Source organism: Elaeis guineensis, chromosome 15 (assembly GCF_000442705.2).
Source record: "Elaeis guineensis isolate ETL-2024a chromosome 15, EG11, whole genome shotgun sequence".
Lineage (NCBI taxonomy): Eukaryota > Viridiplantae > Streptophyta > Magnoliopsida > Arecales > Arecaceae > Elaeis > Elaeis guineensis.
In genome coordinates, this window is record NC_026007.2 from 74,988,713 (window position 1) to 75,132,891 (window position 144,179).

The 144,179-nt window shown below is 42.2% G+C and overlaps 4 protein-coding genes across 8 annotated transcripts; 2 read left to right on the plus strand and 2 right to left on the minus strand.

Moving 5' to 3' along the window:
• The first annotated feature begins 57,436 nt into the window (after positions 1-57,436).
• On the plus strand, positions 57,437-61,969 carry LOC105058854 (protein YABBY 7-like). Its single transcript, XM_073249135.1, is given in 10 exon segments — positions 57,437-57,517; positions 57,643-57,777; positions 57,948-58,065; positions 58,165-58,213; positions 58,644-58,681; positions 58,684-58,718; positions 58,824-58,901; positions 60,418-60,436; positions 60,669-60,719; positions 61,854-61,969. Coding segments are annotated over 10 exon segments (720 nt in total).
• Positions 61,970-77,245: 15,276 nt separating this feature from the next.
• Positions 77,246-78,061, minus strand: LOC140854009 (uncharacterized). Its single transcript, XM_073249136.1, has one exon. The coding sequence runs from the start codon at positions 78,059-78,061 to the stop codon at positions 77,246-77,248; it is 816 nt and encodes a 271-aa protein (XP_073105237.1).
• Positions 78,062-82,014: 3,953 nt separating this feature from the next.
• On the plus strand, positions 82,015-106,389 carry LOC105058817 (BOI-related E3 ubiquitin-protein ligase 1). 5 transcript variants are annotated; one of them, XM_029268554.2, is made up of 5 exons: positions 82,015-82,345; positions 83,064-83,183; positions 103,845-104,200; positions 105,487-105,975; positions 106,102-106,389. In XM_029268554.2, the coding sequence occupies exons 2-5, from the start codon at positions 83,072-83,074 to the stop codon at positions 106,147-106,149; spliced, it is 1,005 nt and encodes a 334-aa protein (XP_029124387.1). In that variant the 5' UTR covers positions 82,015-82,345; positions 83,064-83,071; the 3' UTR covers positions 106,150-106,389. The 5 variants fall into 5 exon arrangements, with proteins under 5 accessions (XP_029124387.1, XP_019710578.1, XP_029124386.1 ...); XM_019855019.3 differs by having other exon boundaries at positions 106,166-106,389; XM_029268553.2 differs by having other exon boundaries at positions 82,016-82,345; positions 105,487-106,076; positions 106,166-106,389.
• Positions 106,390-127,044: 20,655 nt separating this feature from the next.
• LOC105036507 (uncharacterized) lies at positions 127,045-129,871 on the minus strand. The gene is made up of 5 exons (XM_073249137.1): positions 129,670-129,871; positions 129,411-129,586; positions 129,219-129,310; positions 128,813-128,939; positions 127,045-127,746 (listed from the first exon to the last, which is right to left on the minus strand). Exons 1-5 carry the CDS (start codon positions 129,869-129,871, stop codon positions 127,045-127,047), a joined length of 1,299 nt encoding a protein of 432 aa, XP_073105238.1.
• Positions 129,872-144,179: the final 14,308 nt, after the last annotated feature.

Here is a 144,179-nt window from a genome sequence, read left to right on the forward strand (position 1 = left end):
GCGCACGCAGAGAGAGAACTACATATTGATAACACATTGATAACCAAGTCTGCGATGGCCGGTCCGGTCCGAGTGGACCGGCTTGCTCGAACCGTCCAGCTGGAAGATGGGGGAGTTCCCAGGCTCCGCCCGAAAGTGGAAACAGAACGCGGAGCGGATTCCTCGGCCGGAAAGGATGGGAGCAGGCGAACGCCTGCCAGAAGGGGCATGGGTGCGCATTTGGCGCCAGAGACCTTTGGTCGGGCATGCTGGCGTGGGCGGAGGGTGTGCGCAAAACAACCGTCGCGCCCCTGTTTTATGACCTTCTCAACTCCTCCCTGACTTCTCACAACCGAGGGGATCATCGATCGCCTTCCACCTTCTTCATCTCGTCCAACCTGCCTTGATTTGCCCCCTTCACAGAGATTTCAGTCTCCCCTGCTTCCATGAATCCCTCCCTTCCTTCGGCCTTCATCTCTCTCCTTGCTGTTGCTCGACCCGTCAGTGTGCACGACGGTGGTCGATCCCGATCCAGCCTAGTGGAACCTCTTTCGGAACAAGGCATCCCTTGTTGCCGTGAGACTGAACCACAGATCTCCCCTATTTCATCTAGTTTTTTTCCTCCTTCTCCTGCCTCCAGCATCCTCTCCAGCGTCGCCATCCGATAGACGGCTGATCTGAGTCCGTTTCCTCGCTCGATCGATGGCCAACTGAGCTTTAAACCAACGAAGCTCCCTGTTCCGTGCTTCTTCCTTTCGCCGCACTCCGTGGCCTTCGGTTCCCATCTCCGCTGCCGGTTGGACGGCAGTCGGGCCTCAGTTCCCCATTTCCCAGCCCGGCACCGCAACCACCGCCTCTATTTCTCTCTCCTCTGACCCGTTGGATATTAGCTATAGACCTCTCTCGTATTTGCCTTGCTCCCTCCCTCCTTCGATCGCGGCTATGCCGGCGGTTGTTCGACGGGCGCCGGATCACCATCATCTTGCCATCCAGCGCTCGAGCTGGGCCTCGATCCGAACCAAACGCTCCCGGTCCCTTTTCCCCGCAAGCTTTTGCAAATAGTATTTTTTAAAAATAGGGGTTTTGAAAATATACTTTTTTACGTTGTTTTTTTTTTTTTTTTCTTTCGGTAAGAATATTTTTTTTTGCGTTGTTTGGTAACTATATCCGTGAAATGTTTTGGAGCTTTAATATATACCAGCTTAGAACCTATACTATGCACGGAATATGAATATTTTTAAAATAATATTTATATAAATTAAAAATTTAATATAATATAAAAAATATCGTAGATAATATCACATGTCTTAAATGAAAACATTAAGTCAGGTTATTTAAATAATATAATAGTAAAAAGCAACATAATTATTTTTATTTTTTATCGATTAAAAAAATATTTTTTGAATCAATATTTTCAGCATCAGTTGTTTTAGAATCTTTATTATTAAGTAAAATACGATCACTTATTTGCATCCCACATACATCTCTTTTCTTCATAATCGTATCAATAGCAGAAATTTCATCCTCATCTACTTCAATCTACAAAAAGAGATTTAGTTATCGATTGTTAGAATAAAATATATAAATATAATCATCCATTCATATGTAAAAAAATAACAATACATCACTCACAATAAATTTTTCTTGTCTTCTGTTTCGTCGCATATATCATTCGAAACTATTTTAAGAACAGTATAGTTTAGTCCTCTTTTTTTGAGCTTGTATTCATCAACTTTAATTTAGAATATATAATTTTTTTTATAACTTTTTTAATTTTTAGAAAAATAATAGAATCATCATCTTTCTATATGAAGAGAAATATATAACTCAATATTATCAAGTAATTTATTAGATGAATAAAATATAAAATATATATTATATATATATTATCCATGCATAATTCTTTAGTTGATTTGCCTATTAACTATTGAACAACTTTATTGAAAAAAATAAACGATGCAAATCTGACATGATCCTCCATATGAAATTATAATCGATATTTAAAGAGTAGAAAAGAATAAAATCAAATTAAAATTTATTTTAACTAACAAAAAAAAATATAATGGACATGAGCAAAAGATGTGATATTAAAATATTTAATATAATTTTTTTCATAATCTAAAGTATATATTTATTTTGTATTAGTAAATTTTAAGTACCAAATATGAAATAAATCTTGACATTGGATATTTAGGCTCTATATTGCATCGATCACACCAGAATACAATATTATGTGCATCTCATTTTTTTGTGACAAACTTGGCAAGCTGTATAGCACCATCCATATATATCTTATTTCGATATTATTAATTAAAGTCTCATACTTAAAGATAGTCTCTTATAAATCAAATAGTTTAATATTTAATTATAATTATATATCTTCAAATATAAATATCAAATTTAAAAAAATTACATAATATATGAATGAAGTTTTAGTATTACACAATTTCAATCACCTGTCTATGGCAATCTTACTACATAGATTTTATCTCTAGAATTATCATGCTTCTAATAGACAATAGATCAATAGAAAAAATTTGTGATTGACTTTGAAATATAATTTTTTGAATATCATTTATACTTGATAAATCTTTACTGAAAAAATTATTAAATTTAGTTAGTAGTTTATTATCTTATATGAAGTAATTTAATAGTAAGATAATAAATAAGTAAATAATACCTATGATTAAATTTTTTTACTTCAAATATATGCAAGTTGATATGAATTTTTATTATACTCATAGAAAAAAATAATGCTCACTTATAATATAAATATCTCATTAAGAATAAAAATTATAATATAAAAAAATTAAAATATTTTTTGAATACCTCAAAATATTTTAACCATTATTGATGTTATAATTAGAATTGGATGAGTAGAACTCTGTAAAATTTCAGCTTTATTTATGTAATCAGTAGCATTATCCTAAAGAGTTATCTTTATCCTCAGTCTACTATAATAATATTAGATTAAATTAGAAAGATAAATAATATATTTTTAAATAAATTATATATTATATATTATGCAAAATATATATTCAAGCATCAACGGCTCCAAATTTTTTCTTTTAATATTTGAGTTTTGAGCATGAATATTCTTTAAAGGTCCAATGGTAATTAATTTTTTATAATATCTGTAAAATATAGACATCAAAAGTATTTATGAGTTAAATAAAATAATTAGAAGATTAAATACAATACAGATATAGTTTTTGTTCTTACCACTAAGATAGATATCATTATTCACTCGATTCACTATTTCATTATAATTTATGAAATAGAATTTGTGCAAAGATGGATATATATCATCTTTCAATATTTTTTTCAATTTTGTGATCCGTAGAAAAAAAAATTTCTTATCATTTTTTATTGGACGATATATTTCATCAGTGTGTACAACTTTCACATTAATAATTAGATATACATGTCCTTCTTTAATAAGCATATGAAATTTTTATGCCATATTTTTTCTGATTATAGCATGCACATGATTATCCTAACAAACTAACAAATCAAAAAATAAAGTATTAATAATTATTATAAAAAAATATTAACAAATATAAGAAAGAAAAATATTTGAAAATAGGAAGAAACATATCTCTTCGCCGATAATGAGCATGTCTAAACTTATAAAATCATTATTATTTTTTATATTAACTAAATCTCATATTCTGTCAATTCTATTTTTATCTTTCAGTTATCTCTCTCATTTATTAACTCACTCAATAAATTATACTACATCTTGTAGTTAATCAAAAATTTATAATATATATATATATTAATATATACAGAATAATTAAAATAAATATGAAATCTAGATAAAAATATTATCATGTAATTACAAACCTTGCATATTAAGAGTAGCAAGTAGATTTAAAAAAATCTCTTGATAGACAATATTCTCCATCGAATAATAATCATTAGAATGCTCACTATTATTTATCAATACCTTTAAACCATCTTTGTTAGCTACTCTAGATAGTGTCATATATAGTTATCCGTGAGTAAATATAAGCTTTGGCAAATATATTTTAACTTATTTTAATGATTGTCCTTGACTTTTATTAATAGTCATAGTGAAACATATAAAAAGAAGAAACTGTCTTCGCTTCAATACGAAAGGTCATTTAGATTCGGTTGGAGATAAAACCATTCTTAGAATAAACACATGATCATCAATATTGCTTCCATGAATAATTTCAGCTTCTATAATTTTAAAAAATAATCTTGTAATTATCAATCTAGTATCATTATAAAAGCCAGCACCTTGATTCAAATTTCTTAGTAATATCACTGGTATTCCTATCTTTAATTTTAACTCATGATTTAGAAATTTAAAAAAATTTAAAAAATTAAGAAACTCGATAGGATATAAGAGATCTTTTTCTGCATAATTAGATAATATCTTGTAAATTGAATCTGTACTCAAATAAATAATTTTTTTGTACATATTAAAAAAAAATTCTATTATTTATTACATCAATAATTTTATTTATAGGTGCAAGAATAGCTCTCTCATTTATATACTTTCTATCAAGTAATTTTGAACTCAAATCAGAATAAATACTTTGGATTATATCATTATGTGCTTCATTCTGCGGTATGATGACAAAATCTAATAAAAATTCAATCAAATAATCTCCATGCCCATCATTAATATCATCATTATCAATTTTCAGTATCCAATTACTGAACTGAAAAATATCTTCAATATTCATGATAGAATTTTTACCGTAATCGATCTCATATTAGTTTGTAGTTTGAATACATGACAATGATTCCATAAATATAATCTATTAATAGAAGCTTGAACAATAGCTTCTCTTCGACCTTTAGAAAAAATAGATAGAATCTGTCTAATCTCTACTAAGAAGTACTACCTTCTCTCCAAAAGATTTGTATGTATTCTTAGGATCTCTGCACCATAAATTATCTTTTAAACTTCTATCTACAGCTTCTAAACAATACCTGTAAGCCATTGGAGCTTTATTTCAGATAGTAATTCTTGTACTTATGATTAATTCTATAATAGACTATTAGAATTAATCTCACAAACTGAATTCTTGTTGATAACTATCGGAATATAAAATTTTGAATGTACAGTTCTCCCACCAGATAGAAGTAAAGCAGCAATGCCAGAAGATGCAACAGCAATATAGTTCTTTCTTGGGCTCTAATTGCAGTTAGAATAGTCTTATAAACATAAATTTTTTTAATACCACCATATCCATAAACAAAAAATAAATCATCACTTTTAGCCAAGATTGCTTCCATAATAGTTTCGTAGACAACCAATTGTTCAGTATTAAGACTAGCAAATAATTTTTGATGTTCTTTCATAACTTCTTTAATATTATAAGATAATTTTTCTTGAATGAAGTGATTTTATCTCTAATCAAGAAGATTTGCATCTGACAAAGATAATTAATAAAAATTTTCAAAGACCTACTACCTTTAATTAATAGCTGTTCAATTTCATAAAAAGCATAATTATTTATTTGTAATTCTGATAATTATAATCGATCAAATTGGAGAACTTATCTCTGCTTATATATAATATCTTTATAAACTAATTTCAAATTATTCTCTCAAAGTTGGAGTGAATCCGATACCTGATAATATAAAGCATTGTAATAAACACAACTCTCATTTGTAGACCTGTTGTCCAACAACTAGCTTCTGTCAAACATTCATTCTATTTCTTATCAGAATCTAACAAATCAAGAGCATGATGCGCATCCTTAAATTTTAAATGTGTGATACTACTTATAGTATGAATATCTTCATAATATATATACCCTTTTACAATATTTAATAATATTCATAGACAAAATCTCTCACCATTTGTAGAATGTGCATAATATATTCTTTCAATATATCTTCTAGATAATTTTTATTTCTATTTCTTCACATTACTATGCCATACCCGATAAATTAAAATTTGATATAAGTTAATGGCCGTGCATCCTCATATTTTTGATTCATTTTTATCTGCTCTGTGGACATGGTATTTTCAATTTGAGACTGATTTATTATGTTAAGAAAGTTAGCAAAATCATAAAAAATAATAGACCATTGTTCAGGAAGATAAAAATTAAGTTTCTCAAAACCAGGCTCATGATAATTAATATCAAAATTAAATATTCTCCAACATATTTTTGAAGCTAAAATATAGCGACAATCTAAAAATTACTTAATCTCATCCACAACTGGTCTATGATCCTTATTTTTCATATTAGAATCATCCTCAATTTTTTCTAAGATTATAGTTTCTTAATCTGAGCCTTTATTGACATACTTGAATAGATATTTAACTGATCGAGAATAATTACAACACTCAACATTAATATGAGCTTGATACTTTATTAATAATTCAATATTATAAGGAACCATAGAATGATTATCAAGTAATAGTCTATTTTTTTCAACTGCTCTACCATCATTTCTTCACCGATATACTAAAAAACCATCACTATCCATCATAGTTATTTTATTAAACTTCTTTGAAAAGTATTTTATGCATTTATTATCGATCATGCAAAGAAAAAAAAGATTGGCAATCCCACAAGGATCATGAATCATAAACTACTGAACTGCTTCAAAAGCAATTGGATTATTTTTATATCCAAATTTTTGTATTGATGATATAATTTATATCCATAGCAGAAGTGTATTTATTATTATCATGAAGAAACAGAAGAATATGAGTATGTAGAAGCTCCTCTTTTGAAACTCAATAGAACATACAACTACATAAAAGAACATAAATAAAGTTATACTTATAGAATTAGAAAATTAATAATTTAATAATAAAAATATAATAAAAAATTGGTAGAAAATAAAAAATAACACAAATTTGCTACAACTCTCTCAAATATTTTCTCATGCTTCATATCATGCTTCAATACAATATGTTTACCAACCGATGAAACTTTAGTATCATCTCTAAGAATAACATCTTGCAATCCACAGTATAATTCTGATCGTAGTTGAGGTTGATTCTTTCTAACCCAATAAAGACAGTTCTCTTCAACATAAGTATAGCAATCAATAATATATTGCTGAAATAGTCTGCTTTTCTGTAATAATATATGATCTTCAATGCTTGATATTGCAATCGATAAGCATAAAATTTTCTTATACTCATATTTTGACATTTTTGTTGTCATTTTCCAGCAATACTTCTTCTTATAATTTTAGTATGGAAACTATTCTCACCATATGGAAAAAATAACAGATACTACATTGTCATAAAACTGGGATGTAGTTCACTGATATAATATAAATCATTAATTTAGTGTTCAACAATAATATCATGATCAGAAAATGTATATCAAAATCATCAACAATTAATGCAGCAACCTCAGAATATAAAGGCTATTATATTATCTTGTATTCATATTTGTATCACTCAAAAGTTGAAGTCTAATGTTAGTAATATCAGATTCTTGGAATCTATCACATGCCATTCAAAAAGTTCGGATCAAAAGATTGCAGTTGTCTAACATTTGCATCAAATCTCTGACAATATCAAGATCCAGAGAATTTGACCCACTATTTATGCTTAAACAACTGACTCTGTTAGAGATCTTATTATCAGTATCATAAATATATAATTTAACAAATTTAGACTTGTTGCCCTCAATAAGTAATAATGATCCAATTTTATGATAATTTTTATCATTTAGATAGAAAATATAAAGACCTGAACCATAATTAATAGAGCTATCAATGTTTTCTTCTATTGAAGTAAAGGAAAAAAATAAAATTATACATTCTTATATTTTTTTGAAATCTTGCTGACTTTCGTCCACCATCATAAGTAAGTAGTTCATCGAGCATCTGAGATATATTTTTGAAAAGTGATAGCTTCACTTTACCATCTAAGCAGTATAGAGAGAATTTAGGATATAATTTTTTTTAATTTTATTATTCTCTCTTCATACGACATAATAGCACTACATTATTCACGTACATAGTTAGATCGATCAAAATTTCAAGATTGAGTAAATCTCCCTAAAAAATAATGTATGTAAGATTTAACTTAGAAAAACTAAATAAATCATTGAAATATAATAATAAAAAATATAAAAAAATAATACTAACATCTAACCAAAGGATCAAGTGCAAGTATTGATTTTAGGTCAGAAGTTTCATCTAAATCTTCAAGACTACAAAATTTCTACCTCATATTTCTTTGGATGAAATTTATAGCTGAAAAAAATAACATTCATTATAATATTATAATTTATATATCTCAGATATGTTAGAAAATATATCTCGATAAAGTATTATCTATATCAGAAAATTTTTTGATTGTATTCTAATAATATTAAGATCTCTATTTTTTTTTTTACAATATTAACTGTCTTCTAAGTCTTAATATCGAGATAAATCCATAACTACTGTAGAAATAGTAGAAATATTTGTCATCTTTAAATAATTGAACTTATAATTTCTAACCTCACAGTTAGAAAATTTATCCACCATCAAACATAAAGTTGGATATTTTTGATAGTGTCCAAAAAAATTAATACTAATATTATTTTTATTAGCCTGCATTAAATATGTTTTAAATCTTGCATGCTAAGAGGTTTATGATTAAGTATCAATAATATTGAATAAATAATAAAATAAGTACAATAGATTTACATAATAAAAAAAATTATAAAAAATAATTTAAAAAATTATAATTAATAATCATATCTATACAAACCATTACAACAATAAGATAATGAAGTTATTCACTATACTATAAAATATGAAAAGATAATTACAATAACAATCAATATAAAATAAGATAACATTATTGTTGGGTATAAAATATCCTCAGCCGAAGTTCTCACGGGATTGACCCTTGCAGGTCCCCTCCGACTTTCGACTACAGGTGGACTCCGCTCGGATTCCTACAGGAGTCGGGCTCCGTCCTCGACACTAACAGCTGCAGACAGACTTCGTCCGGACTCCTACGGGAGCCGGACTCCGCCCACGACTTCAACTGCAAGTGGACTCCGCCGGACTCCTACGGGAGCCGGGCTCCGTCCCCAACTTCAACTGCTGGTAAGCTCCGTCCGGACTCCTACGGGAGCCGGACTTCACCCCTGATTTTAATTGCAGGAAGACTCCGTCCGGATTCCTACGGGAGTCAGGCTCCATCCTCGACTCCAACGACTGCAGACAGACTTCGCCCGGACTCTGCCCACGACTTAAACTGCAAGTGGACTCCGCCCGGACTCCTACAGGAGTCGGGCTCCATCCCCAACTTCAACTGCTGGAAAGCTTCGTCCGGACTCCTACGGGAGCCAGACTTCGCCCCTGATTTTAATTGCAGGAAGACTCCGCCCGGATTCCTACGGGAGCCGGACTCCGTCCTTGACTCCAACGGCTGCAGTCAGACTTCGCCCAGACTCCTACGGGAGCCGGACTCCGCCCACGACTTCAACTGCAAGTGGACTCCGCCCGGACTCCTACGGGAGCCGGGCTCCGTCCCCAACTTCAACTGCTGGTAAGCTTCGTCCGGACTCCTACGGGAGCCGGACTTCGCCCCTGATTTTAATTGTAGGAAGACTCCGCCCGGATTCCTACGGGAGCCAGACTCCGTCCTCGACTCCAATGGCTGCAGACAGACTTCGCCCGGACTCCTACGGGAGCCAGACTCTGCCCACGACTTCAACTGCAAGTAGACTCCGCCCGGACTCCTACGGGAGCCGGGCTCCGTCCCCAACTTCAACTGCTGGTAAGCTTCGTCCAGACTCCTACGGGAGCCGGACTTCGTCCCTGATTTTAATTGCAGGAAGACTCCGCCCGGATTCCTACGGGAGCTGGGCTCCGTCCTCGACTCCAATGGCTGCAGACAGACTTCGCCCGGACTCCTACGGGAGCTGGACTCCGCCCACGACTTCAACTGCAAGTGGACTCCGCCCGGACTGCTACGGGAGCCGGGCTCCGTCCCCAACTTCAACTGCTGGTAAGCTTCGTCTGGACTCCTACGGGAGCCGGACTTCGCCCCTGATTTTAATTGCAGGAAGATTCCGTCCGGATTCCTATGGGAGCCGGGCTCCGTCCTCGACTCCAACGGCTGCAGACAGACTTCACCCGGACTCCTACGGGAGCCGGAATCCGCCCATGACTTCAACTGCAAGTGGACTCCGCCCGAACTCCTACGGGAGCCGGGCTCCGTCCCCAACTTCAACTGCTGGTAAGCTTCGTCCGGACTCCTACGGGAGCCGGACTTTGCCCCTGATTTTAATTGCAGGAAGACTCCGCCCGGATTCCTACAGAGCTGGGCTCCATCCTCGACTCCAACGGCTGCAGACAGACTTCGCCTGGACTCCTACGAGAGCCGGACTCCGCCCACGACTTCAACTGCAAGTGGACTCGCCCGAACTCCTACGGGAGCCGGGCTTCGTCCCAACTTCAACTGCTGGTAAGCTTCGTCTGGACTCCTACGGGAGTCAGACTTCGCCCCTGATTTTAATTACAGGAAGACTCCGCCCGGATTCCTACGGGAGCCGGGCTCCATCCTCGACTCCAACGGCTGCAGATAGACTTCGCCCGGACTCCTGCGGGAGTCGGACTCCGCCCACGACTTCAACTGCAAGTGGACTCCGCCCGGACTCCTACGGGAGCCGGGCTTGTCCCCAACTTCAACTGCTGGTAAGCTTCGTCCGGACTCCTACGGGAGCCAGACTTCGCCCCTGACTTCAACCGCAGGAAGACTCCGCCCGGACCCCTACGGGAGCCGGGCCTCGTTCTCAACTCCAACTACTGGTAATCTGCGTCCGGACTCCTAAGGGAGCCGGACTCCGCCCGCAACTCCGACTGCAAGTAGGCTCCGCCCAGACTCCTACGGGAGCCGGGCCTCGTCCTCGATTTCAACTGCCGGTGAGCTGCGTCCGGACTCCTAAGGGAGCCGGACTCCGCCCACGACTCCAACAGCAAGGAAACTCCACCCAGACCCCAACGGTAGTCGGACTCCACCCCCGGCTGTGACTGAAGGAAGACTCCATCCGGACTCCTGCGAAAGCCGGATTCCGAGCTCCTCTCGGACAGATGGCTAACTACCTCTCTCCGCCAGACACTCCAGTCGGACTTCGGCCGGCAGACCTTCACCCCCTGGTGCACCGCAGTAACAGCCACGATTCTGCTCCATTTCCTGCGGCAGATTCCACGCGGCTCCATCACTCCACGACCCTGCTCCACCTCCTGCGATGGATTCCACGCGGCTCCATCACTCCCTGGCAGGCCGTAATAATGGCCATGGTCCTGCTCCACTTCCTGCGACGGATACCGCGCGATTCTCCTATCCTCTGGCAAGTCGCGACAACGGACGCCGCTTCGCTCCTCGTGGCAGACTCCACGTGGCATGCCCCGGTAATAGCCACGGGTCCACCCCACTACTCTCCGCAACAAACTTCTCCTGACTATGGGCGGCCCACTGCCAGACAGTTACAGGCATCACTATCAGTTTGTTGCCCCCTCCACCTATAAAAGGGAGAACCCCAGATACGTTATTCTATAAGCTCTCATTTTTACCTAGAAACTCTGCTAAAATTTTCGTTCGAGCACTCCATTCTTGTTGAGACAGAGAACTGACTTGAGCGTCGAGGGTCTTGCCGGAGCAACCCCACCTCTGGTTTAGACTTCTTTTGCAGGTCCCGGCGGTGACCGCGACTCCAGCTTCTCCGGCGTAAGCAAATTTTTGCACTAACAGGATTGGCGCTAGAGGAAGGGCCTGTGTCTTGCAGTACCCTTGTTCTTAAAGGGGTGCTCAACGGGACCGCCCCCGGGCATCTTTTCCGGCATCCTCTCCTCCCTCCTCTACTTGGTCTTTGCCCGATGCCTCCCCGCAAGACATCCACACGACGATCCACGGCCTCCGCGGCCAGATCTCAGGCTCCGCCTCACCTCCAATTTTCCAGCCTCCTCCTCCTCCTCCGGCGACGGCGGTCGGCGTGGAGCAATTTGATCTGCTGGCGCAGCAGATCAGAGGCCTCGCTGAGGCCGTACAGGCCATGCAGCAGCAACAGCAACCGCAAGCATCAGTGCGCCTGGAAAGGGTGTCACCGGAACGCCAGAATCCGCAGTGGGGTGGGCCACTTGGGCCAGCCGCCCCGTCTTTCCCGGAAAGACGAACCCGGGGTGGAGAGCCCTCAATCGGATCATGACTCTACCCCTGGAAGATCCCTGCCCCCATTCTGTCAGAGGACCCTCGAGACCCAGAGTCGAGAGGATTTTCTGGACCGGAGGCTCCAGGAAATGAACCGGCGAATCAAAGAACTCCGCCACGCTCCCCCTGCTTATGGTGAGGATATTTGCACTGACCCCCCCTTTTCTCAAATGATCATGCAGGAACCGATCCCGCCAAACTTCAAACTCCCCAGTTCGAAAGCTACGACGGGACTTCGAACCCGGTCGATCATCTGGAAGCCTTCCGGATGATGATGCTGCTTCATGGCGCACCCGACGCCATCTTGTGTCGGGCCTTCCCATCCACCTTGAAGGGAGCGGCGAGAAACTGGTACTCGACGCTGAAGTCGGGTACATCTTTTCCTTCGATCAGATGAGACCAATTCGTGGCCCATTTTGTCAGCAGCGGTGAAGGGCTCGAAATCCCTCATGAATATCAGGCAGAGGGAGGGGAGTCATTCGGCTACATCAACCGCTTCAATGTCGCAGCGCTGGAGGTCCGAAATTTGGACCAATCGGTAGTAATGGCCGCTCTGAAGGGCGGCCTTCAGAAGAATGACCTTTTGTTCTCCCTGGAGAAGAAGTACCCCAGAATTTTGCTGATTTGTTGGCTCGGGCTGAAGGGTACGCCCGAGCGGAAGAAGCCTTCAAAATGAAGGATGAGGAGACCGCGAGAGAGCGGCAGGCGGGAGACTCGAGTAAGCCCGCAGTCGAAAAAAGGTCGAGAGAAGCTCGACTGCGTTCTCGATCCCCTCCTGGGCACAAGCGCGTCCATACTCCACCCGGGTACGTAGGCAGAGAAGTCCGGATCGTGGGGTTCGGTGGGGTTCTCCATCGGGAAGATTTGCAACTACGCCCCCCTCAATGCCTCGAAGACCCAGGTACTGATGGAGGTCAGGGAGCAGCTCCCTAGGCCAGAGAGGATGCGCACACATCTCGGGAAGCGCAACCCCAACAAGTTCTGTCTCTACCACCGCGACCACGGCCACGACACGGAGGAATGCATCCAGCTCCGAGACGAGATCGAGGAGCTCATCCGGTGAGGTCGACTCGACAGGTTCATCCGACGCCGGCCTGAGGGTAGAGAAGATCGGCCAAGGGTCCTGCCGCAACCTGAACCGCCAAGGAGGGAGGAGCAGCCCGGGGATCGGCCTCCAATCGAGACCATCGACTCCATCACCGGAGGGCCTCAAGGAGGAGCAGACCTTCCACGACTATGGAAATTGGAAAATCTGTAAACGTATCGCTTACGACTTTGCCCTGAATCTAAATTCCTTTCGACTTTGCATGTTCTTCCCATTTGGCATGGATTCGTTACGACTGGGGATAACCCCTTCAAACAGTAAAAATAAGGTCATGTTAGGAACAGGAGGAGAACCTCATCCTAACATAAATAAAATGAAAGTCCGATTATCTTGAGATCGGATTGGGGGAGAGGTCCATATAACGGCCCTTAGGCGCCCCCATGGCCGTTTAAGAACAGGAGGAGAACCTCGTCCTAACATGAGCAAAGTCAAAGGCCCGGTTCTTTTAGACGGATGGGGGGAGAGGCCTTACAATGTCCGAATGCGCCCCCACAGCCATGTCAGGAACAGGAGGAGAACCTGTCCTAGCATGAGCAAAGTCAAAGGCCGATTCTTTTAGACCGGATGGGGGGAGAGGCCTTACAACGCCCGAATGCGCCCCCACAGCCATGTCAGGAACAGGAGGAGAACCTCGTCCTGCATGAGCAAAGTCAAAGGTCCGATTCTTTTAGACCGGATGGGGGAGAGGCCTTACAACGCCCTAATGCGCCCCCACAGCATGTCAGAAACAGGAGGAGAACCTCGTCCTGAAATGAGCAACGTCGAAGGTCCGATTCTTTTAGACCGGATGGGGGAGAGGCCTTACAACGCCTAATGCGCCCCCACAGCCATGTCAGGAACAGGAGGAGAACCTCATCCTGACATGAGCAAAGTCGAAGGCCCGGTTCTTTTAGACCGGATGGGGGGAGAGGCCCTTGTGATGGCCCTAATGTGCCCCGCGGCCCCGTTGGAACAGGAGGAAAACTCATCCTAACCTGAGCTGAGATCGACTACGTCAGGAACGAAGGAGAACCTCGTCCTGACGGTGACGAAATCGACCGCCCAACAAGATCGGATGAAGGAGAAAGGCCCCTCAGCGGCACCTCCACACTTCTACGCAACCCCGCGAAAGGCAAGGGGAGGACCCTCACTCCGAAAGGAGGGGAGAAATTAAAAAGGAAAGCGACGAACTATATCGAAAATGATGAAGGACAAATTACACCAAAGACGTACGGAACCTCATCTTAACAAAGAGGGAAGTTCCTACCAGGCGCCCCCGACCTCTAAAAGGGCTCTCGACACAGGTCAAGAAAATAGCGACACCTTCGGGGTAATGCGGGATCGGACCACCAAGCTCGAGCCTACGGCCATGGACGACGAGGAAAGTAAATCAGCGTGTCAACGACTGGGCACCTCCAAATGACGTCAACATTGGACAAGTCAAAAGACAAAAGAAGTTCGACGGGCGACAATTTAATACAATACGCGGACGGGTAACACAAAACCCCATTTTCATTCCATTTGCGAAATATACACCACGAAGCCCTGAGGGCCAAAGGAAGAAAAGCAAAATGACAAAAGCGAGACAAAACAACAAAAGAGAAAATGTATACATGAAAAGACGGAAGGCCAAAAAGAGCCCTAGGGAAGCTCTGCTCCTTCGACCTAGAATTATCTGCTCCACCCCTCATCCAGGACTGCCTCAGATTTTCAACTTCTTCTTCTAGCTCTCTCTTTTTCAGCAGCGCATCCTGGAGCGCTCGATGAAGTCGCTGATTTTCGTTCTCCGCCTCTCGACGTCTCTTTCTCAGGACCTCGGATTCTGCCTCTGCGTCCGTGACGGTCTGCTGCTTGTACGCCAGCTGGATCTTCAATTGCTGCAGCTCAGCCATCCTCTCTCCGAGGGCACAGAAAGCCCTTCGGCAGTTCCCTTAGGGACTGGAGTTCGTTGGAATCCCGAGAAGAAGCGAGCTGAGCCCTATCTGCCAGCTGCCTTTGAAGACGGACGACTTCGTCAGTCGCCACCCTGAGTCTCCCTTTATATTCATCCACCTGCCTGCGCCAACCGGCCCGATGCACGTCATGGCTCACCTCGCATCCTGAAGCTGCTGCTGAAGGTCAGAGACCTTCTTCGACCACTCCCGGTCGCCGTCGGCCCGGGCCAAGAGCCGGGACGAACTTCCCTCCAGCTGGCCAATCCTCTCCTGCGTAGCTGATAGTTCCACCCTGAGAGAACTAATCTTGGCAGCTTGAGCCCAAATTCAATCGCTGGCACTCTTCTTGTGTTCCTCAAGCTCCTTAGCAAAGTCCGCTTCCTCCGGTTGTACTCCATGATTCCCTTCACATGGAGATTCTGAAAGCGGGTGGCCTCTGAGGTGGCTTCAGAGTAACCCTCCCTTAACCTGCGAAGCTCACCTTCCATCTTCTTCGCCCTTTTTGTCACATGAAGAACCTCTTTCTTTAGCCGCTGGATCGTGAACTTCAGCGGGATCTCCTGGGGCAAGGGAAGTGCCTCGACAGGATACTGCCATCGAGAGACAGGAGCGTCAAGGCGTGTCTCATTGCAGAAAGAAAAACAAAAAAGAAGGAGAAAAAGGGAGAAGAGAAGCCATCCACGATGAGAAATTCTATTTTATTGATTGAATGATTCTTGAAGATAAAAAGGAAAGGAAAAATTGCAGTAAAAAAAAGCTACAAGGTCGGAGGTCTCAGACCTCAGAGGCAGGAGTTGGGGAGCTCGGTGTCCCTGGAAGGGGGGCTGCGGCAGCAGTAGCGGCAGGAGAAGGCCCGGCCTCATCTTCAGACTCCTCCTCCAAGAAGCTGAGGTCGAGCTCGAAAAATTTTCTGGCCACTTTCTCCTGGCAGAGCTCGAACCCCTTGATGAATGCTTCCTGGCCAAATCGGACATTCAGGTCTCTCATCTCCGCGGAGGCCTTGAACTCCTCTACTGCAAGACCCCTAGCCTCCGAGACCAAGACTGGAATCTGCTCCGTCAAATTGGCGACCCCAACTTCCGCCGTTCTCACCGTCTCCTCCAAGGTCTGTTTCTCCTCCTCCCGGGCCTGCTTCTCTTTCTCTAGAGCCTCTTGGAGGGCAACTACTTCAGCGGCCTTTTCCTTGAGGCGGCGACTTCGGCCCGACGATGCTCCTCCGCCTGGATGGCGTCCCTCCTCGCCCGATTCGTCGCCTCGATGTTGGCGAGGAGTTGGTGCCAAATCTGTAAGGGCGGCTAGGGGATCAGAACAGAGGTCAAAAAATCAATTAAACGAAGATTTGTTTACCTCGAGAAAGGACCCTAGGGAGTCCCAAACCCGCTGCTCGGGATCGGTGCGATCGATTCTCTCGACGACCTCAGGCAGAATGCAGCCATCGATCAACCGCTTGATTAGGTCCCTGTCATTGAAGGGGTTCTCCGGCTCTTCTTCGGAGCCGAGGGACTCGTCAGCGGTGGCCCGGCGGCCACTCACCCTACGGGCCACCGACTTCCTTCTCCTCCCCCTCTCGACTACGGGTGCCTCCGTGGAGTGGACCCCCGGAACGGGGGCCCCAGTCGGCGGACTCCTTGAAGAGGCTCGGGGGGCCGTTGGTTCGGCGTCTGAAGGAACGTCGATCGCTGGAGCCGCCTGGACAGGCGCCGCCAAGCTCGTCTCCTCCGCCCTGGCCCTCTTTGCTGATCCGAGGCCGCGGCACCCTTTCTTTTGTGGACCTTGAGGCCCCTGGCAAGCATCCGTGTTGCTTCGGCATCCATTCTTAAAAAAAAAAAAATCATCAAAAATAGAAATTAATAATGGGATGTAAAAGAAGGAGTGACACACGGAAAAAAAAAAAAGGAGAGACAAGAAGAAAAAGAAAGAAAAAGAAGAAGGACGGAAGAAAAGAAGAGAAAGGAAAAGATGGAGTACTCGCAGGATCCTGGGGCTCAGGCCGATATTGAACAAAAATTGCTCCCTCAAAAGGTTGGGAAGGGAAGGAGCGAAATAATCAAGAAGCTTTCGGACAGCTTGGAGGTCGTCCTCCCCCAGGCTGGGAGCCCGGCGGACAGAGTCCCTCAGAGAGCCTCAAGGGGGCAGGCCCAGCCTCCGGATCGGGCAGTAGACGAAGAGGTATTTCCTCTTCCAGTTGTAGATTGAAGAGGGGGCACCTTTCTGCAACCCCTTCTTGCCAAACTGAGGGGAGAAATACCACCAGTCCTTCGCTGAAGGGTGACGCTTGAAGGTATAGAAATACCTAAATAGAGAGAGGGACGGCTGGACCTCGACTATGTGGCAAAGGGAAAGAAACCTATCAAAAACCTAAAGAAATTCAGAGCAACTGAGGCCAAAGAGATATCTAAGAAGCGGAAGAGGGCGACAACAAAGGCGAAAGCGGAAGCCGGAGTCCGGCACGAAACGCCTCCTGATATAGGCAAAAATGACCGGGTGGGGGAGTGCTAGCCCGGTCAGAGGGGCCAAGCAGCTCCAGGTCGTACTCCGGAGGAACTCCATACTGAACCCTTATCAGAAGGAGTTCATCCGAGTCAGGGAGCATGGAATGGCACCCGACGCAAAAATCGGGTGAAGCCCAGCCCCGAACGCGGGTTCATCTACAGAACGGAGGACCTGGGGGGTTAAGGCGGAAGAACTCCCGGAACCGCTGGAAGCGGAGGTGCCGGAAGATATTTTGGATAACTTCAAATGAAGACCCTAAAGATCCCAAAGAAAATGGATGGGACAAAGGACGAGAGGTCACAGGGGGCTGACTCAGAGGAAGGCGACAGAAGAAAATGACGAAGAAAAGGCCCCTAAGCGGCAGAGAGAAGAGCGAAGGTTCTGGGACTAACCTAGATCGCTCTGAAGGACGCGGAGGGCGAGGACAGGGACGACTCGAAGGATGCCTATGGCCCAAGAAGACGCCAAGAGAATTGGGACTCTCGAAGCAAGGACGGATATCGATAGAACTCTCGAGCGGAATAGGGCCCCTAAAGGCGGAGGGACGGGTTTAAATAGACCTGAAATCCGGTGCCATAATGATCGTGAATCCCCCCAGACCGACCCACGCTCGACACGTGTCCCACTCGCCATGGCAGGCGGCTAAAAGCGGCTGACGGCTGACAGAGCCATTACTGCATCGTATCTGGGCCAGCGTACCAGCAGAATTTGAAGGGTCCCTTCGTATCGCCCCGATTCGAAAAGACTCCAGCATACACGCATTTAATGCCAAAATATCTGGGGCAGTCGTGCACAGGATTCGAGGGGACAACTTCGGCTGTGCCAACCTCTCTGTACTTCCTTCATTCGAAATTCAAACTCGAAAGTAGGGGACTGGTGTTGGGTATAAAATACCCTCAGCCGAAGTTCTCAGCGGGATTGACCCTTGCAGGTCCCCTCCGACTTTCGACTACTGGTGGACTCCGCCCAGATTCTACGGGAGCCGGGCTCCATCCTCGACACTAACAGCTGCAGACAGACTTCGCCCGGACTCCTACGGGAGCCGGACTCCCCCACGACTTCCACTGCAAGTGGACTCCGCCCGGACTCCTACGGGAGCCGGGCTCCGTCCCCAACTTTAACTGCTGGTAAGCTCCGTCCGGACTCCTACGGGAGTCGGACTTCGCCCCTGATTTTAATTGCAGGAAGACTCCGTCCGATTCCTACGGGAGCCGGGCTCCGTCCTCGACTCCAACGGCTGCAGACAGACTTCGCCCGGACTCCTACGGGAGCCGGACTCCTCCCACGACTTCAACTGCAAGTGGACTCCGCTGGACTCCTACGGGAGCCGGGCTCCGTCCCCAACTTCAACTGCTGGTAAGCTTCGTCCGACTCCTACGGGAGCCGACTTCGCCCCTGATTTTAATTGCAGGAAGACTCCGCCTGGATTCCTACGGGAGCCGGGCTCCGTCCTCGACTCCAACGGCTGCAGACAGACTTCGCCCGGACTCCTACGGGAGCCGGACTCCGCCCACGACTTCAACTGCAAGTGGACTCCGCCCGGACTCCTACGGGAGTCGGGCTCCGTCCCCAACTTCAACTGCTGGTAAGCTTCGTCCGGACTCCTACGGGAGCCGGACTTCGCCCCTGATTTTAATTCAGGAAGACTCCGCCCAGATTCCTACGGGAGCCGGGCTCCGTCCTCGACTCCAACGGCTGCAGACAGACTTTGCCCGGACTCCTACGGGAGCGGACTCCGCCCACGACTTCAACTGCAAGTGGACTCCGCCCGGACTCCTACGGGAGCCAGGCTCCGTCCCCAACTTCAACTGCTGGTAAGCTTCGTCCGGACTCCTACGGGAGCCAGACTTCGTCCCTGATTTTAATTGCAGGAAGACTCCGCCCGGATTCCTACGGGAGCCGGGCTCCGTCCTCGACTCCAACGGCTGCAGATAGACTTTCCCGGACTCCTACGGGAGCCGGACTCCGCCCATGACTTCAACTGCAAGTGGACTCCGCCGGACTCTACGGGAGCCGGGCTCCGTCCCAACTTCAACTGCTGGTAAGCTTCATCCGGACTCCTACGGGAGCCGGACTTCGCCCTTGATTTTAATTGTAGGAAGACTCCGCCCGGATTCCTACAGGAGCCGGGCTCCGTCCTCGACTCCAACGGCTGCAGACAGACTTGCCCGGACTCCTACGGGAGCCGGACTCCGCCACGACTTCAACTGCAAGTGGACTCCGCCCGGACTCCTACGGGAGCCGGACTTCGTCCCCAACTTCAACTGCTGGTAAGCTTCGTCCGGACTCCTACGGGAGCCGGACTTCATCCCTGATTTTAATTGCAGGAAGACTCCGCCCGGATTCTACGGGAGCCGGGCTCCGTCCTCGACTCCAACGGCTGCAGATAGTCTTCGTCCAGACTCCTACGGGAGCTGGACTCCGCCCACGACTTCAACTGCAAGTGGACTCCGCCCGGACTCCTACGGGAGCCGGGATCCGTCCCCAACTTCAACTGCTGGTAAGCTTCGTCCGGACTCCTACGGGAGCCGGACTTCGTCCCTGATTTTAATTGCAGGAAGACTCCGCCGGATTCCTATGGGAGCCGGACTCCGTCCTCGACTCCAACGACTGCAGACAGACTTCGTCCGGACTCCTACGGGAGCCGGACTCCGCCCACGACTTCAACTGCAAGTGGACTCTACCCGAACTCCTACGGGAGCCGGGCTCCGTCCCCAACTTCAACTGCTGGTAAGCTTCGTCCGGACTCCTACGGGAGCCGGACTTCACCCCTGATTTTAATTGCAGGAAGACTCCGCTCGGATTCCTACGGGAGCTGGGCTCCGTCCTCGACTCCAACGGCTGCAGACAGACTTCGCCCGGACTCCTGCGGGAGCCGGACTCCGCCCATGACTTCAACTGCAAGTGGACTCCGCCTGGACTCCTAGGGAGCCGGGCTCCGTCCCCAACTTCAACTGCTGGTAAGCTTCGTCCGGACTCCTACGGGAGCCGGACTTCGCCCCTGACTTCAACCACAGGAAGACTCCGCCCGGACCCCTACGGGAGCCGGGCCTCGTCCTCAACTCCAACTGCTGGTAATCTGCGTCCGGACTCCAAGGGAGCGGACTCCGCCCGCGACTCTGACTGCAAGTAGGCTCCGCCCGGACTCCTACGGGAGCCGGGCCTCATCCTCGATTTCAACTGTCGGTGAGCTGCGTCCGGACTCCTAAGGGAGCGGACTCCGCCCACGACTCCAACAGCAAGAAACTCCGCCCAAACCCCTACGGTAGCCGGACTCTACCCCGGCTGTGACTGAAGGAAGACTCTATCAGGACTCCTGCGAAAGCCAAATTCCGAGCTCCTCTCGGACAGATGGCTAACTACCTTTCTCCGCCAGACACTCCAGCCGGACTTCGGCCGGCAGACCTTCACCCCCTGGCGCGCCGCAGTAACAGCCGCGATTCTGCTCCATTCCCTACGGCAGATTCCACGCGGCTCCATCACTCCACGACCCTACTCCACCTCCTGCGACGGATTCCACGCGGCTCCATCACTCCTGGCAGGCCGTAATAATGGCCACGGTCCTGCTCCACTTCCTGCAACGGATACCGCACGATTCTCCTATCCTTGGCAAGTCGCGACAACGGACGCCGCTCCGCTCCTCGTGGCAGACTCCACATGGCACGCCCCGGTAATAGCCACGGGTCCACCCCACTACTCTCCGCAACAAACTTCTCCTGACTATGGGCGGCCCACTGCCAGACGGTTACAGGCATCACCATCAGTTTGTTACCCCCTCCGCCTATAAAAGGGGGAACCCCAGATACGTTATTCTATAAGCTCTCGTTTTTACCTAGAAACTCTGCTAAAATTTTCGTTCGAGCACTCCATTCTTGTTGAGGCAGAGAACTGACTTGAGCGTCGGAGGGTCTTGCCGGAGCAACCCCACCTCCGGTTTAGACTTCTTTTGCAGGTCCCGACGACGACCGCGACTCCAGCTTCTCCGGTGTAAGCGGATTTTTGCACCAATAACTATAAATTAAAAAATTATCCTAAAAAATTATCAATAAAAAAATAATAAAATTATTTATCATATCATAAAATAAAAAAAGATAATATTATAAGTTAAGATTAGCAAATATCCTAAAAAAAAAATAAAAATAAAAAATAACAAAAAATCTATGAATATAAATCTAATTAATTAATCATACATAAAGTTCGATGATGCTTAGTGGTGGAAGATCGGAGATTGGGGAGAGGAGAAAAACTCAGGATTTATACATATAGTTCTAAAATCGGAATTTAGAAATTCTATTTCTCTAAGATCCTTTTCATTCATAAAATTCCTAAAGAGTTAAAAACTATAACTATTTTTTGGTTCTTGATTGCATTTGAAATTTTTTCAAATAGCAATGCTCTTTGTAATTCTTTGTATATTTGGGAAGTGACAGGCAGAGTATGTGATGGGGACTCTACTTAAATGGTATCTTGGCACGCCTCAACAGCATGGTATAGTCTCTGATTCTTTTGAAAGCAATGGCACAAATCAAGATGATAATGTAAAAAATGACAACAGTGATGGATTAACTCTCTAGTCTGACACAAATATATCTGCTGATGATCTTCTAGCTAATGCAAGTGCTAAAGAGATCTTGATATTGCCGGAAGAGAGAGCTGATGAAAAGTTGGAAACCTTGGTGGCTCTTTGGCAGAATTTTGATGGAAATACCGACCATGAAGAAAGTTGCATAGATCATGGCAAAGACAATGGTCATGGTCATTGGCAAATAAGGGCTCAAATAATGATGCCGATTACTTGTCAGGAACTGTGAAGAATTGCATGGTAGGATGCGAAGAGACAACTCATGAAAATCTAGAGTGCATTGAAATGATTCAAAATAACTGCATCTCTGAATCAAAAAAAGGGTAAGCTGAGGCTTCTATGCATTAGAGTAAACTCCATATAATCAAGTGCTTGATGCTTGGTTTCTTGGTATTATAAAATTTATAAAGCCTCTCAACTTTTTGTGCTATATCCTTGTATAAGACAAACCTTCTGACTATGACATCAAACAGTATCATCCGTGCCATGTATCATAAATGAGCGAAAAAGGTTTAGATTTAAGCCGGCAGCAAACTTTCTTTGCACCTAACACATGTAATGCATGTTGCACGTCTTGCACAGTGAAAGACTGTAGATGATATTATCCTATGGCACTTGTGATTTTACATCCAAATGCTAGTTCAGATATCTCATTGACAATGTTATCTTATCTCGTATGCTCCAAGCAAAAATTATTATACTTGTGTCATTGGTGTCATATTTAATAGAAATTATATCCACCTGTACATCTATCTACAAAACGTATGGAGAAATAGAGCTTCCAAACAACCGACAATATAACTAACGTAAGAATACTTATGTAATAAAAAGAACTCTGTTCTTCGTCTAGGACACCCCCACCCCTCGGAAGAATAGAGAAAAAAAAAAAAAATAAAAGCCAGAGGAAGCCATTTTCCACCCAAAATTCAGTGCATCACCGGCAAACTAGAGGTCATAGATATTCTTAAGACCGGAGAGGAAAAAAAGAAGGGAAGCAAGAGTCTATTACCTCAATCCGATGAGGAATCAATGACGAATCGTGCAGAAGAGCTCAACAAAAAATCCAAAACAATCAAAGGAATGTCAGTGGTGATGGATGGTGTTTCGGAGCAGGGTGGTGAGGAGGGTTAACGGACCTTTTATAGATCCGGATGTTAGAGTTTGGCTGTCTTAGGATCTCTTTTTCTAGTCGAAAATGAAGAAGAGAAAGACTCCCAATAAGATCCGAATCTTAGAGTTTGGCTGTCCTAAGATCTCTTTTCCTAGCCAGAAATGAAGAAGAAGACTCCCGTTAAGAGTCTTCCTCACATGCACATGCATGAGATTATATATATATATATATATATATATATATATATATATATATATATATATATATATATATATATATATATATATATATATTCTTATGTTTTACAATCCATGCGATCTTGTCAGCTTCCTCTGTGGCACCCTCCTCATCCCAACCAACTCCACCTTCTCATCGGAAGCTTTGCCTGGGATAGACAAGGAGGAGGGGTACCGCGGGACCCAAAACCAACAGGGGAAGGGGTGGGTTGGCGATGGCAGCAGAGGAGCGGTAGCGACAAAGGCAGTGGTGGTCATTCTCGATCTCCAGTTGGGCACGACGGTGGTGGAGGGGCTCCGACGGCTCCAGATCCGCTCATTCTCTATTCGGGAGTGGGGAGGGGGCTGGGTTGGTGGCGGCAATGGAGGAGGAGCAATAGTGACAGAGGTGGCGGTGGTCATCCTCGATCTCCAGCTGGGCACAGTGGTGGCCGAGAAGGGGCTCTGGTGGCTCCAGATCCACTCATTCTCCATTTGGAAGTGCGGTGGAGGAGGGGTTCCGATGGCTCTAGATATGCTTATTCTCCATTCGAGAGTGGGGAGGGGGCCTGGGTTGGCGGCCGGAGGAGCGGTAGTGACAAAGGTGGCGGTGGTCGTCCTCGATTTCCAGTTGGGCATGATGGCGGCAGTGGAGGGGCTCCGACGGCTCTAGATCCGCTCATTCTCCATTCGGGAGTACTTGGAGAGTAGAAGGGGACTTTGCCTGAGATAGATGGGGAGGATGGGGTACCGCAGGACCCAAAATCGGTGGAGGAGAGTGGATCGACGACGGTAGAGGAGGAGGGGTTGGTGGTAGCTACATCTATAACAATCTTGAGGGTAGATCGGTAGCGATGGAGGCGACGGTGGTCATCCTCGATCTCCTACTGGGCGCGATGGTGGCAGATGAGGGGCTTCTGCATTGCAAAGATCAGCTTGCGATCTGCTCCTTTGCTCAGGAGTACAAAGGGGGAGGAGGGGCTTTGCCTAGGATTGATGGGAAAGAAGGGTACCATGCGAAGACTGACCGCTCGACTCCTTCTGCTTTTCCAAAACACCACGCGGCTCCTCTAGCCTTTTCCAATAGACCACGTATCAAACAGAAACGCACCAATACATTATTTTATTTTAATATATATATATATAATATAATATAATAGATTTAATAATTAAAATAAAAAAATATTTTTAATATAATAAAATAATAAAAAAAAAATTATATAATATTATATGATGGTGAATAATATAGTATTATTTATTATTATATATCTAAATATTATTATATTAATAATATTATTATCATATAATAATAATATAATATAATATAATATAATATAATGTAATGTATAAATTATAATATAATATAATATATTATAGTTATAATGTAATATAATATAATGCATCATAATCTAGTCTAATAATAGATTATAATATAACATATTATATTATATTTATAGTATAATAATATAATATAATATGATATAAGATGTAACTATGAGATTTGTTGGTGGGTATTTTGATAATTTAAAATTTTTCATATAAATCAAAATAATTTTCTAAAATTGGCCAAAAAATATTTTTGAGAAGAAAATTTAAAATAGAGCTTTTCCTAAATAGATTTTTTCAACTTTTTGACAAAGTCAAAATAGTTTCTTTAAACATCATGTACCATTTAAAAATATTTTTGGAGGATCAAAAATATTTTCTGACACTCTAAAAGCTTAGCCAAATAGAATCTAAACCAATTTTTCTTTCTTTGCTTCGATCTCCTTACTTGTGTGCCTCGTCATATTTTGCTACAAACTAATCTTCGAAACTTGATTGGATTCCACCTTGACAGTTTTATCATGCTACCCATGCCTAGATTGAGGGTGTAGCTGTCTACGGTGAAGGTGGTCTAGCTTGGATTCTACATTGGAAACTTTGGCTCCTGGTTATAGATCTTGTTGCGATCAATCTCCTGTTGCGCCCATCACCGGTGAAGAGCATCTGCAAGACGAAGTCCTTACGGATCAGAATCATGTCCGACGGAGATCCTTCGATACTTAAGTCAGAGAGGGGGTGGTGAATAGCAGATAAAGAGAATTTGAAATAACAGAGTCTTCGCCCAGAATTGCTTTACCCGTGCTGCTCATTTACCTTCCTTTTATAGATGATTCTGATGTAACTGTCGAGCATGTGGTCCCGCTTTTTATGGTGTTAAATTATCGGATCATAATCATAGAGTTAATGGATTGTTTATGCCCACTAATGACCGTGACATGTAGTCGATAACCGTTTATAACGATTAGATGTGTTGTGAAGATAGGCCGACTATATGTCAGTAATAGTGATAAATTGATAGTAGATCCGAATGAGCATTGGTCGGTAACTTTGATTTTGATATGCCGATAGTCTTCGATCAGAGATTAACTGAGTTCTGTTGTTGGTTGATAATAGTCGACTGTCGATTGGTCAGTCGATTGTGAGTCGGCATAATATATTCATGCGGCCGACGTAGAGTTAGAGTCGGAGGTCGATTGATTTGTCCCAACAGTTGCTTCCACACCCAAATCCAAGATAGTCCGACATGTATATTATCACGTGATCTATCTTGTTGGATGAAGGGAGTCATCACGTGTAGCCTCGAGCCTCGATTTGACTGTTGGTCTTTATGATTTTTGGAGTATGAAAGATCTTCAATTGTTTTGCTGTTTTGATAGCTGTAAAATCATTATTGGATTGTCATTTCGACAGGACAATTCAGCACCGGACGTCATTTCAGGAAGATAATTCGGTGTCGGACGATACGATTCTGACTAGTAGATCTTGGCCACATATCCGAATATCATTGGGTCAGAGCTGTTCACGCGGATAACGGTGAGGTGGCACGATCAGGAGCAGATGCGTCATGCCATCCGATCAATAGTCGGTCCGGATATTGCCATGTATCATCATCTGAAGAGATTTTGATTTGATCGATTTTATCGGGACCATTGATGGATCCTATATATATATGGTCGCTTTCAGTCAAACTTTTATTTTGCATTTTGTCACCATCCTCTGCTGCGGAAGCTCTGCTGGAAGATCGCCCTAGTACCAGAGAGCTCCAGGGTCTCTTCTCCACCCTTCTTTTTTGGTTTTCAGGTTAAGTTTTCTCGTCCTTCTCCTTGGGTCCATCTCCCTTTCAAGTTTTCATTTTAGGGTTCTCTAGTTTTCCTTCTTTATGGCTATGGCTTCTTCTTCTTGGGATAGTCAGTTGGAAAACTCGACTGACGAATCTCCATCGGATCTGAAAGTGGAAGCTTCTTCCTTATTCAGACCTAATGTTAAACAGCTCTGAGAGCAATATCGTATCCCGAAGTAGTATTAGCTCTCTGCTTCTGGCTCCGATGGTGGGGCAAACTCTCCTCCTCTGGGCCAGATTACCTTCTATGTCGAAGATCTTCGGATCGGTATTCAATTTTCGATTCCGAAGTTTTTATGAAATCTTCTTGATTATTATGGCCTTTGTCCTGCTCTCTGGCGTCGAACTCTGTTCTGCTGATAATTAGTTTTGCTTTGTTGTGTCGGCTCATATCGACTGAGCCTTGTCATTCTCTTTTTTGAATTTTTTTTGTTCTTCGATCTCATCCTAAGATCAAAGGTTGGTGGTTTTTCAATCTGAGAAAAAATCTTTTTTTTTTTATCATCGATCTTCCATCGTCCATTCATGGATGGAAGAATCAATTCTTTTTTGTTTCTTCTTCTCTTCCCTGGGGCTTTTTTTCATGCTGGGGTGATCCAAGGACCGGCCTTAACGAGAATAGTCGGGTGGAGGTTGATGATCGGGAGAATTTTTACCGACTGAAGTATATGATAGTTCCATCGCATAGAGAGCTGATAACCGAACAAGCTCTCTACGATGCCGGACTTAGTTCAGTCACTTCCTTAGGTATAGCATAGTTGACCACTTTCATTTTTACTTTGTTTATTTTTGAATTATATTGACTTTTTTTGTTCTGATTGCAGCTATGCAGCCGAGGATAGGAGTATCGACTGCAGATATTCATCAGCATACTGCCAAAAAGAAGGCAGCATCTGAAGCTGGACCCTCTCGACCGCCAAAGAGGGGTCGGGCAACTGCTTCATCTGCACCGGTGAGGAAATTCGACGAACCGTTGGCATCGGTTCTTGAGCCGATTTTGGCATTGTTGGCCCTGACAATGCTTCCTAAAATGCAGTCCGCTGGAGATGCGGTAGCAGGAGAAGATGAAGCTGCTGCAGTTCCATCGACGGCGGCTCCATCAAAAGAGGTTCGGGCCGAGGCAAAAATCACGGTCGAACCAGAACAGTCCATGGCTACGCCAACCATTCCGACAGCAGAACCTTCTCGGGCATAGTCAAGCATCGACTTTTCTGCATTCTCAAGCACGGGGCTGCCGACCAGGGATCGGGGGAAGGCTCTAGCAACTTCGATCGATGATGGGTCGACTGAAGGCCTTCCAACACTCGTCGACATCCGGATATCTGAGGGTGAGTCGGCTTTGGCCAATCCAGAATTGATCAGGAAGCTCATCGAAGCTGTCCTTCCCACAACTGATCGGGAGAATAGGAAGAACCAGACCGTCATCGACATATTTTTCTCCTATCGATGATACTCGAGGTAAATTCTTCAATATATATATCTATTTTTGATCTGACTTGATTCATCTTCTGCTTTCAGTGGGCACATGACATGCATGACCTGGAGGTCGGCTATCGAAAAATTACTGACTTCTATCAGTCATGGATGGACAAGGTGGTGGCCGTCAATGCTGAGAAGATGGCTACCCTTGAACAACTCCAAACAGTAACTGAGTGGGAGGCAAGGCTTCAGGAAGAAGTCTCCCGCTTGACCACTGTTCTACAATCTTTGGAGCTGAACTTGAGTTGACTCATCAAATATTTCATCTCTTGAGTTGCGAATCAAGAATAAGAAGCATTCTATCCATTGACTTGGACGAGAAAGAAATGGCTGCATTGAAGAACTGAAGCGAATGTGGAAAACATCGGACCACCTTGAAAAGGTTGGCACTAGCTGATGATGAGTTGGCTTCCGCAAGAGCTGACGTAGAGCTGGCGAGAGCAAAATAGAGTCGGCAAGGAAAGCTTTGAACCAAGCCATCGATAACTTCAAGAACTCCGAAGAGTTTAAAGAAGAAATCTTCAAAGGCGGGTTTGCTTCTTATAAAGGTGGGTACGAAGACGATCGAGATATGATCGAAAAGTTGTACCCAGATCTGGATTTGAGCAGAATCATCCCTCCTATCTCGAAAGATGGAGCTGTTGAAGAAAAAATTGTGCTGACTGAATATGTTGCATCGAATGCAATAGAAGATGTTCCAGTCGCCGATGCTGCACCAGAGCAAGGAGACGAAGATGACGACTGGTGATTGGTGTAGTGTTTTCATTTTCTTTTTGTAATCAGAAACTTTTGTAATTAGACTTCGATTCAATTTTGTAATCTTTTTTTAATGAATAATTTTTTTTTCTAAGTATAGATTCTCTTTCCTTGTATCTCTGCAATCATAAAATTATTATTTGACTATCGAATATCGATCGGCAAGCTGAACGTTCAGTAATACTTGTAGAATTCATCCGTTAGTCGAATATTAATAGACATAATTTATCTTTTAGGTATCAGGATAAATGATAATAAGTCGAATATCCTTCGATCGACCGTAGTCGGATTAGTATGTCTAGTTATTCGATGATCGATGGTAAGCTGAATATTCTTCGACCGACCATAGTCAAGTCAGTATAATTCCAATCCGATCTGGATCATATTGGCAAAGCATTCTGCTTAGTTAAAACTAAGTCGACATAATAGTCGCTCAACTAGAGTCGACTTTTACAGTGGAAAGCCGAGACATAGTTCTGAGATAAAGTCGGTATATCAGTTTTTACAGTGAAAGTTGAGATATAGTTGATGTGTTGGTTTTTACAGTGAAAAACTAAAATATAGTCGATTGAAACTGACCATCCTCAGTCTAAAATCACTTTATAGTTGGTTGAAACTTGTGATTCTGAAATTTAATATTTTATTTTGAATACTGTACATATGAGCAATTTTATTGATAGTACATCTTTAAGTTGTCGGCATTCCACATTCGAGGAATAGCTGCTCTTTCAAGAATTTCTAGCCGATATGCCTCCGATCTAAGTATTTCAATTATTCTGTAGGGTCCTTCCAATTCGAAGATAATTTTTTCTGATCCAGCGATTTTGAGACTTCTGCTTTCTTTAGGATCAGGTCTCCTAGATGGAAGACCTTCGGCTTAACTTTTGTATTATAATATCGGCTACTCTTTGTCGATATACTGCCATCCGAACTTGAGCTTGTTGTCAACTTCTGAAAGCAGATCTAGATTGACTCTCTGACATTCTGAATTACTCGACTCACTGTATTGTTTTACTCTTGTTGATGGTAGTCCGGTCTCAAGTGGGATCATCGCTTCTATTCCATAAATCAAATTGAATGGTGATTCTTTCGTTGGTATGCGAGGAGTCGTTTAGTATGTCCATAAGATCGGATATAGCTCTTCCATCCAAAGACCTTTAGCTTTATTCAGTCTGATTTTAAGCCGTGCAAGATTGTTCTATTTGTTACCTCCACCTCACCGTTAGATTGTGGATGTCCGACTGATGTGAGTTTGTGCGTAATATGTAATTTGCACAAAACTCTTTGAAGTTTTGATTGTTGAATTATCGACCATTGTCAGTGATGATGGTGTGTGGTAGATCGAATCTGCATATGATTAATTTCGAATGAAGTCTTCCATCTTACTCTCAGTGATTTGTGTCAAAGGTTCAGCTTTTACCTATTTGGTGAAGTAATCGATGGCGACCACTATAAACTTTTCTGATTAGATGCCAGAAGAAAAGAACCAAGTATGTTGATTCCTATTATGCGAAGGACCATGGTGCAACAATTGATGTCAACTGACTGACCGGTTGGTGTTGTATATTTGTATATTTCTGACATGATTTACACCTTCGAATGAGTTCACTGCATCTTTCTTCATGGTGGACTAATAATATTCATATCGTAAGATTTTGTAAGCTAGAGATTTACCCCCTAAGTAATTTTCACAAATCCCTTCGTGAACTTCTCTAAGTGCATAGTCGGCATCTATCGATCCCAAATACTTCAATAAGGGAAGAGTGAATGATCTCTTATATAATTGGCCATTCATCAAAATATATTATGAGACCATCCATCTGAGTTGTTTGGCTTCTGAGGGATCTATTGGGATGCATAGTCAAATACTGGACAATTGAATCCATCCAGCTTTGTTCATTAGTGATTTGTAGCACTTTGTCTTTTTCAATACTCGACTGTTCAAGGTATTCGACGAATGTTCGACCCAACGAGTTAAAGAAGTGGTTGCGAGTCGTGAAAGTACATCGACTCGATATTTTTTATCTTTGGATATAAAAGATCTCAAAATATTTTAGGGTGGACGTAAGATCTTTCACCTTCTAAAGATACTTCATCATAACAGGGTCTCGAGCTTCAAACTCGCCCTTAACTTATCCAGCAATCAGTTGTGAGTTGGTGAAGATTTTTTGGCTATCGATATCAAGCTCCTTGGTAATTTTTAAGTCGGCTAAGAGTGTTTCATATTCGGCTTGGTTATTCGAAGCTTTAAAGTTGAATCGAAGGATGTATTCAGTAATAACCCCTTCAAATTTGTGAGGATGAGACCGGCTCTACTGTCCTGTACATTAGATGCTCTGTCAATATGTATATCCATACCAACGTTAAGTCGAGTTCAAGAGTTATGGCCTATTTTATTTTGTCCTTAGCTTCATCCTCAAGATTATTCTTAGGTATTGTACACTCGGTGATAAAGTCGGTCAAAACTTGCGTCTTCATTGATGGACATGGATGATATTATATATCAAATTCATCAAACTTTATTGACCATTTTGCCATTCGATTCGATGTATCAGGTCGGTGTAAGATTGTCTTCAATGGCTGATCTGTCAAGATAACAATAGGATGTGCTTGGAAGTATGGACGAAGTTGCTGTGATGATATGATCAGAGCGTAGATTATCTTCTCCGCTCTTGAATATCTTACTTCAGCATTGTGAAGCACCTTGCTAGCATAGTATATCGATCATTGAATTTGATTTTCATCCTCTTGGATGAGTACTGATTAACTACCTCCGTCGATATCATCAAGTAGAGATACAAAGTTTCTCCGACCTTTGATTTTGTAAGCAATGGTGAAAACGTCAGATATCTTTTGAGATCTTCAAAAGATTGTCGACACTCATCTGACCACATGAAGTCATTTGATTGTTTCAAGATCTTGAAGAAGGACAGGCATCTTTCTGCTGATCTTGATATGAATCGATTGAGTGCGGCAATCTTTTCATTGAGTTGCTGTATCTCTTTTTGGAATTAGGATGCTTCATGTTGATGATAGCTTTTATTTTCTCGAGATGACCTCGATTTCTCGCTGTGACACGAGAAATTGAAGAACTTCTCAAAAATTACTTCGAATGCACACTTTATCGGATTTAGTTTCATCTGATGTCGTTGAAGTGTGCTGAAGGCTTCTTTCGAATTCCGAACATGATTGATAGTTCGAGGATTTTTCACCAGCATGTAGTCCACATAAACTTTCATATTTTGTCTGATTTGTATCTTGAAAATTTTATTGATTAGCCGTTGATATGTGGCTCCTGTATTTTTTAAACTAAAAGGCATTACTTTATAATAGTAGATGCCTTTGTTGGTTACGAAGGCTGTATGATCCCCATCTTCAGATGTCATCCGAATCTGATTATAGCCTGCAAAGACGTCCATGAAGCTTAAGAGTCGGTGCTCTGAAGTTGTATCAACTAATTGATCAATTTTTGAAAAAAAAAACTTCCTTCGGATAAGCTTCATTTAGATTTGTGTAGTCGATGTAAATTTTTTATTTTTTATTGATCTTTTTCACCATCACTATATTGGCGAGCCAATCGAGATAAGTAGTTTCTCTGAAGAAGTCAGCTGCGAGGAGCTTGTCGACTTCTTCATCGATGACCTTCTACCTTTCAGGAGCAAAAGATATTTTTTTTTATCTCACCGGTTAATCTTTGGATCGATATTTAGTCGATGAGTTATTACCTCAAGAGGAATACCTGATATGTCAGTAGCCGACTAAGCAAAAATATCGGCATTCGCTCTGAATAGATTTATTAGCTGCTGCCGCTCTGGATCAGGCAATTGTGATTCAATTTGGACCATCTTTTCATGATTCTCTTCTTTAGTGGGATGAAAATCAGTTGCTTGGTTGGTTCATCCTTTTCTTCATTTTTTCTTTGGTCCAATTTATCAACGGACAAAGAGTCTTCAGGTTGATTATTTTATATGAAAACTCAGAAGCAGCATCAGGCAAATTGTTGATCTCCACGTATTTTTCTAACTCTATTTTTTATCAAAAATTAGACTAGTAGATGATAAGTTGAGACTACTGCTCTCAGAGCATTAAGTCCAGATCATCGAGTATGGTATTATAAGTTGAGGAAACTCGACAACCGTGAATGTTACAAGAACAATACTCTGTTGTGGTTCAGTTTCTATGGTTAATGAAAGAGTGATTTTTCTTCTACAGTAACCACATCTCCAATGAAGCCGACTTTTAACATCAAGACTCTTCTAAGTCGATCGATCGGTAGTCACATTCGAGAAAAAATCGAATAAAATAAAACATCCATCGAGCTTCCATTATCCACTAATTTTTTTTAATATCATAATTTACTATCATTGTCGAGACAATGACAGCATCATCATGGAGAGTTTAAATTCTCCGAACATCTTTTTCTGAAAAAATTATTACATTGTCAAGTTATCATTTTTTTACCAACTCTTTTTCAAAAATTACCCCCCATTCTTCGATCGCTCGGAGATCATGTTGATTACTCCGTCATTGGTTGATTGTTGAGTGTCTCCTCAGCTTGCGACTGAGGTTGTTGGTCGGTGGGAGGTTGAGTCGGGCGATCATGTCGAAATTTTTTAAGGTAGCCTCATCGAATCAGGATCTCTATCTCGTTCCTGAGCTGGATGCACTATTCGGTATCGTGATTGTGATCGTGATGGAACCGACAGTACTTCTTCCTATCTCGACTCCTCGATGGTGCTTTCATTGGTGAGGGTGTCGTAAGTATTTCTCTCCTTCGATCTCTATCAGGATCTATGTACGGAGAGCAGAGAGAGGAGTGTAGGAGTCATATCTGTCATAGTTGTTCAGCTTCGGACTCCGTCGTCGAGGTAAAACTCGCTTGTTGATAGTCGGCCTACTTGATTCGGTCGAAGCTTCACTTTTCTTTTATTTCTTCTTCTGACCTTTTCTGTCAATTTGGCATCGATCAGAAGCAGCTTCATGCATGCGAATATACTTGTACGTGCACTCCAGAAGTTCAGCATAGGTCCAAGGGAGAGTCTTATCTACAGAGTAGGTGAATCTCGATCCCCTCGGACCCCTCTTCATGGTCGATATAGCCATATCTTCGTTGAGGTCTCTGACCTCAAGTGTGGCCGCATTGAAGCGAGCCACAAAGTCTCTCAATATCTCTGTCTCACTTTGCTTGATTAAGAAGAGACTGTTGGATATCCATGGCGACCTTTGGCTAGTTCTGAAGTGGGCCATGAAAGAATGCTCAAACTGCTCGAAAGAGTTGATGCTCTCCGATTGAAGCCCGAAATACCAAGCTTGAGCAGCTTTCCGAAGAGTTGCTGGGAAGCCAATGTATAAAAGGGCGTCGATTGCCTCTTGAATCATCATGAGAGCCTTATAGCTCTCTAAATGGTCGATCGGATCAGTGGAGCCATCGTATGACTCCATCTGCGGCATCTTGAACCAAGAGAGAATTGGTTCATCCAAGATGCACCGAGAGAGAGGCTGGGCAGTATGGAAGTCATAGTCATTGGAAGACTTCCGACCTTCCACCTGAAGTCGGGCAAGCTAATGATTAATTTCTCTGAACATACGTTCGTAGTCATCGAGCCATCGTTGCTGGAAAACTCTAGGGGTAGAACCCCCTGAAGAGCTCAAAGAAAGAGAAGCAGAAGGTGTCTACGGCTATTTTTCCTTCTTGATACTGTGTGCATGAGATGGAGAGGGAGAATACCGTGAATGATGAGTGGCACGATGGAAGTATCGAGAATATGGTTGTTCATCTCAATAGGAGTGTCGAGACGATTGTCGCTCCAGAGATGAGGAGGGTGAACGCTGTGAAGGATGGCGGCTGTGCCTAGATGGTACTGACTGAGCCATTGGCTACTCCACCGGCAGCTGCTGCTGGAGGCTTTAGACCACCTCCATCAAAACTTTCAATTGCTGCATGAGTGTGGCAATCTATCCATCTGTGATGACCACAGGACGTGAAGAACTGGACTCTACCATTGGAGGTGGGAGAGGAACATCTTCCCGGTGGAAAGACTGCCTCGTTGATCCAGTCAAGTGTTAAGTTCTGATTTTCGGCATGATTGATTGTAGTCTCCCCCTTCCTGACGTGCCAATCTGTTGCGGCCAATTTTCTGTTGCGTTCGTCATCAGTGAAGAGCACCTGCAAGATGAAGTCCTCACAGATCGAAATTATGTCCGACGGAGATCCTCCGATGCATAAGTCAGAGAGGAGATTGGTGAACAGCAGATAAAGAGAATTTGAAATAGTAGAGTCTTCGCTCATAATTACATTACCATGCTGCTCATTTACTTTCCATTTATAAATGATTCTGATGTAATCGTCGAGCACGTGGTCTCACTTTTTGTGGCGCTAAATTATTGGACCATAATCGTGGAGTTAATGGGTTGTTTATGCCCACTAATGATCATGACACATAGTCGATAACCATTTATAATGGTTAGGTATGTTGTGAAGATAGGCCGACTATATATCGGTAGTAGACCTGAATGAGAATCGGTCGGTAACTCTGACTCTGATATGCCGATGATCTTCGGTCGGAGATTAACTGAGTTCTATTGTTGGTTGATAATAGCTGACTGTCGGTCGATCAGTCGATTGTGAGTCGGCATAATGTATTCATGTAGCCGATGTAGAGTCAGAGTCGGAGGTCGGTTGACTTATCCCAACACCACTCGCTAGTCAATTTCAAACATCAATCCTATTATGTGGATATGAAAAGAAAGAAAATAAAAGATATAAGTTAACAACTCAATAAGAATTTCTAGATATCATTCTAACATAAATAATTAAAAGATAGATAAAAATAAATGATTAATACCGAAATATATGCAATTATCTTAAAATCACGTATCAACATTCCACCATTACTCAAATAAATCTTAAAATATACATCATTTGTCAAAATAACCATTCTATACATAAATAATATTTCATATAAAAATAAATTAATCATTTTATTCAGTTACGATTTCAAACAGCTTATGTGTCATTTTTTTGATCCATAAGATCCGAATTTGATAATAGTTATCTTCTGACTTCGAAATATCTAATTTTATTTCCTATCTATGGTGGGATAATCAACAATATCACATTTTCTATCCATAATAGGGTAATCAATAATGACATATTTTTGATCAATGATAAGGCAATCAATAATAACAAAATTTACCCAAGAATTCATACCCACCAAACATGTTTACATGCACATTTCCAATATTTTATTTTCAACTTTTAAATGTGGCCGCTTTTTTCACTCGTGATAATCCAATCGATAAAGCCATGATTTCCACTGATTGTGAAGCAATCAATGAAGCAAAAATTTAGTGCAGGGGCAAAATGATAATTTTAAAACTTTTTTAAAATTATTATTTTACAGCGAAATTATTAATTAATCTCATTAATTAATACTAATTAACCCTATACTAGGATCTAAATATGATACAACAGCATGCATTTAAATTTGAAATTCAAATTTGAATCAGTAAACGTTTTACAGTACTGTGTTCAGAACACATCACCTTTTGCGGGTAGTCGATCACCACAATCTGATTACCGTCGGAGGGCTCTGATCATCACGTCACAGCCACACAAATATCTGGCCTCTACGGATCATCCACACGAAGCTCCCGTCTGATCAGCTCCTCACGAATGCTAGTTCGTGATTTCACCCTTTTGATGGCAGATGTTGATCGAACTCCTTCGATCGATGTGTGCTGAAAAAATATCAAAATAACTTTTATTTATTTATAATTCATGTACTAATACAAAAAGGAGCACAACCGTCAACAGGCTGACGATTGGCTTTGGGACACTATTCCCAACAATCTCCCACTTGGCTTAAAGCCTATCGGTGCAGTATCTAATACCCATCTTCGACTTGTAGTCGTTGAACTCCTTCACCGCAATGGCTTTAGTGAATGGGTCGGCCAGGTTCTCCTTTCCGTCGATCTTCTGAAGGTCGACGTCACCTCAATCCACGATCTCCCGGATGAGATGGTAGCGGCGCAGAATATGCTTCGTCCGCTGGTGTGTCTTTGGTTCCTTCGCCTGAGCAATGGCTCCAGAGCTGTCGCAGTAGAGCAGAACTGGACCAACAAGGGAGGGTGCTACTCCGAGCTTGGTGATGAATTTTCTCAGCCACACCACTTCTTTGGCAGCATCTGATGCAGCAATATACTCCGCCTCGCATACTGAATCAGCCACAGTGTGCTGCTTGGAACTCTTCCAGCAGACAGCCCCACCATTAAGGGTAAAAATAAATCCTGACACACTCTTGCTATCATCGTGATCAGACTGGAAACTAGAGTCTGTAAACCCTATAAGTCTCAAGTCCGATTCACCATATATAAGCCACTGGTCCTTAGTATTTCTTAAATACTTCAGGATGGTTTTAACAACCTTTCAGTGATTCTCTCCTGGATCAGATTGGTATCTACTCACTACCCCTAGTGAGTATGTCACATCTGGTCGTGTACATGTCATGGCGTACATGATAGATCCCACTACCGAAGCATATAAAATTCTACCCATACGCTCTCTCTCTTGAGGTGTTGTCGGACAATCCCTCTTCGAGAGAGAAATTCCATGGCCTATCGGTAGATAGCCTTTCTTGGAATTTTCCATGCTGAACCTTTTCAGCATAGTATCAATGTACGTGGACTGGGATAAGCCAAGCAACTTTTTGGATCTATCCCTATAGATCCTCATCCCTAGGATGTAGGAAGCTTCTCCCAGATCCTTCATGGAGAACTGTGACGATAGCCAAATCTTTATTCCCTGTAATGCAGGGACATCATTCCCGATTCAGAGAATGTCATCCACATACAATACAAGAAATACTACTACTGGACCATTAGCCCACTTATAAATGCAGGGCTCTTCTCCGTTCTTAACGAAGCCATACGTTTTGATCGTCCTATCAAAACGTATGTTCCAACTCCGAGATACCTGCTTAAGTCCATAAATGGACCTCTGTAGCTTGCACACCTTGGACTCATCTGTGGATGTGAACCCTTCAGATTGTATCATATACACCTCTTCATCCAGTACTCCGTTTAGGAAAGCTGTCTTCACATCCATCTGTCAGATTTCATAGTCCAGATGGGCAGCTATCGCAAGCATAATCCGAATGGATTTGAGCATTGCCACAGGAGAAAACGTCTCGTCATAGTCTATACCATAACGTTGACGATATTCCTTGGCAACTAGACGGGCTTTATAGGTCTCCACCTTTCCGTCTGCGCCCCTCTTCCTTTTGAAGACCCACTTACACCCTATGGGTTTTACTCCTTCGGGTGGGTCAACCAATGTCCACACATCGTTGACCTTCATGGACTTCATTTCGGATTTCATGGCCTCTAGCCATTTCTCAGAGTCAGGTCTCTGCATTGCATCCATGTAGGTGATCGGATCCTCATCATTTTCATCAAGTTCGACAGGATCACCATCTCGGACCAAGAAACTATAGTATCTGTCCGGTTGATGTGGTACTCTACCAGACCGCCTTAAGGGTGCATAATCAATGGGATCCGGATCTGATCTAATCAAATTCGGTTCAGGTTCAGTAACATGTGTCGGTTTTTCCACCTGTCGAACTTCGTCAAGTTCGACTTTAGAGGCAACAGTTCCTTCACTAGGGAACACCTTTTCTAAAAAGATTGTCTTAAGGCTGACAAACACCTTTTGCTCATCAGCAAGGTAGAAATAATGCCCTTTGGTCTCTTTTGGGTACCCTATAAAATTACACTTGTCAGACCTAGGTCCAAGCTTGTCTGTAATTAAACGTTTAACATAAGTCGGACACCCCCAAACCTTAAGGTGCGAGAGTACTGGCTTACGTCCTATCCATATCTCATATGGCGTTTTGGCTACAGACTTACTCGGAGCTCTATTTAGAAGGTAACAAGTCGATTCGAGCGCATATCCCCAGAGGGAGATCGACAGACCAGCAAACCCCATCATGGATCGAACCATGTTTAACAGGGTCTGATTCCTCCTTTCAGACACACCATTATGCTGTGGTGTTCCAGGAGGAGTCCACTGAGAGAGAATCCCATTCTCCCCTAGATACGTCAGAAACTCATTGGAAAGGTATTCACCTCCTCGATCAGATCGAAGAGTTTTAATACACTTCCCAGTTTGTTTTTCTACCTCATTTCGGAATAGTTTGAACATTTCAAATGATTCCGACTTATGCTTCATTAAATAGACATACCCATACCTAGATAGGTCGTCTGTGAAGGTTATGAAGTAGAAAAATCCACCTCTTGCACTTGAGCTCATGGGTCCACATACATCAGAATGTACCAGACCTAAGAGTTCACTGGCTCGCTCACCTTTTCCAGTAAAAGGTGACTTGGTCATCTTCCCAAGAAGACAGGACTCACAGGTTGGAAGTGATTCACAATCACTAACTTCAAGAATTCCTTCTTGAGCCAACCTGTTTATCCTGTTCTTATTGATATGACCTAGCCTATAGTGCCAAAGGTAGACTTCTGACACATTATCTATTCTAGAGCATTTACTGAATTTTTGAACCACATTAACAGGCTGTGATAGTAAGTAAATTCTATTATTTAATTATCCAACAAATATTGTAACACCATTCAAAATGATATTGCAAATATTTCCTTTTATTAAAAAATCATAACCGTACATGGCCAAAAGGCCTACAGAAATAATATTTAATAAAAAACTTGGACAATAGTGACATTCACTCAGAATTACATTACGAGAATTGATTACAAGACTCATGATTCCTAAAGCTAGAACTGGAACTTTGCTTCCATCTCCAACGTTCAGGAATCTCTCGCCTTCATCAAATCTCCTACTGACCTGCAGACCCTGCATCGAATTACAAATATGATAAGGGCTTCCGGTATCCAATACCCAGGCAGTAGTATCACAAATCGAAAAGTTGCAAGGAGTTATCATATAATTACCTTGCTTCTTCTTTGGCCTGTTCGGGTCCAGGGAGGCAATGTATTGAGGACAGTTCCTCTTTCAATGCCCGTGCTTCTTGCAAAAGAAGCACTCCGCCTGGCTCTGATCGTGCTTGCGCTTCTTGGTCTGACCCCGTGCTACTGTCCCAGCATGAGATTGCACCTTCTTATTTTTCTTCTTCTTGTTCTTCTTCCCCTTCCCAAAGGGTTGACGACGAGAAGAAGACCCTCCCACTACATTCACCGACTCCTTATGGAGTTGGTGATCCTTCTCAAAGTTTTGCAGCAACCCCAACAATCCATGGTAGTTTACTGCAGGCTGTCATTCGAAAATGAGTAAGGAATGGGAGGAAGGACTTGGGAAAGGAATTAAGGATCGCATCCTTACCGAGCTGCTCGTGCAGAGGAAAGTCCAATTTGCTTAGGCGCTCAATCATCTCGATCATGTACAGTACATGATCAGTGACTGAGGCCCCATCCCTCATTCGAGCATTGAAAATGGCACAACTAGTTTTGTGCCTTTCAACGTCGTCAGGCATGCCAAAGGAGTCGTTCAACATTTGAAGCATCTCCTGTGGCTGGGCGTTCTCAAACCTTCGGCTGAACTCGTCATTCATTGCTGCCAGCATAATACATCGAACGGTGGTGCGATCATTGAGCCACTTCAAGTAAGTGTCTCGGATCATCTTACTAGCGTTCGGAGCTGGCTCCTCAGGTGCTGGATCCGTTACTACATAAAGGATCCGCTCATGCTCAAGGACGATTTTCAATTTTCGATACCAGCTATCGAAATTGGGTCCCATGAGCTTGTCATTATCTAATAATGACCGGAGCGACAGGGTAGTGGCCATAGCTGCTTAAAGGAAAACGAGACCTCTATTAGTACATAAATTAATACTAAAGACTTGGATTTTAGTCTAAAATTTTTCCCAATATTTTTACGAACTGGTAGCCTCATCCTCCAATTTGAGGAATTACTTTAATTCCTTAATGGGTACTAGAATCCACACAGACTACACAGGAGCCCAACTTTGGTTGGTCAACCCATGTGCATCTATGGGTAGGTTCTTAACCAATTGTTTCTCTAAACAACTTCTAGTAATTGATTTTGCCCCAGAACCTAATCAGTAGGCTTTGGCCTCCACTGAAAAGATCTGGTTAGGTCCAACCATTAACATGACTTAATTTAGTGAATCGGACCAATAAATGATCAGGCCCGACTTTGGCCGGCCAACCTAACCACCATCAGAAAGATTCAATCAAATTATCATATTATGAATAATAATTTCATTAGCCAATGAGCACCAGGCCTTTGGGCCTCCAATGATCATTGAACTAATGGACTCATTATCACTCACTTAATGGGAGGCTATGACTTAGTTATCATTATAACTTAATCATTTTAGGGACCTAATAATTTTGAAGATTTTATTAAAGAATAGTAGAGAAGAAATCATCCAGCCAATTTTAATCCTCCCACTGACTTCATCAAGTCAGATTAAAAAAGGATTTAATTAAAGCTGGTATTAGGAGCACCAAAATCAGTCACACTGATTTACCTAATGATATGGGTGAGCTCTAATCACCAAGTGATCTAATCAAAATCTAACTTACCAGATTGGCCAGGTAAGTGAGATCGTGGTGGGGATTTGCCATTAACTCGTCAATGATCGAATCAATGCGAGTAGCTCCCGCTTAAGAACCACTGGTCAAAACTGCCGAACTTACCTTAGACACCAACCGGTTCATTAGTTTTAATTTTGATCAACTTAGTAAATAGGGCTCCACCGCGTAGCCATGAATTAAGTCCATCTTGGTCTAGTTAAAGACATGGACCCATTCAACTACAACTATTGAAGTTGAGTCTAGAGTATCCTTGACCTAATCTAATTCAACTTTTGATTAGATTTGATCAATTACTCCATTTAGTCCATTTTTTAAACTAATCTTAGGTCTAACCCAATTATGGACCTAATTCATCTAACCCATTGACCCACAAGTTTATGCAATTGTCTTAGGTCTTAATTCACAATTCTAGACCTACTAGACAACACTTAATTCTTTTAATTAAGTACTTGGGCTGATGGGTCAGGGTTTGGCATTTTGAAAATAATTTTCAAATTTAAAAGATTTTATTTTCTGTTCACCAAATGTGTTAACTCATTTCACAAACGGGTCAGCACATTTCATAAACAGCAATTCTATTGCTCATTTCATAACAGAAAATAACTCAAAATAAATCATAAATTTTTTTTTAGATCTAATCTAACACATTCATGATAAATTTCTTAATTAAGTCTTTTCGCTGCTTCATCGGCATGGGATATAATTGCATCGGCACCCCTACCGCCATAGGAGATCCCATCGAATGGGAAGAGAGGGCCTTTAAACCCTACTTTTCTCCTATGATCGGACGGCCATGGCAACCAACCCAATTAGATTACTTGCTACTTGGATCAAGTATATCTAAATATACCAATTTCAAAATTTAAATTTTGAATTTCAAATTTGAGATTTCAACCAAATTTCAAATTTCGAATTTCCAATCTTTGAATTTTAAATTTTGAATTTTGAATTTCAAATTTCAAATTTTGAATTTCAAATTTTAAATTTCAAATTTGAGATTTCAACCAAATTTCAAATTTTAAATTTTAAATTTCGAATTTCAAATTTTAAATTTCAAATTCGAGATTTCAACCAAATTTCAAATTTTAAATTTTGAATTTCAAATTTGAAACTTCTAACAAATTTTAAATTTCAAATTTTAAATCTTTTTGAATTTTAAATTTTAAATTTTGAATTTCAAATTTAAACTTATAGATTACACCTTAATCTACGCATGCATATGTATATCATATTCTAGAACCATGCTTTGATACCATTTGAAGCGAAAATTTAGTGCAGGGGCAAAATGGTAATTTTAATTTTTTTTCAAAATTACTATTTATAGCAGAATTATTAATTAATCTCATTAATTAATACTAATTAACCCTACACTAGGATCTAAATATGATACAACAGCATGCATTTAAATTTGAAATTCAAATTTGAATCAGTAAACATTTTACAGTACTGTGTTCAGAACACATCACCTTTTGCGGGTAGTCGATCACCGCAATCTGATCACCGTCGGGGGCTCTGATCATCACGTCGCAGCCACATAAATGTCTGGCCTCTACGGATCGTCCACACGAAGCTCCCGTCTGATCAGCTCCTCATGAATGCTAGTTCGTGATTTCACCCTTTTGATGGCAGATGTTGATCGAACTCTTTCGATCGATGTGTGCCGACTTTTCAGATGCTCCGGATCATCTGCATAGTTGCTTGAGAGGTTGATGGATCTCTCCCTGAAATTTGGTAGACTCACGACACTCGTGGCACACCAATCTCACTTCCCGAACCCTAGGTAGAAACCCTAGGGTACACACCAAAAACCCTGCGCCCAATTTTTTCTCTTTTCTTTCTTTTTCTCTCGGAATGTTTTGGACCTTCACCTTACGCAGAAGCCTTTCTCACACCCCAAAGTTTCTCTTCTAAAATTTCTACGCACGTCCCACCTTTCTCCTCTTTTTAAAACAACGTCGAACGTGTCTTATCCGCGTGAGAGGATAAAGACAAGAGGTTACACATTTGAATTCAAATCAAATTTGAATTCAAACGAAAACTAACTTATCCCTATCCTTTTAGGCGTGAGAAGAGAAGGGGCGTGGCTCTTTTTGCATGGAAAATGTTTCACGAGAAACCTTTTCTCGTGTAAGTAATGTGGCGCACAAAATGGATAAGGATGAAAGGGCAAGTGATAAGTTATCCATTCAAATTTAAACATGCTTTGAATTTGAATGGCTAATTAATTATTTTATCCATCCATATGGCGCACAAATGAGGGCGTGGGGAAGGGTTTTGCGTGAGAAAAATTTCATGAGAAGTTTCTTCTCATGAATTCAAATGGGTGCAAGGAAGTTGGGTGTCGCAGGAAATTTAAAAGAAGGTGGTTTGATTCAAATTGAGCTAACCTAGTTTAAAATAGGTCAAGCACAATTAGACCAGATTAAACCCAATATAATTAGGCTTAATTAGGCTCAATAAAATCCTAATCAAATCAGGAATTAACTAAACCTAACCCCTGATCAAATCAGGGACTAAACCACCTTAGCGATTAGGTCAACATTTAACCTAATCGGGTCAATCCAAACTGAATCCAATTCAATTGGACTTGATCCAAAAATAATTACTCAATCAAATTGAGTTAATTAGTGATTAAATTACTAATTAAACCTCTCATAAATATTGAGTACAAATCCGATGGGCAATCAAGCATCAGAGACCATCGATATGAAACCCTGATCAAAGAATTCAAATTTCAAATTCAAAATTTGAAATTCAAAATTTTGACCTCGGTACCCAAAATGTGTGGAACTCATGATCAGAGAATCCTAATTCTCAATCATAGAGTCCCAGACAGATAAGACTCATAATCAGCCATCAGATCAGAAAGGAACCTCTAATGTGTGTGACCCCGCAGGTTCGAACCTAAACCGGTAGCACAGAAACCAATTCCTGTACTAATCGAAGTGACCATCTAGCAATGGTACCCGACGATCGGATAGGTCGAATAATCGCCATCGCAACATTCAGAACCTACGTGAATATGGTTACCGTATAATTCATCCCTTTTGACCCCTGTGTTTAGGACGACTCAGGGTTAAACTGTCAACCCTGATGAGATCATCCGAATCGTGCTCAACTCAATTAGTCCTGTGACTCCTCACTAGGACTACCCTGGCCAAGGTTTTGCTAAATTGAAACACGACTGTACACAGCTCCTAAACTGGAGTGGTCAATCCCATCTTGACACACGCACCGACAAGTCAAGTACTTGACTACACCCAGCAACCTTCCGTCACTGAATTAGAAATTCAGGTAGTCCAGTGCCTAAGTGCAGTGAGTTGCTTGGAAGTCACCGTGGCGGTCTCAGGTCAGAGGGACATTTATACCCATATCCCATTGGAGCAAATCGTGGCAGCAGAAATAGCTCCGGAGTTGGTCACGTTCAGTGCAGATGTACCATTACATCTCACCTGTATGCCATACCAGTGTCTCCACACTCTTTGGTTATGAGGACAACCAACCCATATGGCACACAACGACCTATGCTCGATAAACGTTGTCGTCCTTGGTAACAACGTATCATTTGGTCGCGAACATGTTTAAGGACTAAGCGACAAATCCTCTTTTGTCGAGTCTAAATAGTCCTAAAGACTTCACCACAACACAGGAGTTCATTAGAAGATGAAACATTTGTGATGAAAAAATATCAAAATAACTTTTATTTATTTATAATTCATGTTCTAATATAAAAAGGAGCACAACCGTCAACAGGCTGACGATTGGCTTTGGGACACTATTCCCAACAATCAATTATGTCCAAAAGCACTTGATCAATATCCAATTAAGTCAGTCTCAACTTATTAATTAAATATATTAACATGCTCACATTATAGATACAAAAAATTATCAATTTCATAATTTTAAATTTATTATTTTCTATAGCAATCATACACATATTAGAATCATACATACAATATCAAAATTAATATGCATGAAGCATGCAAAGAGGATTCTCACATCTATCCATTGTAAAGCCCAAGCTAAGTACTTATCCGTCCACTTGTATTCCTAACATATCCAACCAATTCGATATTAATATTTAATATAATTAAATAAACTAATCATCTTTATTAAAATCTAACAAACTAACCCCATTCCTTAGATTTATCTGAATTAATTATCTATATTAAATAATTAAGAAGATTAGATCTATTGCGGATAAGAGCTCGATCCGTTATGTATGATATTATCCGTTCTGACTCATAAACCTTATGATTTTGCCCTTTAAAAGATGTCTCACGTGGAAAAAAAATTTTCTCCTTATAAATGTGAGTCCCTCTTGACTCACAACCGATGTGGGACTGTTGGTACCCTCCATATTATTAGAACCATAACAGAATCCTCAATCAAAGAGGACTCCGATATGTACAGTCCTAGGAGCCCCATAGTCAGTCGAAGTGGATCTCAGCTCGAAGAAATCGAGACGAACCTCAGCCCCTACCTGACGCGTCATTGTTGCGGATAAAGGCTCGGCCCATCACGTGAGGTATTATCCGCTCTGATTCATGGGCCTCACGGTTTTGTCCTTTAAAAGATGCCTCACGTGGGAAGGATTTTTTCCTTCTTATAAATACGAGTCCTCTTTGACTCACAACCGATGTGAGACTATTGGTGTCCTCCATATTATTAGAACCACAGCAAGTGGTGAAAAAGATTTAGAATATTGGTGCGATTAGAAGTTGAGCCTTGTGGTTGTTTTTTTTTCTTCCAATAAATAATGATTATTTTATTTTATCCTTGTAAATTGTGATTAAAGTGGTTGATATTTTGATTATTCAATAGGCCTCTTTATTGCATAGGACTATAAGCTGCGGAACATGTGGCCGTGTCATGTGCCAAAAGCCCAAGTAACGGATATGGAACATGATATGGGCATGGTAAGAGAAAGAAAACGATCGCTGGCCAGAACGCCCTAGCATCCTTTGCAGCGATGTGAGTCCTAAATCCTAATAAAGTTGAAAAGTTAAGCCAGGAATTAGGCAGGCTAACCAGGATTATCAACGCTATAATATATGAAAATGGAAGCACACAAGTTTATCCAATCCACCCATCCATTTCTTCCTCAAGTTTTTGCCGTCACTATCCCATAAAACAGATGGTAGAGGCACTTACCAACTCCCCCCGACTTACGAGAAAAACAGTGGCAAATAATCACGGATTGCTGCAACCCCGCTGGTCACCAAAGAATTAGAGGTTTGTAATTATATTACCTATTCCATCCATAAATAATAGATCACAACTTTTTATACTTTCTCTCACCGACATCACTTGCGTCTAACATAAACTAGAAACAGAAGAGGGGAGACATATACGGTAGCAGTTGAAACTAGGTGTTGGTCAGATGAAAATGAATTATTTGTCACGCTCCCGATCCGAGATTGTGAATCGAGAGTCATGGCAACCGCCGCATACTTATAGAATACTTTTCCCATAAGCATGCAAGGCATCTCATCATGATATCTTCACAAATAGTTAAATAAATTTTTCTTTATTCAATAATCAAACCTTGGTTCAAATAACAAATCAAAACTAAGTGTTCAAAAGAAAGTAACTGTCTGACAAAGTCAATACTAAAAATAAAATTAAAGGTCTTGAATCAATTCTGAGAGAATCCTAAATCAATGAGTTAACTCCATCTCTAATCGCTCTTCCAACCGAAAACCCGCATCATGCTAATTTTTCGGATCTGTAAGAAAAACATAAAACTTATCATGAGCTAAATAGCCCAGTAAGCAGTGTATACCTTTAACTGAATAATCAGGCAAATGATACTATGCATCACAAATCAATATGTAATTTCATGAAATCATAATCATACTGTCAATCATATAAAAGTCAATTTATCATAATTTTCAATTATGCTTTTCTTCTTAAATTCATCAATTTCTTAAATTCTTCTTACCAACCATGACTATGACCACATTATCCCTGTGGCAGGGTCATAATACCGCGTATCTGCTTGCGGTGGGCTGCGAATCATCTGGCAGCCAAGTCCTTTGGAACCGCTGGTCTAACTGGCGGTTTTGTCGCTGGTCTATCTGACGACATGTCGCTGGTCTTACTGGCGACGTAAACCCTCAGGACAATCAATTGCCAACGTATATGCCCCCATTGGCGGGGTCCTCAACACAGTCAGGTTGTCAATTTCATATTGTCTTTCAATTCATATATTATTTTCAAGAATAATAAAATTAATTGATATTCGAATCAAATCAATTATAATATTCTTTGAGATCATATATCATCAAAATAATTATTCCACAAATAACTTCAATCATAAATAATTTTCTACAATTAACTTTCATCATAAATAATTTTCAACAATTATTTCAATAAATAATTACAATCGCAAGCATGCATAAATTTATTTAATTCATAATTTACCAGATAAATTCAGTAAAAGTAAACACTACTTACCTCGAACGCATTCCAATAAATCCACATAATTCTATAAATTTTCTTCCAAAAATTCTATTCGTAGATCATATCGCGATATCCCATGATCAAACATCCACAATCCTATACAGAATCAATTTCAATAATTAGAAAGAATACGAATACCATATTTCAACAGTTTAGATTGGGTCCGATCATCTAATTTCATCTAATCAAAATCTAATTAGGACCTAAATGATCCAAAGTTTGACTATCAGATCAAATCGGATTCGAAGTGATAGGACCGAGGTTTCTTCATCGATTTCATAAAATCAAATAGAGAGAGAAAATCAGAGGAGAGAGAATTCATGAGGTATAATTCGAATTGATCAGGTGACACAATCCAACATTACGATTGATCAAATATCTCGATTGGTGAAATCAATGTGATCAAATCAAGTCATGGCTAGATCGGAATCATGGATGATCAAATCTAAAGATTCATGGTCTGATTAGAGTGGGTGCCAGTACGTTGTCTGACAATCATGGATCAGGGTTCTTCATTAGAATCAGATCAGACTTATTAAAAGAAATTTCTTCATTCACTAACCTTTTTTTTTTAGAGAGAGAATCAATCAAGAGAGAGAATATTTTAGAGAGAGAAAATTCTAGAGAGAGAAAGTAGAGAGAGAAAGTCTAATTCTAGAGAGAGAAAGTCAGGGTTCAGACTGAAGTGAAGAGAGAGAAGAGAGAGAAACTCTCTCTCTCATCAATTTCAATTTTTTTTTTCTTTTCTTTTCTTTTTCTTTTTCCCCCCGTGGCCTTCTTTGGCCGGAACAGGGGAGGACTAAAGGGACGTTGCCCATGGTCCGGCGGGCTGTGGCGGCACGACCGGTGGTCCGGCAGCGGCGACCGACGGCGATGGAGCCGGAGATGGCCGGCGGCGAGGTTCGGCCAGTAGGAAGTTAGAAAAAAAATGGAAAAACAGGGGACCGCCCCTTTCCTTGAATTTTCTCCGGTCATTGGCCAATCACCGGCGGCCATGACCTTCGGGGAAGATAGGTAGAGGGGTGGGGGTCCAAACCTAGGGGTGCGGCGCCATGGAAGGCGGCGCTGGTGGCCGAAAAAGGGAGGGAGATGGCTCGGCCGAACAGAGCAAAACATGATCTTGGTTCTTTGTGGATTTTCCGACGAACCCGACGGCCGGCGAGAGTGCACGAAGCCATGGGAAGGAGGGGAAGGAAGAGAGGAAGGAGGGTCGGGGCTTACCTTCGACTTCGGTGAGGTTTTCGGCGAGAAATCACGGCGAGCACAGGTCGAGGGGCCGCGGCTTCAAACGAGAAAATCGGAGAAAAATCTCCGGCAATCGGCGGCGACTGAAGGGTCTACCCATAGAGGAGAGGGGAAGGGTTCTTATAGAGCTCGTCCTAGGGTCTTTCAATGGCCCTAGACTCCGATTCTTGATCGGAGAAGAGGAAGACTCCGATCGGGAGTCTTCCTGCTCTGTTTTTCTTTTTTTTTTTTTTGTTTAATGGGCTTAGTGGGCTTTGTGAGCTGGTTTTGGGCCCAGTTGGGCCGGATTATCACATTCTACCCTCCTAAAAAAAATTTCGTCCTCGAAATTTACATACCTGTAGTCTCGAAGAGCTGGGGATATTTTTTGCTTGAGTCTTCATAGTTTCTTACTTGAATCTCATCCTCAATTATTTCAAAATTCTAATTCTTAATACTAATTCATTCTTAAATCATTTCATAAGGAAAAAGTCAATACATTAATATCAATCTGATACGGAACTATTCATTTTCTTATTCATCAAGATCAACATCTCAAAGATTTTCAATATTTCAAGATTTCAAAATTATGATCTCATTTCCTGTAAAAATTAATGTTCAATATCTTATGACTCAAATTAAAATCAAATCTATCTCTTGTGAATAGAAGAGGATCAATGTCTCTATTCTTGCATAAGAACTTCATTCATCATCATCATTCATTTTTTTTTTTTTCAAAATATTAACCACTCTTAATTTCAACCCATCATAAAATAGGAAAAACGTACTTCTTATGAATCATATGATGACATCCTAACCAATCAAAATTCAAAAATATTTTGTCTTATTCGTACTTTCAAAGGTTGAAGATTTGTCATTTCAATCTCATTCTCGAGCTTTTGATATTTTAATTCTCGATACAACTTCATCATTAAGTTATTTCATAAAGATCAATATAACTATTGTTGATTGAATCAATATCACTATTTCTAGTCATCGAAATTTTCTTACTCAAACCCTCAAACTCTTTAAATATTCTAATTCTTGAAGCAAATTTTATCATTAAGTCATTCCATAATAAAAATCAATAACTCAAAAATTGATCTAAATCAAAACTATATTTTTCTTATAATCAAAATCAATGTCTCTATTCTAAGTAAGTATATCAATTTTCTTTATCTAAACATTAACAACTCTTAATTAATCAATTCATTATCAAATTAAATTATAAATAACTCTAATCCATCTTTTGTAGAACAATCGTCAATATCAATAGATAACCTCAATCTTTTCCATGCAGTCAGAGAAATAATAATGATCAAAAGAATTCTAACTTCAAATTTCATTATACCCTGGAGATAAATATTTGAGTATAATAATCTAAGATCAAAATCATCATTCGATAAACAATCTCAAGTTCTTCCTAGTAATTAGAGAATTATAAAATTTAATTTTAGGATATTCTAAATCTAAAATCAAAAATCAAAGGTCCACTCATCCTAGAATTAGGATGTTAATTATTTTTGTAGCATAGTAGGTTGAAGCACTACTTTTAAAAGTCACATTAGGATATCTAAAATGATTCAAAATTTTAAAATATTATTCTTTCTAATGTCAATAAATTTCTTGTATCAAACCATATCATCTATCATAATTCTTTAACTCAAAGAACCAACATTCCTGACTTACTCAAAGTAATCCAGATTACCATGCTTCCGCTGCGCACTCTGATCTAACAATCACAATTTCTTAGGTTCACCAAAAAAATTTTTTGATCAAATTATTTCTTTATCTTATCAATAGAAAATATCTAAAATTTCAAATTTCAATTGAAGTCAAAGATTAACTTTCGATTCTCATTCATACTTTTACTGGTGTACAATAATCTTGATTAACCCTTGAGTCCAATATCATATTTAAACCATCATATAGATTTACTATAATCAATATGAATCAAATCTTAATTCTCATATCACTTCAATTCGAAAATTTTCAAACCAAAAATCTTTATAAGTCAAATCAACGAGAAAAATCCTTCGATGCTCCACCAAATTTGGACATAATCTGAATATATATGAATTTCAAATCATTAATATTTTTTTTTTCTAAAATTTCTATCATCAGGATCTTCAATTTTTATTAAATATCCTTTCATAACAATCATACAAGCTTAAAAAAAAATCAAATCTCCATTTAATAGTAGATTCAATTAAGGACCTCGTTAACAAAAGCAAAGAAACTCCATATCAATTCCTAAATCCAAAATTTCTAAATTATAAAATTCATATGGATCCCTTAGTCTGAAATAAATATAAATCAGATCTTTTATCTTAATCTGAAGATATCAATTTTTCATTAACAACCTCAACAATAATATTAGAAAATCTCTTGATCAACTTTGATACGAAATTTTTAAATTGAAATTTCATACACATCATGTAGTCTCCAAGAGACATAATAAGATCCATTATTTAGATCTAAGGATGATGGTTAAAGCTTTCAATACAATGAATATTCTACAACCTCATAATCAATTTCATCAATAAGAAATAGGCTTCTTTGCAATATCTCCAAATATGCATTCATCCTAATATGTCACTTTATATATAATCCACATACCAAATTTAATTTTGATAAATATTCCAATCAAGCATCATAAAAGATTTTTTTTAGCCCATTCTGGAATAATATTTTATTATCAAATCTTTATCTTGCCAATAATAGTCAATCTCTCAACTAGAAGTAATATCATAATATTATTCTCACATCAAATTTGAACTTACGATTTACTTGAATAACCAATGATCAAATTAATAACCATAATGCACAATATAATTTTATATCAATCCTTTTGTGATTACTTTCGATCAAGATCTAACTAATCATATCATGATCAATAGATCATCCATCATATTTCAAATTCTATATGTTATAATCTATTGTGATCCTTTCATACATAATCTCAATGTTTAATCAAAATTTTTAGATATTTCTCCCACTACAATCATTAAAGATCTATACTATAATGTCCCTGGTGTCTATCCACTTATACCCATTCTATATCTGATTCTATGTTTCATAATTCATTCACTTATGCTCTGATACCATATTAATTATCACGCCCCCGACCCGAGATTGTGAATCGAGGGTCATGGCAACCGCCGCATACTTATAGAATACTTTTCCCATAAGCATGCAAGGCATCTCATCATGATATCTTCACAAATAGTTAAATAAATTTTTCTTTATTCAATAATCAAACCTTGGTTCAAATAACAAATCAAAACTAAGTGTTCAAAAGAAAGTAACTGTCTGACAAAGTCAATACTAAAAACAAAACTAAAGGTCTTGAATCAATTCTGAGAGAATCCTAAATCAATGAGTTAACTCCATCTCTAATCGCTCTCCCAACCGAAAACCCACATCATGCTAATTTTTCGGATCTGTAAGAAAAACATAAAACTTATCATGAGCTAAATAGCCCAGTAAGCAGTGTATACCTTTAACTGAATAATCAGGCAAATAATACTATGCATCACAAATCAATATGTAATTTCATGAAATCATAATCATACTGTCAATCATATAAAAGTCAATTTATCATAATTTTCAATTATGCTTTTCTTCTTAAATTCATCAATTTCTTAAATTCTTCTTACCAACCATGACTATGACCACATTATCCCTGTGGCAGGGTCATAATACCGCGTATCTGCTTGCGGTGGGCTGCGAATCATCTGGCAGCCAAGTCCTTTGGAACCGCTGGTCTAACTGACGGTTTTGTCGCTGGTCTATCTGACGACATGTCGCTGGTCTTACTGACGACGTAAACCCTCAGGACAATCAATTGCCAACGTATATGCCCCCATTGGCGGGGTCCTCAACACAGTCAGGTTGTCAATTTCATATTGTCTTTCAATTCATATATTATTTTTAAGAATAATAAAATTAATTGATATTCGAATCAAATCAATTATAATATTCTTTGAGATCATATATCATCAAAATAATTATTCCACAAATAACTTCAATCATAAATAATTTTCTACAATTAACTTTCATCATAAATAATTTTCAATAATTATTTCAATAAATAATTACAATTGCAAGCATGCATAAATTTATTTAATTCATAATTTACCAGATAAATTCAGTAAAAGTAAATACTACTTACCTCGAATGCATTCCAATAAATCCACATAATTCTATAAATTTTCTTCCAAAAATTCTATTCGTAGATCATATCGCGATATCCCATGATCAAACATCTACAATCCTATACAGAATCAATTTCAATAATTAGAAAGAATACGAATACCATATTTCAACAGTTTAGATTGGATTCGATCATCTAATTTCATCTAATCAAAATCTAATTAGGACCTAAATGATCCAAAGTTTGACTATCAGATCAAATCGGATTCGAAGTGATAGGACCGAGGTTTCTTCATCGATTTCATAAAATCAAATAGAGAGAAAAAATCAGAGGAGAGAGAATTCATGAGGTATAATTCGAATTGATCAGGTGACACAATCCAACATTACGATTGATCCAATATCTCGATTGGTGAAATCAATGTGATCAAATCAAGTCATGGCTAGATCGAAATCATGGATGATCAAATCTAAAGATTCATGGTCTGATTAGAGTGGGTGCCAGTACGTTGTCTGACAATCATGGATCAGGGTTCTTCATTAGAATCAGATCAGACTTATTAAAAGAAATTTCTTCATTCACTAACCTTTTTTTTTTAGAGAGAGAATCAATCAAGAGAGAGAATATTTTAGAGAGAGAAAATTCTAGAGAGAGAAAGTAGAGAGAGAAAGTCTAATTCTAGAGAGAGAAAGTTAGGGTTCAGACTGAAGTGAAGAGAGAGAAGAGAGAGAAACTCTCTCTCTCATCAATTTCAATTTTTTTTTCTTTTCTTTTCTTTTCTTTTTCTTTTTCCCCCTGTGGCCTTCTTTGGCCGGAACAGGGGAGGACTAAAGGGACGTTGCCCATGGTCCGGCGGGCTGTGGCGGCACGACCGGTGGTCCGGCAGCGGCGACCGACGGCGATGGAGCCGGAGATGGCCAGCGGCGAGGTTCGGCCAGTAGGAAGTTAGAAAAAAAATGGAAAAACAGGGGACCGCCCCTTTCCTTGAATTTTCTCCGGTCATTGGCCGATCACCGGCGGCCATGACCTTCGGGGAAGATAGGTAGAGGGGTGGGGGTCCAAACCTAGGGGTGCGGCGCCATGGACGGCGGCGCTGGTGGTCGGAAAAGGGAGGGAGATGGCTCGGCCGAACAGAGCAAAACATGATCTTGGTTCTTTGTGGATTTTCCGACGAACCCGACGGCCGGCGAGGGTGCACGAAGCCATGGAAAGGAGGGGAAGGAAGAGAGGAAGGAGGGCCGGGGCTTACCTTCGACTTCAGTGAGGTTTCCGGCGAAAAATCGCGGCGAGCACAGGTCGAGGGGCCGCAGCTTCAAACGAGAAAATCGGAGAAAAATCTCCGACAATCGGCGGCGACTGAAGGGTCTACCCATAGAGGAGAGGGGAAGGGTTCTTATAGAGCTCGTCCTAGGGTCTTTCAATGGCCCTAGACTCCGATTCTTGATCGGAGAAGAGGAAGACTCCGATCGGGAGTCTTCCTGCTCTGTTTTTCTTTTTTTTTCTTTTTTTTTTTTGTTTAATGGGCTTAGTGGGCTTTGTGAGCTGGTTTTGGGCCCAGTTGGGCCGGATTATCACATTATTGTTTTTTGAAAGAATAATGAATTAATTATAATTGGCCTTAAGGTGTTTTTGCAAGTTAAGGTTATTGAATTCCATACCCATGGTACAATAATCAATGACCTAATTATTGCATGCAGTTTTCTTCTTCTTTTCTAGAAAAAAGCTATCAATGTTTATCATAATGTACTACATGTTGTGGATCTCCACCTCGATCTTCATCAATTTTATCCTCGACGATAATCAAAAACATGAAAAATTGAACTTAGACGAACATGGAATACTTCTAATAGGCTTATGGATGTCAGATGGATGTTTGACATTGATACGAAAAATATGGATGGCAGTTCGAACTTCGGCCTGTTTGAAGTACATTCAGATCAACTCAAGCCGACCTCCGCTTATAATGCGCAGTAGGCTCCGTTGACAAAGTCTATCTCATTTTTCTGATTTAAAGAAGTTCAGATAAAAAAAATATCTCCGCGATCGAATCACATCCCAAAAAGAAAAAACTCCCGTCAGTCTAATCCGCACACAAAAATTAGAGACCAGTCAGACTCCATAGTGTACATGACTCCAACTTTCCTCTATAAATAGAGGGACGTGAGGACCTCCATGGTAAGCTCTCAACTCCTATTCTCTCTTTGTCGTCGTTCTCCATCTTCTAACTTGAACATCGGAGGGTGCATGCCAGAAAATACTTCGATGGAACCTTTTTGCAGATTCTCAAATCAAAGTTCAAACAACACCCCCAGTGTATACCATCACCTCGTCCGTCCGATCTCAAGTGCGGGAGTTAGGTGCAACTACACATTCAATCAAGGGAGATTTTGCCATGGGACCCAAAAAGGTGCAATGGTCCATGAAATTGCACCACTTTGATTTCAGAAAAGGTCATATGCTTGCGAAATGGATCTTCAAAAAGTACAAATAAGCAAGGCATAGTCATTAATCGAATCTTATGCTAGGCTTAAGTATTCGTGGAGGAGCCATCACAAACTCTTTTGGCATCGAATCCTCATTTATATCTTCCTCCTTAAAAGATACATAAATAAACACATAAAAACATCCAATAAAATTATAGTGGCCTGACAAAAGTAGAAATAACTTGTATGGTAACAACCATAATTGATCTTATGCAGCTTTTTTAGCTTGTTCCCAAATCAAACACATGCCTGCCTAGCGGCGTGCACTTGGCACACTCATCAAAGAACAGGACACTGCTATGGAGATCCTAGGCCTTCTGAAATGGTTGGATTTACGTATGGTACATATATAGCATTTCAAAAGGTTCACACCTCACACCAATTAAGCTCACGTATGTTGCACGCGAGAGGCCAGATGGTTCCGGCGTTAGAGGTAGAAAGTAGGGAGCCCTGATGCGGCAAGGTTACAGCGTCCATTCCAGCGAGAAGCGAGCACCTCGGGTGCCAGATTGGCAAGGAATCGCTCGCAGGGAGTAGGTGGTGCTGCTTTTATTAAGTTTATTGCAGCCGGGTGCAAACTGCAAAGAAAGAAAGGCGAGCGGGACTTGGGAGGGAGGGGATAGGAGCAATCCACGGCCCGAAAAAAGAGGAGTCGCGTCGCCAGGAGAAAATGGGAAAGGAGGTATTAATTAATTTGTGGCTGGTACCGAAGGTGACCCCGACCCACACTCGATCTCGATCGGGGAAAGACATGCAGAACCTAGCCAGTGCATGGAAGAGAGATGCCATGCATCTTCCTTCCCCCAATGCCCCCTCTCTAGAACCATCCACTTCCCCTGTATGGGATCGATCAGGGCAAAGCAGGCAGCAGCCTTGGAAAGAGGGGAGAAACCAGAGAGGGAGATTAGATGTTGTTTCCTTTGCAGATGGCAGGGGAGGAGACGAGTGGAGAGTTATTGCGGAGAAAACAACGTATGAAGCAAACAGCAAAAACGAGCGCTGGTCTTTTCTCGATCAAAAACAGCCACTTTCACCATCTTCACTCAGGGATGCTATTTTTCCATCCTCTCTGATGCTGCTGACAGCACGGTCGGATGTCTTCACCATACACACACCCTCCAAAATAACGTGGCAGTTCTATTTAAATTTTGTGCTGACCAGCTAGCTAGCTAGATCGAGTTCAAGCACACTTGAGGTACTTTAATGCCACTCACGATAACAGCCAGAAACATTAAATTTTGAGTTAGATTAAGCATACTTTTGATTCGGACAAGATCATGATGCTAGATACTGGATTTGCGAAGCTTTTTCTCATGCTTTGGAAACAATAATAATTCCCTAATCAGAGAGAACCGATTGTTCCCTAGGTGACAGAACAACAGCGAGCATTTCATCGTCATATATCATCGTGTCCTACCGCACCCCCCTCCCCCTATAAAACCCCCTTGATAGCCATCATCAAATAGACCCATGCCAGCGGCCACCGCCCGTGCTATTTTCATCTTATCCTTCAAGCAATAGTCTTCAACTCATAGAGAAACAATTGATGTCTACGGACAACTCGTTCCTGGAGCTCCCAGAGCAACTAGGCTACGTCCAGTGCAGTTTCTGCACAACCGTTCTGTTGGTCCGTAGATATATGCATTTCCTCCATGATCTTTCGAATTATCAATCGGTTGCTCATTTTGATCGTACGCATCTTAATTTCCATGTTTCTCAGTTCCTTCTGTTCCTCCCTCCTTTGAGCTACAGGTGAGTGTACCATGCAGCAGCTTGCTGAAGGTGGTGACCGTTCGATGTGGCCACTGCGCTGGTCTCCTCTCTGTTAGCTTGGTGCGGACTGACTTTGTTCCTCTGCAGCTCCTAGGCTCCATCGGGAATGATGAGGTGACCTCTGACCACCTGGACCTATAATTACTTCCCTACATTTCCGTTGTACATGCTGCATCGATCAAAAATGCTGTCGATCTTCTCCTACCTACACCTTCATGCACAATTGCCAATCATTCCATGCATGGATTCCACATCTAATAATCATGTCTTGTCAACTTCCGTAGGAAAAACACGAAGAATGTACTGTAGATGACCCTCCCGGCAGGGCCTGCGAAGATGGAGATGATGAAGAAGACAATGAAAAAAAGAGTCCCCCTGATCAGACCCCTGTAGTAAATAAACGTGAGCATTCATTCTCCTCCTCACCCATATCCATCTTTATTCAGGTCTCCAGACAAAGAAGAACGAGGGCATGATATATATCATTTGGTTCCTCTACAGCTCCAGAGAAGAGACAGCGAGCTCCATCAGCTTATAACCGCTTCATCAAGTAAAAGAACTCTACTCTCCATCATAGGCATGCACTCAGCAGTGGATTCTAGTTTAGTTTAGTCATCGACTTTTTTGGTTTTTTTTGGATGGTAATAGTCATCGAGTTCAAACAGTAGATCATCTGGACATCCCAATGAAAGTCTTAGATCTTTTTTGAAAGGAATGAGAGTCTTGGATCAAAATGCCAATTCATGAGTATGCTTTTGAAGATCCATATTTTGTCCCCGATTAGAGAAAATCAACACTTTCAAACTTGCAAGTTACTACTTTCTTTAAAAGTAAGCCGAAATGAAAAAGAAAACTAATGAAGTCATCTAAAAACCGCTTGCACCCATGTTACATTACATACGATGGTCAGATATGACACGTTATACCGGCTAAAGGATACAAATCTAAAGACCAAAATGATCATAGAAAATATTATGCAGGGAAGAGATTCAGAGGATCAAAGCTAAAGAACCAAACATCACCACAGGGAGGCCTTTAGTACAGCTGCTAAAAATGTGAGTGTTCAAATATTGGAGTCTTGTTACTATTGTGTTATAATAGCTAGGTTGGTCAAAGGAAGGCAGCTGTTTCACTGGCTCTTGTTTGTTGCAAAATTGCAGTGGGCTCACTTCCCTCGAGTTCAGGCCAAGGGACATGGTGAGAGCTGCAGCACGGGAGAAGGGGAAAATGATGGGGAGGTAATATGCATGCATATATGAGCTAGTTGACTAGAGCATAGATTTTCTGTGGTGCATATTTGCTCTGTGAAGTACTGTACGGTGCTTGATAGCCATCATTAGGAGATAGATGGCAATCAAATGGTGGCCATCGAATACTATACAGCAATCTGTGGTCGTGGTCAGTTGACTCATAACACTAATCCTCTCTAAAAGGAAAAAGTAACTCTTTCCATGTGTCTGCGTCGCTTTGGACAGTGCTTTCTTTGAGAGACAAGGTATGAGCACCTTAATGGGAATCCCATATATAGTTCTCTCCTCTTAGAAATACAATTTTATCGTTTTCATATGTATATATTTGGTTGGACATGGTTTCTTGAAGGTACATAATAATTATTTGTTTTGAATGTTGCAAACACGTAAAAAAAAAATTCATTGTTACACTGTTCCAATCCACGCACTTCACAAGTGTAATTATACTCAATTACCTTTCCTTATGAATGGTTTATCCACTCCGCTCTTCAATCTTAGGGTAGAAAAAAAGATATTTATAATATGGATTTAGTTTTAGGAAATAGGCAACTTAGATGCATCATCATTTGCATTCTTTTAGTTTTGAAAAATAGTGAGTAATAGATACTTACCGTTACTTATATGGATATCGCTCATGGAAAAGGCATAGCTAAAATTCAAAAGCTTTATACCAAATGAAACATTAAGGGTGTATTTGGTTAGCCATTAAAAAGGTATTTTTTTTACTTTTAAATTTTTAAAAAATAAAAATCAAAAAATGATATTTGGTAACACCATGCAAAGCAAAAATCAAAATAATTGCTTTATATGCAAAGTAAAAATTTTTTACTTTTCAAAATTTGCTTTTCTGCTTTTTTTGCTTCCGCACATCTAAAATACCAAACTAAAAAGTAAAGAGTCCGAATCTTTCTCCCTCGTCGAGCTCTTCATCTCCCTACCCCCTTCTCCCTCCCTTCCTAAATCCTTCTCCTTCGTCGAGTTCTTCACCTGCCGTTCTCAAACATCACTTTTTGCTTTATAGCAACATAGTTATCAAACATACTTTTTATTTTTTTGCTTTTACTCAATAGCAAAAAGTAAAAAAAATAAAAAATATTTTTTAAAAATCAAAAATTAAAAAGCAAAAAGTGTAACCAAATGCACCCTAAGTGCATAGAGCACCCACATTAACCTACTACTCATAGATATGCAAATGCAATAGATACTTTCTTTTCAGAGTTCCTAATATATCCGAGCCTCACCCTTGATAATCCCACGTCCCATCATTTTATATCAAGCTTCCTTTTTAGAAAACAGAATGTCTCATGCAAAACCATCCATGTACATCCTTCCTTTTTTTACTAAATAAATCTAAGGGTGTCCCATCCTTTGACATCAAAAAAAAAAAAAAAAAAAATCTTGTTCACATTAATTTGATATTGGGAACTCTATCATCTTCAATAGGATTTGTAATAGTACCACTACTTGCTATTGAAATGAGGTTTTGTATTTCCATTTATTTCAGATGGATGGAAGAAGCCAAGGTATTTGCAAGAAGAAGCCATAAGGAAACTTTTTTTGACAGAGACATCCTTTCGAGCGAGGTGGAAATAGGTCTTTTCTGATAGCGAAGACATGGAGTTAGATTAATGGATATCATAATATAGGCCTGAAATTTCATTTTCAGAAAGACTTGCTAGCTATGAAGCTATCTTTAATTTCTTTCTTCTAAAAGATGCAATGTTATGTAAGATGTTATGACTCGTCCTCTTATAGTTGATGCTTCTGAAGCTGGATTTAGCTGGTGGAAAGAAGTCCCTGGCAAGGGTAGCTAAATTCCTTACATGCATCTACAACAAATAGATATATGATACAGGCACAATGATGACATGACTTTTTTCAGAATCTAAAGATGTTCTCCTCTATATGATAACCAGATGATGATGGCAGTAATGTCTCTAAATACTACAAATTTGTTTGTATTGTTGAGAGAAAATATAAATATATGAACCTTAAGAACGACAGGATTCATCTAATATCTCTAACTAAGAGAGGTAGATAGTTCGAAAATTAGTTTTTTTTTTTTAAAAAAAATTAGAGAGAGAAATAGAGTGACCCACAATGCCAAGGTCCAACACTTAGAAATGCATTATCCAAGCCTCTAATCTAGAATATCTTGTTGCTGAGAGATACGACTACTATGGCAAACCCAAGTTCGTGAATTTGATATGACCACTAGGGCAAACCCGTCTTAGAGCTGAAAGGATGAGATCACATAGAGTAACAAAAAAGAGTAGCCGATTCAAGCAAGGCTCAAAAGATTCCTTATTGGAATGGGAGACTAAATTTTCTGCTGTAACCCAAAAAGCTCTCATAAGCTCCGCATTTGATCATACTCCTATTGCATTGGACTACTGCGTTAAGTTTCAGATTACTCGAATTTTGAGATCTAGAATGTTGGTGCACAAAGGACCTGACATTGATAATGTGATGAGAACTAATTGGTGCCCTCTTGGGGGGCAATCAAATCCTGCAGCTACTTGGGTTGCAAACGTCCAAAATCTTCGTTCTGTTTTGAGGTGTTGGGCCTTTTCAAGAAAAGATTGTTGACAAAGAGCAAAAAAAAAAAAAAAAAAAAAAAGCTTCTCCATAACATTGATATCCTAGACAGGAAGGAAGAGATCATAGGTCTATCACCTGAGGAATTCTCATCTAGAAGAATCTTACGGTAGTCTCCTAATGAATTATACAAAAAGGAGGAGCTATATTGGAGACAGATCGTGCGTCAATTGGCCGAAGGAAGGTGGTTGAAATACATCTTTCTTCCACAAGGTAACCTCTGATCGGAAGTACAGAAATTAATTACCTCTTTAGTGGATGATAGAGTGGAACACTCCTCTAATGTGGCTACCTCAGAGTGTTTGCTCAAATACTTTTGTAGTCTTTTTGGAGCTTTGGAAGATCCTTCAGTTACCATCAACTGGAATCTTCTATATGGAAGGAATCTTCTATATGGAAGTCATTCGGCCGACCTCTCCTCCCTCACGGATCCTTTCTCTGTTGCAGTCTTTCTCTAGTTGGGATAGTCGATCTGGAGCCGACTAGGTACTGTACCTGGATATGGACCAATGGGATATCGGGAGATGGTAGTCATCATCGGAGAAGGTGCACAAAGTCAAGACCGAAGACGAGAGCGAGGGGTTGCTGGTGAATAGTGACATTGGTCTTCGCTCGATGCCGGAAGAGAGAGATATGCAAAGAAAATCCTGTCGGAGGTGGCTCCGACGATGCTCAAGTCAGTGTGGTGACTCGATATAGTGAAAAGAACAGCAAAGTTTTGACATTGTGTTGGCCAACATACCTGGAGGGATCTCCGCTTACTTTTATTTATAGAGGAGCAAAGTGGATGGTGAGAGGATAGGTGATCATGTCAATCATGTCCTATCAGCCGTATAGCGCCGCGTGGGTGTCTGGCTCTAACAGTGGGTGTATCTTCTGTTCGGCATGCAGGTGGCTATGGCGGCTGGCCTTATCACGCGTGTGGCGTATTAATGGCCTCGTAACATCCTATCGTGATGCACAACTAGCCGGTCAGGATATGCATCTGAGCGACGTGATCTGATGTGGCCTGTCAGGATGGCATGATGGCCACGTCTGTCGTTCGACTGTTCGGTTGACGCCTGTGTCAGGAAGTCGGTTGAAGGAGCCTATTAAATGGTGCGACCCAGTCGTCAGTTTGGGTAGTCGGTAAGGCACTGAGAAAAAAATCATCCTTTTGATGACTTCTGATGAGGTCGGTCTTGACCTCCAGATGAATTTGGCCTCAACCTCCCAATGAAGTCGGCCTTCAGATGACTTCTGATGAGTCGGTCTCGACCTTTGATGAAGTCGGCCTCCTCGTGAGATTGATCTCCGGATGACTTCATGAGGTTGGCCTCCTTGTGATGATGTCGGTCTTCTCGTGAGATCGGCCTTCAGATGACTTCGTGAGATTGGTCTCTTTGTAATGATGTCGGTCTTCTCATGAGGTCGGCCTTCGGATGAATTTGTGAGGTTGGCCTCCTTGTGATGATGTCAGCCTCCTCGTGATGTCGGCCTCCGGATGACTTTGTGAGGTCGGCCTCCTCATGAGGTTGGCCTCCTTGTGATGATATCGGCCTTCTCGTGAGTCGGTCTCTGGTTGACTTCATGAGGTCAGCCTCCTTATAATGTCGGCCTCCTCATGATGATGTTGGCCTTCTCGCAAGGTCGGCCTCCTTGTGATGATGTCGGCCTCCTCATGAGGTCGGCCTCCGGATGATTTCATGAGGTTGGCCTCCTTATGATGATATTGGCCTTCTCGTGAGGTCGGTCTCCGAATGACTTCATGAGATCAGCCTTTTTGTGAGGTCAGCCTCTTGGTGATAATATCGGCTTCCTCATGAGGTCAACCTCTGGATGACTTCCTGAGGTTGGCCTCCTTGTGATGATGTCGGCCTCCTCATGAGATCGGCCTGTGGATGACTTTGTGAGGTCGGCCTCCTTGTAAGGTCGGCCTTGTGATGATGTCGGCCTCCTTGTGATGATGTCGGCCTCCTCGTGAGGTCGGCCTCTGAATGACTTCGTGAAGTCAGCTAAGTGATGAGGATCTATCCCAACACTTGCTTCCCAACTCTCGAACCCAATTGTGTAGCTTTAATCGGATGAAGGGAGTTCATCGTTGGTTGATTCGAGTCATTTTTCCCGATTTGTCCTTCTTTCTGACTTATTTATTTGAATGCTTTCCTTCTCCACTTGCTTACTTATCTTTCCACAAAAATAACTAAGTAGTGAAGTCGGCAAGACTACGTAAAGTAGTCAGTTAGGAAGTTGCAAATCGAGTAAAGGATAACTAAATGTATAGACTTGAGAAAAACTTTCTAAGTCATATAGTCGTTTTTGCAGATGAACTTGGTTGGATTGAAGTCGTAGGCATAGATTGTTTGTCGTAGGTTGTTTCATTGTACTGGAATGTAGTCACCATTTGGAGGAGCTTTCCAAATCGTTGATTCATCGTTTGGAGGGGGACCTTGATGACCACCAGAGGTCAAGGTCAGATTAATCCCGCCTCGTGAGATCGGATCCAGCTCCTTCCCGAGGTGGAGGTATTATCTGCTTTGGTGTTGCACAAGGTTTAGCCACACATAAATGTGAATAGTGTTGCCAGCATGGGGCCACATAGCTTTGTCCTTTGGAAAAATGCGCCTCGCTAAGGAGGAATTGTCCCCTCTAACTGTGTGCACAGAAGATTAGCCACGCATAGAACGAACAGCATCTCGCCGCTGTGGGGGCCTTAGGGTTTTTCAAGGTGGCTTAGGAAATGGGTGGGACGAACCGTGTGCGGCCCCATTCCTGTACAAAAAATTATCTGCTTTGACAGCATGAGCCTGGCTGCATGTGGGGCTGTAGCCGCCAGCATGGGCATAGGCCGCATGTGTCTCACGATTTTGTTTCACCTAAGCCTCGTGTGCAACCTGGCGCCGCGGCTCTTAAGCCTTAGCAGGCGCTCTTACAGTCGATGGATCCATCCGTGTTCAACCTGGTGCTGTGGTCCCTTGGGGGTGCACTCATGGTTGACGGACCCACCCTAACTTCGTCAATTGAGTGTCAGTCAACTAATGCTTCGTCGGGTACTAGCCGACGATGGAATGATTATTTTATAAATTTTTTGAGTCGTCTACCTTCCGAAGTCTTAGCACTTCACCATTTTGTAGGGGCCTCCTGGTGAGGTGGACTTTCTCGAATTTCCTCCTCGGATTTGCCAGCCTTGTCAAAATTTTTTCTCAAATTTTCTCCTCAGCTTTCGAAAGAAGTCAGCTTTTAGATGACCTGATGAGGTCATCTTCTAGATGACTTCATCCTTCGGATGACCTGACGAGGTCGGCCTTCGGATGAAGTCCACGTCGGCCTCCTCATGAGGCTGGCCTTCTCATGGAGCTCATCGAGGAGAAGGAGACTGACAATCATCGGAGTCAGTACATGGAGTGCATCGGGAGTCAGGATGTAGTGACCGTCGATGGGTTGAGAACTCATCCGGTGGAAGCATTGAGTCAAACAATGGGTCGGAGATCAGGTCCGACGGTCGTGCTGGGAAGACACATTATGCAGTGTGATCTCCTCCGACTGGTGCTACTGTTGCTGGAGATCGTGGACACATCCATCAAATTTTTTGCCTGCTACACAAGAGCAGCGAATTGCTGGTGGTCTGCTGTCATCGATGGTCGTGAAGCGCTCTACTCTCCATGAGTCACTGAAGGTGCGCCACACCGTGATGAGCGTTGAGCAGAGCTTGCGGAGATATTTTGTGCTCTCATTTTGGCCATGGAGGTTTTTAAAAAAAAATTTTTTTTTGCTCAATTGCCCCCTTCCTGGCATGCCAAACTATTGTGGGCTTTCTCTAGTTGAGGTAGTCGGCCTGGAGCCGACTAGGTGCTGCGCCTAGATGCAGACTGGTGGGATGCTGGGAGATGGCATGCCATCATCGAAAAAGGTGCACGCAGTCAAGGCCGAAGGCGAGAGCGAGAGGTTGTCGGTGAACATGGCGCTTGTCTTTGCTCGATGCAGAAGAGAGAGACCCGCAAAGGAAGTTCTACCAGAGGTGGCACCGACGAGGATTCTCTGACGCTCAAGTCAGCATGGTGACTTGATATAATGAAAAGAGCAATAGAGTTTTGGCATTGTGTTGGCCAACATACCTGAAGGGATCCCCACTTATCTCTATTTATAAAGGAAGCAAAGTAGATGGTGAGAAGACAGGTGATCATGTCAATCATGTCCTATCAATCGTGTGATGCTGCGTGGGTGTCTGGCTCTAACAGCGGGTGTGTTTTCTGTTCGGCACGCAGGTGGCCATGGCAGCGGGCCTTATCACATGTGCGGCATGTTAATAGCCTCATAACATCCCATCATGATGCGCAACCAGTTGGTCAGGATATGGCATCTAAGCGACGTGACCTGATGTAGTTTGACAGGATGGCATGATGGCCATATCTGTCGTTCAGCTGTTCGGCTGATGTCCGTGTCAGGAAGTCATTTAAAAGAGCCTATTGAGTGGTGTGATTCAGTCATTAGTTTGGGTAGTCGGTAAGGCATCGAGAAAGAAGTCGACCTTCTGATGACTTCTGATGAGATCGGTCTCGATCTCCTAATAAAGTCGATCTCGACCTCTCAATGAAGTCGGCCTTCGGATGACTTCTGATGAGGTCAGTCTCAGCCTCCTGATAAAGTCAGCCTCCTCGTGAGGTCGGCCTCCAAATGACTTCATGAGGTTGACCTCCTTATGATGATGTTGGCCTCTTCGTGAGGTCGGCCTCCTCATGAGGTTGGTCTCGTGATGATGTCGGCCTTTGAAGGGAAGGAAAACTGTTTGTCTTCGAGTAGTCCAGGTTGCATCTAAATTTTTTTATTAATCTACATGAATAAGAATCAAATCTTTATCTGATTAGAAGCAGAACTAGAGATCAAATCTTCAAAAATCTAAAATAATCATTTGTAGAGGTCTGGATGTGCAGACCCTTTACTTCACATACATGCCAGACACTGCAGGAAAGTGGGATGAACTCCGATCTTCACAATCCGATCAAATGAGGAAGGAGATGTGCTAGTGTGACACCTCACACCAGCAAGTGGGATGCCCAAGGAGCGCCCATGCCAAGGGAGAAGGGACGGCACCAAAGGGGAGAGGCCAAGGAGAAGAAGAAGGGCTCTTCTCTTCTCACACCTCTCTCTCTCTTTCTCTCTTCTCTCAATCTAATTTGTTTGCTATACATCCATAGGTAGAGTCCCTTTCTATTTATAAATGAATCTCATAACCAATAAGTATAGGACTCTTAACTCAAACATATTTTGAATCAGTCCAATACTCATGAAAGAAGGACTCCTACATGAGAGAGTATTGCCATCACATATGACAGCCATATTGCACCCAATCCCTCACCACATGGGACGCCCACAATGAGGAAGCTTCCAAATGTTGGTCGGCCCATAAGAGAGGAGAATCCTAATGCAAGTAGGATTTTTCATATCTCATCCAAAATGGATCCGATTCGAATCCAATTCGAAGCTGGTTCGAAATAATTTTGAAAAGCTATCAATTCCAAACTCTTTAGGACTTTTGTACTAAGTCTAACTTGGATAGGAATCCAATTAAGTCTAATTAATTCAGATCTAATCTGAAATTAATTAGCATTTAAATTCAATCTTTCATATGCTCCATGGATCATAAATCAGAAATTGTTCATCTTCGGAATTGAACCTGAACCTCATGTGTTGTGCTAGCTAGACATAGTCAACTCTTTAATCCCGTTTGACCCATAACTTAATTCTCAATCAAGTTAGCTTATATATTCAATCAAATCAAGTATTTTCAAATTGGACACATAAACATAGCCAATACTTTCCTACGATGTCTGACTTGTATGTATGACTCCATAGATTCAAACACTAAGCAGGTAGCATAGGAACCGATTCCTGCACTAATCGAGATACTATCTAGCAATGGTTTTCGACATCCAAATAGGTTGAATTATTGTAAAAAAATATTTCAAAACCCATGCACATAGTTACCGCATAATTCATCCTTTTGACCCTGAATGCTCTAGGATGATCTCAGGTTAACTGTCAATCGAGATTACTTCATCCATATTGTATTTCAACATTTCAAATTTATCTCATGGATTATCCTGGTCAAGGCTTTACTAAACTGAAATACAGCGATCCATCAACTCCAATAATCGAAGGGGTCAATCCCATCTTGATCCACACACAGACTTCGTAAGTACTTGACTGTACCCAGTAGCCTTCCATCACTGTATTAGAAATCCAGATAGTCCGACACCAAAGCATAGTGAGTTACTTACAAGTCACTATGGTGATCTCAAATCTAAAGGATATTTATATCCATGTGCTTCGCGAGTAGCTTGTGACAACAGAATGCTCGCAGGTGAGTCATTTGTTCCGTGATGATGTACTCCTACATCTCACCTGTATGCCATACCAGTATCACCACACTCCTTCGTTAAGAGGACAACTAACCCATATGGCACACAACAACCTCCGCTCGATAAACATCATTATCCTATAACGACGTATTATTTGATCGTGAACATGTTTAAGAACTATACGATAAATTCTCTTTTTATCGTATACTAACATAGTTCTAAGGACTTCATCACAGCATAAGAGTTTAAGAAAGATGTAATTTTATGATGAAAAAATATTAAAATAACTATTATTTATTTATTAATAATTTATATACAAAATGAACTTAATTGTCATACGATTGATTTTAGGATATAATTTTCAATAACTCCCACTTGGACTAAAGCTAATCGAGGCAGTATCTTATACCCATTTTTTATTTGAAGTCATTGAACTCTTTGATCTTGAGAGCTTTAGTGAAGGGGTCAACTAAGTTCTTCTTTCTATCAATCTTCTGAAGCTCGACGTCATCTCGATTCACGATCTCTCGCACCAGGTGATAGCGGCACAGAATATATTGCAACATTCGATGTAGCATTGTATTCTGCTTCACATACAGAATCGGTTACTATATGTTGCTTAGAACTCTTCCAGCAAACAGCTCCTCCATTTAAGGTAAATATATAACCTGACATACTTCTGCTGTCATCACAATCTGACTGAAAACTGAAATCAGTATATCCCATAAGTTTCAGGTCAATATCTCCATAGATAAGCTATTGGTCTTTAGTATTTCTCAAATATTTAAGAATTACTTTCGCAATCTTCCAATGCTTCTCATTTGGATCAGACTGGTACCTACTCACTACCCCTAGTAAATAAGCTACATCTGACCTCATACATGTCATAATGTATATGATAGATCTCACTATCGAAGTATATGGTATTCTACTCATACGCTCTCTCTCCTCAGGAGTTGTCGAATAATCTTTCTTGAAAAGAGTAATTCTATGACCTATCGAAAGATAGCCTTTCTTGAAATTATCCATGTTGAACCGCTTCAACAAGATATCGATGTATGTAGATTGGGACAATCCAAACAACCTTCTAGATCTTATCCCTATAGATCTTTATCTCTAGGATGTAGGATAGTTCTTCCAAGTCCTTCATGGAGAACTGTAATGATAACCACAGCTTTACACTCTACAAAGTCAAGATGTCATTTTCTAGTAACTGTATGTCATTCACATATAGCATAAGAAAGATGACTACAGAATCGGAAGCCCACTTGTAGATGTCAGACTCTTTTTCATTCCTAACAAAGTCATACGTTTTGATCATCTTATCAAAATGCATGTTCCAACTCTTAGATATCTGCTTAAGTCCATAAATAGACCTATTCAGCTTGCACACTTTCAACTCATCTGTGGATGTGAACCCTTCAGGTTATATCATATACACCTCTTCTTCCAGCTCTCCGTTAAAGAAAGAGTTTTGACATCTATTTATCAGATCTCATAATCTAAGTGTGCAATGATAACAAGCATAATCTGGATGGACTTGAGCATTACCACAGGAGAGAATATCTTATCATAGTCAATACTATAATGCTGACAGTAACCCTTAACAACTAGACGACTTTATAGGTCTTTATCTTTCCGTCCCTCCTCTTTTTTTTTTGAAAATCTATTTATCCTATGAATTTTATCCCTTCGGATGGATCAACTAGTCCATACACCATTAATCTTCATGGACTCCATCTCAGACTTCATGGCCTCAAGCTATTTCTGAGAGTCGGACCTTTGTATGGACTCTATATAGATGATCGGATCCTCATCGTTCTCATCAAGTTCAATGGGATCACCATCTTAGATCAAAAACTATAGTATCTGTCTGACTGATGCGATACTCTATCAGATCTCCTTAATGGCACCTCTATTAGCTCTGAATTTGATTCATCAACCAAATTCAGTTTTGTGTGTGTCGGTCCTTTCATCTCATAAACTTCATCAAGTTTAATTTTACAGACATTAGTTCCTTCACTAAGGAACTCTTTTTTTAAAAAGACTATCCGACTGCTGACAAACACCTTTTGCTCTACAGTGAGGTAGAAGTAGTATCCTTTAGTTTTCTTTGGATACCTTATGAACAAGCATCTATCGGACTTAGATCCAAGCTTATCTGTCTTTAAACGCTTGACATAAGCTGGACACTCTCAGATCCTTAGGTGTAAGAGCACCGACTTACGTCCAGTCCATATTTTATATGAAGTTTTATCGACAGACTTGCTCGTACCTTATTTAAATTGTAGTAGACAGTTTTTAAAGCATATCCTCAAAGGAGATTGGCAGACTCGCAAAGCCCATCATGGATCGGATCATGTCTAATAAGATTCGATTCTTCCTCCCGAACACTCCATTATGTTGTGGTGTTTCAGAAGGAGTCTATTGTGAGAGAATCTCATTCTCTTCTAGATATGTCAGAAAGTCACTGGTGAGGTATTCACCTCTTCGGCCTGACTAAAGGATCTTAATACTCTTTTCAGTCTGTTTCTCTACTTCAGCATGAAATCGTTTGAATATTTTAAATGATTCTGACTTATGCTTCATAAGATAGACATATTCATACCTCGACAGATCATCTGTAAATGTAATGAAGTAGTTGTATCCTCCTCTAGTACTTATATTCTTAGATCCATATACATCAGTATGTATTAGACTTAGGACATCGCTAGCTCTTTCACCTTTCTTTTAAAAGGTGACTTAGTCATCTTACCAAGTAGATAGGATTCAAAGGTAGGCAATAATTCATAATTATCTATTTCAAGGATACGTTCCTTGATCAACTTGTCAATCATATTCTTGTTCACATGATCAAGCCTACAATGTCAAAGATAGGATTCACTGACATTATCTAATTTAAGACATTTGCGGCTGTGTACATTATACTAACAGACCATGATATTATGTATATGTCATATTTTAATTATCCACGTATAATTATAGTATCATTCATAATGATATCATAAAAATCATCTTTATTATAAACTTGAAGTCAGGTTTGGCCAAAAGGCCTACAGAGATGACATTCATCAAAAAGAGGGATAATAATGGCAATCATCTAATATGACACTACTGGACACGAAGACAAGCTGTAAAGTTTTCAAGATCAGAACTGAAACAAGGCTTCCATCTCCAATATTCAGAAACCGCTCGTCTTCTCTAAACTTCCTACTTACCCGTAGTCCTTGCAATGAATTGCATATATTAATAGAACTTTTGGTATCCAATATCCAGGTAGTAGTATCACAAACAGAGAGATTATAAGGTGTTATTATATAAGTACCTTGTAAAGCAACCGTTCGCTTCTTTCTCTTTTCTTAGGCCTATTTGGATCAAGGGTGGCTATATAAGAAGGATAATTTTTCTTTTAATGATCAGCTTCTCACAGAAGAAGTATTCTACCTGGCTCTTATCAATTTTTGATGATTTGCTCTGCTTAAGATCGACGACACGAGATTTCTATATCTTTTTCTTCTTTTTTCTCCTAGAAGATCGATGTCCTGCAAATGATCCTCCCATTAAATTCACTGGCTCCTTCTGGAGCTGGTGATTTTCTCAAAAATCTGCAGCAACCCTGGCAAAGCATAACAGTTCACTGTAGGCTTCATCATTTTATAATGACTGAGAAAGGGTAGGTAGAATTTCGGTAGCAAATTGAGGATAGCATCCTTGCCAACTGTTCATGCAACGGAAAGTCAAGTTTGCTAAGGTGTTCAATCTGCTCAGTCATGTACAGTACATGATCGGTGACTGAAGCCCTCTCTCACATACGGGCATTGAACAGTGCACAAGTGATTTTATGTCTCTCCGCATCTTTAGGGTGCCGAAGGACTCATTCAACATTTGAATGATCTCCTCTAGCTGCGCATCCTCGAACTTATGGCTAAGCTCGTCGTTATAGCTGCCCTCATCACACAACGCACAGTTGTGCGGTCATTAAGCTACTTCATGTAAGTATCTCTCGTAGCACAAGGAGCGTTGGCTGCATGTTCTTCAGGTACCTCATCCGTAAGGACATATAAAATCCTTTCATGCTTCAAGACGATCTTCAACTTTCAATACCAGCTATCGAAGTCGGGTCTGGTGAGCTTGTCGCTGTCCAACAGCGAACGGAGGGATAGTGTGTTGGTCATAATTGAAAAAAAAATATAAGCTATTAGTATATGAATTACTTTTAATCCTGAAGACATGGACTTTAGTCTAAAGTTCTCTCACTATTTTTACGAATTGATAGCCTCTACTTCCAACTTGAGAAATTACACTAATTTCTTAGCAGGTATTAGAATCCACACAGATTGTATTCAGATCCTAGTGTGGATTGACCAATCCTAGTGCATCCATGAATAGGTTCATAATTAATTATTTCTCCAAACAATTTTAGTAATTAGGTCTTATCCAGGCATCCCTTCACAGATGTGTGGTGCCTCCACTGAAAATCTTAATTAGGTCCAACCATTAACATGACAACACCAAGTGTATCCAACAAATGGATGTTCAAGCCTGAGTGTGGCTCGATCAATCTGAGCATTGATCTAAAGGTACATCATGATGGTTATATGATGAATGATAATTTTAATACGTAATAGACACCAGGCTGTGGCATCTTCAATGCCTATTTGCAATATTGGACTTATTATCATGTACTTTAATGGGAGGCTATGATCAAGTTATCTCATAACTCTATCATTTTATGGACTTAATAATTTAAAAAATTTAATTTTATTAACTTGAGAATAAGAGAAGAAGATGACCTGCAAGCTGCAAATCCTCCACTGACTTCACCAAGTCATATAGAGGTTTAAACACAAGTTGGTCTAAAAATACCTAAATCAATCACACTGATTCACTTTAATGACATAGGTCTGCACGAATTGGCTAGTGACCTAATTAAAACATAATCTTTGGCCAGGTAAGTGAGATTAGTGGGAAGGATGCACCCTTAACTCACCATAGACATATCTAGATGAATAGCTCTCCATTAAAAATTACTGAATCGAATCTGCTAAATTTACTTTAGACACTAACTCGTTAATTAGTTTCGATTTGGTCCATCAGAAGATTCAGGCTCAACCATGGATCCATAATCATGGTCCATTTATTAGGATCAAACATATGGATTTGATCAAACTTTAAGTATTGAGATTGATTTAAAAAAAATCTGACCTAATCTAATTCAACACTTGATTAGATTTAATCAATTTCTCTACTTGATCCATATGTGTTTCTAACCCTAAATCTAACTGATTAGAAGGATCTGATTCAAGCTAACCCTTTGCCCATTGATTTATATGGTGTCTTTATGATCTTCAATTCTCAAATCTAGATCATTCAAAACTTAATTCAAAATTAAGTGTGTGAAATGTATGTTTCAGTCTGTAGAACTATTCTACCAGGATTTCAAATAAAGATATCATATATTTCAATTCATAAAAATAAATTTTCATAATATGTTTAATAATTAAACATGTATAGGTATGATCTAAATTTCATATATATATTTCGTGCATTATGATAATTTTTAGATTAATACCAATTACATCTTATGTAACATGCTATTCAGATCTAAAATAATTTTATATCTAAATTTTATCTTGTTATAATGAATCATAAATCACTTTAGATCTAATCTAAATATATATATGATCAGAATAATTTATAAGAATCTGTTCGCTTTTCTTCTTCATGAAATTGGATCACAACGATATCCCTACACATCATAAGAGAACCCATCGAATAGACAAAAAAGAGATTAATCTCTTCAATCTCTTATGATCGGACGATCTGATGATCTCATCAATCTAAGTACTAGGCTATTAAGATCTGAAATCTAATTTCATATGTAATCACATCAACATGCAATTATTGATAAAATTATTTTATGTCATGAACATATCTTTGATCTTATCAATTATGTTCTTCATCTAATTCAATTAGATTCGATGTATCATATATATCATATCAGATTTGAAACATATCTTATAATGATTATAAAATATTAATTTTATATTTGATATCATATAAAAAATTAATTAGATATAAATATGAATGTATAAAAAATAATTTTTTATAAAATCTGTTTTCACGTAGTGCTGAATTTTGATAGAATTCAAACCTAAATATCCATCGAAAGGGATCCAATTTAGATCTGAAATAAACTCCACTTCATAAAAAAATAATAATATTAAAATTTTATAAAAATAAATTTAAAATATATTTTAATTCATATTGTTATTCCATCAAAAATTCAGCAACAATAAAATTCTGTGATAACAAACTCATAATAACCTTAATCAACAATTGATTAGGCTCATCTAATCTAATCAAAATCAGATCAAAATTTTATATAAACAGATTTAAATCAGATTTAATATCTAATATTAAATTTTATTTACATACAATATGTAATTAATCTAAAAAAATTTAGTTATGCATGCATGATTCAAAGGCCAGCTCTGATACCAATTGAAGGGAAGGAAAATTATTTCTCTTCGGATAGTCCAAGTTGCATTTTAAAATTTATTATTAATCTATATGAATAAAGATTAAATTTTTACCTAATTAACAGTAAAACTAGAGATCAAATCTTCAAAAATCTGAAACAATCCTTCATGGAGGTCTGGATGTGCAGACCCTCTACTTCGCATACACGCCAGATACTGTAGGAAAGCGAGATGAACTCTGATCTTTGCAACCCAATCAAATGAGGAAGGAGATGTGCTAGTGTGACACCTCACACTAGCAAATGGGATGCCCAAGGAGGGTCCACTCCAAGGGAGAAGGAGCAGCACCAAAAGGGAGAGGCCAAGGAGAAGAAGAAGGGCTCTTCTCTTCTCATGCCTCTCTCTCTCTCTTTTTCTTCTCTCAATCTGATTTATTTACTATGCATCTATAGGTAGAGACCCTCTCTATTTATAGATAAATCTCATGATCCAATAAGTATAGGACTCTTAACTCAAATATACTTTGAATCAATCCAATACTCATGAAAGAAGGATTTTACATGAGATAGTATTGCCATCACATATGACAACCACATTGCACCCAATTCCTCACCCACATGGGACACCCACAATAAGGAAGCTTTCAGGTGTTGGTCGGCCCATAAGAGAGGAGAATCCTAGTGCAAGTAGGATTTCTCATATCTCATCTAAAATGGATCCAATTCGAATCCAATTCGAAGCTGGTTCGAAATAATTTTGAAAGATTGTCAATCTCAAATTTTTTTGGACTTTTGTACTAAATCTAACTTAGATTTTAAACCCAATTAAGTCTAATTAATTCAGATCTAATTTGAAATTAATTAATACTTAAACCGATCTTTTATATGCTCCATGGATCATAAATTAGAAACTGTTCATCTCTGGAATCGAACATGAACCTTATGTGTAGTGTTAGCTAAACATAGTCAACTCTTCAATTCAGTTTGACCCATAACTTGATTATCAATCAAGTTAGCTTATATGTTCAATCAAATCAAGTACTTCCAAATTGGACACATAAACATAGATCAATATTTTTCTACAATGTCTGACTTATGTGTTGACTCCATAGGTTCAAACACTAAGCCGGTAGCACGAGAACCGATTCTTGCACTAATCGAGATACCATCTAGCAATGATTTTCGACATCCAGATAGATCAAATTATCGCAAAAGAATATTTCAGAACACATGCACATAGTTATCGCATAATTCATCTTTTTGACCCTGAATACTCTAGGATGGTCTCAGGTTAACTATCAACCGAGATTACTTCATTCACATTGTATTTTAACTTTTCAAATCCATCTCATGGATTACCCTAGTCAAGGCTTTACTAAATTGAAATACAGCGATACATCAACTCCAATAATCGAAGGGGTCAATCCCATCTTGATCCACACACAGACTTCGTAAGTACTTGATTGTACCCAGTAGCCTTCCATTACTGCATTAAAAATTCAGATATTCCGACACCAAAACATAGTGAGTTACTTGTAAGTCACTATGGTGATCTCAGATTTGAAGGGTACTTATATTCATGTGCTTCGCGAGCAGCTTTTGACAGCAGAATGCTCAGCAGGTGAGTTACTTGTTCCGTGACGATGTACTCCTATATCTCACCTGTATGCCATACCAGTGTCACCACACTCCTTGATTAAGAGGACAACCAACCTATATGGCACACAACGACCTCCACTCGATAAACATCATCGTCCTGTAACGACGTATCATTTGATCGCGAACATGTTTAAAAATTATACGATAAATCTTCTTTTTATCGTATACTAACATAGTTCTAAGAATTTCATCACAGCACAAGAGTTCAAAGAAGATGTAACTTTATGATGAAAAAATATCGAAATAGCTATTATTCATTTATCAATAATTCATATATAAAGATAAATTCAATCGTCACATAATTGATTTTAGGACATAATTCTCAATAGCCATCTCGTGAGGTTGACCTCTGGATGACTTCGTGACGATGTCAGTCTCCTCGTGAGGTCGGCCTCTCGTGATGATGTCGGCCTCCGGATGACTTTATGAGGTTGGCCTCCTTATGATGATGTCGGTCTCCTCGTGAGATCTGCCTCTGGATGACTTTATGAGGTTGGTCTCCTTATGAGATCAGCCTCCTCATAATGATATCGACCTCCTTGTGAGGTCGGTCTCCAGATGACTTCGTGAGGTTGGCCTCCTTGTGATAATATCGATCTCCGAATGATTTCATGAGGTCGGCCTCCTTGTAAGATTGGCCTCCTCGTGAGATTGGCCTCTTTACGATGATATCTGCTTCCTCGTGAGATCGGCTAAGTGACGAGGATTTATCCCAATATTCTCTGTTACTAAAATTCACCATGCTGTCTTTTCTCTGGGTGGTAACAAATCCTCCGGGTGAGATGGTTTCCCTAATCCTTTCAAAGCATATCTTGAAGGAAGACTTGGATTCTGTTAGATTGCTTCCACAAAGGCACTCTTGAACTCTCGTGCCTCAACTTTGTATACATCACTTTGATCCTTAACAAGGAAGGTGCATCACTTTGATCCCTAAGAAGGAAGGTGCCCTCTTAGCTTGTGATTTCCATCCTATCAGCCTCTTGAATCATCGTTAGAAGATCTCTTTTTTTTTTTTTTTTTTTTTTTTTTTTTTTTTTTTTGAGGTAAAGGGAAGCAAAAGCCACACAACTTTATTAGAAACGTTATTACAGAGCCATGTACAAGAGGATATTTATAGGAGGTTACAGTTTAGATGGATGATTGACAGAAACTCCGAGATACATAATGAAACAGAGCAGAAGACCTGTTGGGAGGGGTAGCCAAAAAGAGAGGCCCACCATCCAAATCCTAACCAGGCGAATGACCAGCAAGAGATGCTAGGTGACTCCAGTGGTGGTTGAGACTGCTCCTGCTTTTGGTAGAGCAAAGAATTCCCAAGACCTGAAGGATTGGAGGATTTTACATAAGACTGTTGTCTGGGTGCAGCTTCTTTTTAGGAAGATTCTGGAGTTACGTTCACGCCAAATCACCCAGCAAAGGGCTGCTGCAAGCTGATCAAAAGCATGCCGAAGAGAAGAGGTAATGTTGCACCTTCTCCGAGTGGACCAGAGCTTCCGCAGATTGGTGGGCATGCATGACAAACCAAGATGAGAAACAAGAACATTCCTGATAGATCTAGTAAAGGGACAAGTAAGCAGAAGATGGTTGATTGTTTCTTCCCTCTGTCCACAAAGGGCGCACCCCGCACTGACATGCCACCCTTTTTTGTTGAAGATTTCTCCAGTATGCAGCCTATTGCGCAAAGCAAGCCAAAGAAAGATTCTTATTTTTTTCGGAATAGCTGATCTCCAGATACCCTTGCTAAAAGGACAAATAAGCCCACCATTGTCCATAAAGTTATGGTAGGATTTCACGGTGAAGACACCATTCCTGTTGAGTTTCCAAGTTGGTGTATCAAGGACTCGAGAAGGTTTCACACTGGTAAGACTAGAGCGTAGCACATCTAATTGTTTAAGCTGACCCAAGCTTAGAGGTCCGCGAAGCTTAACGTTCCATGCTAACAACCGTTGCGACCATTGAGAAGCAACTGAACAATTTTTCTTTAAGGCAACTATGTAGAGATCACAAAACAGAGAAACAAAGTGGTGTTGGTCCACACCAACAATCCTCCCAGAATCTAATCGAAGCTCCATTTCCCAATCTGAAAGAGAGACAAGTCCAAAAGGTAGCTAGTTGACTGCAAATACCTTTCCAGATAGGTGACATTCTCGAGTTGCTCCTTCTTGCTCTCATCACAACTTTGGTTCGAATATAGTAAGAACATTTGATTTTGCTTCCCCAAATAGAGTAATTATCAGAGGTGAACTTCTACACCCATTTAGCAAGGAGTGCACGGTTCATCTGCTCAAGATTTTTCACACCTAAGCTATCCCGTTCTTTTGATCGACAAACAGAAGCCCAATTAACAAGACAATGGAAGTACGGTCAATTCTGCTGATAACCCATTTAGGAAGCTTGAATATAGATATGTAATACGAAGGGAGAGAGGATAGTATCGAGTTTAGTAGAGTTATAAGATCATCACGAAGATTCGTGCTTCCCAGCTTGCCATATTTCTTCCTTAGCCCATTGACGAATCCCAGTATGCTTTGCAGTCTATTGCAGAAAATTTTCTTTGCACCCATGAAATGCTCGCTAAGTGTAGAAGAACAAAGTGCAAATGCGTCTTATGTAAACTTGATTTTGAAAAGGCTTTTGACCTGGTAAACAGGTGCTTTCTCCAAGACTTGCTTCGAGGTTGAGGCTTTCCGATGGTGGGTTGATTGGTTGACATGCTCTCTTGTCATTGGTTTCAGTTGTAGTTTTAGTAAACACACTCTAGGTAGATGGTAAGCAAGGTATAAGACAAGGCGACCCACTTTCCCTCACCCACTCCCTTCATCTTAGTCAACGAAGTGCTGTCCAGAATGTTGCACCAAGCTAGATCCATAGGTCTCATTCAAGGTATTGGCACTACTTATTTCTCTAATTTAAGAAGCATCCATTTTGCAGATGACATGTTGTTGTTCTATGTTGGTAAGCATGATTGTTTAGTGGCATTGAAAGATGTCTTTCTTGGCTTTGAACGAGCATCTAGTCCGAGGTTAAACTTCCATAAGAGCTCTTTGGTCTGCTTAAATATGGATGAAGATGAGGCAAACTTTTTTACCATCTTACTAAATTGTAAAAGAGGCACATAATCCGTTATCTATCTTGAATTACCACTTAGCACTCCTTTGGTTGCGGGAAGAGTTTTTCTTCCCAGAAAATAATTCCTGAAAAGTTACTTCTTAGGAAGTTACTTCCTAAAAATAAAATTTTGGTATATTTGATTGATTATGAAAAGATGACTTATTATAAAGTAGCTTATGCTTGGATGAGCATCTATTTTTTTGAAAAAAACTATGTAAAATATCTATTATACCCTTAGTAGATATAAAACCGTACATTTTTACTCATAAACTTTATATAAATATAAATATTATATTTATATTAATATAAATATAATATAAATATATTATAATATAACATTAGACCATAATAATTTATTGTGTTAATATAATACTAATATATTAATATAATATGAATATTTTAATATAATAAATTTATCAATATAAATATAAATATAATATTATATTAATATAAATATTAATAATATTAATATAAATATTAAAATATAATAAATATAATAAATATAAATATTATATTTATATAAATTTAAGATAATATTAATATAATACTATATTACTATTCAGTATTTCATTCTAATCATCTATTGATATTTTAATAAATTTTAGCTATAAATCTTAAAAAGATATTTTAGGAAAGAAAAAAGTATCACCACTTTCTATATCATGAGAAGTGTCAAATCCCACCTCTCTCATAAATTTTTACTTCTCATGAAATATGAAAAAGTGACTTCCTATAAGAAGTATTTTTTCATTCTCTCTTCTCTTAAAACTCTAACCAAACAAGAACTTTTTCTCCACTTTTCAGAAAGTGTCTTTTTCCTCCTCTACTTTTCGTCAACCAAAGGAGTCCTTGGTGATAGAAGACTTCCTAAACATTGTTCAATCTTGAAAGGATATTTGTAGAAACCTTCAAACTTTTTAGAATTATATCTACTTCAAACTGGGTAATGAAATGAATGTCAGATTTTGAGAGAACACCTAGGCTGGGGTGCATCCTTTTTCATCATTATATCCAAAGTTATATGAGAGAGTAGGAATGATCGATCAACTCGACCATGCCATCTCAGTGGAGTTGGAGGAATTAGAACTGGCGTATCAATTTATTTTGACCCCTCTCATATCCAATCAAAGCAGGAGCATGACCTTTTGATGCTACTCCAAGCGATGTGACCATCAAGGCTTGGAGATGTGTCTATTTGGAAGCTAATCAACAGCGGTAAACTTGCTATATCATTTTTCTATAAGAGGGTGCTTGATTGGGGGTAGTGAGGGTCTAAAATCGGAATGCAAATGGATGACTTTTATTTTAACTATTTAGTTGGGAGGAGTCCTATTTGATTCCAATTATGGAATAGAATGGGAATGGCCTAATCTACATAAAACTCAATCACTACTCCCCTCTATGGATTCAAATTTTCATTTCAATTTCGATTTCGATTCTGATTCCGATCACGAACTAAGTATTTCGATGGATTTGGCCATTTTGATTTCAATTCAAACCATTTGGATTTTCATTTTAATTCCGATTCCGATCGTGAACTAAACACCACCTAAATTGATTGACCAAAGTGGAGTTCTTTGGCCTTTCCATGAGGTGAAGGTATACCCTAGAAAGTAAGGATTTTCATGTGGCTTGCACTAAAGGATAGACTTTACATTAGAGAAATTTTGGCTAAAAAAGGTTGGGGGAGGGGGATTGGATGTAGTCAGTGTGGTGCTTGAGAGGAATTAGTTTCTCATCTCTTTGTAACATCCACCTTCGTAAGGAGCTTATATATGGTTCCTTATTAGAAAGTACCTTAGTATCCGGGGCAGATGAACTAATCTAAGAGATCTTTGGACATGATGGAGATGGAAAAGCATCAAGAAGACCTTCAGAAGTGAAACCTGGGATCAGTTGGTAGTAGTTGTCTATTGGGAGGTAGATCTGAGACTCTTCGTGAAAGGTAACTGATCAATCTCCAATTGAGCAAGATTCTGCCTTTCTAGTTCCTCTCCATTTCCACTCAAACAAGCTTCGACGAGTTCTTTGACCCTACCCTACTGTCTCACGGGCCTACGAAGGTGGTCCGCATAGACATCTAGGATCGGTGGCAACACTATCTCTAATTTTGCCCTTCCGAAAATTTAGCACATCACCATTAGTCATGACATTGGATCTTGAATTTCTGAATCCAACAACATCGGGCAGACACACGCTAGTAATTGCTCAATCTAATGGGCATCCACATCCATCATGAAAGTTAGGATTAAGGGTGGCATTCTTAATGGGTCTAATTGGATTAGATATAAGTTGGATTGGATATGGATCAGATCAAAATCCGACTTATTTATTAAATATATCAAAAATTTATATATAAATTTGATTTTTTTATTAGATAGATAATCATATTTGATCCACGTAATCTATTTATTAAACATATCAAATCAGATTAAATGAATTACATTGATTAGACTGAGTTAAATAAGTCAAAAATATGTTAAACAAATCTAAATATTTTAAATATATTTTAAATAAATTAAATTATAATTTGATTTAATTATTAAATAGATCAAAATAAATTAAACGGATCAAAGATCTAGATTTGAATCTAATTTTTTTAATAAAGATGTATTAATCTATTTATGATTTAAATTTATTTACATTAAACCTAAACTTTTTTTTTTTAAGCGATCGATCGAATTATAAATTCCCATTCTTAGTCGGGATGCAAATCGGACCTGTGTTGAAAGCCGGCGGCGGACTCAAACGGATGGACATACAAGGACGCCGGTCTTTGAGTCCTAATCTCAAGGCGAGCGCCATGAACCAAAAATCAAACGGCCACGCGGCTCCCATCCTCCGACAGGACCCACGGGGGGAGAGCACAATCGTCGCCACTTCCTCTCCCTCAGCAACAACTGTAAGCAGTTTATTTTTAGAGAAAAACCCATTGTGAAAAGTTCAAGGGGATAGAGGACAGCGGACTTCTTCCTTCCTAAGCGAACTAGGAAGAAATTCTACTAATTTGCGTATGTACATAAGAGAGAGAAAAAGAACAAAATCCAGCGAGAGAGCGAGATATTCGGATTGAATTGATTGCTGGGTCGATTCCTTTCCGCGCACGCGCTTTGATTCCTCCTCCTCTCTCTCTCTCTACATGTATATGATATATCATCATATATGATCGCGGAGCTGGCCTTCGGGGACGAATTCTGAGCTCTCGAATCGGGTAGTCAGACGCCACAAATCCGCACGATCAGCTGGTTTGATCTGTCGTCCTCGGCCCCCCACTTTTTTTTTTTTTGTTTTTAATTGCTGTCTTCGATTTTTCGCTGTCTTCCATTGTTTCGTTAAAGAAAAAGAAGAAGAAGAAGAAATATTGGGATATTGGGTCTGGTCGGGATGTTCTCACGGCGATCCTCGTGCCTTCTCTATCGAATGGCATATCGTCGATGCAGATCGTCGTTTTCCATCACGCATGCTCTTCCTTTTCATTCCTTTATCATCATCATTATTTTTTTGGGGTACAAATCCGCTCGTTTATTCAGTATTAATCTGCTCTGTATCGGTGCTGTTGTGGCTGCTGCGATGGTGTCCTGCGTGCTTGTTTCTAATCTGTTTGCCCTCCAAGCCTTCTTTTTCCCCTCCCCGCTTTTAAGCTTATTCTATGTTTTGCTACTCGTAGTTTCCATTCTATGTTGTTTTTGTTATTGGTGGTGGTGCTGTAGAATTATATCTTCTCGCCATCTGCTGTCGATTTAGGTCTGAGATAGGGAGGGCTTTATTTAGGAGGTCGCCGTGATCAACCATTTGTGAAGCTGTGCTTCGTTATGGTAGCATCATTTTTTTCCCCCTGGAGGAATTGCTTTAGCATCTTCGACTTCCAAGTTTTTGCATTGTTTAATTATGTAGTCGTGGGGTTCTGATTGATCATGGAATTTCAATGGACAAATTATTAACATGATTTGGTGACTTTTTTAGGAAGGAAAATGTTCGGAGGCAATAACTCCAATGTGATGTTTCCATCTGTGCTGGAGGATTATCAATTCAATTATGACTCCACTGCACCTACCCAGCTTCAGTTGTTTGGAAGCAGTGAGTGTGAGATTTTGGAACAATTAATACCTCTGATCTATGTTATTGCTCATCATTCTTCCACTCTAGTTACATGCAATTACCAAGTGTGTGTTCAACTCGTATGTCTGTTTATGTGGTAGCTTTAATTCTTTACATGTGCAACTTTTGCATTTGGTATTTTTATGAATTAATGACATTCATCAAGTAAGGGTATTTTTATGAATTAATGACATTTATGAATTAATGATGTTAATGATGAAAACTTTGCATCATTAACGTGTTCAATCCTAAGATTGAATCTTCAAAACTTTAAAATGGGAGACATTTTATGCTTCAAAAGAGTGTAGTGCAAGCTCAAATGGCCAAACAGATACCAAGGAGGCTCGTGTATTTTACTTTATGCTCTATGTTGGGTTGTATTGAACTGGCGTGCTTTTATATGGACCAGTGTATACCAATATGCACTATGCAATGCAATATACTACTGCACCATAGTTATTCTAGCTGACATGGTGCAAGCCAGCATCTTAATCCTGGTGTGCTGTGAGAAGAATATGGGTGTTTGCCTCCAATGAAGTTGACAATATTAGTGTTTCCAGGTGCTTTTAGTGCAATGCTTAGGTTATCCAGATATGTGATTATGAAGGGAGGAACTAATCAATAGTTTTATTCGCTCATGCATAGCTCAATATCGTTCATGACATGCCAGATGGTTATGAAAATGACCCTAATGATGATGCAACCTTTCTTTTAATTTTTTTAATAAAGAATACTACAATACCTAGCCATTTCGGAATCATACATTGCGATTATGCATTTCTCCTTATAAATGCTTCAGACATATGCAAAAGAGGAGTATATATATCAAAATAGGAATGTACCTATTGGTTCCCATGATATTGATTTTGATATGTGCACCTCAAGTGATCCTGCATCAGGGTGACCAGCTGTTAGTCTGCTTACTTCCTTGGCCTGTGGAATCTGTGTTGTATGTGGGAGGGATGGCATCAACTGCTCATGTCTCAACCATGATTTTATACTTCTTAATTTTTTTCTTTTTAACATGTACCTGGACAAAACCTTGTTCATATACCTTTCTTATGTGTTCCATATAGTTCAATCTATGAAAATGCTTGTAGAGAGATGATGGCTTTTTAATAATAGTTTAAAGTATAGTTACTAGGAGTGGTGTGGATGTGGGAGTGGGTTTGGTTATGGGCATGGGAAGGGGGGTCTCTTAGAAAAATGAATAAGGAAATGCTTTGAGAGGGGTTGTGGGGATGAGTTTCTAGAGAGATTCCAAATTGATTGTGCCATCCAATGTGGAAGTTTCATGATAAGTTTTAATTACTGAAATATAAAATGTTATCATTTATCAATCAAAGATCAAAATATTTATGTTTCCATTATACTGAGTGATGAAAATATGATTACTCTAATGATGAAATTCTAGATCACGTGATGTTAAATGGCTTAGCTGGTGTTTCTAGCTCTGAAAAATAGTGAGAAAAGCAATGGATATGGACTACTTGTGGATATAGGGTGATTTGAGAGCCAACTAGTTTTTCACTAAGCAATTTTCCTGAACGATATGGGGAATGTGTCATGGCGCATAAATAAATGTGGAATTCAAGATTCCCAGTGGATGACATGAATTTGCTAGCATACAAAAGGAGAGTAGAATAATGAGATTTTAGGAAAGATAACTTATAAGAGATTTTACATTCCAGATGGAGGATGTAAGTTTGCTGGTATACAAGAGGAAAAGAGATGCGTGTGATCTTAGGAAAGATGTGTAAAATGTGATGGATTTTAACTTGTGCTTAAATTGCCATATTTCATAAACTGGTAGACTTTAAAGTCAACCTAAGATGAGTCATTTTAATTTGCTGCAATTAAATGCAGAGTTATGAGGGGATTAATGGCCGCATAAGTATTTATGGAAAATGAGCTTGTTATTGAGCTAGTGGGCTGCCATACCACTTTAGAAAGGCGAAAGATAAGTGGAGATGTGAAGCATGAAAAAACAATATATTGAAGAGAACTTTAACAATTGGAATTTGAAATCTAGGCATTAGACTGCATGATAAAGATTTCATCATCTAATAACTGTGAAGCAAGTAGGAGTAATGCGATATTTATTTAGAGGCAGCAAATTTGTACTCCTGTGCATGTTCCTGTATATTCTCTATATCAACAGTTTTCTAGATCTGTAGTGAGTAATAAGGTTTGTATTTATAGGAAACAAACTTACCCATGTATGTTCCTCCTTCTCTAAAATAGACTACATCAACAGTTTTTCAGATCTAACGGTAATCAGTGGCAGGTGAATTCAACTGAATGCAATAGATTGAGTTTCTGCATTCCCAATTTTAGTTATTACAATGGATATAAATTGGGAGACGTCAAAAAGAAAACTATTATGAGTTGAACGACAGAATAAAATTTTTCTTATCATTACTAATTCATTGTAACCAATGCGAAAAATGTTATTGTTTGTTGGAAAACCGATGGGAAAAATGTGTTTCTGTCTTTCTACCTACAGTAACAGGACAAGGGCTTCAAATCTGTCTTTTTCAAATCATCTTTTGGTTATTATAAGAGCTATGAAATGGAATTGGATGGAACCATTTTTTCTATCATTTAAATGGATATTAGTCTGTCAAACTACGGCATATTTATTGTACTTGGTATTGATTTAATTTATCCTCTTTGTTTCATTTACGATACGAATACTAGCATCTGGTTTGTTTTTTTTTCTTTGTTTGTTTGCTATCAGTTTATGATACTACTTTATTACTATTGTTGTTACTATTGTTTTCCCGTGAAGTTCTTAAGCTTTCTTTCCCTTCCTCCTCTATTTTGTCAGCTTAACATTTTCTTCTACACAATAGATAGATTTTTCTATGCTGTGTTGTTATTCAGTATCTTATACGTCACCATAAAGCAACCTCCATAAAAGACTGAGAAGGAAATGAAGAGTGCCATGCCATAATGTTTTTATGAATTATTATTAATGATTCATCAAAAGGATTTAAACAAGGCAACTTCTCATGCTAGTTGTTGGGTATAAAATAATCCCAGCCGAAGTTCGTAAGAGGCCGACTCTCCCAGGACTTCTCCGGCTTCCGACCTTGTGCGGCGTCTTTCTGAACTCCCCCGGCTGTCCGAGCTTCCACAATACCATCCGGACTCCCCCAGCAGTCGACCTTCCACAGTGTCCTCCAGATTCCTCCAACGACGAACTCCTATCGTGCCATCCGGACTTCTCCAATAATGAGCTCCTTCATTCATCTATCGGACTGCTCTAAATGCTCTCTGGACTTCACTATCCGCCGATTTTCTACAGTGATCACTACTCTCCGAATCTCTTCCAGACTTTCTCCTGTCACGATCGACTATACTTCGAGCTTCTTTCGGACTTCGTCGATGTCCGAGCTTCTCCAGCAGCAGGACTTCTACAGTAGTCAGACTCCATCCAAGTTTCTGCGTGGTCGACCGCCTTCTGAATTTCATCCGAGCTTCTACGAGAACTGGACTCCGTTTGAACTTCTGCAGCGGATGGATTCCAGACAAACTTCTACAACGGACAGGTTCCAGCAGTCGGATTTCTACTCGAACTCCTATTGCAAGCAGACTTTATCCGAGCTTCTACGATAAGCGGTCTCCATCCGGACTTCTACGGCAACCGGTCTCCATCCGAGCTTCTATAGTAAGCGCCTTCTTCCGGACTCCTACAAGAATCGGACTCCGTCCGAACTTCTACAGCGGTTGGATTCCGGACGAACTTCTACAACGAACACCACTCCACTCTCGGTAACAAACTCTACGTAGCTCCATCACTCTCTGGCGAGTCGCGACAACGGACATCACTCCACTCTTCGCAACAAACTCCACGTGGCCCCACCACTCTCTGGCAAGTCGCGACAACGGACACCACTACTCCCCATAACAAACTCCACGTGGCCCTGAACGGTCCACTACCAGACAGTTACGGACGTCGCTGTCAATCGGTTACGCTCTCCCGTCTATAAAAGAGACCCCCCATATACGTTCTCCTCTAAGCTCAAAACTATATCTCAAAATTCTGCTAAAATCCCATTCGAGTACTCCATTTCTGTTGAAGTAGAGTACTGACTTGAGCGTCGGAGGGTCTTCCGGAGCATCTCTAACTCCGGTTTAGACTTTTCTTGTAGGTCCCGACGGCGGTCGCGATCCCCTCGTCTCCAGCTTCTTCGACATCAGCGGAATTCTACACCAACACTAGTCATGCAATCAAAACTTTAATCTATATATGTACGCATGGTTTGCTGAACTGTGCCAAATTGGTCGGTTCAGGGTGTCCCATATTGGATGGATCGGTTACCAGCATGGTTTGGTCCATTGGTTAGAAATGGAGGTAGAGGGAGAAGGAGAAAGAGAGAGGCAGGGACCCTTTGCAAACAAGATGAGGGCTCTCTCTCTCTCTCTCCCCCCTCTCCCTCTTTGGCTGTCCCTTTGGTGATATGCCTCGGCATGGTACGATACGAACTCGTACCGTACCGAATTGGTTGCCGGCTAGTATATTTTGTTATGGTTCGACAAACCTTGTATGCATGTATGTATGTATGTTATATATATGTATATGTGAGCACGTGTGAAATATCATACTGTTGGAGCACGATCCCGGCTCCTCCCACGGACCTTGGGTGCAGCGGAACCAGCAACGAACAAATCTGGAGACTTGTGGACTCGATCGAAGGTCCTTGACGAAATCAGCCTGGTTGCTGTCTTCTTCGTTAGCCTTTCGTTCTAGATGAAGAAGCCTCTAAGATCACCTCTAAAAAATCCAAGATCTAGTATCCAACCAGATCAGGCCTGGACTGAGGTCTTTCAATTCATAGATCTCGAATCGAGGCATTCTAGATAGGGAAGAAGGTAGATAGAATCAAACTTGCAGATCTGTCCTGCTGCAGCCTTTCCTGTAAATCTGTTGATGGAGATCTCACCGCGCCTCAAACGACCTCAGATCAACTCCAGATCTGAGAGAACTTGTACCAACCTCGTAGCAAGAGATTCCAAATCCTGTACCTGATGTTTGGGCGGCTGCAAGAGAGGGAGAGGCAATATGGTTGGCGGCACAAAGGGGGAGGGGCTCAAAACCCTAGTGCCTCCCCTGTTTTTCCTTCCTTCTATGGACCTGGCGGCAAGAAACCCTAGGGTTTCTTGCTCCTGGGGCGTGGAGAATAGTTGAAGAGAGAGGGAGAAGAGAGAGAGACTTGGGAGAAAGGGTTTTCGTATTTCTTGGCTTAATCAAACCTATACAGTGCATGTATATATAAACACAGGGTCAAGTGACCCCAAAACTCCCTTGACCAACTCTATGGGAGATTAGGTTAACCCAAGCCCATGTACACCCATAACTCGACCTAATCTCACCTATCCTGGGCCCTGACCTGGCCCATAAAGAGTTGGTCCCTTGAGGCAAACATAACCTAGACCTCAAGAACCCGAAAGGCCCACAGCCTTTCAACCTAGGGCCCAACTAGCCCTAGAGCCTCCATAAAGCCCTCATGAATGATGGACCTTGGCCTTAGCCTTGGTCCCCTGAGCCTTGGGCACACCACTGGATCACAACAATCTCCACCTTGGTGTCCCAAGGCCTTAATCAGCTCCACTCTGTCCATCAGCCGAATCAGCTCAACACATCTCTGAAAGCTGTCCCGTGGAAGTACCTTCGTAAGTGCATCAGCTGGGTTCTCCTTGGTGTGTACCTTTACCAGCTCCACCTCGCCATCCTCCACAAGCTCCCTGATCCGATGATACCGAATGTCGATGTGCTTTGTCCTTGCATGATAGACTGAGTTCTGTGCTAATAGAAGTACACTCTGGCTGTCACAGTGCACTCTAATGGCCTCTTGAGTAAGGCCCATCTCCGTCAACAAACCCTTCAGCCAAATTGCCTCCTTAGCTGCTTCTGTCAGCCCGATGTATTCCGCCTCTGTAGTGGATAGGGCCGTGATAGGCTGCAAACTCGATCTCCAAGAAATAGGACTTCCATACAGGCTAAAGATGAAGCCTGTCGTAGACCTTCGGGTATCCACATCTCCATCGAAGTCTGCATCTACATAACCGCCAATCAGCCCCTGAGCCTCCCTGGACATGTCAGAGTATCCCACTGCACCTCGCTGTTCGTAGCAGATGCCAACTCCAACTGAACCCACCAGGTATCTGAATATCCACTTCAGAGCTCTCCAGTGCTCCCTGCCAGGCTGTGCCATGAACCTGCTAACCTGACTCACTGCATGAGCGATGTCTGGCCTACAACAGACCATCGCATACATCAAGCTCCCAACTCCTGAAGCATAAGGAACCGTCTCCATCTCCTGAGCCTCCACCTCAGTCTGTGGTGCCATGGTCTTCGAGAGTCTGAAGTGATCGGCAAGTGGCAGCTCCGCCTGCTTTCTCCCTTCATCCCGAACCTCTCTAAGACCTTCTGTATGTAGCCCTCCTGAGATAGATGCAGCACCCTCCGGGCTCGGTCTCTGAAAATCTCCATGCCTAGGATCTTCCTTGCAGGGTCCAAATCTTCATCTCAAACTCCCGAGATAAGGATGCCTTCAGATCCTGCACAACCTTCCTACTCTTGCATGCTATAAGCATGTCATCCACATACAAGAGTAGGAACACCTAGAACCATCCTCAAGAGACTGAACATAAATATAGGGATCAAACTCACACCTGGAAAGTCCAATGCTGCGCACATAGAAGTCGAACTGCTTGTACCATTGCCTCGGCGACTGCTTCAGCCCGTACAGCGACTTCTGCAACAAACAAACCTTTCCCTCTGATCCTGGATCCCTGAAATCGGGTGGCTACTCCATGTAAATCCTCTCCTCCAAATGCCCATGGAGGAACGCCGTCTTGACATCCATCTGCTCCAGCTCTAAATCCTGAGCTGCTACAATTCTCAGCAATACTCTGATGGAAGTATGTATGACGACGGGAGAGAAGACCTCGCTGAAGTCGATACCTTCCTTCTGAGAGTATCCCTTGGCCACTAATCTCGCCTTGAATCTGATACCTCCCTGCTCTGAAGGCCCTTCTTTGCGACTGTAGATCCATTTGCAGCCAATGGGCCTCTTCCCCTATGGCAACTGCACCAATCGCCACGTCTGGTTCTGGTGGAGAGACTGCATCTCCTCGGACATCGCCTGGACCCACCGCTCTCTGTCCTGGCTCTCAATAGCCTCCTGATATGTATATGGGTCTCCATTTGCTGTCACCAGGGCATATGACAGCTTCTCCTCGAAGCCATATTGGTCCGGTTGCCTGATGGTCCTCTTGGACTTGTGTAGGGCAACACCGATATCAGTCCTCGGTCCAGCTCGCTCCTGCTGGACCTCTCCACCTCGATCATCCATCTGAGTCCTCTCCACCTGTGGAGACACCTTAGGTAGGTTCTCCACCTGAATGTCATGTCCTCCCGTAGTACCTGCAAGAGGCAAAATCAAAGAGGTAAGCTGTCCAGCAGCGCCCTGCTGGACCTCCTCCTGCTCCTGCTGCTCCTCCATGCCTGTTCGCCTCTGTAGGACTGACTCCTCATCAAAAGTCACATCCCGACTAATGATGACCTTCTTTTCCAAGGGATCCCACAGCCTGTATCCCTTAACTCCTCGCGGATAGCCTAGAAACACCATCTTGCATGATCTGACGTCTAGCTTGCTCCGCTCACCAGCTCCAATGTGCACATAGGCCGTGCACCCAAATACCTGTAGATGGCCCAGCCCAACTGTCCTCCCAGACCACACCTCCTTTGGAAGCCTGCCATCCAACCTGGTGTGAGGTGACCGATTGACCAAGTAACCCGCTGCGTCAACTGTGTCAACCCAGAACGCCTTTGGAAGCCCTGCCTGCAGCCTCATGCATCGTGCTTTTTCAGAAGTATTCTGTTCATCCTCTCGGCCATCCCATTCTGCTGTGGAGTCTCCTTAACTGAGAAGTGTCTCCTGATCCCACACTCCTCACAGTAGTCCTGGAACTCTCTGCTGGTGTACTCCCCGCCATTGTCTGACCTCAGACACTTCACGCTCCTCCCCTGCTCATTCTCCACCTCAGCTCTCCAGATTTTGAACTTGGTGAAGACCTCAGACTTCTCTCTCATGAAGTAAATCCAGAGTTTCCTTGAGAAATCATCAATCAGGGTCATGAAGTATCTGGCCCCATTCCTAGCTGAAACTGGGGCTGGTCCCCACACATCCGTGTGTACTAACTCCAGAGGGATGCACTGCGGGTTGTACTGATGTTGAACTGAACTCTCCTCTGCTTTCCCATCTAGCAAGGCTCACAGATTTCTCCTGTAGCACCATCCTCTAGATCAGAGATGAGTCCTCTCCTGCTCAACTCCCTCAGCCCCTTATCACCCATGTGGCCTAGGCGGTAGTGCCACATCCTGTAAGCCCCCTGCTGGTCCTGTGCTGCAACTGCTGCATCAGACTCTCCGATCACCACAGATCCCTCCATGCGATAGAGATTATTGTCCAACCTCCTGCCTCTCATCACCACCATAGCTCCATTGGAGATGTTTAATACTCCGCTTCTAGCCCTACTGCTGAAGCTGTATCCACTGCGCTTCAAGTAGCCTAGTGACACCAGATTCTTTTCCAGCTCCGGGACGTGCTTTACATTTGTCAATATTCTCACAATCCCATCAAACATCCTCACCCTGACTGTCCCTATCCCAGCCACCTTGCAAGGATGATTGTCGCCTAGAGTCACTGATCCCTCATCTGTCTTGGTGTATGTCGCAAACCAAGACCTGTGTGGTGTGTAGTGATGTGAGCACGCAGAGTCTAGTGTCCACTCTTCTGTGTAATGCCTATGACCATCTGATACCACAAGTAGATCATTTTCCACCTGCTGCCCAGCAACTGCACTCACTGATTCTGAGCCACTTCTTTCTCCCTTCTTGCTCTTCCATAGTGGACATTCTTGCTTGAAGTGCCCGAACTCGTTGCACTTGAAGTATTTCATCTCTTTCTTTCCCTTCCTGGACTTGGACCGCCCCCTGGACTTGCTTCTGCCTCTGCCTCTACCTGTCCTCTCCCCTACTGTCAAACCCTCCTGGGGAGCCCGATCTCTGGTCAACTTTTCTCTTTGCTCATTAGATCTCAGCACCGAGACCATGTCCTCATATTCCAGAGTCTCCTTGCCGTGGAGCAGTGTAGTCACCAAAAAGTCATATGATCCTGACAGCGAACACAAAAGCAACAGGGACTTGTCCTCATCCAGTTTCACCCCGATATTCATCAACTCCGTGCACAACTGGTCGAACCTCTGAATGTGGCCAATCACATCAGATCCCTCCTGCATCCGAAGACTGTACAACCTCTTCTTCAGCATTAGCTTGTTGCACATATTCTTCCCCATATACATGGTGTGCAACTTCGACCAAAGGCCCTTCAGGGTCTTTTCTTCCAGCACCGAATACAACGCCGCATCCGCCAAACATCCTCTGATCACCGAGCATGCTTTCTTCTCCAACGATGCCCACTGTCTATCTATCATTCCCTCAGGCTTCTCATCCAAAGCCTGATCCAGATCTGCTTGCACCAGAAGATCCTTCATCCGGATTTTTCACATGAAAAATTTTTCTTGCCATCAAACTTCTCGAAATCGACCTTCATATTGCTGTCCATGACTGGATCCAAGCCAAACAAGCAATATAAAATCAAGAAGTGTAGAACATACCTTGATGGTATCTTGCTGAAAATTTTCAGCACTTGGGATCTTCAACTTCTCGTGCTTGGAACCGCTTCCTCACCACCGTGGCTCTGATACCAACTGTTGGAGCACGATCCCGGCTCCTCCCATGGATCTTGGTGCAGCGGAACCAGCAACGAACAAATCTGGAGACTTGTGGACTCGATCGAAGGCCCTTAACAAATCAGCCTGATTGCTGTCTTCTTCGTCAGTCTTTCGTTCCAGATGAAGAACGCCTCTAAGATCACCTTTAAAAAATCCAAGATCTGGTACCCAACCAGATCAGGCCTGGACCGAGGTCTTCCAATTCGTAGATCTCGAATCGGAGCATTCTAGATAGGGAAGAAGGTAAATAGAATCAGACCTTGCAGATCTGTCCTGCTGCAGCCTTTCCTGTAGATCTGTTGATGGAGATTTCATCCGCGCCTCAAACGACCTCAGATCAACTTCAGATCTGAGAGAAACTTGTACCAACCTGTAGCAAGAGATTTCAAGTCCTGAACCTAATGTTTGGGCGGCTGCAAGAGAGGGAGAGGCAATATGGTTGGCGGCACAAAGGGGGAGGGGCTCAAAACCCTAGTGCCTCCCCTGCTTTTCCTTCCTTCTATGGACCTGGCGGCAAGAAACCCTAGGGTTTCTTGCTCCTGGGGCGTGGAGAATAGCTGAAGAGAGAGGGAGAAGAGAGAGAGAGACTTAGGAGAAAGGGTTTTCGTATTCCTTGGCTTAATCAAACCTATACAGTGCATGTATATATAAACACAGGGTCAAGTGACCCAAACCCAAAACTCCCTTGACCAACTCTATGGGAGATTAGGTTAACCCAAGCCCATGTACACCCATGACTCGACCTAATCTCACCTATCCTGGGCCCAGACCTGGCCCATAAAGAGTTGGTCCCTTGAGGCCCACATAACCTAGACCTCAAGAACCCGAAGGGCCCACAGCCTTTCAACCTAGGGCCCAACTAGCCCTAGAGCCTCCATGAAGCCCTCATGAATGATGGACCTTGGCCTTAGCCTTGGTCCCCTGAGCCTTGGGCACACCACCTGGATCACAACACATACATTACCTTCCTCCGAAGAATGATAGATGAAGACATTATGTTGTGCATATGCCCCATTCAACCTTCTCTCAAACCCTTTATCTTTCCTATGCAAGATATTATGAAATCTCGTTGTTGCAAATAACAAGGAATCAACTTTAATAGACTTTAAAGACATTACTGTTATTAGTATCATTGTCATTATTATTGCTATTATTGTTCATTAGATAGGCCAAAGTGCTAGTTTGGTTGTGTTGCATTTTGGCAAATTTTCACATAACATCTCTATATACCTTTTTTTAAAAAATAGTAATTTGATAATTAACCATAGCAGTCTGAGATAAATATAATCCATTCCCTGTTTTGTCTTTTTGCTGAATGGTATCAATTATATATGCAACATACCTAACATACACCAGTCCTGCTTGTATTGATGTCAAACTGGAGTCATGGTTCTTCTTCCCTTATGATTTGTTAGGACTGCTACAGCCTACAGGTTAGATCTAGGTCAATTTATTTTTTGTTTGAACCATATGCATGAAGAAATTTCTTAACAAGCCCGATTAACTTTTGTAAAGCACATGTTCCTGACTTTATGTAACCTAGTCTCATATTCTCTTGCATAATTGGGCTAATCTCTTTTTCAGTGAGGATTCAAAGATTGATGAAATTATTCTCTCAGGCCCATGTGCATTTATATCTAAATTTAGCCCTCCAAGTTAACTTGGATTGGTGCCTTTCAGTCTTGAGCTTCCGCTATTTTGCTTTAGCTGCCATTTGATCCCTTGCATTTGTTAGTGTGATGAACTTTTCTATTTAAACTTTATCAGTTCAAACTAAGGATCACTGTGCCGGTACTGGGGCTTGTATCGATTACCCAATGGCATGGTTCAGTATGTCCCTATATTGTTATGTATCGGACCTATATCGACATAATAGAGAAGGCGGGGAGAGGGAGAATGGGAGAGAGGAAGAGAGAGAGAGGGAGAGAGGGGGGAGGAAGGGAGAGAGAGAGAGGGAGGGTGGCGGATGGTCGGCAAAGGACTGTGGAGGGGTGTAGAGAGGCAGAGGGAGGGCTTTGTCCTCCGATTCTCCTATTTCGTTCAAAAAATGATCTTGGAGGGGCCTCTTTTTTATTTTGAAAAAAATTAAGGTGAAGTCAATAAGATGGTTGCCCAATTCACTAAAATTCTTCAAAATAGAATAGGAGCCCCTTCAGGGCCCCTATTTTGAACGAAATAAGGAAACTAGAGGACAGAGCCTCTCTCTGCCTCTCTGCACCCCTCCCTAGCCCTTTGTGGTTCTCCATCGGCCTCCTCCACCCTCCTTCTCTCTCCTCCCCCCTCCCTCTCACCTTCTCTCTTTTCCTTTCTTTCCTTGTCCCTCTTCTTCTTCCTCACCGATTTCTTGATGTGAAGGCCGGAAATGTCTCGGTTTGCCGCCGCTATAGCTCGATATGCCCAAATTGGGTGGTTTGGGACCGTTTTACCGACGTTGGTTCAAACCGTAGAAACATTGCCCTTATGGTACATCTGATTCAAGATACCATGCCCTTTGATTGCTTTTTGACTATAAAATGGAGGGATTATTGTAATAGCTTTTTGTTAGAGAACTAGTATGCACATGAAAGGGTAAGAGCCATCTATTTGAGGTGTTTTTTGAGGCACAAACCGTTGAAGAATTATTATATGGATTTGAGTTTCTGTATTCAATAGGCTACATATACAACTGATCGAGTTTTAAACTATAAACTAGAATTTACACACGTAGCTCTTTATTTTCCTCCCTGCCACTCAAGCTCCTTAAAGAAATTCATACATATGTGCATGAATTTCACCCTCAGTCTTTCATTAGATCCTCATAATTTTGATCTATGCTCTTCTTAGATTAGTAAGAAACCCATGACTGGCGTTAAAATGATGGTATATTATGATAAACTATGACAACCATATGATTGTTGGCTAATCCAAAATCTTCACATGGTGACACAAGCGAATACAAACACATCCACATGCAAATGCAAATTAACGACAGTTTGGTAATCAAACAGATGAGCATATCTAGGCCTAGGCCAGATTTTATGACTATGATTTTGAAAATCGGACCGAACCACTTGGTTCAAGGCATATCGAGCCGGATCGGTGCAGAATCGGATCAGATCGATGCGGAACCAGATCGGTTTGGCCCTGATTTTCAGTATCCGACAAGAAAAAAATAAAAAAATAAAAAAAATAGGAATCGCCTGGTTCATCTCCGAATTGGACGGTTTCGGTTCGAATCGGGTGGTATGCAGCTTTACCAAGCCGAACCGTCCGATTTGGCTTCTTTCTTATTTTCTGAGACAGACAAGAAGTCAAAACTTCTTTCTTATTTTCGACTTCTCTGTTTTTCAATCTCTCTCTCCCTTTCTCACTCTCTAACACTGAGAGCGGTAGAAAGACTCCAGGAATATATGGATTAAAGCCCTTTAAGGTATGTTTCTCCTTCCTATCTCTCTTTTCTATTACTCTCTTTTTTAAAAAAAAATTCATGAAAAATAAAAAATAAAAAAAATTATTTTTTTTTTGACATGATTTTAATATATATTATAGATCTATGAATGATCTACACAATAATACTAAAATCATTAATTTTCGTTAAGTATATAAATTTTTAAATTAAAAATATATTTTTAGAATAAAAAATATTAAAAAAATAAATTTTAAAAAATAACTGTAAAATCAGATTATTGTTTAGGGACTTACAAGCTATTTTTGACATAAATTTAGTACCTATTTATCAACGTTTCAATATATCTTGCGCATAATAGTCTAGGCCTAAATTTGAAAAAAAAAAAGCATTTCATGCATGTCCACTATCTAAGAAAATTATATATCGTATTTATGATAAGATTCTATATAAATTTAAGATCAAATTATTTTTTATAATTTTTAAATTTTTAATATATTTTATTTTAAAAAATAATAAATAATAAATAAATAATTTAAAAAATATAAAAAATTGAATAAACAAAATATATCATTTTTACGTAATTATTGAAGTGATGTGCTTATCAATTTTCAAGAATGGATCCATCAAGAAAGAAAAAGGATTCATAACGTGATATTAGTTGGAAGCATGGGAAGATGCTTGCAAATCGGCATCATTAGAGATGTAAATATAGCATCGAATTCAAGAAAGGAGAAGTTATACGGTCGAAATATTTGGCTGGCAACTATTCAAATGTAGCTATGTGCCATTAGTGTCCACAAGAGGTCTGTCAGTTAATGAATATTTTGCTGATTTTAAAGTAGTGAAGAAAAGAAATTTGATGAAGAAGACAGAGGTTGACCGTCAAGCAGCAGAGCCACATTCTTATCACTTCAGAGAGTCAGAGGAAAGATCTGTTTTAAACGATGAGCAAGCACAGATCGAGACTGTCATTCAGACGAGCTTGGATGATCAATGACAGCTAGAGGAGGTAGCTAGGCATAGAGCTTGATTTGGACCATCAACTTATGAGGATGGATCAGGCTCAAGGAGCACTACAACATATTGATTGTTCCCCAATAATCGAATATTTTTTTCTGTAAATACTGCATTAGTCTGAGTCAAGGTTTAGGAGGATATTCTCAGTTAGAGAGCCCGTTAGTAGGAGGCACCAGCCGTCTTGAATCCATGTTGGGAGCATTTGGCAGTAGAAAGAAGTCTTTTAGAGAGATTTCAACAGGAGCCATTATCCATAATTTGGATCCACATGTATTTCTTAGTGGAGATTCCAAGCAAGAGGATTGATACTATATTGAGGAAAGATAAGAAGAAAGATATGTGACGAGCTATTGGATCTTGGTTTCATTTCAATCACATCCCAACAAACGCAGCAGACAATCCATATTGTTGCTCTGTCATTTCATCTATACAGACTGTCGGTCTAGTGTAGATCCTTCAGGATCAAGAGATATCTATGGTGAGCATCTTGACCAGAATAAGAAGGATATTGAAAAATAGATTGCTTTGTATCAGAGCAAATGGCTTATGTATGGGTTAACTGTGATGTGTGATAGTTGGACTGGTCCTACTAGATGACGCATCATCAACTTGGTATATTGTGATGGAAGAATATTTTTTCACAAGATATTGATGCTTCAGTTGAGGTGCATGATGCTAGCTACATCTTCAGATTGATGAAGGAGGTGATTGATCAGACAGGAGAGCGGAATATCGTGCAGGTTATTACAAATAATGGACCACAGTATAAAGCTGCAGGAGAGATATTGGAGCAGCGACCGCATATTTTCTAGATCCCGTGTGCTGCACATTGTATCAATCTGATGTTAATGAATATTAGAAAGATTCATAGGGTGTAGAAGGTAGTGGAGTCAGCATAGAGCATCACCAGATTCATCTACAACCATACATGGATCCTCTCATTGATGCGGCAGTTTGCTAAGGGTGATATATTAAGATCAGATGTTACATGATTTGCTATCAATTATATAGCATTTGATAGCCTGATTGATAAGAAAGTACATTTACGTCAGATGTTTGTCGGTCCTGAGAAGCAATAGAGCAGATATGCCAAAGAAGACACTGAGGAGAGCAATGTCGACAGCTTAGTGACAAGACAGTCATTCTAGCAACGGGTCAAAAAAATAGTGGTGACATCAAGCCTCTATATGAAGTGCTTTAGGTCGTGGATGATAAGTGATATCCCAGATGAACTTCTTATATTATATGATGGGAAGGGCAAAGGAACAAATTAAGGTGGCAAATCCACAGCATGCAGATGAGTACATCAGGACCATCGACCATTGATGGGGCTATCAAATGGGTAGGAAGTTGCATTTATCAAGTAAGCAATAGATCAAAAACTCTTTCAAAATTTGTATAAATAAACTTAATCAATTATGAAAATCTATGTGCAGCTTATTATTTGAATCCGATATTTCAGTACTCTATACTGAGATTGGTATGGATGGAGAGCTTTTGTCCACCTTACGAAATGTAATAGACAAGATGGAGCTTGATTTAGACATCGCGGCTTTGTATCTTAAATAAGTTAAGTTCAATGATGTTTATTATCTTAGTTGTATCTTTAATAAAATATTGTAATAAATAATTTTTTTACAAATAAAAATATTTAGGAAGGACACAGAATCATTTGGAAGTAATGTAGCGATCAGAAGTAAATCAAAGATGAATCCGGATATATATTAATAAATCTATTATCATATTGAAATATTCAATTTTCTTTTTAATTTTGCTAAATTTCAATGATTTTGTAGTTGAATGGTGGGTGCATTCTGATGGATCCGCACGAAATTTGAAGGATCTTGTCATTAAGATCTTCTTCCAAACAGTTTCATCAAGTGGATGTGAGCGCAACTAGTTGACCTTTGTCCTTATCCACAGCAAGTAGAGAAACTGTCTAACACAGAAATGCCTCAATGATCTTGTGTATGTGCACTATAATTTGAGGTTAAGACTCAAATGTATTGAGGAGGAAGTTCAGCTGAAGTACTCAGATCCGACTACGAGTGATTTTGCTTATGCAAATGAAGATCCGATGATTGGATGGATTATGAGTCAGCAGTAGGAGTCAGAGCTTAATGCTAGGATCGTCTCCACGACCTACCAGTTTTGTTGCTAGCGAGGCTGGGGTGGACGCTTCTCAATGGGTAAGTAGCAACATTTCATATAGACCTCTAGTCGATACGCCATAGCATCCACCCTCGCAGTCTAGACAGCTAGAGCAGGGCATGAGAGAGGGTAGGCAGTTGCTATGCATAGAGATAAAAGAAAATAAAAGACAATTGCAACCCCAGTAGAGAGAGAGTATTCGGTTCACTTAGATTCAAACACTAGGCAGAGCAGTGATGATAGTTCTTCAGCTACTCATGGATCTGGTGATCATGGAGGGATGGAGGACAGGAGACACAGCCAGTTGGTGGTCTTCAATTCACTGGTGAGTCTCATTTTATGCACGCCACGCAGGATAGGGATCATGATGTACGAGCTAGTAGAGCTCATGACAATACGATTTCATACCGATGATGAGCTCTACAAGGTCGTTTAGGATATGATGCAGCTATAGATGACCTCGTTCATGGAGTAGGATCCATAGATGTATCAATTCGTCCTCATATTTTGGATCCTTACCCGTAGCCATAGGTAGCCTATGATTCTTACGGATATGGATAGGAATATGGTGCATCGGAACATCGTCTTCTAGTGGTTACTATCATGTGTAGTCTGGAGCATTTTATGGATCGAAATTTGCTGCTGATATATTTGGATGGATCCCTTCACAACCAGACATCAGCCCAATGATATCTCTCAGAGTCAGAATCTTAGTGAGAGATTGAAGATGAGTTATGATCCTTATGGAATAAATACCGAGGATTATAATGCTATATGGCTAGAGGGATGGACTGATGTTCCTTCTGACTATGTAAATGATCTAGATATTTATGGACATCGACGGTCGATCAAGTTCTGATGATCAATACGTATTGAGTATTTTTATATTTTTTAATTGATTTAAGTATTTTAAGATCCAATGATATCTAGTCCATGTATTGATTATTTAGGATGCTAAATAATATAATATCATACTTAGATGTGTCACATGCGATTAAAGATGTATCGGAGTGATACGAACATTAATGAATATCACTAAATATCAATTTGGGCTTTAAAATATTAAATAATCCATAAAAATTTGATTGGACACCCCCTTCCAAAAAAAAACCAGCAAAAAAAAATTTGGTATGCCGGGTCGGCCGGCATGCCTGCATACCGTGGTACCGAACCAGCCAGTGACCGAAACGATCACTGCTACCGGTTTTCAAAACCTTGCTTTATGTTCTGTTGACTCACAAAACTCAAACTTTAATAAAAGATAAACCATGCAATTCAGTGCCATCATGTTAGCACATAACTTCAAATGTCTGAAGTAATTAATGATTGCAGCATAAATTTCATAAGTGGTATCAGAGACTCCAATTAGTCTGCTTTGATGATGGTGCCTTTCCAGTTGGATGATTATTCATGTAGTTTCAACTTCTTCTTGATGGCAAACATAATTGTTAGAATATTTGTACTTGAAATAAGTGGCCTTGAAGGCTGTGATGACATGTTATGAGTTTAGATGCATTATCGACATGAGTGCTAGTTTACATGTCCTATAAAACTTTGCATCTGATTATGTCTGTCTTTGTAATGTTAGAATAGAGTATCCAAAACCTATGAAAAATTGCTACAGCTCCAGAATGTGGGAATCCAGCTAACACAAACGTCCCATGTCCAATTGTTTTGTGAAAAATGAGTCCAGAGCTGATCGAGGAGCTTAAATCACTTTTTCTAGTTCACACCATGGACATCCTTACGTATAGTATGCACTGGAATGCATTTCAGTATATTATCTGATAATCAATCCTTGCTTTTGTGTAACTTTTAAATGTTTTGCTGATGCTTAAGTGGTCCACAGGACGGAGAAACTGAAAGAAATTTGTTTTTCTCACTGTCAGGTTGATCTACACTAGCTTTGGTGTAGTATATAAAATGTTGTTTCATGCAGGCTTCTGAATTATATTTAGAAATCTTGTCCTTCAAATGACTATTTAACCCAAGTTGCATAATCCTTTGTATGGTCTATTTATCATTGTAAAAACTCTTTTTCCCATCTGTTAATTGGTACAGAACAAACCATAATCTCGATGCATGAAGTTGAATCTCCTACTTCTCTACCTTCTAAACAAGCCAGGACCTAACTGAAAATTTTTCAACCATTTGCTTGAATGCTGGAACCCTGTCTTGATCCAATATCCTTGATCATATTGATTTTTGCTGTGTTGCAATTAGGGTGCTGCAGCTGAATTTTTTCATTCAATTTTTCTTTATTTTTTTCTAGTCTTACTTGCATGGCCTTGTAGTTCGTGCTATAAGTTGCTAGCAAATTATTAACTTGAGATGATTTTGTCACTACACCTATAGGAGGCATTTGGTATGTGGTGATCCTTCTAAGATCAAGGATGATATGGGTGGTGTTGAAATTACCGCATTTGGTTGTACCATGGTGATCTTAAGTCACTTCTACTCAAATCACCCCCAACCAAGTGATGGAATATTCGTCCTTGATGTTGAGAATCCAATATCACCTTGGACAGTGATCTTGGACTGAAATATAAGGACAAAAATACCCTCAGCCTACTCAGACCTTTTTAGAGGCCCTTTAGAGGAGCATGAAGAGTGATATGTCTAGGGTCGTGGGTATTCGGGTGGTTTACATTGCCTACCACATCTGGCTGGCTAGGAACAGGGGCTTATTCGAGGATGTTTGGCAATTTGCAAGGCTCACTCTTGAGAGGGCCTTATTTCAAGCTATCGAGATCATGTGCCACACCTCGACTAGTTTGACCTTGGCTACTTGGGGAACCTATGACTCTCTGGCTGCTTCGGTAGCATCTGACTGGTGTTCATCACCTGGGAGCCCCCACCTCCTAGGTATATCAAGATCAACTTTGATGGTAGTGCTAGAGGCAATAGAGGAGGCACAGGATCTTTGATTTGTGGCCTGGATTCTAAATTCCTGATTGCGGAAGGTCGTCACCTCATAGGCAGCACAATTTCGAAAGTTGAGCTGTAGGCAATGTGGGCAGGCATTATCTTTGCGAGACTGAGGCTTGGAGCTGAGACACTTATGCTCGAGGGGGACTCGGCCATGGTGGTCTCCTGGTTACGGGGACAAGCGTTATCAGCGGTAGTGTATCCTCTATTTATGATTGCTAGTGTATGGCAGGGAGCTGCCTTTTTATGGAGATTCGCCACGTGTATCAGGAGGCTAATAGCACTGCTGATTGGATGGCCGCTTATGTCGCAGAGCATACTGCAGAGACGATGTGGACTGTGATCGAAGACCATCCTTTGGCCTTCAAGGATATCCTCTTTTCTGATCTTTTTGGATGTATTCATACTAGATCTATATGAACTGTCCGTTTATCCCCCCCAAAAAAAAACCTCAGTTTGGCAAAAAAAAATTAGTATATCAATATGCCGTTAATATATTATATCAGAATTGTATATCTTATATTATATTATATTTGATATTATATATTATATTTATAATATATATGACATTATAATATATTATAGTCATAGTATGATTCAATGATAATTTTAAATTAGAGTAAAAATATCTTATTGTACTTTATATTTACATATTAAAAATATGTAATATATTACTTCTATTTTTTATTTTTCTAATTAAAATAAATATTTATATTAATAAATAATATATTATAAGTATAAATAAAAATATTAATTCTATAATAATAATTAATATATTTTTATAGGATTAATAATTTATAGGATCAATAAATATATTTTTATAGAATCTATTCATTATTAATATATTAATAAATATAGTAATATTTTATTTGTAATATATTATATATTATTAATAAATATATTTTTATGGAATATATTGTGGATAGTTTGGGTATTATTTAATCAGTGATCTTGAATTCTTATAAAATATCAAACAGGCTGCTCATGGATACCTGGGGATCTTTAATCACTGGACCATAGCCTAGCAAATGTAGTGATCTTAGATCACTGGTGATTAGATCACCACAGGATTCGGATCATAGGTGATCTTAGATCATCACGGACCGTGATGATCTCATTTGGGTTACCAAATGCTACCACAAGGTTTCCAATTATCTGCTTCTGAACTAAGTATGTAATCTTTCTTAGACAAAGCATGTAACTTGCTTGTATATATTGCTTTTGTTGTATATCATTCAACGCATAATGGAATCTTGCATTTGGCCGTCCAACTATTTAATTTAAGGAATTGCTCTCTTGGAACATTTTATCTCATTTATACACTTTTCTTTTAATATAGCCAATTTGCATTGCAGTTCCTGCTACATGCACTGTAACTCCTGTCAACAACATTGGTAACAATTATGTATCTGCTCTAAACTGTTCAAACAAAAGGAGGAGGGAGACTGAGGATATCGGAAGATGGCACAAGCTTCAGATTTCCTTGAATAATTTTAGTCAAGATGAGGCTGATCACTCACCAGGTATCCCTAACCCAAATGCTGTATCAACTGGGCTTAGGCTTTCCTATGATGATGATGAACACAATTCTTCCATTACCTCTGCAAGTGGGAGCTTACCATCTTTTCCTGTTGTCATGTCCCTTGGTGACAATCTGAGGACTGAGATTGATTGTCAAAAGGAAGAATTTGATCATTACATCAGAATTCAGGTACTCAATGTTTAATACAATAGTTTCCTTTTTGATTGCTTGCAAGATGTTGATGCATGCAAAAAGAGATGATTTCTGTTGTATGACAGAGTTACTCTTCTCTTTTGCATATTTGTTTAATGAATTGAGATCCTTTCTAGTTCGGGGCTGGATAGGAGAGGTCCAGTCCTGTAATCACAGCTTTCCATGTATAGTGCGATGGCTGTGATTGCATATGCCCTGCATGGTACATGAAGCACTGTCCCATGTACTGCACCATACCCACACGATCATGACCATTGCACAATACATGTACGACCATGATTGCAAGACTGGACCTCCAGTTCTGCCCAAACTGGAGGGATCTGGACTTTTCTTTAATCTGGTCTTATGCGTGAACCGTGAAGTTGGTCGAATGCATGTAGTTGCTACTATGTTATTAATTGATCACTAAGGTTATATGTTATGTTACTGTATATATATTTTAAGGCTTGGAGGATGGCCTCTTGCAGCTGTTCTTGGAGCTTGAAGCGTCCATATTTAAATTCCTTCAATGCTTTCCCTGAGCCCTCATGTATGCAGCACCAGAACAATAGGAAATTAATTGTCATTTATCCCTTCACATTTAACACTGGGCATCTAATAGAGATTAGAGTCCTTCCTAATATCAATTATGGTAAGAAAGAAGCAATCAACATAATCCATTAATTTCCTTTTCTTTTAAAAAAAGGGTCATGTGGATCTCACTTAGTGAGATCTAGTGCATCTTAAAGGAATCAGTTTAATGCTGCCTGATTCAGATTCCAGGTTGAGTCTGCAGAATTTATGTCAAGGGACCTGTAAAAAAAGAAGAAGCAAATAAAGATGCGGGAACTGTTATATGCTCTGTAACAAATTCCGAAAAACATCAGTCAGTTGTACTTAAATTCACCAGACCCTTTGTAAAATTTGTAAAACTATTTTTATTTTTGTGTAAGAACAGCTAAATTACCAATAACACCATTTTTTCAGCTTTATGATCAATCTATATCTTTCACAAACTAACAGAGATACTAAATGGTGGTAATTTATCGATGGACGACGTTGTTCTTCTATATCAATTAACCCTGCCATGGCAAATAAATGTCTTGGATCTTTTTTTTATATTAAGTAACCCTGCCAGGGTAAATGAATTTGTCTCAGTTTCTAGGAAGTTTCTATGGGCAGTGATGAAGATTAATGATGTCGGGTGGATTTTGTTTTCTCTATCATTTTTGCTTTTCTGTTCTGGATTTGATTTTTTTTTTTTGGCCTGTTTGTATGAACAGGAGGAGCAAATCATGAAAGGAGTGAAAGAGATGAAACAAAGACACATGGTTGCTTTCCTGAATGCTATTGAGAAAGGGATTGGGAGGAAACTGCGGGAGAAGGAGCTTGAGATAGGGAACGTGAACAGGAAGAACAAGGAACTCATTGAACGAATCAAGCAAGTGGCCATAGAAGCCCAGTCTTGGCAGTGCAGAGCTCGGTACAATGAGTCTGTTGTGAATATGCTTAAGAACAGCCTTAAGCAAGCCGTCGCACAGGGTGCTGATCATGTGAGGGAAGGGTGTGGGGACAGTGAAGGAGATGATGTGGTCTCTTCTTACAACCCAAGTGGTGTTATTGGTGGTATCCTTCAAGCAAGCGTGCCTGGTGGCAAGCCAATGATCAGCGAGCAGATGGCATGCAGGTCCTGCAAGCTCAAGGAGGTCTCTGTGTTGCTGATGCCATGCAGGCACCTTTGCTTGTGTGATGATTGCGAGCGTTTCATTGAGGTCTGTCCTGTCTGCCAAACCATGAAAAGTGTTAGCCTTCCGGTTTACATGGCCTGAGAGTTGTCTAACCAAGAGACCATCCGGGATGGCCATTCCCTTATGTTTTGTTCTTTCTTTATTTTTCAGTTCTCGCACTGGCTTTTATGGAGAATCAGCAGTGGGTGGATTGATTAACTGCAATGTCTGGCAGGTGGCTACGAGGGGTGGATTTTGCCGTTGTCAATAATGAATCAAGGCACTTATTCCCACCGTTTCGGTTGTAACTTGTCTTGTGCCAACTGTTGGTGGCGTTGTTTTGGCATCCCTCGCCGAATATTCGTATTACTGATAAGTAGCTCATATTGAACCTATGGCGGCATTTGGTTGGGGAATAAAGCAAGCATGAGGTTTGTTTCAAGCTCTATGCTTGCCAAACAGCTTTCAAAAAATATATAGTGTATGTTTGGAGGTGCATTTTTACTCGCTAAAAATAATTTTAGATCTAAAAATAAAATTTTGAGTATTTGGTTAAATTCAAAAATAATTTTGGATCATATTTTAGATCTCTTAAAATGTTTACATAAAGTTGATCTTTTCGTACTTTCTATGTATGTAGTATCGTAAATTAAATATCGCATTTGTGAGAAGTTAATTTTTGTAAGAAAATTTACGTATTACTCTCTAAATATTTTTTTCTTATTTATCAGGATTTTTTGTTTCTTCAGATTAATCTCATTCATGTACATCCATATTCTTGATTAATCTTCTCTCATTTCTATTTATATTTTTTTCTATTTTTTAGATTATTAATTTTCACTCATCTCTATTTTTTGTCTGATTTTTTTTATCTTTTTCAAATTAATTTTATCTCATTTACATTCACATCCTTGATTAATCTTCTTTTATTTTCATTTATATTCTTTTTTTTTAACTTCTCGATTATTAATCTCCTTTCATCTCTATCAATTTGTCTATTAAGATTTTTTCTGTGGCAGAATTTTTTTTTCATTAATCTTCTCTCATTTCTATCTCCATCTAATGATATGAAGATAATTTCAAAAGAAATAAGAAAGTCAGTGGATAATTTTAAAAAAAATATAAAAATAGATAAAAATAAAAAATTTTATATCCAAATAATTTTAAAATTATTTTAGATATTTATTATTTTTGGTTATTTTTTTTTTTTTGGTGCAAAAAAGAGGTTGGGGGGTGTTCTGGCATAGCTACTCCTCTGGGCGTGACTATAAGGTCTTAGACCCATCGGAGAATATTCGATTCAAAAATAAATTTGGACAATAGATATCCTCTTCTCATCATATGGGCGAATCCAATGGATGAGTATATCATCTTTAGCATCATCGTGGGCAGTGGACTATATGCCCTTTCAGATCTTACGTTCAGGCCGTAGGAATAATCAAATATACAATAAATTATTTTTACAGTTTCAGAACGATTTTAGGATATTAATAGTTAAACAAAAAAATTATATTATCTCAAAATAGTTTTTGATATCAAAATACAACTATTACTAAAAATTAGTTTTTAGCTAAAAACTACGCCTCTCCAGATAGATCTGAGAAAAAGTTACACCAATCAAAGTCGTTTATGCGAAGCATAATTATTCTTAGGGAAAGATGTCATCAGCTATTCCTGTCGTAAATATGTCTACTTTTTATTTTGTTATGGCAAAGAAAAAGCTCATCCAAAAGTTAGTCAAATTGTTGCCAAACAACAATTTCCAAATTAACCTTCAATAAAAAAAAGTCAAATAAACTATGATGTGACCTTTTCTTGTCAGTTTTTCTTATTCCCAAATCAAATGCAGCCTTAAATCTTAGAGACCTGGTGTTACAAAAAATCGGCACGAAGCAAGTATATTTGTAAATAGGCCAACATTGGATCAAGTTTGAGAAGGAGCCCGGTGCACAATGGTCTCAAAATGGCTTCACCGTCGATAACATAGATTGAGTTTCAAGCTCAAATCACATTCATTGCATGTAACATCGAGTAAGTTTTCAAAGCACTCTGAACCGTCTCAGGGACTAGGCTACTTTAACATTGCTTCACTATTTTGACCAAATGTTATCGACAGTTGGCTGAATATCGCCACCATCTTATGCTCATCGCCTTCATCATTAGCAGCCATATGAATAAAGTCTCCCCACCTTATTTTTAGCTTTGACAATTTAAGAAACAAAAAACCAGAGTTTCAGTTCTCCTTTGATTGACCAATGAATCGCCTAAATTTCCCTGATTATTCCTATCGAACTTGGATATCTAGCACCAAATAAACATCACATGCAATCATAAGTTACCTAAAACTATGAACGAAGAAAATAGAAGTAACTTTATTGATACCCTAGAAAATATACCTCATATCAAAACTATGATCTTAGGGCACCAATTCTAAATCTATTCATATCACCAACCTTATCATTAGCTTAACTGCAGTGGTGACAGAGTTACCACCTTATTTTAGAGGACAAGCTTCAAAAAAAACCTTGATAACAGTATCGTTAATGAGAAGTTTGACAAGATTTCTATATTGAATACGTCGAAAATTAAGGAGGGGGTCAGTCAAGGCGGCTAAGGCAGAAGAAACTTGATGGGACGTAATGATAGTGGACAGAGCAACGAGCAAAAGCTATTCCTGTGGAAGGCCAAGCAAGGAGGTGGACGGGGCGGAGGGTGTTATTGCAATGGCAGGATTTGGGTGCTTGCTCCGAAAGTTTAGGAGCCCTTAATCAATTGGTATGTAGTAATTGGTTCAAAAAGAAATCGACATGACCTCCTATGGAATTTAAATGGACAAGAAAATGATGTCCATGTTCTCCCTCAAACAGGGTATTTCTCATTTGATATTCTATTTGAGCTTATAATGTCTTCTTTAAAGGGCAAAGTAATCGCATAAAATACAACCATATGGAAAAAAATATTTATTAAAGAATATTTAAAACAATCTTTAGCAAAGAAATTCTGAACTTCAGGGATGAATTTTCCCCAACTAGTCATTTATAATCATTGTTGTTTGCAAGGAAGATAGCCTGGCAAAAGGTACTTCATTTGAGTTTTCCATTTAAATGGAAAACTAACATTGGTACTTGTTGGAAGCAACAACAATACTTATTGAAAGCAAAAAAAAGCACTGTTAGTTTTCATCTTAGAAACATATAAGATCCTCTCTTCGGTTCAAACATGGATCAAAGAGGTCCAATCTTTCGATCACAAATGTCCTTGCATGGTGCTATGTATGTTGCAAAAGTTTATTTATTTTCTATATGAATGAAAACTCAGAATTTTGAGATTATTTTTTCCAAAGGGGAAGCTAAAATAGATTTACTGGAAAGTAAAAAAAAGTAACTTTAGGTGTCTTCTTAGAAAGATTTTTGATCCTCCCCAATTCAAATGTGGAGAGATGTAGTATCCTAACTAAACTGCCCATATATTGCATGAAAGCTATAATTGGGTGGCTCATTCACCATCCTATGTGCCACATTGGGTCCGTCAATCATGCACTTGATGCAAGGGCAACTGTGATAGGGATATTGGTCTCGAGTTCAGCACCTCAACCATAGAGGATCTTGATTCTCTAGGCAAGGTGGATTCGGTCTTTCTTTTTTCTTTTTTTGGTATGAGATTAGGTCTTATTTTTTTTAAAAAAAATTGTCCTTTCCGATTTTTGGGATTTTGGTATTCTAATCATAGATTAGAAAAATAAAATGCATCTTCTGCTTTCGTGCAATCTGAGCCATCTTTATTTTGAGAAAGGAATTTTCTCAATTAAGTTTATATACGACGAATATGAAAGAGAGAGGATCCTTTTTTTTCTGCAACACAAAGTAAGTGTGAGACAACAATAAACAACCAGATACATGGTCCAGTAGCTAAAAGAAGCTAGGTAACACATTTTAGATCGAACAACAGCACTACGACTATAGTCCTAGAACCTAAAGTGCAGAATAATTGGAAAGCAGCCATGATATCCATATCTGAAAGACCTACGAACAGAAGCATGTCATTCCATATATGTCATTTATTAGTCTGACGACCAAGCAAGCCACAGAATCTACTGCTGGACAGTTATCGACTGAACGAGCAGCATTAGCATTCCAGCGATTTCGTAATAGATGGAAAAAAGAAAAGTTGATGGCCGAACTTTTGGCTATAGCGCAGGACCCATTTTTAAATTTTACATTTATTTTGTTGGATTGTTCTTAGCAAACACATTCAACTCAGCAATGCCCTGATTTGCCGTTTTACCTGAATAGAACAGGAGACTGCGTACAGAGCGATGGAGCTCTTTTGGTAGCTGCGAGATTAATTAGCAGCTAAAGGGAAGGGTTTACGTTGGCCCGGCTCAAAAATAAGCTCGTTCAAGTTCGGTTTTGTTAACAAAAGGATCGAGCTTGAACATCTGGAATATTTATCCCTTTCTTGCAGTAGTCTCATATAAAGAGTTGGAAACTCATTATTTGGTAGGTTCACTTGTTGGCACCACTATCCTTGAATCCGCCCCCCATGAAAAGCAAGTGTAATTGCAGTAGCAAACAGAGAATGGTGCCCCGTCTGTTGGAAGCCAAATAATTCTGTACTGTACTGCCAAAATGGTTCTACCTCCACTGAAATTGGTCAGATAAAATGCACCGTTGCAGGGGCCTCGGGCAGTCGGTATAATGCATGCTATCAGCGTACAACCATGACCATCCGGCACAATCGAACCTACCGTGACGCGTTGATAGTTAATTACAACCAGGAGCAGGCAAAAAATCTCTTATTCATGTATACGTCACCATGCTACCATACATATTATCATTCTTGTTGCGGCCAATTCCCTCATCGCCTGATCGCCGGAAACGAGCACCTGCAAAAGAAAGTCCACACTGACCGGAGGGAGCTCCGGCGGAGACCCTCCGACGGTCAAGTCAGAGAGGAGATTGAGCAACAGTGAAAGGAAAACAAGGAGCTCAGCAAGAGGGGGATCGAGAGAGAGAGGGAGCAAGCCTGTGAGTTTCGAAAGGACCTCTAGCACTGTTGCCTTCCCCGATATATATAGTAGAGCGTGGTATGCCGCCGTCATTAATGACACGGACAATTGAAGAATTGTCAACTCACTGTAGACTGTTAGAGTCACCGTAAAGGTGTCAAATCGCCGTGAGACCGTCAAATCACTAGGGTTGACAATGCCATAGGCGGAACAATGCCCCTAGGCGGCAGTGCCGCATGCTGTTGTCAGGACTGACAATCTCTGGCAGTAGTACGGTGATTGGAGGAGCCGACCGACCCTAGATCGGCGGCCAGCTGAGGGGCGTCGGGTGGAGATTCGGACCCCTCCGACAGTCAGTCGGGCACGTCGCGGGAGTCGGGCATCGGACCCCCTGGTGCAGTCGGTCGGGAGAGCAGAAAAGGTCTGTCCGACCGACATATCCTCGATCGGTAGAGAGCCGTCGATCGGTCAATAACGGCACCCGACGATCGGTCAGTCGGTCGGTCGATCGGTCGGTCGATCGGTCGTGTATGCCCGATTATAAGTCGGCACGAGCAGGGTCGGTCAGTATTCTCCAACAGTTGCCCCCCTCCACTCTTGAATCGGACGGCGCGCTGGCCGATGTCTTCATTTGGGCAGTAGCGTCGGGCGAAAAGGAGTGGATCCTCTGTGTATCAAGTTCCGACCGTACCGTGGGTTGATATGATGTCAGGCGTCTCATGAACGCCGGGCGATTCGCTGGCGTCAGATGTCCAGTCGGTGTGAGACGTCATGTCGGTGTCGGACGTCCTGTCCCGTCAGCGTCAGACGTCCTGTCGGTGCCAGGTGTCCTGTCGGTGTCGGACGTCCTGTCCCGTCGGCGTCAGACATCCTGTCGGTGCCAGGTGTCATGTCGGTGTCGGACGTCCTGTAGGTGTCAGACGTCTCGTCCCATCGGGAAGAAAAACTGCCGTTCTCGCGCCCCTTCGAGGATACGAAACGTCACGGCCTCTGTGCCACGTGGCACGTGGCCATTGGGATGGATTTGTTGGAGCGGATAGAGGTGACGTGGCTCGATCTGAGATGGGTGCGTCGAACCGTCGGGCCGACGGACGGACCGGATGATGCCACGTGGCGAGATCTGGGGACTTCTCATTGGTCGTGCCTTCATCTCGACCGTCGGGGGGTACTATATATACAGGTTCGCCATATTCAGTTTTTACCCCCCCGTTACTTTGCTGTCGAGACTCTGTCCGCGTAATCCCTCATTCCAGGTACTCTTCTCCGCTTCTTTCTTCTTGGGAGCTCCCTCTTCCTCTTCTGGGGGCCATCATCATCTTCACCGTCTCCTCCTCCCTGCCTTCTTCTTCATTTTCTTGTCTTTTGTTCCAGTCCATGGCTAGAACATCTCCACGAGGCAGTCGGTCGGGAGAGCCGACGACGACCCTCGGTCGACCCCGGAGGTGGAGGTTTCTTCACTTTTGGGGCCGAACGTCGATCGGCTCCGGGAGCAATATTGCATCCCGGAGCAGTTTCGGCTGTTCACCCCTGGTGCCAACGGTCGGGTTAACAGTCCGTCTGAGGGCCAGGTGGCCTTCTACGTGGAGGACCTCCGGGCCGGCCTTCGTTTTTCGATCCCGGAGTTTGTCCGAAACATTCTCGACTATTGCGGGTTGTGCCCGGCACAACTCGCGCCGAACTCAGTTCGGCTAATAGTCAGTTTTGCTCTTCTGTGTCGGCTTTTGCCGACTGATCCTCGGATCTCCCTCTTCCGAGCTTTCTTCGTCCTCCGACCCCACCCTAAAGCCCGAGGGTGGTGGTACTTCAATCCTCGGAAGGGGCTTTCTTTCATCACTGGTCTTCCGTCGTCCATTCATGGATGGAAGAACCAGTTCTTCTTCACATCCTCTTCCGCTTCCTGGGGGTTCCCTGCCCGTTGGGAGAATTCCGAACCGAACCGAACGAGAATAGTCAGGTGGAAGCCGAGGATCGGAAAGACTTCCATCAGCTAAAGGACATCTCGGTGCTGAAGCAGAGGGAGCTCGTCACCGAGCAGGCCCTGTACGACGCCGGCCTCAGCCCAGTCCCTCGCTTAGGTCGGTTTTTCATTTTTCTTACCCTTTTTCTTCTTTTTGTTTTTTCTTTATGGTGCTGACCGTCTGTCGTTGCTTGCAGATATGCCGTCGAGATCAAGACTGACGGCAGTCGACGTACGTCAGTACGCCGTTCGAAAGAGGCCGACGCAAGGGGCCGGGCCGTCGCGGCCTCCCAAGAGGCCCCACGTAGCTCCACCGAGCGAACCGACTGGGTCGGGGGGGAGCCCGTCATCGCACTGTCAGCACCGACAGTGCTCGTCGAAGTCCCATCCGAGGGACCGTCGGGCGAGGGCGCCGCCTCGCCCGAAAGAAGGGCGACCGATGAGTCGGTCGATGGCGCACCGGCTGCACAGCCGGCGGAGGAGGATCGGGAGGGAGCGCACGAACCCGAGCGACCCGCGCCCGCTGCTGCCGCGCCGTCGGTCGAGACTCGGTCGGGCTCAAGCCTGCCGTCCATTTCCGACGTCAGGGCCTGGGCGTCCGGCCGAGGGAAAGCCCCTATGGCGTCGGGCGATGAAGGACGGTCGGCCGACGGTGGAGGATCGACCGACTTCCCACTCCCCAAAGGTGCATCGGGCCTGGCCAACCACGACTTGGCCAGGAGGCTGTGCCAGACGCTCCTCCTTCCCGCCGACATCGAGGTGATGAAGAACCAGCGTGTCTCCGACATGCTGTCTTCGTTCTACCCGATGATGATCCGGGTAAGTTCCTCTCTCCTTCGTTTTCAACGTAGTTTCCGTAAGCTTGGTCTCCTGACGGTCGGTTTTGTTTTGTGCAGCTGGTCTACAACATATCTGAGCTAGAGGCCGGATACCGAAAGTTCGACGACATGCGCGTGGCTTGGAGAGACAAGGTCGCGGTCGTTGAAGCCGACAAGGTCGTCCTGGTCGACCAGCTGCAACAGTCGGTCGAACGGGAGGGCCGACTTGAGGGGGAGGTCTCCCGACTTACGGAGGAGGTCTCCTGACTCAAGGGAGCCTTGGCGATGTCGGAGTCGGAGCTGCAGTCGACCCGGGACGACGTGAAGAAGAAGTCCCGGACCGTCCGTCGGCTTCGGCACGAGCGGGACAGCTTCGCCAAGGAGCTGGAGGCCGACCGCGAGCAGCTCCGAGTAAGTCTCAAAATCTTGCTAAGGCCGAGGAAGGCTGTCCGTCCCCAGGCTGACGCAGACATCGTGAAGGCCGAAGCAGAGTCGGCGAAGGAGGCCATGGGTCGGGCCGTCGAAGACTTCCGTGACTCGGAAGAGTACCGAGAAGAGCTTCTGGAGAGTGGCTTCCTTTCGTACCGGGTCGGGTATGAGGACGCTCGGGAAGCCGTTCGAAGCTTGTACCCAGAGCTTGATCTCAGCAGCATCGTTCTGCCAGAGTCGGAGGCCCCAGCTGCGGAGGAGACGGCCGACCCAGCATCGGGAGGCCTCACCACCAGGGCAGAAGCCGAAGAAGACGCAGAGCGAGCTACCGAAGATCAGGCGGCCCCGACTGCTGAAGCCAGAGTGAGTTCGCCGACCGTCCCCCGTCGTTATCTAGTGGAGGAGGCCGACTCTGAGGATAGTCGGTTTTCTGTTTTTATTTTTCCTTTTGCTCCGGCTTGTATTCGAGCTTTGGCCCAACTTTGTAAGCTTATTTTGATTTTCAATGAAATCAAAGTCATAGTTTTTTGGACTTGAACTTTTTCCTTCTGCATGTCTTTCTTTTGTCCATGTGTTGTGGGATGCATTTGAACACGTGAGTCGTAACCCATATAGATCAGTTAGGACGTTCGGTAATTCATACCGCCACGAAGGTAGAACAAGTCCCGACTTTGGATCGATCTTTTGATGATCGAGGGCTTAAGTCGGGCGTCCTTCGCCCGCTGTTAGTCGGTCGTCCTTCGCCCGGCTGTGAGTCGGTCGTCCTTCGCCCGACTGTGAGTCGGGCGTCCTCATCGAGCCGAAAGCCGATCGACCGCCGGATAAGACTTGGCGGTCGGATCTCTTTCGACACATTTAGTCGGATGTTGTTCGGCCGTTTAGTTGGGGGAGCGATGGTAAGTTGGATCCCGATACCCTAATGCCGGGTACTTACACTGTGCCGCGTGATATACGGTGGTAAGCCGAATATCTTTCGGCTGACCGTAGCTCGGTCGGTGAGTCATGAATGCGACAGTAGTCGCTTCGTGTGATAGACGGTGGTAAGCCGAATATCCTTCGACCGACCGTAGCTCGGTCGGTAAGTCGCGACGGCGGTCGCGCAGGCGTTAAGCCTTTCTCTGGTCGTGGCTCAGTCGGCAAGTTAGCCGATCATTCGGCCTGAAAGTTCGACCGTAGAAGGAGTGTTGACTCCCGTTGCCGGGGGGTTCGGCCCTTGTGAGCGTCCGATACACCATCGGTGGCCGAGCCGTCGGTTCCACGCGGACACTAAGTCCGAGTTGGGACGTCGGGACTCGACCTTCTTGGTGAGCGCCGATCATCAGTCGAAGAGTTAAGACTCCGAAATTTGAAACTGGATTTGTATTCCAAATGAACAAGTACAAAGTTCATTGGTGATACAACTTCAGGTTGTCGGCGTTCCAGGTCCGGGAATGGGTTTCCTTCCAGAGTCTCCAGTCGGTAAGCCCTCGGCCCATAAGTATCTGCTACCATGTAGGGCCCTTCCCAGTTTGGAGCTAGCTTTCTTGGTCCAGAGGCTTCGAGACCTCTGCCTTTCTCAGGACTAGATCCCCCGGCCTGAAAAGCTTTGGCTTGACTTTGGCATTGTAGTATCGGATACTTTCTGTCGGTATGAAGCCATGCGAAGTTGAGCCTCGTTCCGTAGTTCAGGGAGGAGGTCTAGGTCGGCTCTCCGGCAATCAGAGTTGTTCGCTCTTGATACTGCTCAACCCTGGTAGATGACAGCCCAATCTCGAGCGGTATCATTGCCTCGTCCCATAGGCCAAACTGAAAGGCGACTCTCCGTCGGAACACGGGAGGTCGTTCGGTAAGCCCATAGAACGGAGCTCAGCTCGTCGACCCAGAGGCCTTTGGCTTCATTCAGTCGGATTTTAAGCCCGTGTAATATGGTCTGGTTGGTCACCTCGACCTCGCCATTGGACTGTGGGTGCCCGATCGAGGTCAGTCGGTGCGTGATGCAAAACCTCGCACAGAAATCTCTGAAGTCTTGGTTGTCGAATTGTCGCCCATTGTCAGTGATAGTGGTATGCGGCAATCCGAACCTGAAGATGATGGACTTCTGAACGAAGTCCTCCATCTTGCACTCGGTGATCTGCGCCAGGGGCTCGGCCTCTACCCACTTGGTGAAGTAGTCGATAGCAACGACTATGAACTTCTTTGGCCCGACGCCGGAGGGAAAGGGCCGAGAATGTCGACTCCCCACTGAGCGAAGGGCCATGGGGCGACGATAGGAGTGATTTGGCTGGCTGGTCGGTGTTGTACGTTGGCGTACTTCTAGCACGGTTCGTACTTTCAACCAACTCAGCCGCATCCTTCCTCATGGTGGGCCAGTAGTAACCCTGCCGCAGGACCTTGTAGGCTAAGGATTTGCCCCCCAAATGACTCCCGCAGATTCCTTCGTGCACTTCTCTGAGTGCATAATCTACGTCGGTCGGTCCCAAGCACCTGAGCAAGGGAAGGAGAACGACCTTTTGTAGAGTCGGCCATCCATGATCACATATTGAGAGGCCGACCATCGAGCCATCTGGCCTCCGTGGGATCTTCAGGGCTGGTCCCGTCGGTCAGGTACCGAACAATCGGATCCATCCAGCTTGGGTCAGCTGTCAGTTGTAGCCCTTTCGATCTTGTCGATGCTCGGCTGCTCGAGATTCTCCACGAACGTCTGGCCCAAAGAATCGAAAGCCGAGGTTGCCAGTCTGGAGAGTGCGTCGGCCCGGGGTTCTCCGACCTAGGGATGTGAGAAATTTCAAAATACCCGAGGCGCGTCACGAGATCTTTCATTTTCTGGAGATATTTTGCCATGGCTGGATCTCGCACCTCAAATTCGCCTTTGACCTGCCCCACGATCAGCTGAGAATCAGAGAATGTCCTAAGGCTGTCGATCCCAAGTTCCCTTGCCATCCTCAAGCCGCGAGGAGCGCTTCATACTCGGCTTGGTTATTGGAGGCTTTGAAGTCGAATCGAAGGGCGTACTCGGTGACTATCCCATCCGAGTTGGTGAGCAGGAACCCAGCCCCGCTCCCTTGAGCGTTTGAAGCTCCGTCGATGTGCAGTACCCAGGTGGAGATCGGGTCAGGCTCAAAGACCGCGTCTCGTCCGGGGTCCCCGTCTTCCGACCTTGGTCGGTCGTCGGGCATTCTGCGATGAAGTCAGCCAGGACCTGGGCCTTTAAGGCAGATCGCGATCGGTACTGTATGTCGAACTCGCTGAGCTTCATCGCCCATTTTGCCAGTCGTCCCGATGTGTCAGGTCGGCACAGTATCACCCTCAGGGGCTGGTTGGTGAGAACCACAATGGCATGCGCCTAGAAGTATGGGCGGAGTCGCTGCGCGGAGACGGTCAGGGCGAAAATCATCTTTTCCGTCTCCGAATATCGAGCTTCAGCACCGCGGAGTACTTTGCTGGTATAGTAGATAGGTTGATGAGTTCGGCTCTCATTTTCTCTGACGAGCATCGAACTGACCGCCTCGGGGGAAGTGGCCAAATAGAGATACAATGTCTCCCCGACCCCCGGCTTCACAAGCAACGGTGGGGAAGTCAAATACCTCTTCAGATCCTTGAAGGCCCGTTGGCACTCATCCGACCAAGAGAAGCCCTTCGCCTGCCTCAGAGTTTTGAAGAACGGGAGGCACCTTTCAGCCGATCGAGAGATGAACCGGCTGAGAGCGACGATCTTTCGTTCAGCTGCTAGACCTCCTTCTTGGTGTTCGGATGGCGCATGTCGATGTTGCTTTTATTTTCTCAGGTTAGCCTCGATTCCTCATTGAGAAATGAGGAACCCGAGAAACTTCTCCGAGGTCACTCCAAAAGCGCACTTAGTCGGATTCAGCTTCATTCGATGTTGTCATAGAGTGTGAAAAGCCTCTTCGAGGTCTCGAACATGATCTGCAGTCTGCGCATTTTTTACCAGCATGTCGTCCACGTATACTTCCATATTGCGCCCGATCTGATCTTTGAAGACCTTATTGACAAGTCGTTGGTAGGTGGCACCGGCATTCTTCAGCTCGAAGGGCATTACTCGGTAGCAGTAGAGGCCCTTGGGGGTCACGAAGGCAGTGTGCTCCTCGTCTTCGGCGCCATCCAGATCTGATTGTACCTGACGAAGGCATCCATGAAGCTGAGCAGTCAAAATCCGGACGTCACATCCACCAGCTGGTCGATCTTTAGAAGTGGAAATCTGTCTTTCGGACAGGCCCGATTCAAGTCGGTGTAGTCGATACAAATCCTCCACTTTCGTTGGCTTTCTTGACCATGACAACATTGGCGAGCCAGTCGGGATATGTGGCTTCTCTGATGAAGCCCGCCTCGAGTAGCTTGTCCACTTCTTCGTCGATGGCCTTCTATCTTTCGGGGGCAAAAGACCTTTTCTTCTGCCTCACTGGCCTCATCGTCGGGTCGATGTTGAGCCGGTGCATTATTGTCTCGGAGGGATGCCCGACATATCTGCCACCGACCAAGCAAATATGTCGGCGTTGGCCTTCAGCAGCTCCACCAACTGTTGTCATTCTGGGTCGGGTAGTTGAGACCCGACCCATACCTTTCGGTCAGGGCTTTCCGCTATCGGGATTGACACGAGCTGTTCGGCCGGCGAGCCCCGTTCTTCCTCCTCCGTTGGTCTAGTTTGTCGATCGTCAGGGAGCCCCTCAACTCGTCACTTTGAGCGGAGATCTGAAAGCATCGGCGAGCGAGCTGTTGGTCTCCGGCATCTCCCCGACTCCATTTTTGGTCAGAAACTGAACCAAAAGATGGTACATCGAGACAATCGCCTTGAGGACGTTTGGTCCGGGTCTTCCAAGTATGGCGTTATAGGTCGAGGGTACTTGGATGACCGCAAAAGTCAAATGGACCGTGCTTTATCGCGATTCGGTGCCGACCGTCACGGCAGGGTAATTTCTCCTTCCGTCACGACGGCGTCCCTGGCGAAGCCTACCAAGGGTGTAGGGATCCTCTTGAGTCGGTCGGTTGATAGTCGCATCCGGGAGAAGGTCGAGTAAAACAAAATGTTCGTTGAACTTCATTATCTACAAAAATTTTTTACATCATAGTTTGCTATTGTTGCCGAGACAACAACAGCATCGTCGTGGGGAGTTTGGATGCCCCGAACGTCTTCCTCCGTAAAAGTAATCACGTCGTCCGGGCGCAGCTTTTTCATCGGCTCCCCTCCTGCAGACGTCCCCGGGCCAAGTAGTTTGGAAATTGTTGGTGCAAAAATTCGCTTGCACCGGAGAAGCTGGAGTCGAGGGAGTTGCGGTCGCCATCGGGACCTGCAAAAGAAGTCTAAACTGGAGGTGGAGTTGCTCCGGCAAGACCCTCCGACGCTCAAGTCAATTCTCTGCCTCAACAAGAATGGAGTGCTCGAATAGAAATTTTAGCAGAGTTTTTAGGTAAAAATGAGAGCTTATAGAATAACGTATCTGGGGTCCCCTTTTTATAGGCGGAGGGCTCAACAGACTGATAGCGACATTCATAACCGTCTGGTAGTGGGCCGCCCACAGTCAGGAGAATTTATTGCAAGGAGTAGTGGAGTGGACCCGTGGCCCTCATTGTAGCGCGCCACGTAGAGTCTGCCGCAGGGAGCGGAGTGGCGTCCGTTGTTGCGACTTACCAGAGGATGGAAGAATCGCGCAGTATCCGTTACAGAAGGTGGAGCAGGATCGTGGGCATCATAGCGGTCTGCCAGGGAATAGTGGGGCCGCGCGGGATCCGTCACAGGGGTGGAGCAGAGTCGTGGCTGTCATAGCGGTCTGTCAAGGAATGATGGAGCTGCGCGGAATCCGTCGCAGGAAGTGGAGCAGGATCGTGGTGGTTGCTGTGTCACGCCAGGGAGTGCAGCTCCGTCGGCAGAAGTTCGGCAGCGGTCGGAGTTGGTGACGGAGCCCGACTCCCATAGGAGTCCGGACGGAGTCCTCCTGCAGTTAAAGTCAGGTGCGAAGTCTGGCTCCCGTAGGAGTCCGGACGGAGCTTACCGGCAGTTGAAGTTGGCGATAGAGCCCGGCTCCCGTAGGAGTCCGGGGGAGTCCTCTTTGCGGTTGAAGTCATGGGTGGAGCCCGACTCCCGTAGGAGTCCGGCGAAGTCTTTCTTGGAGTTGTGGACGGAGCCCGGCTCCGTAGGAGTCCGGATGGGGTCCTCCTGCAATTAAAGTCAGGTGCGAAGTCCGGCTCCCGTAGGAGTCCGGACGGAGCTTACCGGCAGTTGCAGTTGGCGACGGAGCCCGGCTCCCATAGGAGTCCGGGCGGCGTCCTCCTTGCGGTTGAAGTCGTGGGCGGAGCCCGGCTCCCGTAGGAGTCCGGGCGAAGTCCCCCTTGGAGTTGTGGACGGAGCCCGACTCCCGTAGGAGTTCGGGCGGAGTCCTCCTGCAATTAAAGTCAGGTGCGAAGTCCGGCTCCCGTAGGAGTCCGGACGGAACTTACCGGCAGTTGAAGTTGGCGACGGAGCCCGGCTTCCGTAGGAGTTCGGGTGGAGTCCTCCTTGCGGTTGAAGTCGTGGGTGGAGCCCGGCTCCCGTAGGAGTCCGGGCGGAGTCCCCCTTAGAGTTGTGGAAGGAGCCCAGCTCCCGTAGGAGTCCGGGCGGAGTCCTCCTGCAATTAAAGTCAGGTACGAAGTTCGGCTCCCGTAGGAGTCCGGATGGAGCTTACCGGCAGCTGAAGTCGGCGACGGAGCCCGACTCCCGTAGGAGTCCGGGCGGAGTCCTCCTTGAAGTTGAAGTAATGGGCGGAGCCCGGCTCCCGTAGGAGTCCGGGCGAAGTCCCCCTTGGAGTTGTGGATGGAGTCCGGCTCCCGTAGGAGTCCGGGCGGAGCCCTCCTGCAATTAAAGTCAGGTGCGAAGTCTGGCTCCCGTAGGAGTCCGGACGAAGCTTACCGGCAGCTGAAGTTGGCGACGGAGCCTGGCTCCCGTAGGAGTCCGGGCGGAGTCCTCCTTGCGGTTGAAGTCGTGGGCGGAGCCTGGCTCCCGTAGGAGTCCGGGCGAAGTCTCCCTTGGAGTTGTGGACGGAGCCCGGCTCCCGTAGGAGTCTGGACGGAGTCCTCCTGCAATTAAAGTCAAGTGCGAAGTTCGGCTCCCGTAGGAGTCCGGACGGAGCTTACCGGCAGCGGAAGTTGGCGACGGAGCCCGGCTCCCGTAGGAGTCCGGGCGGAGTCCTCCTTGCGGTTGAAGTCGTGGGCGGAGCCCGGCTCCCATAGGAGTCCGGGCGAAGTCCCCCTTGGAGTTGTGGACGGAGCCCGGCTCCCGTAGGAGTCCGGACGGAATCCTCCTTCAATTAAAGTCAGGTGCGAAGTCCGGCTCCCGTAGGAGTCCGGACGGAGCTTACCGGTAGCTGAAGTTGGCGACGGAGCCCGGCTCCGTAGGAGTCCGGGCGGAGTCCTCCTGCAAGTAAAGTCAGGTGCGAAGTCCGGCTCCCGTAGGAGTCCGGACAGAGCTTACCGGCAGCTGAAGTTGGCGACGGAGCCCGGCTCTCGTAGGAGTCCGGGTGGAGTCTTCCTTGCGGTTGAAGTCGTGGGTGGAGCCCGGCTCCCGTAGGAGTCCGGGCGAAGTCCCCCTTGGAGTTGTGGACGGAGCCCGGCTCCCGTAGGAGTCCGGGCGGAGCCCTCCTGCAATTAAAGTCAGATGCGAAGTCCGGCTCCCGTAGGAGTCCGGACGGAGCTTACCGGCAGCTGAAGTTGGCGATGGAGCCCGGCTCCCGTAGGAGTCCGGGCGGAGTCCTCCTTGCGGTTGAAGTCGTGGGAGGAGCCCGGCTCCTGTAGGAGTCCGGGCGAAGTCCCCTTGGAGTTGTGGATGGAGCCCGGCTCCCGTAGGAGTCTGGACGGAGTCCTCCTGCAATTAAAATCAGGTGCGAAGTCCGGCTCCCGTAGGTGTCCGGACGGAGCTTACCGGCAGCGGAAGTTGGCGACGGAGCCCGGCTCCCGTAGGAGTCCAGGCAGAGTCCTCCTTGCGATTGAAGTCGTGGGCGGAGCCCGGCTCCCGTAGGAGTCCGGGCGAAGTCCCCCTTGGAGTTGTGGACGGAGTCGGCTCCCGTAGGAGTCCGGATGGAGTCCTTCTGCAATTAAAGTCAGGTGCGAAGTCCGGCTCCCGTAGGAGTCCGGACGGAGCTTACCGGCAGCTGAAGTTGGTGATGGAGCCCGGCTCCCGTAGGAGTCCGGGCGGAGTCTCCTGCAATTAAAGGCAGGTGCGAAGTCCGGCTCCCATAGGAGTCCAGACGGAGCTTACCGGCAGCTGAAGTTGGCGATGGAGTCCGGCTCCCGTATGAGTCCGGGCGGAGTCCTCCTTGCAGTTGAAGTCGTGGGCGGAGCCCGGCTCCCTTAGGAGTCCGGGCGAAGTCTCCCTTGGAGTTATAGACGGAGTCCGGCTCCCGTAGGAGTCCGGGCGGAGCCCTCCTGCAATTAAAGTCAGGTGCGAAGTCCGACTCCCGTAGGAGTCCGGATGGAGCTTACCGGCAGCTGAAGTTGGCGACAGAGTCCGGCTCCCGTAGGAGTCCGGGCGGAGTCCTCCTTGCGGTTGAAGTTGTGGGTGGAGCCCGACTCCCGTAAGAGTCCGGGCGAAGTCCCCCTTGGAGTTGTGGACGGAGCCCGGCTCCCGTAGGAGTCCGGGCGGAGTCCTCCTGCAATTAAAGTCAGGTGCGAAGTCCGGCTCCCGTAGGAGTCCGGACGGAGCTTACCGGCAGCGGAAGTTGGCGACGGAGCCCGGCTCCCGTAGGAGTCCGGGCGAAGTCCCCCTTGGAGTTGTGGACGGAGCCCGGCTCCCGTAGGAGTCCGGGCGGAGTCCTCCTGCAATTAAAGTCAGGTGCGAAGTCCGGCTCCCGTAGGAGTCCGGACAGAGCTTACCGGCAGCTGAAGTTGGCGACGGAGCCCGGCTCCCGTAGGAGTCCGGGCGGAGTCCTCCTGCAATTAAAGTCAGGTGCGAAGTTCGGCTCCCATAGGAGTCCGGACGGAGCTTACCGGCAGCTGAAGTTGGCGACGGAGCCCGGCTCCCGTAGGAGTCCGGGCGGAGTCCTCCTTGCCGTTGAAGTCATGGGCGGAGCCCGGCTCCCGTAGGAGTCCGGGCGAAGTCCCCCTTGGAGTTGTGGATGGAGCCCGGCTCCCGTAGGAGTCCGGGCGGAGCCCTCCTGCAATTAAAGTCAGGTGCGAAGTCCGGCTCCCGTAGGAGTCCGGACGGAGCTTACCGGCAGCTGAAGTTGGCGACGGAGCCCGGCTCCCGTAGGAGTCCGGGCGGAGTCCTCCTTGCGGTTGAAGTCGTGGGCGGAGCCCGGCTCCCGTAGGAGTCCGGGCGGATTCTCTCTTGGAGTTGTGGACGGGGCCCGGCTCCTGTAGGAGTCCGGGCGGAGTCCTCCTGCAATTAAAGTCAGGTTCGAAGTCCGGCTCCCGTAGGAGTCCGGACGGGGCTTACCGGCAGTTGAAGTTGGCGACGGAGCCCGGCTCCCGTAGGAGTCCGGGCGGAGTCCTCCTTGCGGTTGAAGTCGTGGGTGGAGCCCGGCTCCCGTAGGAGTCCGGGCGAAGTCCCCCTTGGAGTTATGGACGGAGCCCGGCTCTCGTAGGAGTCCGGGCGGAGTCCTCCTGCAATTAAAGTCAGGTGCGAAGTCCGGCTCCCGTAGGAGTCCGGACGGAGCTTACCGACAGCTGAAGTTGGCGACGGAGCCCGGCTCCCGTAGGAGTCCGGGCGGAGTCCTCCTTGCGGTTGAAGTCGTGGGCGGAGCCTAGCTCCCGTAGGAGTCCGAACGAAGTCCCCCTTGGAGTTGTGGACGGAGCCCGGCTCCCGTAGGAGTCTGGGCGGAGTCCTCCTGCAATTAAAGTCAGGGGCGAAGTCCGGCTCCCGTAGGAGTCCGGACGGAGCTTACCGACAGTTGAAGTTGGCGACGGAGCCCGGCTCCCGTAGGAGTCCGGGCGGAGTCCTCCTTGCGGTTGAAGTCGTGGTCGGAGCCCGGCTCTCGTAGGAGTCCGGGCGAAGTCCCCCTTGGAGTTGTGGACGGAGCCCGACTCCCGTAGGAGTCCGGGCGGAGCCCTCCTGCAATTAAAGTCAGGTGCGAAGTCTGGCTCCCGTAGGAGTCCGGACGGAGCTTACCGGCAGCTGAAGTTGGCGACGGAGCCCGGCTCCCGTAGGAGTCCGGGCGGAGTCCTCCTTGCAGTTGAAGTCGTGGGCGGAGCCCGACTCCCGTAGGAGTCCGGGCGAAGTCCCCCTTGGAGTTGTGGACGGAGCCCGCAAGGGTCAATCCCGCTGAGAACTTCGGTCGTGGGTATTTTATACCCAACAGAAATTATATTGATGACCCCGGCCGTTGGCTGATTAGTCGTCGCTTTTCAGTCGGCTGGGGTCGTCAATCGGCGACTGGTTGAGTCGGCGGGTTCCTCCAGAATTTATCGAGATATCCTCGGTGGATGAGAGCTTCGATCTCATCCTTAAGCTGGATGCATTGCTCGGTATTGTGGCCGTGGCCCCGATGGAATCGGCAGTACTTCCATCGGTCGAGGCCTTTTGCCTTCAGAGGCGGAGACCGTCGCAGGTATTCTTACCCCTCAATCTCCATCAGAATCTGCGCACGGGGAGCAGAGAGAGGAGTGTAGGAGTCATACCTGGGGCGTGTCGGCCTTGGAGTCTGCCGTCGGGGCGACTTCTAGTTTCGTCGGGGGGTGAGACCCGATCGTCGGTCGGGGGCCTGCTAGGTTCGGCGGGGTCCCGACCCTTTCTTCGCTTCTCCTTCGGGCCCTTAATTTGGTCAAGCACCAGTCGGAGGCTCCTTCGTCCGCGCGCATGTACTTATACGCGCGCTCCAATAATTCGGCATACTTCCGGGGGAGGGTCTTGTCCAGGAGTAAGTGAACCGGGATGCCCTCAGCCCCATTTCATGGCCGAAATAGCCATGTCTTCGTTGAGCTCCCGGACCTCAAGCGTGGCCGCATTGAATCTCATCAGAAGTGTCGGAGCGTCTCGTTTTCTCCCTGTTTGAGGGAGAAAAGGCTGTCCGACATTCGCGACGGCTTCCGGCTGGTGCTGAAGTGAGCCACGAAAGAGTGCTCGAGCTGTCCGAAGGAGTAGATACTTCTCGATCGAAGACCGAGTACCAGCCTGGCAGCTTTGCGGAGCGTGGCGGAGAAACCAATGCAAAAGAGAGCATCGGTTGCCCCTTGAATCGTCATGAGAGCTTTGTAGCTCTCTAGGTGGTCGATTGGGTCGGTGGAGCCGTCGTAGGGCTCCACGTGCGCATCTTGAACCGACTGGGGATCGATTCATCGAGAATGAGTCGGGAGAGGGTTGGGCGGTTTGGAAGTCGACGTCGTTTGAAGACTTCTGCTGTCCATCCTGCGCGAGCCAACGGTCGATTTCTTCGAACCTGCGTTCGTAGTCGTCTGTCCGTCGGTGCTGGGAGACCCCAGGAGTGGAGTCTCCGGAAGAGTCCGAGAGAGAGGCAGACGGCGTTCGCGGTCGCTTCTCCTTCCTCGCTCATTCCAGCTGGGAGGGAGAATGCTGTCGGGACCGATGGGCATCGCGCCGCGGTCGCCCCTCCTCTTCTCTGTGGGAGCGCTGTGGCAGGCGCTCCTGCGGAGGCGACGGAGATCGACGCGGGCGTCGGTGGTTGCTCCTGGAGGGCATCGGATGTGCCGCCGGTTGCCCGGCCGATGATGGCGACAGCTGGACCGGCTGTTGCTAAAGGCTTTTGACCGCGTCCATTAGCACGGTCATCTGCCGCACGATCGCCGCAATTTGCACCTCCGTGGTCACTACGGGGTGCGGAGAGCTGGGTTCCACCACAGAGGGTGGAGGAAAGGTCTCTTCCCGCGGGGGCCTCGTCATCCGGTGACCCTCGATCGCTGAGCTCTTGTCTTTGTCATCTAGGATTCCGTGGGGGTTACGATCCCCTGTGCTGTCGATGAAGCACTAACTTGTCACTATGAGCGTCGCTTCGCCCCTCCCCCTACCTGGCGCGCCAATCTGTTGCCGCCAATCCCCTCGTCGCCTGGTCGCGGGAACGAGCGCCTGCAAAAGAAAGTCCACACTGACCGGAGGGACTCCGGCGGGGACCCTCCGATGGTCAAGTCAGAGAGGAGACTGGGCAACAGTGAAAGGAAAACAAGGAGCTCAGCAAGAGGGGGATCGAGAGAGAGAGGGAGCAAGCCTGTGAGTTTCGAAGGGACCTCTAGCACTGTTGCCTTCCCCGATATATATAGTGGAGCTGGTATGGCGCCGTCATTAATGGCGCGGACAATTGAAGAATTGTCAACTCACTGTAGACTATCAGAGTCGCCGTAAAGGTGTCAAATCACCGTGGGGCCGTCAAATCACTAGGGTTGACAATGCCATAGGTGGGACAATGCCCCTAGGCGGCATGCCGCATGCTGTTGTCAGGACTGACAATCTCTGGCAGTAGTACGGCGATTGGAGGAGCCGACCGACCCTAGGTCGGCGGCCAGCTAAGGGCGTCGGGTGGAGATTCGGACCCCTCCGACAGTCAGTCGGGCACGTCGTGGGAGTCGGGCATCGGACCCCCCTGATGCAGTCGATCGGGAGAGCGGAAAAGATCTGCCCGACCGACATATCTTCGGTCGGTAGAGAGCCGTCGATCGATCGGTAACGGCACCCGATGATCGTCAGTCGATCGGTCGGTCGGTCATCGATCGATCGATCATGTATGCCCGATTATAAATCGGCACGAACGAGATCGGTCGGTATTCCCCAATAATTCTTATGCTTGTCCCTTGCGCACCCCCACCCCTCTCGGCCAAGTTCATTGGGTCCTCAGATAATATATATTATATGTATAGGCGCAGATTCTCGAAGAGATGCATATGACTAGCTAGGAAAGAAGGACTTCCAATATTCCAATTTATGCAAATTAATAAACGCTATATAATCCTCATGGGGATTCCCCGACCATCGATCCTATATATTTCAGAGCTGGTTACGGCTGCTGCCCGCCACCAGTATTATTTTTGTTCTGAGCGATCATCTCCACCAGGTCCATCTCCTTCTTCACCTTCATGTTCGCGTCGCATGGTATCGGCATCTCATCCCACGCCATCTCCATGTCGAGGCAGCCCATCTTGACAATCCCTGGACCGCAACCCAGCTGGTCAAAGAGGTACCCCATGTCGTAGTATCTCTCAGGCGGCACATGATCAACCTTGTTGTTGTCGAGTAGAAGATTAGCCATGTCACTCAAGTGGCAGGCTGGCAGGATGTCGTCGCTGCCTCCGCAGACATATGCACCCACATCCACGGATAGACCTTCTAAGGGTATGCATGTCAGCAGGGCCATCGAAGCCTGCTCTGAGCCGCCGTCATTGCTTTCGGTGCTCTTGATCAGGCGGTCGTCTGCCGGTAACCTAGGGGCTGCAGCGGATGCTGCTGGTACTGTTGGTACTATGCCCCCCTGCAAAGCCAAGCTCTTGATGTAGTTCTGCAGGAGAGAGACAGATTTGGGGTACTTGGAGCTGCGGCACCGCCTTCGGGAGAACTGTCTTCGCTTGGTTGCATTCCAGTGGTTCTTGATGGAGTTCTCGGTCCTCCCAGGCAGCCTCTTGGCAATCTCCGCCCACTTGTTCCCTACTTCTGAGTGCGCTTGGATCAGAATCTTGTCTTCTTCTTCGCTCCAAGTGTCTTTCTGCACCCATGAATCAAAAGATGAGGCTGAGTCCATTATATTGATATTTCCCGAATATGAATCCAAAAGCTTTGTTCTAACTAGCCAGCAGGGACACTTGCAGGGCAGGGGTACTAATTTTACGGAGTGGTTGTTCATATATATATATATATATATATATATATATATATATATCAGCTAAATGTCTATTATTTTGAAGATCACAATGGTCGTTTTGATACCTGTGATTTATTATCTGTTTAATGTGTTTCTAATGACTCCTGCTCTGTGCATCTGAAAGTTAAAATGTACACAGCTTGTTGTGGGATAAAATTGAGATGTATAATCTTCCATATACCAACATTACTCTTCCCACAGCAACTTTTTTATTTTTTATTGCTATCGTTATTTTGTTTATTTGGATCAAATCGTCTCAGTTTATTTTTTTCCTTAAGTGTATTCATGTCTTTTGTAATTGTAGGTACAATATACGACGTTCACATACGTAAGCATATCCAAGTATGCGCACCACACACACACACACATACACACACGCATGACGTGCATCTTTGTAAACAGGAAGAAGGTCTTGCTAAATTTGAGATTGTCTGACCACTAATACATGCATCAGCACGAGATCTTCTCCTCCCGTCCTCAAACGAGGTTTGCAAGGTGATAACTCCGCACATACGCCAAACGTACTTTATATACGTGGCAAGGCGTCCACACAACACATGCGAGTAACCTTGCTGTATGCACCATATCCATATATAGGCGCCTGGAGAATTAGCTCTAAGTTGTTAGCGCCTTATGTTTACCCACATTAATGACCATATACTATCGTTTACAGCCAAAATAAAATAAATAAATAAAAGGAAAGAAGAAAAAGCAAGGGGGCGGGGAAGAGAAGGAAGAAAAGAGTCTCATTGATTATGCAAACAAAAAATTCTCTCTGGAGAAACGTATAATATAAAATTATATGCTTCCAATAAGGCAAAGAAGAAGAAAGATATTGACGATACATCGCGGAAATTTTTCAATTGTAAACTGAAAAGGAGGGGTGGAAATTAAGAGAAAGAAGTTGAACCTTGATATTAGGCCTCAAATGGTTGTGCCATCTTTCTCTGCATTGCTTTCCTATCCTCCCACGCAGCATTTGAGCTATATGCGACCACTTCCTCAATCCATGCTGCTCCACCAATTGCACTAGCAATCTACAAGAGGATCCCACACATATCCATCAGGTCCAAATTCTGTAGAATTAATTCTTCTCTATCTCAAAAGAATGATGGAATCAATTGATAAATGTTTCATTTTCTTTTTTTAACTTTTCTTCCGGTCGATGAAATCGATTGGTTAATTAATGGTTTCTTGAGGTTGACATAATTTTTCTGCACATGATGATCTAGAATGACATCGGATCGAGGATGACAGAAGATGCATGTGCTTGTCGGAAGAAAAAGAAATGCATCAAGGCGGCGAGAGGTACCTACCTGTCTTCTTCGAGGGTCCACTGCCCCTTCACTACATTATTCGGCTTTTTGTGAGTTTTGCGGCCGCTGCTTTTCTTCACAGCGTGCACTTGCTATTCATCTCGACTCCCCCTCTGCATGATTTGTTATCGCCTGTCACGCACGAGAGCTCGTCAGGAAGCCCGAAGCCATGAGAGGCTGGACATTAAGAACCACGGATGAGTGGCTGGGATCCGGTCCCGTGTGACCGCTGAGGCTTCTCTGTGGATAGCCTGATGATACACCGGCCCTGATCTGGAGGCCCTCGACGGGCATCCCTCTCTGGAGGCCGTGTGGTACTGGTGACGACAAGGCCTTAAGTTCGAAGCCCGAAGGATACCCGTCTGCCACTGCCGATACATGATCAAAAGCATCGTCAAAATGGTGGAAATCTTGAAGTCCATCTGGGTATATGCCAGATTCGAATGGAAACCAGTCCCCTGTATGGGTATTGAAGCAGCCGAAATCCATGGGATGATTGGAGGAGGGGGACGCGGGAGGAACACGAGAGAGGAGGAGGAGGAGGAGGAGGGTGGTGGTGGATAGCTAGATCGGTAGTCGTAGCAGTCTGAGATGTGTTTTCTTTTGAGGAAGGAGGTTGGGGTGGCATGTTTCTTGGAGGGGGCAAATGGCATGCATTAATTCATGCGGACCGATGGCCGTTGATCCAGGGTCTGATCCGACGGTCGGAAAGACTTGGTAATTGCGACTGTTAAGCTTCTAGCCACGGCCGCGGTGTGGGGAGTGGGGCGGGATTTTGTCCAAGCACGAGGTGGGACTGGGAAGGGAGTAATCGTTGTTAGGCCAACCCATGTCTAACGGCTTAAGGTCCCACTTAAAAGAGTCTACATGGCAGGTGTGGATTGGCTCGCCCTCACTTTCACGCGCTTGACCAATTGGGGGTCTGTTTGTGGTGTGAACCGGAAGAATGCATTCAAAGCCTTTTTAAAATGTACCATAAAAGGACCCCGCTTCTCCTAATCTACCATTTCAACATAACGTACATAACTTCTCATTATATAGATTTTATCTTTTCTTTTTTTTTAAGGAAAGAAAAAAATAAGTAAACAACATCACCATGTGCGTAATTTAAAGGAATCGAATTAGGTGATGAAAATCTCACACAAATGATTTGAGTTGTTGGACATGATATAATTTCTAAACTACTTACAAAAAATTATTTTATTTAGAAATACCTATTTATAAAAAATATATACTATTTCATATTATTTAAATAATTTTTTTAACTATATATACATATATACATACATAATTTTTAATATATATACAGTTCGAAAATAAAAGATCACATTCAATAACTTGGATTGCTGATGGAGGGCATCTATCATTTAATCTAAATCTGACTATTACACACCACACCACACACACATATATATATATATATATATATACATATACATACATACATACATATGTATGTATGTATGTATATCATGCATGAAGTATATGATTAAAACAAATATATTTATTGAATATCTGAAAATATTTTTTCTTATTAATCATTTTTCTATCTGATTAGATAAAATTGGTTTGTATGTCTGATGCATTGCTATAGAACATGCATGGATGTATGGTACATGGCCAAAGGAACTGTTTATATGTAAAGTATAACATTTGTTACATGCATATAGATATGACATATAAAGAGAGATGGTGCAATAAATTATTCATTAGAACTCAAGGTTTAAGATTTTTTATTATATTTTTGAATCTAAAGCAAAGCATGTTTGGGGGCATTACTTACTTTAACCAAGGCATCCTGCTAAATTTCTCCATCATCATCTTAAAGAGCCTATGTTCTTAATAAGTAATGAAAATGTGAAAGAAACTCGTTATGTTTTATTTTATCTTGCAGATAATATTACATTGTAGGTGTTGTCTAGACAATATCGGGAAGAGGGCGTTTGGGTCAATTTGTTTGCAAGCTTACTAATGTGCATATTAAAGTCTATTATTCCTTAGAGCAATTTGGGTAACGGAAAACCAAAACCAACATACTCTTAAATTTGTATATTGTTATTGTTATTAAAATCGCTATTAATGTACTTTAATTCTTTTTCTTCTTGTCCAATACTTGGTAACATTCTTAATTGGCCGGGATTTACTTGCGCTAAACTACACCATTTACGTATGCGAAGTAATAAGCAGCCTTCAATGATAGTAGACTGGTATGAATTTCCAATATTATCACTTTTCAAACTCATCTATGAGACATCTGTCTAATGCTCATACATCGAAAGGAGGCACGTTACATGCAAAACAGCCATGAAGTAAAGAAATAACAAAAGAAGATGCATTACACTACCCTCTTCTTCTTCTCCTTTTTCTTCTTTTGTGTGTTGCGGGCTGGGGTTGCAAAGGAGAGAGCAGCCAACAAGATTAAAGTTCAGCACCGATGGTACTTGAGGGCTATGGGATTCCAATGATATAGCGCATCTACTGAGAGAGGTTTTGGATTCCAACAAGCTGGCATTGAGAAGGAGGATTAAAAGAGAATACAATGTTTTTGAATTGATTATATGTAGCACAATCCGGCAAGACCCCTTTATAATATCTTTGCATAGGTTCTAACATTTGAAGACGCGATCCAAAATTCAAATCTAGAATCTCCGAAACATATGACTATTAGGACAACCCCAATTTATGAAACAAATTATACCTTGGACACCAGTTTATCCCGCAAAGGCCAGGCTCATGACCCCCATGAGTGAGATACACACCATGATGTGTCCCACCTTCGTCTCTTTCTCTACCAATATTCATCTACCTTATAATTAGGGGTGGCAACAAGTTGGCTCGGGCCAGATACGAGACGAGTCAGGTACAAGATAGATCAAAATTCCATCAATCCCAACATCATTTTTTATTTTTTTTTGATAGAACATGATTTTTTTTATTAAGCGGGCAAAAAATCTAAACATATATGTAATCATTCTGTTAAACGAATCACGTCACTACAGTGAAAATGGTAAAAGGTGATGCTATAAAAGGCATTTTACGACGCTAATAAGGTCATCAATAAGGTTTACGATGCTTAAAAAGCATCGCGAAAGCGTCGCCTATATAAGAGTGGAGACGAAAAGCGCCAACGCTTTTTAAAAGCGTCGTAATTTTCTAACGACGCTTTAAAGCATCGTAAAATTAAATTTTAACGGTGCTTTTTAGCGTCGTTAATAACAACACGTTCTCCATTCTACCAAGATGCTTTTTGAAGCGTCGGCTGTTCAGTCATTAGCGACGCTTATAAGCGTCGTTAAACAGTGTATTAACGATGCTTATAAGCGTCGTTAAATTTTTTAACAGAAAAAAAAATATACAGGTTTATATACAAAAAAAAAGAATACATATATTCCTGTACAAAATTATATCAATTATTCAAACATAAACCTGTACAATCACCACCATTCACACCAAAAGCAAACTTCAATAGCAAATTTAACCAAACCAAAAGATATTTTTTATATAAATAAAAATAAAGTACTAATCATCCATTACAATCAAGAGTAATATAAATAAATATAAGAATACAATAAAAATAAAATAATATCAATCTGCAGGCGGATGGTCGTCGCTGTCTCCACGTGACGTGCCACTGTCTCGATGGGTGCCTGATGTGCCAAGAGCCTACAAGAAACATATCAAAAGTATGATTTGTATATCTATAAATAAAAATATATAGATCATTAAATTAATATAAAAATATATATTTAATAATATGTATTTACCTGAGATGGGTCATACATCTCTAATAAAGATGTAAGCCGATCAATCTGTCCTCTCATGGCCTGCATCTCGGTACGGCTCTGTCGTATCTCCTCCATCTCAGTGGCACGACTCTATCTAATCTCCTGTATCTCTGCCTCGAGTCTGCAGACACGTGAATCCTGAGCATCTGCTGTAGCATGCTGCGTATATCTACTAACCTCAGATAACTGAGTGGAGGTGACTCCTACATAACCCCTCATTGGCCGTAGCGCTCTGGTCCCATCAACTCTGTGAACACCTCGACCTCGATATGGCTCTGCTGCGTAGATGTTGCAGACTCGTCGTCACGCTCCACAAGAGTTATACATTAATAGCTAACAAAATTAAATTAAAATCATTATCAAAAATAGAATATTAATAATGCCGTACATATAAATCTCTCGACTCATCTCGAACAAAAATACCATCCTGATGAGTATGAGTCATCCGGTAAAACTCCACTTTACCGGGTTTCCTCCCATGCTCATCCACTTACACAAATAATTTCAATTTTAAGCAAACAGTTATAATAATTTAAAAAAATATATGAGTATCATGATACAGACATGGTCCATGATACATAATGATATTAGTTATATAAATTTTTAACATAAAAATTAGAAGTTAATTATGAAAGTTTAAAGAACATACAAACTCCTGTCGAAGTCGTGCATAACTCTTCGACCCCGATGTATGAGGAACAGACTGAGCTGCTCGTACAGCTCTACCAATAGGAGAATAAGTCTGTAAAATAAAGTAAAGAACTTGTTATATGTATAATATATAATATACAATATAAATCAATATTTTTATAAAGTATTTAAAAAAAATATAATGAGAAGATAATATACCTGTGCCCTCTCGGAGAACCAATAATGAACCAACTCCATCCACTGATGAGGGGGTACATCAGGAGGACAATTCCTAGCAACCTCCTCCTCTGTCATACCCTATCTCATATAGTCCCTCTTCAATTATGCTCTATATTCTTTCGATTTGCGGTTGAGAGACTTCATTACAAAATTATGAGTGGATGGAGGGAGAACAAACTTGCTCTATAAAAAAAAAATTAAATAAATAAATTATATAAGTGATTACAATTAATATACAGTATGAACATCAATTCATTACCTCTATAACTCGGAGGAGCTCAACTTTGTACGTTGGAAGCATGTCATTCCATTTTGCATAGCCCAACGGACATAGCTGAGGCCTCCGAGCAACAGTCCCCAAAAATGAAGTCAATAAGCAGGCAGCTTTCTTAATTGGCTGACCTAGCTGATTGCACTCTACAACAATTCTCTCGCCCTCACGCATCTGCCACACATCTCGTACTACTGTGGGTCCACGTCTGGGGCGTACTCTCCCGGATCCGTTGCAAAAAATATATAAAAGTAACTATATCATAAATATACATAAAATAAATAAAAATAAAATTATATGAAAGATAATATATATCCTGCACGTGTATCTCATCATCTGGCTGATGAACAGGAGGATCGTGCTGTGCTGATGATGAAGAAGGACAGGGCTCGAAATGCTGTGCAGCTGAACTGGCCTCAGGCTGTTGTGCTAAAGAAGACGTACCGGCCTCTGTCTGTGAAAATTGAAACTGCACACCAGCATATCGTCCCCGCGACGTATGATGTCACCTGACATTTATATAAATAAAAGTAGAATCAGTTAATATATGAAGTAAAATAATATAATAATTAATATAAAATATATACATCATAAATAATTATTACCAGTAACAATCAAGCAGTAGTTTTCCTTCAAATTCTGTCCTAACCAACGTCGTCGTAGCATTTAAATCATCAGCTGGCACAAAATTATAGGGCATACATTGTGTATAAGTGTCATCGTCATCATCCTCCACTTGGTTTCCTATATCATATAAGTTTTTAGGTTTTGTTTTGATAACAGTAAACCAATTTTTATCTTTTTCATCTTGTACATAAAATACTTGACGAGCTTGAGATTAAAAAATGAATGGGTCATCCTTCAATAACACACCAGTGTGTATCAACCTTAAAAAATTTATAAGTGTAAATCCATTTGCATCTTGTTTCAAACCCTTGGTGAGTTTATATCTATCCAATCATTCTAAACAATACTACTTTAAATTTTCATAATAATCCAACTCATAGATATCTTTAAGTGCACTATAATAGGATTTTCCATCCGCTTCCACCCTAACACCGCTATTCAATATTTTTCTAAATTTCTCTCGTTCTCTAGTATAAAATTTAAAGCCATTAATTATGAAACCGTTATATCTATTCACAATCTTGTTAGGTCCTCGAGCAAGAGCTATTAGTTCATCTGAATTATTTATCTCCATCATCTTTGATATCTAAAAAAAATGATATGACAAAGTACTGTTGAGTTATCTGATATTAAATATGTATCAAAAATTAATGTATCTATAATTAAATATAAATCACACCTGATTCGAAAGCCACATAGGAATAACTCGACCAACCATCACTATTCAATCCTTGCATTAGGACGAATGTTATGATTGACTCGTCTCTGATAAATTAAAAATTTACTGCATAAAATATAAATATATCATTTAGAACATTATATCTAATATAAAATTTAAATCTTGATGTCATACCTTAAATATACTAACCTGCGATGGTCAGATATTATGTCACTATAAGTAATATATAACGATGTGCTTGTGCTAAGAATTTTTGATCAAATACAATACTTTTAGCTCTTCCCAAAAATTTTTCAGCAGTTAAGAACTTATACAGTTCTGCATTCTCCACAAAGTCATTATGCCGTTGAGGTCGACTAAAAATAGTCTCTACACCTTGAAGATATCTTAAACAAAATGTCAAACATTCATCCGCCATATATGCTTCAGCAATCGAGCCTTCGGGATAGGCTCTATTTCGCACATAATCTTTAAGACGTACAAGATACCTTCAAGAATTAAATATTTATTAAAATATCAGTATGCTGTTGTTTCTAATAAAATTATCAAAAATTTAAGGTTTGCAATAATACCTCTCAATAGGATACATCCATCTATAATGTACCGGTCCACCAACTTTAACTTTTGAAGCTAGGTGAATGAGCAGATGTACCATAATAGTGAAAAATCCAGAAGAAAAAATCTTTTCCATCTGGCAAAGTGTAATTGCAATATCAGATTCTAACTGATCAAGTTTTCGAAGATCAATAACTTTTGAACATAATGCCTTAAAGAATGACGATAATCGAAGTACAATTGCAATAACTTATTTCGGCAATGACGATCTTAAAGCTATTGGAAAAATATCTTGCATCAATATGTGACCATCATGACTTTTAAGATTTGAAAGTTTTCGATCCTTTAGATGCACACATCGTGAAATATTTGATGCATATCCATCAGGTACCTTGATACTTTTCAAAACTTCCAAAAAATTATCCTTTTCTCGAGCAGACATTGTGTAACATGCAGGAGGCACATAAATTCTATCATTAGCAAATTTTAGGATGAAGTTCCTGTCGGATATCCATTTCTTTTAAATCAAGATGCACCTTCATGTTATCTTTGCTCTTTCTATCAAGATTTAAAAATGTTCCAAGTAAATTATCACAAATATTCTTCCTATATGCATGACATCAAGATTGTGCCGAATAAGATTATGTTTCCAATAAGGTAAGTCAAAAAAGATGCTTCATTTTTTTCATAAATGTTTACTGACTGTTGTGTAGATGCTATCTGTATGTCTTCCTCATTTTCATCCTTGAAATAATTGTCAGGATCTTGAAACACCTCTGCATCTATAGTACTGATACTGACTTCCTCTGGTAACCCTTCATGCATTGAGCTTTCAACATCATCCCTTCTCTTTTTTTAGAGGACTTTGAGTGCTTACCATAGCTGTAATTGATGCCATCCATTTGTCTATGAACATCAGTTCCAGAAGGTGGAATAGGGGCACATCCCAATTCTATAGTACCATCAAACAAATCTTTCTGAAATCGAAATGGATGATTTGCTTCCAACCATCGATGATGTCCTATGTAACAAAATTTACCTCCATGTTTTAACCAAATTGAATGTGTTGAATCTTCACAACAAGGACATGCGACCCGTCCCTTTGTACTCCAGCCAGATAAATTAGCATATACTGAAAAATCATTAATAGTCCATAACAAAGATGCCCGTAGTTTAAATGTTTGGCCGTTGGAAGCATCAAATGCATCAACACTCTCCCACAACTTTTCAATTCCTCTATTAAAGGCTGTAGAAAAATATCAATATCATTGCCTGGACCCTTATCTCCTGGAATAACCATTGACAAGATAAGTGATGATTGTTTCATGCACATCCACGGTGGCAAATTGTAAGGTATCAAAATGACTAGCCAAGTGCTGTAGGTAGAACTCAGGGTCCAAAATGGATTGAAGCCATCAGAAGCTAAGCCAAACCTAACACTGCGAACATCAGAGGCAAACTCAGGATGCCTATCATCAAATGCTTTCATTGAAGACTATCTGCTGGATGTCTCAACATTCCATCCTTTGTACGTCCTTTATCATGCCATCTCATTGATGAAGCTGTTTTTGACGATGCATAAATCCTTTTCAATCTAGGTATAAGAGGAAAGTAACGCAATACCTTGACCAGTTTCTTTTTACTCCGCGTTGCATCCAATTCATTCAGTACATCATCTCGATCTTCTTTTTGTGTTATCCATCTTGAAAATCCACATACATTGCATGACTCTTGATTAGCATTTTCACCCCGATATAACATACAATCTTTCAGACAACTATGAATCTTTTAGTATCCAAGATCCAATTCTTTTACTACTTTCTTGGCTTCATAATACGATGGTGGTAAACGAGTGCTTTCTGAAAATGCATCCTTTAATAACTTGAGCAGCATGGTAAAACTCTTCCCAGACCATCCATTCAAATATTTTAAATGAAATAAATGTATAAGAAAAGAAATCTTAAAAAATTTATATAATCCGGATATAATTCTTCATCTGCATCTGTTGGTGCAAAAATCCGCTTATGCCGGAGAAGCTGGAGTCGCGGTCCCGCCGGGACCTGCAAAAGAAGTCTAAACCGGAGGTGGGGTTGCTCCGGCAAGATCCTCCGACGCTCAAGTCAGTTCTCTGCCTCAACGGGAATGGAGTGCTCGAACGAAAATTTTAGCAGAGTTTCTAGGTAAAAACGAGAGCTTATAGAATAACGTATCTGGGGTTCCCCCTTTTATAGGTGGAGGGGGCAACAAACTGATAGCGATGCCTGTAACCGTCTGGCAGTGGGCCGCCCATAGTCAGGAGGAATTTATTGCGAAGGGTAGTGGAGTGGAATCGTGGCTATCGCCGTAGCTCGTCATGTGGAATCAGTTGCGGGAGTGGAGCGGCGTCCGTTGTCGTGACTCGTCAGGGAGTGGTGGAATCACACAGGATCCGCCGCAGGGAGTGGAGCAGGATCATGGCCGTTAGTACAGTCGGTCAGGGAGTAATGGAGCTGCGTAGGGTCCACCGCAGGGAGTGGAGCAGTGTTGTCCATTACTGTGGCCTGCCAGGGGGTCCAGACTTGTCGGCCGAAGTTCGGTTGGAGTCGGGAGCGAGGTCCGGCACCTGTAGGAGCTCGGACGAGATCTTCCCACAGTCGGGGTAGAAGGCGGAGTTCGGCTCTCGTGGGAGTCCGGACGAAGTCTTCCCGTAGTCGGGGTAGAAGGCAGAGTCCAGCTCTCGTGGGAGTCCGGACGAGGTCTTCCTGCAGTCGGGGTGGAAGGCGGAGTCCGGCTCTCGTGGGAGTCCGGACGAAGTCTCCCCGCAGTCGGGGTAGAAGGCGGAGTCTGGCTCTTATGGGAGTCCGGACGAGGTCTTCCTGCAGTCGGCGAGATTAGGCTCCTCTAGGAGTCCGGTCAAAGTCTAACTGCAATTAAAGTCAGAGGCGAGGTCTGGCTCTCATAGGAGCCCGAACGAAGTTTACCTGCAAGCGAAGTCGAGGGCGGAGTCCGGCTCCCTAGGAGTCCGGATGGAATTTACCTGTAAGTGAAGTCGTGGGCGGAGCTCGGCTCCCGTAGGAGTCCGGGTGAAGCCTTTCAGCAGTTGAGGTTGGGAACGAAGTTCGGCTCCCGTAGGAGTCCGGATGAAGTCTCCCTGTAGCTGGCTAGATCAGGCTCCCGTAGGAGTCCGGTCAAAGTCTACCTGTAATTAAAGTCAGAGGCGAGGTCCAGCTCTCGTAGGAGCCCGGACGAAGTTTACCTGCAAGCGAAGTCGGGGGCGGAGTCCGGCTCCTGTAGGAGTCCGGACGGAATTTACCTGTAAGTGAAGTCGTGGGCGGAGCTCGGCTCCCGTAGGAGTCTGGGTGTTGCTCCTAGATTGATTTTGATGATTACAAAGCAGATTGAAGGGATACAAATAATTTTAAAATGAAAAAGTCCTTATGCTCTTCAAGGGCAAAATCGTAATTTTACTAAAATCCTGATTTGATAGTATCATTTGATAGAACAAATGATTTGTAAACTAGTGGTGAAAATTTCATTGTATTTGGACTTATATTTTTGAAGTTATGAAGGTTTGAAGTGCATGAGTCGACTTATGAGTCAACTCATGGCACTGTGAGCTGTTTGGCACGCAAAAAAATTCCCATGGCACGCTGGATTTTTGACTTGGCACGACCTGTGAGTCGACTCATGAGTCGACCCACAAGGCATGAGTCGACCTCTGCTGATTTGAGCCGAAAAATTCAGAAATCAGACCTTCTGGTCTGTGCAACAGAAGTCGACTCCTGATGCATGAGTCGACTCATGAGTCGACCCCTGCGACGGAAAATGTCAGCAACGGCTATTTTTTTGCCCGTTTTAATTACCATTTATGCTTCCTAAAATTGCTCTAACGGCTCTTTATCTACCTAAATTATTTTCTCTTGCTTCTAATGCTACAAAATGCTTTAAATGGTGAAAGAAATTGCAGATTAAATAGCGGATCAAACGTGAAATCAAAAACGAGAAGAACAGAAGAGAGGATCCGAAAGCTGCACGAAAAAGCCTGAGATCAATGAAATATCCAAAAAGAAAAAGAGAGAGGATCCACAATATACCAGAGAGATTGTGAAAGAGAAAAGCAAGAGCTTTCAAAGAGAGAATCTTTCACGCCTATTGTTTCAACCTTGATCTAAAGATCGTTCAAAGCTTTCAAGAGATCTTCAATCAACAATCAACCTCTTCTCAAGCATTCAAGCGTTCATCCACTTTGAGAAAATCCAAAAAAGGGGTTCATCATTTGAGTAAAGTTTTTATTGTTATATTTGCTCATTTAAGGAGCTGTTATTGTATTAATCTGTGCTCTAAATATTCTTACTCTTTGTGAGTTTTTGTTCTTGTGTTTGGAGGATTTCCAAAACAAGGAAAGGTTGATCCGAACCTGAAATCGGAGTATTTTGGGTTTACTTGTACTCGGAAAATAAGTGATCTAGCTTGGGATAGCTAGTGTCGGAGTTTCCGACGTTTTGTATTCGGGTTGAATACAAAGGATAGTGGATTGAAATTCCCAAGTAGGATCTTGGGGAGTGGATGTAGGTGCAAGGTTAGCACCGAACCACTATAAATTCTTGTGTTTGTGGTGTGCTTTATCGCTTCACTTTATATCTTTATTATATTCTTGCATTCCTGCTTTAGGTATTTAATATTGAATTAAAATCTTTGTCTTGTTCATTATAAGAAATTAATTAAGTAATCGGTTGGGCTTAAAATTTTTAGAAATCCAATTCACCCCCCCTCTTGGGTTGCATAGCTGGGCAACAAGTGGTATCAGAGCAGGTGCTCTAGCCCTTCTTTGATCCAACAATCAAAGAGTCAAAGATCTATGGCAACCCATGTTGGTACTTCTCTAGCCGAGGGGCAATCAACAAACCGACCTCCACTTTTCAATGGGTCTAATTACACCTATTGGAAAGCTCGGATGAAGATATTCATACAAGCACTCGACTATGATATGTGGAGTATCATAGTGAATGGTCCTCACACACCCACCAAGATTATAGATGGTGAGGAGTCAACCAAACCCGAGAAAGAATGGGATGAGGTTGACAAGAAATTGGCACAATTAAATGCCAAAGCCATGAATGTCCTTTATTGTGCACTAGATGCAAGTGAATTTAATCGTATTTCTACTTGTGCATCTGCTAAAGAAATATGGGATAGGTTAGAAGTAACCCATGAGGGAACAAATCAAGTAAAAGAGTCTAAAATAAACATGCTTGTACATAAATATGAATTGTTCAAAATAGAGCATGATGAGTCCATAACTGCTATGTTTACTCGTTTTACTGATATAATCAATGGTTTAAAGAGTCTTGGCAAATCTTATACTAACAGTGAACTTGTAAGGAAGATTCTCAGGTCACTGCCAAGAACTTGGGAAGCCAAGGTGACTGCCATCCAAGAAGCAAAGGACTTGAACACTCTACCTCTAGAAGAGCTTCTTGGATCCTTGATGACTCATGAACTTAGCATGAAGCAACATCAAGAGGATGAAGTCAAAAAGAAAAGAACCATTGCCCTCAAATCCATAACTTCGCCTGATTATGAAACGGATGAATCTGAAGATGAAGAACAGGATGAAGAGATGGGACTCATCACCCGAAAATTTAAGAAGTTTTTAAGAAAAAGGAAACAGGGGATGAGAAAGAAATTCACAAAAGGGAAACAAAGCAAAGAAAAAGAGAAAGATCAACCCCCTACATGCTACGAGTGCAAGAAGCCAGGACATTTCAGATCCGAATGTCCACAATTGAAGAAAGGTCCAAAGAAGTTCAAAAAGAAGGCAATGATGGCGACCTGGAGTGCGAGTGATGACTCAAGCTCCGACGAAGAAACCTCAATAGAACAAGCCAACCTGTGCCTGATGGCACACGAAAATGAGGTAACTTCTGAATCCACTAGTGAATTCACATTTGAAGAATTGCATGAAGCATTCTATGATTCAATTGATGAATTAAAGAAGCTAGGGAAGAAAAACAAAGAACTGAAATTGGAAAATCAGTCCTTAGTGAAACAAGCTGAAATTCTTTCAATTGAAAAATTCACCTTGAGTCAAGAAAATCAAAACTTAAAGGATGAAATTAACAAGCTGAAATCTATTGTAGATAAGTTCACCTTAAGTTCAAACAAACTAAATATGATCCTTGAAAATTAGAAAGCTATATATGATAAGGCTGGACTTGGCTATAAACCTCTGAAGAAACAAAAGTTTCTGAAGGATATGTATGTAAATTATACAAGTAACAAGTCTACAAATATTACTTGTTTCAACTGTGGTAGGATAGGACATAAATCATACACATGTCTTATTAACAAATATGCAAACACAAAGAAAATATGGGTTCCAAAAGGAACCATTCTGACTAACCTGAAAGGACCCAAGAAAGCTTGGATACCTAAGACAGAAACTTGACCTTTGCTTGCAGGTGTGTCTAGCATCCCAAGAAGGAAACAGAAAATGGTATCTTAATAGCGGATGCTCGAGACACACGACTGGTGATGAATCACAATTCATCACGCTTGATGCTAAGGATGGAGGGATGGTCACCTTTGGAGATAATGGCAAAGGAAAGATCATCGGGATAGGTAACATTGGTATCATTTCCTCCAAATACATTGAGAATGTTTTATTAGTTAAAGGTTTAAAGCATAACTTACTTAGCATTAGTCAATTCTGTGATAAAGGGTATAAAGTAAGTTTTGAATCATCTGTTTGCATTGTGACGAGTCCTATTAACGATGGCATTAAATTTATAAGACATAGGCATGGCAATGTTTATATGGTAGACTTGAATGATTTAACTAAATTAGACATGCAATGCCTAGTTTCTTTAAATGCTAAAATAAATGAGACTAGTTGGCTGTGGCATCGTAGACTTGCACATATTAGCATGCATTCTCTTTCAAAATTAATTAAAAAGGATTTAGTTCTCGGTTTGCCAAAACTGAATTTTGAAAAGGATAGAATTTGTGATGCATGCCAATTAGGTAAACAAACTAGAGTATCATTTAAATCCAAAAATACTGTTTCAACTTCTAGACCTTTAGAGCTCTTACATATGGATTTATTTGGACCAACTAGAACCACTAGTCTAGGAGGAAAACGATATGGATTTGTAATAATAGATGATTACTCTCGTTTTACTTGGGTTTTCTTTTTAGCTCACAAAAATGAAACTTTTCAAATTTTCACTAAATTTCATCGAAAAGTCACTAATGAAAAAGGGTTTTCAATTCAAAATATTAGAAGTGATCATGGAACAGAATTTGAAAATCATGACTTTGAAAACTTTTGTGATGAAAATGGAATTGGCCATAACTTCTCTGCTCCTAGGACACCCCAACAAAATGGGATAGTTGAAAGGAAAAACAGAATCTTAGAAGAAATGGCCCGTACCATGCTTTGTGAAAGCAACCTTCCAAGATATTTTTGGGCGGAAGCTATTAACTCAGCATGTTACATTTTAAATCGTGCTTTAATTAGACAATTTTTAAAGAAAATCCCCTATGAACTTTGGAAAGGAAGAAAACCAAATATTGCATATTTTCATGTTTTTGGTTGCCGATGTTTTGTATTAAATAATGGAAAAGAAAAACTTGGTAAATTTGATGCAAAATCAGATGAAGCAATCTTTCTAGGTTACTCCTCCACTAGTAAAGCATTTAGAGTTTTCAACAAAAGAACTTTAGTAGTTGAGGAGTCCATACATGTTGTCTTTGATGAATCTAACGATCTTCCTTCAAGGAAGAATGAGGGTGTTGATGATGCAGATCCACTAATAGAAGGTATGAAGGAGATCATTCTGAAAGACTCAGCAACTCCAGAAGACAAGGATCAAGAAGACAAACAAAATGAGAAAGGTGAAGAAATTTAAGAACAACCTCAAGGTACAAATGGCTTACCCAAGGAATGGAGGTATGTTCACAACCACCCTAAGGAGTTAATAATTGGTGATCCTATGCATGGGGTAAAAACACGTTCTTCACTTAGAGATGTACTTAATCTTTGTGCTTTTGTATCTCAACTTGAACCTAAAACTTTTGAAGAAGCTGAAAATGATCATAACTGGATTAATGCTATGCAAGAAGAACTTAATCAATTTGAAAGAAATAATGTTTGGACCTTAGTGAAAAGACCTAAAGATTATTCAATAATTGGT

Bases quoted from the DNA above. Each gene is read 5' to 3' on its own strand.
- LOC140854009 (XM_073249136.1), bottom strand. From the start codon at position 78,061: ATGGAGCTTCGATTAGATTCTGGGAGGATTGTTGGTGTGGACCAACAC.
- LOC105058817 (XM_029268553.2), top strand. From the start codon at position 83,072: ATGTTCGGAGGCAATAACTCCAATGTGATGTTTCCATCTGTGCTGGAG. The intron at 83,184-103,844 runs GTGAGATTTTGG...TTTGCATTGCAG, and splicing joins GTTGTTTGGAAGCAGTGAGT to TTCCTGCTACATGCACTGTA. The intron at 104,201-105,486 runs GTACTCAATGTT...TTGTATGAACAG, and splicing joins ATCATTACATCAGAATTCAG to GAGGAGCAAATCATGAAAGG.
- LOC105036507 (XM_073249137.1), bottom strand. From the start codon at position 129,871: ATGCCATTTGCCCCCTCCAAGAAACATGCCACCCCAACCTCCTTCCTC. The intron at 128,940-129,218 runs GTAGGTACCTCT...ATCCTCTTGTAG, and splicing joins TGGACCCTCGAAGAAGACAG to ATTGCTAGTGCAATTGGTGG. The intron at 127,747-128,812 runs GTTCAACTTCTT...TCATGGGTGCAG, and splicing joins ATTTGAGGCCTAATATCAAG to AAAGACACTTGGAGCGAAGA.